General features: G+C 33.1%; 9 protein-coding genes and 1 pseudogene across 15 annotated transcripts; 7 read left to right on the plus strand and 3 right to left on the minus strand.

The window, feature by feature from the left end:
- Nucleotides 1-3,030: 3,030 nt before the first annotated feature.
- LOC102611648 (agamous-like MADS-box protein AGL62) lies at nt 3,031-3,576 on the plus strand. The gene has a single exon (XM_006492899.2). It carries the CDS (start codon nt 3,031-3,033, stop codon nt 3,574-3,576), a length of 546 nt encoding a protein of 181 aa, XP_006492962.2.
- A 4,910-nt stretch (nt 3,577-8,486) lies between these two features.
- LOC102623613 (non-functional pseudokinase ZED1-like) lies at nt 8,487-11,627 on the minus strand. 3 transcript variants are annotated; one of them, XM_015525434.3, is made up of 3 exons: nt 11,479-11,627; nt 9,983-10,107; nt 8,487-9,663 (listed from the first exon to the last, which is right to left on the minus strand). In XM_015525434.3, the coding sequence occupies exon 3, from the start codon at nt 9,654-9,656 to the stop codon at nt 8,640-8,642; it is 1,017 nt and encodes a 338-aa protein (XP_015380920.2). In that variant the 5' UTR covers nt 9,657-9,663; nt 9,983-10,107; nt 11,479-11,627; the 3' UTR covers nt 8,487-8,639. The 3 variants fall into 3 exon arrangements, with proteins under 3 accessions (XP_015380920.2, XP_052289074.1, XP_024949079.2); XM_052433114.1 differs by having other exon boundaries at nt 9,934-10,107; nt 11,479-11,626; XM_025093311.2 differs by having other exon boundaries at nt 9,934-10,026; nt 11,479-11,601.
- Nucleotides 11,628-11,694: 67 nt separating this feature from the next.
- On the plus strand, nt 11,695-17,743 carry LOC102623809 (pentatricopeptide repeat-containing protein At2g41720). 3 transcript variants are annotated; one of them, XM_006492861.4, is made up of 11 exons: nt 11,695-12,223; nt 12,319-12,491; nt 12,585-12,690; nt 13,496-14,605; nt 14,727-14,832; nt 14,945-15,149; nt 15,721-15,853; nt 16,149-16,253; nt 16,752-16,872; nt 17,232-17,319; nt 17,435-17,743. In XM_006492861.4, exons 1-11 carry the CDS (start codon nt 11,828-11,830, stop codon nt 17,469-17,471), a joined length of 2,580 nt encoding a protein of 859 aa, XP_006492924.2. In that variant the 5' UTR covers nt 11,695-11,827; the 3' UTR covers nt 17,472-17,743. The 3 variants fall into 3 exon arrangements, with proteins under 3 accessions (XP_006492924.2, XP_006492925.2, XP_006492926.2); XM_006492863.4 differs by having other exon boundaries at nt 12,029-12,177; XM_006492862.4 differs by lacking the exon at nt 17,232-17,319 and having other exon boundaries at nt 11,711-12,223.
- An 858-nt stretch (nt 17,744-18,601) lies between these two features.
- On the plus strand, nt 18,602-22,807 carry LOC102624476 (AP2-like ethylene-responsive transcription factor At2g41710). The gene is made up of 9 exons (XM_006492864.4): nt 18,602-18,964; nt 19,814-19,896; nt 20,031-20,039; nt 20,128-20,216; nt 20,644-20,717; nt 20,811-20,861; nt 20,991-21,052; nt 21,213-21,847; nt 22,356-22,807. The coding sequence occupies exons 1-9, from the start codon at nt 18,732-18,734 to the stop codon at nt 22,407-22,409; spliced, it is 1,290 nt and encodes a 429-aa protein (XP_006492927.2). The 5' UTR covers nt 18,602-18,731; the 3' UTR covers nt 22,410-22,807.
- A 7,831-nt stretch (nt 22,808-30,638) lies between these two features.
- On the plus strand, nt 30,639-38,904 carry LOC102612544 (uncharacterized; annotated as a pseudogene).
- Nucleotides 38,905-41,807: 2,903 nt separating this feature from the next.
- On the minus strand, nt 41,808-44,859 carry LOC102624749 (pentatricopeptide repeat-containing protein At1g79540). The gene has a single exon (XM_006492865.4). It carries the CDS (start codon nt 44,595-44,597, stop codon nt 42,192-42,194), a length of 2,406 nt encoding a protein of 801 aa, XP_006492928.2. The 5' UTR covers nt 44,598-44,859; the 3' UTR covers nt 41,808-42,191.
- Nucleotides 44,860-58,972: 14,113 nt separating this feature from the next.
- On the plus strand, nt 58,973-86,478 carry LOC102625041 (ABC transporter A family member 1). 3 transcript variants are annotated; one of them, XM_006492866.4, is made up of 40 exons: nt 58,973-59,249; nt 59,529-59,608; nt 60,408-60,576; nt 61,581-61,663; nt 62,312-62,528; nt 63,732-63,961; nt 64,098-64,158; nt 64,305-64,391; nt 65,065-65,297; nt 65,419-65,533; nt 65,636-65,725; nt 66,430-66,650; nt 66,729-66,841; nt 68,070-68,176; nt 68,553-68,615; nt 70,445-70,531; nt 71,668-71,766; nt 71,860-72,044; nt 72,154-72,208; nt 72,322-72,393; nt 74,430-75,134; nt 75,298-75,476; nt 75,967-76,177; nt 76,408-76,491; nt 77,914-77,955; nt 78,051-78,147; nt 78,755-78,882; nt 78,979-79,083; nt 80,146-80,292; nt 81,281-81,544; nt 81,624-81,759; nt 82,191-82,270; nt 82,383-82,490; nt 82,787-82,937; nt 83,623-83,759; nt 83,847-83,921; nt 84,057-84,360; nt 85,018-85,151; nt 86,079-86,137; nt 86,228-86,478. In XM_006492866.4, exons 1-40 carry the CDS (start codon nt 59,163-59,165, stop codon nt 86,307-86,309), a joined length of 5,682 nt encoding a protein of 1,893 aa, XP_006492929.2. In that variant the 5' UTR covers nt 58,973-59,162; the 3' UTR covers nt 86,310-86,478. The 3 variants fall into 3 exon arrangements, with proteins under 3 accessions (XP_006492929.2, XP_052290479.1, XP_006492931.2); XM_052434519.1 differs by lacking the exons at nt 58,973-59,249; nt 59,529-59,608; nt 62,312-62,528 and having other exon boundaries at nt 60,520-60,576; XM_006492868.4 differs by lacking the exons at nt 58,973-59,249; nt 59,529-59,608; nt 60,408-60,576; ... (1 more) ...; nt 62,312-62,528; nt 63,732-63,961 and adding an exon at nt 63,965-63,983.
- A 4,627-nt stretch (nt 86,479-91,105) lies between these two features.
- LOC102625986 (heat stress transcription factor B-3) lies at nt 91,106-93,080 on the minus strand. Its single transcript, XM_006492870.4, has 2 exons — nt 92,514-93,080; nt 91,106-91,942 (listed from the first exon to the last, which is right to left on the minus strand). Exons 1-2 carry the CDS (start codon nt 92,778-92,780, stop codon nt 91,412-91,414), a joined length of 798 nt encoding a protein of 265 aa, XP_006492933.2. The 5' UTR covers nt 92,781-93,080; the 3' UTR covers nt 91,106-91,411.
- A 4,321-nt stretch (nt 93,081-97,401) lies between these two features.
- LOC102607454 (uncharacterized) lies at nt 97,402-99,031 on the plus strand. The gene is made up of 3 exons (XM_052434265.1): nt 97,402-98,377; nt 98,461-98,664; nt 98,751-99,031. The coding sequence occupies exons 2-3, from the start codon at nt 98,482-98,484 to the stop codon at nt 98,928-98,930; spliced, it is 363 nt and encodes a 120-aa protein (XP_052290225.1). The 5' UTR covers nt 97,402-98,377; nt 98,461-98,481; the 3' UTR covers nt 98,931-99,031.
- LOC102613012 (ubiquitin-like-specific protease ESD4) lies at nt 98,983-100,363 on the plus strand. The gene is made up of 4 exons (XM_052433972.1): nt 98,983-99,438; nt 99,528-99,623; nt 99,714-99,842; nt 99,965-100,363. Exons 1-4 carry the CDS (start codon nt 98,983-98,985, stop codon nt 100,361-100,363), a joined length of 1,080 nt encoding a protein of 359 aa, XP_052289932.1.
- Nucleotides 100,364-120,849: the final 20,486 nt, after the last annotated feature.

Below are 120,849 nucleotides of genomic sequence, written 5' to 3' on the forward strand. Positions count from 1 at the left end.
TTTACTGTTTTGCCCAGCATAATTTCGGAAAGATTTATTAATTGATGACAACCCAAAGCCTTGAAATTTTAATAATTACTGGAGTGAGTGTGAGGCTAATTAGGTAACAAATTAAAAAAAATCAAATATTGGTAAAATAGTAATCCATATATAGAAATAATTAAGGAGTAAACCCACTATTCAAGTATTAAAATATATGCACTTCCTTATTGAGTGTCTAAAATGGTGGGGATATTTCCAATCTGCAATTTGGGTATATCCATCCCATTTTAGATAACTAATTCTAAAAAACTCAAATAATAAATATAAATAATTTAATCTTAATAATAATAATACTAATATTTTTAATATTTACAATAATTTTAAAATTTTAAAGTATTATATTTATTTTAATAATATATTTGTATTCATTATAGAGATTGTAAATAAATCTTTGGGTTACGTAAATTTTACAATTAACAAAATATATTTAATGTACTAATAATATTAAAATTATTTTATATAATAATTTTAAATGACTAAAATTTTTATACACTTATTTTAATGATACATTTCTATTTATTCTGAAATTTACTTTAGTATGGTAAAATATGTCTAACAAATTGCCAAATATTAAAATATTTTTTATAATATTCAAAATTTATTAAAATGCATATATTATTTCATTTATTTTAATATTATATTTCTAGTAAAATATCAGAAATAATTTTTTGGTTTGAGAGAAACAAATGGTATCATATTCAAAAGAGAGTCTTGATGTCACTTGTTGAAAACATAGGGGGCTACATTATGCTGTCCCAAATATTGTTGTTCTATTGTTGTTCGCTAACTAGGCAAATTTGAGTTAACTTATCTGTAACATGCTTCAATTAGTAACCGTGAGAGCTCCAGTTAGTAATTTTTAATAGAACATAGTTGTATTTACATTTATGCATATTATGCATTCAAACGCGTGCATAAGTACGTGTATTTTACGCGCTCTTCCCTATAAAGATTTAACATTTTCCTTAAACTCGGGTCAAGCTTCAACATTTTTAGTACTAGCAAAATATAAGAATTATTTATTTATTTAGTTTTATTGAAGAGAAGGTGATTGGGTTCATCTTTGTGTGAATTTCTAGGGATTTTGATTGATTAGGTTTTAACATGAAAATCATGATTAAGAATCAAAACAAACAGACACGCTTGCAAATCCAAAAAGCTAGCTAGTGTCAAGTATGTCAAGTTTTCCCTTAATTCTCATTCTTTGTTAACATTTGATATGGTTCTTTTCTATTAGTTATATTTTTATTTTTGTCATTGATTTTCCTATTTTCCTTTTCAGACTTATTCCCCACGATTTGAAGATGACACTACATTGAGCGATCGACCACTTTTGCAAGGTATGCGAGACTTAATTGTGTCTCTTTTGCCAATCACAGTCTCAATATCTCGTCATCCAATCGACCACATTGCTGACTTCATTATATTGCCCATTCACTTTTGGAGGCATGCACGCCTACATCGACATCGTTCCTATTTCTTCTGGTGTCGATGTGTAGAATTAAAAAATTTGAGTCTGGTGTTACGTATTTATTATTTCCTTTATCGCTGGATCACTACCTCCTCACCAGTCACATTATACTGGCCTACCACTTTAAGGACGCATGAACGCCCTCACTGTGCCTCTTTGGTTGGCATCGAATTGTAGTTCTCGACATTTTAAATTTGATGGTATCCATTACAACGCTGTTCAGCCACTAAGCTTCATTGACAATATTATGTTGACCTACAACTTCTGGGAGAAATGTGTGCCTGCATCATGATGCTATTTTGCCAATAACAATCTCACTGTTTTGCAGATCTCTAAATCTCATCGCCGGTCATTGCGCCATTCCCAACGATACCAACAGAGCCATTAGCTGTGGTGACGATGTCACGGTACTTTTTTTTTCAAAATTATATTACATCATTAATTATTGATTTTTAATAATAATATATTTTATCATTTACTGATGGCTTAATATCAGTTAAATTGATTTTTAAAAATTATGAGTATTTAAACAAAAAAAAAAAACATATTCAGTAGTTTCATTCGACGTGTAGATTGTCTCTAGTTGAATTCTTAACTCATGCATGTTTCCCATGAAAAAAAAATCAATAGCAGAGGGAAAACACAAGAGAGCACCTAATATTTTCTAATATGTAGAATTTACCACAAATTCTTTGTACAAGCTATTTTCTACAAATATTTGTGGTATAACAGTTAAAGGTGATTGGAAATATCCCATGATCCATGTACTTACTAATGTTATTCCACTTCACTTTGTAGAGAAAATAGTTTATGCAAAGAGTTTATGATTCTAGCATTACTTTTAGTAAAATACGGCATATGCGTACATATACATATGTACGACATAAGTTTTTGGTGAACGAAATCTTTATTTTCATTAGTTTGTTTTATATTTTAGCTGACAATGAGGTTATTAATTAGTACAAACTAGAGTGACATTTTGATTTGCAAAAATATTAGATACATTTTTAAAACTTTTCCCTTTTTTGTCACACATCTAGGGCGCATTACTACCATATATAATAAGCTCAATAAATTTTTGTTGGCTGCCATTTCCAAAATGAATGTGCTTGCCTAATTTATGTTTTATGAGCAGTACAGTGGTTTTCATGTGCTTTGATGATATGGTAACTTTCTGGTGAATTTATACGAGGAAAGACACAAAGAATTAGTTAGTAAGGTCATGAATTTATCTATTCCTAGTTGTTACCTCATCCTATTTTCTTTTTATAATTGTTAATGAATTAAATTCTTTGGGGTTTTAGGTATCTCATTTAGTAACTTTACACCTTGTATTAGATTTTGAAAAACATGGTAAGATAATAAGGTAACAACTTAGTAAGATAAATTCCTTACCTTATACTAATTAATTCTACGCGTCTTTCCTCTTATAAATTCATCCCAAAATGACCATATCGGAGCACGAGAAAATCATTGTTCATAAAAAAGAAACTAGCCGGATATCATTGATTTTGGAAATGGCAGACAAGAAAACCAAAGGGAGACAAAAGATTGAGAGTGAGGATGGTAGGTTGATCACGTTCTCAAAACGTAGATCTGGGATCTACAAGAAGGCCAGTGAGCTTGTGACTCTCACGGGCTCTGAGATTGCCATTCTGGTGTTCTCACAGTCTGGAAAGCCTTTCTCATTCGGCCACCCTTCCATTGAAGCTGTTGCAAACCGCTTCGTGGGGTTGAACCAGGCAGCAAATGACAACACTCATCCGCTGGCTGAGGCTCACCGCCAGGTGAGAATTAATGAACTCAATCACCAGCATAATGAGCTGCTTCGCCAATTGGATGAGGAAAAGGAACGGGAGAAGGTGTTGAAGCAGATGAGGAGGGGGAAAGAGACTCAGCCGCGTTGGTGGGAAACTTCAGTTGATGAGCTCAACCATCAGGAGCTGCTTCAAATGGATGCAACAATTGATAATCTGTATAAAACTTTTCTTGCCAAACTCGATGAAAAGACTGCTGCTGCCTCTTCCTCTATGGCACCTCCTATGTATTTTCATCATAAATAATATTTCATATTTTCCTTTTGATTTGGTATTTGTCTATAAAAATCTGATGAAGCTGCAGGTCCAAATGATAAACTTGAAAAATGAGAAGGCACTACTAGAAAAATGGTCTTTACTGATATTAGAATGGTGTCAATAATTACTTTTAGTGACACTTATTAATTGTGTCAGTAATCTGGCAGTCAGAAAAATCATGACACTTGTAAGTGGTGTTAGTGATTACTATTACTATAGTATCACTAAAATCGTAACACCATAGTATTAGTAATTATTGATACCACATTAGTGTCTATAATTACTGTTACTATAGTATCACTATTTAATTTATTTAAAAAAATAAAAATTTGAATTAGCTCATTGCGTATTGATTTATTGGTAAAATTAAAAGACACCACAAAGTAACCCAAAAAAACTTAATTTATATTATAAAATCTTTCATTTCATATTTAAATATTATTAGTACACATTACAAATTCCAACACTCCAACAAACAAGAGATGAGAAATCCCACTCTCATAACTGAATAATCTAAATTAAATACATAAAAATTTCTACCACATCCAATCAGATGCCTACTAGTTGTGGCTAAATTTAACATTTCTAGAAGCTAAAATGAAAAGGATGATTGCCTCCACTCTTTGAACATAAGTAGTGCAATTACGTTAACACAGTAGTAGCTTCTCCATTCTCCATTCAATAGTGGATGGGTGTTTCTCCATTCTCCATTCAATAGTGGATGGGTTAGAATATAAGTGAAGTTGAGGAAAAAGAAACTTCAAACACATTGATCAAATCTGCAAATGAATACATGGAAAAGGGAAAAAAAATTGCCTGTTAATTTCCAACCATGAGAGAGAAACAATGGTTAACAGAAATAAACTTTTGTCATATTTGTGATTTTGGCAAATTTCTATGTTTAAAACCATAATGTTCCCTATATCTTCAACTAGAAACAGTGGTTGTTCGATTTCAAGTTTTTCAAAATAGGGAAACTGAACCCAGTAAGCTTGTGAATATTTGCATCTTTACTAAATATACATAATCATTCAACGGTGAATAATTACTATGATAATAAAAATAGTTCATACAGTACACTGCATTGCATAATTCAAGTACATATATACTTTTAAGTCTATTCACAAAATCAATGCAAATTACAAATTCAAACAAAAAATGAAACCAGAACAAAGTGATATAGTGTGTATTAGGGAAAAAAAACTAAAAAATCACGGCATCTGCCATTTCATTTGCGAATATCAAATTCACAACACAAAACTCGAACATAAAAAAAACTTGATTTAACAAAAATAAAAAAATGACGTAATTACCATTAAATTGAACTTTATAACTTATAATTTGACTATAATTAATCCAATGGCAGTTATGGTTGAGATGATATTTATCCTAATTTATTTCCCACAATTGCAGTTACAGTTGCATACAAATTATTGTGAAATCTATTTACTTAAACTTTATAACCTATAATCTGACTATGGAATGGTTATTTTTATGAATATTGGCTTATAATCCTTCCTTTGCACATGGAAGAAAGTGTAGAAACATGCAGCAATCAGGATACATAGTCCATGCTTTAAAACAAAGGAAGAAAGAGTAGAAACATGCATCAATCAGAATACAGAGTCCATGCTTTGTAAGCTCATCAAAAGTTGAGAAATATATACAAAAGGTTTAGAGCATACGGATACCTGGTGGTGATGTGTCATGCTCAAAAATTTAAACTCGCATACCACCCTGCACAAATATTTGAACATTCAAACAAAGTCATTGAAACTGGTTCTTAAGACAGGAATATGAATTTCAATAATTAACTAAACCAAAATATTAAAAAGCCCAGCTGGTAACAATTTTTTCAAGAAAATATTAAAGGAAAAGAACAAAATAAATAAAATTCCAAGAACATTTGCAACCAAATTCTAAACAACCTCAATCTTAGAAACGCAACAACTATGAAGAGATATTCAATCTTGAACCATAAAGAAACACATTTATAAGGCAATATCATTTTGCAAATTAAGAGATTGGAAATGTTGGATGTAGAAGTACATAACAGCCTCCAAAATCAAAATTCAAGTAGCTATGCCTAAATCCTTAACAGCACCCACCAACATACTGATAAAGCTATCAGGAAGTGGGGGCATGTAACATTTTAACTGTACCACATGCATCTCTACAAATATTCCATTGACAGATCTTGCAACCAGAAAACAAACTTGCGCTTCCCATGGAAAGAGCCCATGAAAAAAAAAAAAAAAAAGATACCAACATAATTACAAGATAAATGCAAGGAAACACATTGAAGTCCCTAAGCGACTAAATAACATTAATACACTTTTTGATACCCTGGAAAAGTAACAATAACCAAAAAAGGGGATCAGCCGACTCTTAAACTAAAATAAAGAAAACCAATTATCATCGTCATCTTGAATCAATTCTTCTAATTTTCTAGTTCATCACTAAATTCTCTAATAAAATAAAACCTCTAAGATCACCAATACAATTCAAACAAACTCAATTCATAACCCAATTACAAAATGAAGACGAACCAACTGATGACAAAAATATTACAGCAAGGTCATCCCAGGTTTCAAAATCACCAATAGTTAATTTAAAAAAAAAAAAGTCTTGCCTGTCTAATTCGAAAATAGAACCTCTTCTCCCTTTGCTGCTTCTTCTTTGCTTTCATAAAGCCCAGCTCCAACCAAAAACTTCAACCCTAAAGGAAATCAAAATTAGGGTTTTCCATATAGAAAGAAAAAAGTAATTATAAATAAAGATAAAACAAAACCTCTTCTAAGTCACGGGTTCTTTGCATATCACCCTCCATCAATCCCGCAATTGATATTGGCTTCGTCACTCCATACTGCTTAGGCGGTAACTGCGACAAAATCATTCTTTCTGAACTCAACATTAAAAACAATGAAATCCCCCTACAAAAAAGCCCTAATTTTTGGATTCAAACTTTCAAAAAAAACCCTAGCTTTGCCTAATTCTTCACAACACTTTCTAGTTCAAGGGTATTTTAGGTCAAGGATGGCGATTTGAAGGTTGACAACGACAGCTGAGGTAGATCATTTTTATAGAGAGAGAGAGAAAGAGAAAGAGAGAGAGAAGGAAAAGAGCTTCAGTTCATAGCAGGAAACGACCGTGGGGAATGTTTTCCTGAGAAGTCGAAGATCGAATTAGTAAAAGAAAACAAAAGTTCAGCTAATAAGACATCCCGAGAAGTTGAAGCGAGAGGGGCGGTGCGCACTTGAGCAGGGTGAACAAAATGTGGAGATCTAAAGAGGATCTTCTGAGCTTGTGGCATAGTAGCATGGTGGATGTTTCGCAACCTGATGTAGCTCGTTAGGGTTTCGTATGGTATGGGTCTTAGAATTTGAGCAATGTTGTTAGGATTTCACATGGCATGGACCCTTGAATTTTAGGGCTCGAAGGGGAGATTTTTTAGAGGTACGAAGAAGAAGAAGGATCTTGCCAAAGAGATGAGGCAGCTGGCCTTAGAATTAGAAGTTAGGGAATTTTATGTTTATGTTGATTTTAGGGTTTTTTGCTTTTGCTTTATATTGTTGTTATTTTAATATGATAATTTGAACATTTTCAACATAAACTAAAATATGAATTTGGCCTGGTGGTTTGTTGTTTGAACATAAAGCACTTCAGTTTTGAGGTCTTAGGTTCGAGTAGCAACTAAAACAAAAATAGCCTCCTTTTTTTTGTTTCTGATACCTTAGTGTCGATAATCTCTGATGTTTAATCTACAAATACCATAGAATTAGTAATTTGTGACACTTGTCTATTAACTACTTATACTTTTTAGAAAAGTGTCTGAAGACGAGTGTCAGTAAAAGCCATTTTTCTAATAGTGAGGCAAATTACTGTTGTGTCCAAAATTGGATATAAAATGCTAAACAAAACTATCAACTGTGAGAAATAGAATTTTCACCATGACGGCAAATGCCTATGACATAATTTGAGAAAAAAAACTTAATTGATGTTCCCTGGATATAATTAATCTGGTCAGAATCATTAGCAATCATACTCAAGTTAATTTGTTGTTCAAAGTAATTATTAAATGAATTGTAGTTATACTCAAATTAATCTGTCATTCAAGTAATTATTAATTTATTCGCTTTTTCAACGACATCATCGAGATATTTATAAATCATGAGAGAAAGTAAATAAATATATTCCCGGAAAAAAGTGGGCCGCGTAGGAAGTCTATTTAATTTTAAATATATTTGAAATCCCTCCACTCGAAGGAGAAAGGATCAATGGCACAATCAAATCACACGAGTTTATGCTACAGATATAACATAAGGAACATATTGAAGAAATTTTTATTCCAAAGTTAAATAGGATTTTCTTTTTTAAGAGAGAGAGAGAGAGAGAACAAGAACAAATAAGAAAATGGAGAGGTGAGATGAAGGAAAAAGAACAGTTAAAAAAAAGTTGAGAAGAGAGAATATGGAAAAAAAATCATGGAAATTAATGCGCAAAACTTAATGTTCCATGTCATTTAATACTTATATAATCTTCAATCTTTGATCTAATGGTTTAAAATTCGTGTAAAAACCTGTGTAATTTAAGGGTTCATTAATCCATCCTTTGTTTGAAATTTGATTAAAAACAAAGCCAAGGAATTTAGTGCTATCTACACACACAAGTTAGGGATAGAAATTAATGAAAAATACCTACTAAACATTAATCCTTGTCTCAAAATTTTACTTGAACTCAGCTGATTGGATTGAAAGTGAATTCACATCCAATCGAACTCGGCCTATGGGAATTTTTGTTACACATAATTGTTTGTGAAACAAAGGAATAATTCTTTTGAAATTAAAATCTTAACACAAAATTCACAATCATTCAAGTAAAGTAGAATTATGAAGAAATTAAAAAAGCGAAGTTAAATTAAATTTATCTCGGAGTACCAATTATGGTATAGTTATTCAACATGCCATATGAAGTATGATAGAATGACATGATCGTAGCAACAAGAGAGATAAAGAACAGATGAAGAAACTAGGAATATATGCTTCATAAAATTACATTTCAGAACGATGCATTAGCCTAAGTTGTTTTGCCACATCTACCATTGTAGGTCTATCATCTGCTGATACAGAGAGACAATTGAAGGCCAGCCTTGTGAAAGCTTTCAATTTTTGCTCTTTTGCTGAGCATAATCTTTCTCCAACAATTTCGGGATCCACTATCTCAGTGAACCTACTCTTCTTAATATATTTTCTCACACGATCAGACAAAAACCACCCATCTTCAGTTTCTCGATCAACCGCCCTCTGTCCAGTCAAGAGCTCAAGTAGCAACATACCAAAACTATAAACATCACACTTCTCATTGCAATCACCTGTTGCAATGTATTCAGGAGGAAGATATCCAAATGTTCCCATCACCCTGCCTCTTATGCGTGTTTCACCCTCTGGAATAGATTCAGAGTACGAAAAATCAAACAGTTTGGCAACAGATTGTCCCTGGAATAAAATATTCGATGGTCTTAAGTTTCTGAAAACAATAGGCCTGGAGAAACCAACATGGAGATATGCAATTCCATAAGCTATCTCCATTGCAATCTTTAACCTCAGTGACCATGTGACAGGTTCAAAATTGGGTTGACGAGGATGATAAATACAATCAGCAAGAGTTCCATACTCAACATATTCAAATACCAAAACAGGATTTTCAGTTTCTAGGCAGCATCCAATCAGCCTTATCACATTCTTGTGATTCATTTGTGATGCAAATACAATGTTATTAAAACAAAATTCAGCTGCATAGTCGGAGTTTACAAATTTCATGATAGAAACAGGATAGTCATGCAGAAAACCCTTGAATAATTCATAGCCCAATCCAGTTGTTATAACTTTCTGTCTGTCATAATTTTTTGTTGCTATCTTGAGCTCGTTTTCATGGAAACAACGAATAGGGTTGCGTTTATTATCACAAGATTTGATCAATTTTTCAAGAAAAACTTTGCCATTCCTCAACATGAATGTCTCCTTATAAGCCTTGCCCAGATGCTTGATCTTCCTAAAAAACGAACTCATCTAATACCTATTCAGAAACCAATGAAATGCTTTCACTGAATTGAAATAAGATAAAACTAGTATAGTAGTACAACTTTTAAATGTTCTAGCAAGTTTTCAGGAAAAAGAAATATTTTCGTCAGTGACGTTTCATATTTAATATGAAGTAAAGAGAAAATATTGATTGTATATTTCATCTGATTCCAGAAATGTAACATTAGAAGCATATAAATGACAACATAGCGCCGTACACACAGATGTACTTGAAGAAAATGAAGCAGAGCATTGAAAGATGTACCTTTGAGTGGCCAATTCCAGTGTTCAGATAAAGGAGATATGGCACTTACAAGTCTGGGAAAGAAGCTCCAGATTTGGCATGTGTGTATAAAATCTGAAGCAAGACTTCAAATAACAAAGTGAAACTTGATATCTTTGCAAGTCTTCCCAGTCAACCATATGCAAATTTCCATATCTAATGTTGACATGCAATGTAAAGTAAGCCACAGACAAAACATGTGCTAAAGGCTCATTTATTTGTTTCAGATAATTGACCGTGTGCATGTATAAAATGTACTGTTTTATACCTAAATTTGACTTGAAATTTAAACATATTCTAAATCATTCATCTCATTCAATCAAAAAGTGCAGAGAGTTACTAAGTTCGTAGGTAACACTAAACTAAAGGAATTTAGTCAATCATGTATTTTTGTTAATAAAAGAATACGATATCGCAAAAGATATCTTTTGCAGTAGCTTTTAAGATATAGTTACACAACAGTTGTACGAATTTAGAAATAATATGCATATTAGCTCCCTGAGCTAAGCAACAGTGGTAATCTCCAACTGATTAAGTCTACTTGCATTTGAAACCTAAGCCAGTAATAAATCAAGCAGAGTGATCTTCGATGTGCTATAAGAAAAGAAAAAACCCACAAACAACCAAACATTTGAAATATCAACAAGATACAAAAGAGAAAGACCCATAAACAAAATAGGAATTTCCAGTTCTCCCCCTGTGTATTAATTTTAAACACAATAGTGAAAGCTAAATTATAGTTAATCCAGAGATATTTTAAGGTATTAATTGATACATTTTTCGAAGTCGTTTTGCCGCATGAACCATTGTTGGCCTATTCTCTGCTGATTCAGAGACACAGTTAATAGCAGGCCCTATAAAAGCTTCCACTATTCCATCTTTTTTTACCACATGGTCTGTCTCCAAGAATCACAGGGTCGGCTACTCTTATCAAATCCGTTATCTTCAATATATTTCTTGCAATTTTTAGCCTATGCTTCAATTTTAAAGACTTAAAATGTGGTTCTGTTATATTCATGAGGGTGATGAATTTCAAGTATTTTTACGACACATTTGTGATGCAAACATAATGCTATTAAAAGGATATTGGTCTTCGTAGACTGCTAACTTCATCACTAAAATTGGACGGTCCTCGAGAAAACCTTGGTACAATTTAAAGAGATATGGAAATTGTATTTGTGTAACGTCCCAGCAACTCTATTTGTTTGTGGCTTTCATGAGCTCAGTAGCAGTAAATCGGCAATTAGAATTACATTTACCATTGCAAGAGGCAATCTATTTTCCTAATCAAAGTTCCATCGTTCCTCCTCATATCATATTAATTTGCTTACTCATCCGCCTTTCAACAACACTAGAATGCTTTTTAATGCATATAAACCCATTTAAAATATCCAACAAACACATAAAATTTAACTATTGGACATGAAGCATATTTAGCAACTGTTATTTGAGTTCATAAGTTGACAAAATCAAAACAAAATAATAATAATAATAATAAGAAAGTGGGTAATGAGAAAAAGGATGTACCTGTGACGGGCAGTTCAGCTACTCAGCAAGAGAATGCAAATTTTGAGAAGCGAAAGAGCTCTGCCTCTGCAGTTAGTATGTAACACTTGAGTTCTCAAATTTGGCAATCAGATAGAAATTTACATCCAAACCCTTGTTGTACAATGAAAACTCAAATATATCAGATATTTTCTGAAAAAATCTACTACTGTCACTATCAAAGCTTTAAAGGAGAAACAATAATCATATCAGCACCCCATCCTTTAATTTGTTAATTAAGGTTATTTTGGTAACTCAAATGACTTTGAACGGCTACAACTAAAACCCCCACTTTCGATTTTGGGAGGGTTTTAGCATTATCAACTCCAACATGGCTACCGTTCAACATCACTCGCCCCTTATCAAACTCACCCACTCGCCCGATTCAACTCACTCCAACACACTCAAACCGCCCCTGAAAATCCACTGCAACGCCAAACGCAAGCCCAAGCCCGACCCCAGCTCACCCTTCAAGGGCAGAAGATCGGGGCTCGTTGACTACGACAAAGGCCAACACGAGGTCTCCACCCAAGTCAGCGGACTCAGAAAATCCGACATACCAAGACGGCACCGTTTAGCGGTGGAGGGCAACAGGTTCCAAAAGGACTGGTCCGTTTCTGAGGTTGTTGAAAGAGTTTTGGAGCTCAAACACTATGAAGATGTTGAGGGTGTCTTGAACAGGTGGGTGGGCCGGTTCGCTAGAAAAAACTTCCCTTTCTTAATAAAGGTAAATTTTTTTTTTAATTGTGTGTTGAATTATTTAACTGCCCATTTCTAATTTCAATTTTTTTCATGTTGTGGTTACATTTTTGCTTGTAATAGGAAATAACACAAAGAGGTGCCATTAACCATAGCAATCAAGTCTTCAATTGGATGAAAAATCAGAAGAATTATTGTGCGCGGAATGATATCTACAATATGATGATCAGGTTGCATGCTAGACATAATCAAATAGACAAGGCCCGTGGACTTTTTTTCGAGATGCAAAAGTGGAGGTAAAGCTTGTTAATTTTTCTCATCTTTTTAGAATTGGAACATGGGATAATTTAATTAGTCTGTTGATTCCATTTTTATGATTTTCCTGCTAGGTGCAAGCCGGATGCTGAAACTTACAATGCTCTTATCAGTGCACATGGTAGAGCTGGTCAGTGGCGTTGGGCTATGAATATCTTTGATGATATGCTGCGTGCAGCTGTGTGAGCTTCCTTCCTTTTCTTTTCATGTTGAACGTGGTATTTTGAAAATATTTGGAACATCACTTGATGCCTCTGTTGTATTAACTAATTATTATAAACATTATCGTGGCTGTTGTCATGAATATTTTTTCTGTACGCCATATTGTTCACATTGTTCTTTTTCCAATAGGTAGCTGGGAAATTATTCTCGTTTGAATCTTAATGAGGATTGTGCTGATTCTCAATTTTGTGTGGAATAAGAAGAAATATGTTCATGATTGCCACAAACATTTTGATGGAGATTGTAACGAGTTCCTAGGAAACTATTCTCCTTACAAATTATTTTATCTTATCTATATATTTACTTGGGACTCTACGTGGAACTTAAAATGCCCTTCTTTCTTGATATCTTGGCTTTTGTTGGATAGTACTTGGTCCTGGAGCACATTGAACTTCATATACCTTACAAGCAATCAGAATCTATGTGGATGACTGCTGTATGTTAATTGACTAAAAAACCAGATTTGAAATGCAATATGATATCACCTCACCTTGTATTTGGTTCCAAAATATGTATTGATTTCATCTCCAACTATATCCATTGACATTTCATGTTTTAATCCATTGGTGGTTGTTTTAGCTTTCATCTTTTACATTATCACCTAATGTCATGCTGTTTTTTAGATAATATTTATCCCTTAACTAAACTATTTGGAGATAATTTCTCATGATAATGTCATTGCCTTAGCTTTATGCGTACTTTTTTTTTTTGAAGTTAAATCTTAGGTTGATTTTTTTTCTTCTTTATTATAATTTATGTGCAGGTCGCTCCTAGTCGATCAACCTATAATAACTTGATTAATGCTTGTGGATCTACTGGAAATTGGAGAGAAGCTCTGAAAGTTTGCAAGAAAATGACAGAAAATGGAGTTGGCCCTGATCTGGTGACTCACAATATTGTGTTGTCTGCATATAAGAATGGGGCCCAGTATTCAAAAGCTTTATCTTACTTTGAACTAATGAAAGGGACAAATATTCGTCCTGACACAACCACCCATAATATTGTGATCTATTGCCTAGAAAAGCTCGGACAGTATGACAAAGCTATTGACTTGTTCCATTCCATGAGGGAGAAGAGATCGGAATGCCTGCCAGACATTGTTACATTCACTAGCATCATTCATTTGTATTCTGTGAATGGGCAGATTGAAAATTGTAAGGGTGCCTTCAATACAATGCTTGCAGAAGGATTAAAACCTAACATCGTTTCATATAACGCCCTAATGGCTGCATATGCGTCGCATGGAATGAGTAAAGAAGCATTATCTGTTTTTAATGAGATAAAGAAAAATGGTTTATGCCCGGATATTGTATCTTATACATCTTTACTGAATGCTTATGGAAGATCACAACAACCTGTAAAGGCCAGGGAAGTATTCAACATGATGAGAATAAACAACCTGAAGCCAAATCTCGTTAGTTACAGTGCACTGATTGATGCATATGGATCTAATGGGTTGCTAGCGGAAGCAGTGGAAGTCTTCCGTGAAATGGAGCAAGATGGTATTGAGCCTAACATTGTGTCAATATGCACCCTCTTGGCTGCCTGTGGCCGCTGTGGTCGAAAAGTAAATATTGATGCTGTACTTTTAGCAGCTGAGATGCGAGACATAAAATTAAACACAGTTGCATATAATTCGGCTATTGGAAGCTATATGAATGTGGGGGAATATGAGAAGGCTATAGCTTTGTACAAGTGTATGAAAAAAAGAAAGGTTATGCCTGATTCTGTTACCTATACTGTCTTGATAAGTAGTTGCTGTAGGTTGTCAAGATACAGTGAGGCCCTTGGGTTTCTTGATGAGATGATGGATCTGAAAATTCCTTTGACCAACCAGGTGTACTCATCTGTGATCTCTGCCTACAGCAAACAGGTATGTCTTTTGCCAATATATGGTTTTTACTTCTCCATGTGTAACTTAAGGAAATATGATAAATCTGATTTTCTTTTTCACGTCTCATTTTGTTTCCCATCCTCTTTATTTTCAACGCTAGGGTCTAATTGCTGAAGCAGAATCAATGTTCAACATGATGAAAATGTCTGGCTGTTCTCCTGACATTATTACATATACTGCAATGCTACATGCTTACAACACTGCAGGTACATGGGCATATTATTAAACATCTGATTTCATCAGTTGGTGACTCTAATAACTTGAAACTTCTGAACTGAACTGCTAGAATTCTTTCTTGTTTCAAATTTCTTATCTCAGAGGATTGGGAAAAGGCATGTGCACTATTTCTTGAAATGGAGACAAATAATATTGAACCAGATTCTATTGCATGTTCAGCACTGATGAGAGCTTTCAATAAAGGAGGCCAACCATCCAAGGTTCTTCTTGTTGCGGAGTTTATGAGAGAAAAAGATATCACCTTTTCTGATTCTATTTTCTTTGAAATGGTATTAGCTTGTAGCCTGTAAGTTCCATCTTTCTGATCTATATTTGTCTACGTGTTTTGTGTAGGCAAGTTAAGCATTCTGCTGTTTTATGCTGTTTCTTCTTATTTGAAATTTTCTATTTACTGAGTCTTAATATTCTTCTTTATACTGGATTGACCTATTCATTTTAGTAAAGAAATGGTGACCTGCTGTAAGCTAATACAGATATTCCTTATCAGAGTTCTTTCTTAGCATGTCCTTAATATTTTTGGACTTTTTTTTCTTTTGGAGGATACTTATATAAAGCTTTAAATACTCTACTATGCTACCTGAGCTTAAAAAACAAAAAGATTGTGACTAGTGAGAGCTGATAGAGTACCACCGTTAATGCTTGTATGTTGATGACGTTCTATCTTTACTTCTTTTTTTAATTTTTCTTTAGTTTATGTTACCTTCTTTTTGTAGATAAATATAATTTCTTTTGGAATAATTTATGTTTTTCTTCATGTGTATATCCCTTTCAATTTGCTGTGATGAGCATGCTTGTGATGATAGACCTTCTGTTGTTGATACTGTGTATTGGATACTAACATCTGAACTTTGTTGAAGGTTGCGAGATTGGAAGACAACAATTGACCTGATCAAACAGATGGAACCATCATTCCATGTAGTTTCAATAGGACTTCTGAATCAACTTCTACATCTGCTCGGCAAAAGTGGGAGAATTGAATCTATGATGAAGGTACTTGATAACTATTTCACACACACATAGATGTTAGGATTGTTTGACTTCAAGAGCTGGCATAAATGTTTCACACAAATTCTGAGCCATTGATTTCATTGAACTCAATGGTACAGAGGATTTATGAGTTGACAATATTAAACTCTAATTTTTTGACTTTGAATTTCACCTTTAGATTGCATGAGATTAATCCTAATACAAACACACACATGCACACATGCACTGAAACTCATATCATTGTCTTTTATTTTCTAACCTTTATGTACGTTGTACTATTCTCTTTTGAAACACACAGTTGTTCTTCAAGATAGTATCATCAGGTGCTGAAGCCAACTTCAATACTTATTCCATTTTGTTGAAAAATCTTTTGGCTGCTGGAAATTGGAGAAAGTATATAGAGGTATTATTTTGTTAGTTTTCTTAAGTTTATTTCAAATTTGTTGTTTAATGCAGCTTTGTTTCTTTTGAAGTTATGCCATCAATATTATACCACATGTCAATTTGTTACACAATTGGCAAGGTGGTGAAACACTGGAAAGCATTTAACTAAAGATCAATCTTTTAAAATTTTATGCACTTCTTAATGGATTGGAAGTCAATATTGTGTGCACAGTTATGTATTGATTGGTAATTCATTCTAGGGTTCAATTAAATGGTCCTTGAGGATGTTAAATCAATTTGATTCCGTAAAGCAAGAAGGAAATGACCGTGTTTTAGTTGTTGCTGCTTTAATATTCACAATTAAATTGTGAACAATGGAAGTACCATGGTCTAGTGTATTTAATATGACTGTTATGTTTGTGGAGACTAGTATGTAATATTTGTTATATTGTTTAATAAAATAATTAATGGTTACTCAATTAAGGGGCATTAGAAATTTAAGAAAATCCAAATGCAGGTCCTGCAGTGGATGGAGGATGCTGGAATTCAACCTTCTTATGGAATGTTTCGTGATATAGTTTCTTTTGCACAAACAAGGGGCGGAGCTGAATATGCAGCTATTATTCAAGAAAGAATAGGTAAGCTTATTTTATTTCTGACAAGAAAATCAAAAATTTGTTTCATTCTTTCTGTGTTTCTCCAACTCATGTGAGACCTTTTCCCCATCACCATGTCCAGTGCTAAAGCACCCTACTCTTGATGAATTTTGTTTTTCTTTGCTTCTGCAACTGTTGAGGGTATTGAATTTAGAGAGCCAGACTGTACAAAAAATTTAAAAAGGATTATATGGAGGGAAGGTTGTATGATTTGCATTACAGTAATTCCTTTCAGTTCACACGCCATCCTAAGTCAATGAATGGTAGGAAACATGTCCTGCTGTAGTTTCTACCCTCGATGGGAGCCTGTATAATGGTTTTTCCCCATTTCATGTATGCAGAGATGAATTTGTTCAAAATCGCAGAAACCAAAGCTGCAGCTGGTTTAAAAGCATCAGCGACTTGCATTAACTTTCTCATGCATTATGGGTTTTATTCTGCCTCAGTATTATGTACTCTGTACAAATATAGTTCGTGAATTCATTTAAAAGATCACCGAAACATTACAATTCTTGAAAACTCATCTGCTCTTGAAATTCTGCAGAATCCTTGAGAATGAAATCTGGGGATCCAAGTTTTGACCAACAATCCACGAGTTCCTCTTCTTCCATCGTCACAGTTGATAGCTAGACCAGAAGTGTAAGGACACTCCTTATTACAGCAATCTCCAGTCCTGAGAATTGGAGGGAATAAAAGTTGGAGCTCGACAATCCCTAAGCATTATATTAATTCAAAGTAATTTTTTTCCTGAATTTTTGAATTTGTATTTTGTACAGCAATAACAGAATTCATAAGGGACAATACAAAGTGTTACTTTTACATAAATATTACTATCAATGATGTCTTTCAATCATCACGTACGTGGCCAGTAAATTCCACTTCATACGGCACTTTTCTGTTTTCTGGCCGCCACAACACCCCCTCCAAAAAAAAAAAAAATAAAAGTCATTTTTGGTAAAAGCAGGGCCGTTAAATGTGCCTTTTGCAGTAAAAAGGAGTGAGGTGAATAATGAGCTGGACCAGCTAAATTGAATCCAACATAATTATCCTTGGATTCCGTAGATCCTTAAAGAGAAATAAAATGTCAATTTTGCTTATCCAAGGTCCTATATTTTAACCAATAATTATATTGATAAAGAATTAATTGGTTCAATTAATAAAATTTTTAATACAATCAATATTAAAAAAATTGAAAAGAAAAAATATTATATTTTTTAAATTTACACTATTCGGAGTGATTTTCCTTATCAAGATGCAGTAGTATGCTGAAGAAAATGAAAAAAAAAAGGAAATTAATATTAAGAATAATTTCCTCGTAAATGGTAAATTTCTGTGATTTAGTGTAATGTAATATTTCTAGGAAAGCAATTTATTTTTAAATTAAAATTTATTTTACATATTGTTAAAATGAATGCATTAAAAAGATGACACCTAGCACTGGCCAAAGAACAAAGAATAAGCAGGTGTCCTTACCTGGCCCGCCACTGATATGAACATGACTTGCAAAATTTTCAAACCCTGTCAAATGACAAAAAGACCCTCAACCCTATCCTAGCCGTTATAACCGTTTAGCGCTTTAACCTTCAGAAATTCACAATCCCTAATCTCGTCATTCAAAACAACACCCGAGGATATTTTCGTAAACGTACCTTCACACTCCGTCACTGTAGTTTTTGCTTGGCAGTCAGCACTTGGAAATCAAAATTAAATGAAAACAACACAAAACAAGAACTCAAGTTTAACACGTCCTCGCTCTCCTCACTCTCACTCGCTTGTTACAGTGTTCATGTGTGATTTTCTCTCTCCTAGGGTTAGGGTTTCTCTGGGTAGAATTGTATTGGATGATGGCGTCTTCTTCATCGGATCCTGGGTTGAAACACGAAGTGGGTAGTAGCAGTGGCTGTGGTGGCGGTGGTGAAAGTTCAGAGGCAGTGATAGCAAATGATCAGCTGTTACTTTACAGAGGATTAAAGAAAGCAAAGAAAGAGAGAGGCTGCACTGCTAAAGAACGCATCAGTAGGATGCCTCCTTGTACTGCTGGTAAACGCAGCTCCATTTATCGTGGAGTCACCAGGTCGGTTTTTAACATTCACTTGCTCTTTATATATGTCATTTTTTGGAATTATACATGTATGTTTAGAGGTAAGTGATTGCTTTGATGGGCTGGTGTATTTTTTGCTTTGTTTTTTGAAAGAGGTGTTTAATTGATGGGGGTTGTTGTGAAATTGGAACAGATATGCTTTGTTCGATTATATGGTTGGCAAGTTCATGAATTCGAAGACTTGGGTTCTTTGGTGGAGTTCATGAACGCTTTGTATGATAGAAGTGAACTGATTAGTTAGATGGGTTGTCTTATATGGAAAGGCTAATTTTGTTGACTATTCATGATTTCGTCTGATGTTATGTTTGATATAAACCTGATTGACTCAGAAGCCTGTTTGTGTAATGTTGCCTGGTTTTATAAGTGTTCATTACGGTGGTTGCAGAATTAAAGGAACCTTCACAAGGATGTCGAATGATTACTTATGAGATTAGCAAAAGCAGCGTGATTTTAAGCTTTTAAATAGGAAAAAAATGTAGAAACAAAGGATAAAAGGAGAAAGACTTGAGAGAACTACTCAGTGCCAACTGTATTAGGTCAGCTATGTTGTCTGCCAAATCTTGTTTGTGGATGATAAGGATGTTTGTGTCTGATTAATTTGGATCCCCTTTTCATCTCTGTTAGTCTTCAGCTGTTAGTTTTCTTTGATTAGAAACATCTGGCCATGTCATGGCAATTCAGCTGTGTGTTATTGTCGTACTTTCATTACACTAAGTACATATGTTAGAAATTGCTTATCTTCTTCAACTGCTGTTGATGTTAAAATTTGTAATCCTTTGAGACATTGAATAATGCTCTGGTTTCCATATTCATAAACATCAGACATAGATGGACTGGGCGTTATGAAGCTCACCTTTGGGATAAAAGTACATGGAATCAGAATCAGAATAAGAAGGGAAAGCAAGGTTCTTTCTCTCACTCCATGCACATTTGTTATAATATATGCCACTCGTTAATCTAACAGGTTTATCCTTTAAACTGATTCTGCTTTTTCCTCTTTAATTTGCATGGAATGCTTGGTGAATAATCACTACGACAGTGTACTTGGGTAAGTCATGGCTTGATATACTTATATTTTGAACTTTCTAATGCCTTTAGTATTCTATGCCAGGATATCAACTAATATATATTTACAGGAGCATATGACGATGAAGAGGCTGCAGCGAGAGCATATGATCTTGCTGCCTTAAAGTATTGGGGCCCTGGGACACTAATCAATTTTCCAGTGAGAGAACTATTCTTTGAACCTCTTCACTTTGCAGGAAAATAGGCAATCGTTATATCCGATATCTTCGCCCCTTGGCAAAACAAATGCATAATAGTTGTTTTTTCTTTTTTACTTTATTTTTGTATAGTTGATGGCATGAGAATTTCTTCTTTATTTCTTTTTAAATACCATCATTTATCAATAATGATTAACCGTTGGATTTTTACGAATATGGCGTTTTGGATTTCCTTCCTATCCAAAGAATATATAAGCCGGCTTAAATTCAATATATGGAAAAGGGATTTTTCTTATAACAATTAGCTGCCTTAAAAGGTTAAAAAAAAAAAAAAGGTGTGTTTGTTTTTTCATGGTATTTAAGGAAATAATTTATATTGCACTATGGAACTCCCATGTCCACCAATTCATGTTTGATTGTTTCTTGAAGGTTACTGATTATACAAGAGATCTTGAAGAGATGCAGAATGTCTCAAGAGAGGACTACCTTGCTTCTCTTCGAAGGTATGTACATGGTTTGAAATGTGTATGCATGGTCTGGACTATGTGCCCTGGTAGTAAAATTACACTGTTGCTTATACTAGATGTCCGTTGCAGAAAAAGCAGCGGTTTCTCGAGAGGAATCTCCAAATATCGTGGACTCTCCAGGTATCTTAGTAGCACAAATTAGACTTTTATTTGCCTAAGTTATACTAAGAATTACATAAAGTATTTGTCCATGTAGTAACTAAAGATGTTAATCTGAGCTTCTGTTTTGTTTTGGCTATTACAAAATAGTCGATGGGACTCCTCACTTGCTCGTATGGCTGGTTCAGAATACTTCAATAATGCACATTATGGTAAGCTCTGGTTATAGAACTTCGACTTCTAATCAAGATTGTTAAGTTATAAAATAAAATCCTCGTTGGTTAGATACTAGCTAGCCAAATTAATGGTTTAGCCTTTCCTTGTTCAAGTTTTTCCAGTTACTGACATTTGATGATTCTATCTCACTTACAGGTGCAGCTGATGATCCATCAACAGAAAGTGAATATTTAGGTGGCTTTTGCATTGACAGAAAAATTGATCTAACAAGCTACATCAAGTGGTGGGGGCCGAACAAAACTCGTCAAGCAGATTCTGCCAAGAAATCATTGGAAGAGGGAAAACATGCTTATGCCGAAGACATCAGTAGTGAACTCAAGAAATCAGAATGGGAGATCCGACCTACTGAACCATACCAGATGCCCCGTTTAGGCGTGTCTCCTGGTGGAAAGAAGCATAAAGGGTCTGCTGTATCAGCTTTGAGCATCCTGTCAAAATCAACTGCCTACAAGAACTTCCAAGAGAAAGCATTGAAAAAGCAAGACAGCAACACTGATAATGACGAAAATGAGAACAAAAATATTGTTAACAAAATGGACTATGGTAAGGCTGTTGAGAAATCAACGGGTCATGATGGTAGGAGTGAGAGACTTGGAGCTGCACTTGGAATGACTGGGGGATTGTCTCTTCAGCGAAATGCATTCCCATTAGCTCCTTTCTTGTCTGCACCACTTCTGACCAACTATAACACCATTGATCCCTTGGTAGACCCCATCCTGTGGTCATCTCTAGTTCCTGCTCTTCCTACTGGGCTACCTCGTAACTCAGAGGTTGGTATACTCACCATTAAATCATTACTTTCCTTCCAAGAAATATTTTAAGAGGTACTGCTGAACAATATAGCTTATTAATTACATAATTGCTTTGTAATATTTTCCTGCACAATCTATTTTTAAAAAATTTCTAAAAACTGGAATAATTTAAAACATTCCTGAATCAGTATGGAGAGGCCTTTTGGTGTAGAAATTAGAGAAGCGCTGTTAGATAACAATTTTCAATTAACTTCCCAGTGAAACTATAGCATTTTGTTCAACGCTTTTACCAGAGCAATATCATCGCAGGATCTCAAGCAAGCATCTTTTTAATAGATAAGAACCAAATGCTTTGTTTCTATACAGCAGGGACAGTAACTGAAAATGTTCCTCGGTTATCTGAAACAATTATCCTATTTCGCCATGAGTCTTGTGTGTTTATCAGTGGTGACGTACTGAAAAGTCTCATTCCTAATTCTAGTTTCTTCACAACACTTATGAAAAAAAATTAAATATTGCAATGCAGGTTACGAAGACTGAGAGCAGTTCAACATATACTTTCTTTCGGCCAGAGGAGTGAATTGATGGTGTACTTCCTTGTGTCCTATAATTTGGTGGAAAGGCATAACTCCTGTCTGGGAGGTTTTGGCACTCAACAGCGACAATATGTAGCAAAAGAAGGCAAAAAGTGCTTGAACAGCCCGTGCTTTATTTGGAATGAAACCTAATTTTGCTGGCTTGGCTATCATGGGGGCTTCGGAGACTAGTGCGGAGAACACATTAATCTGTAAATTTATAACCTATTATGTTGTATTTGAGGTTTTTAAACATAATTGTCAACAGCTGGTGTATGAGTTTCGATAATGTATCAAAAGGTTGGGTGAGTGCCTGAGTGGTTTTTCGTTTGAACTTAAAATACTTGCTGTTTCTTTTTCGTTAATATTCTGTGTAGAGAAATGACAAGATATTACCCTGAAACACTTTGTGCAGATGTTTTTCTTTATTTCATGTTTAAACATTGTATGCAAATAATAATAATAATAAGATTTTCCTATTGTGCTTTACAGGAATGATAATAGAATTGTTGTGGATTCTTAGATTTAAATATTTTAATCTCTACCATGATTTTAATTTGATGGTAAATAATTAATGAATCAATAATAAGCATTAGATAATATTTAGGCCACACATAAATTTAGGTTTATAGATAGATTTTTATTTTTAGTTAATTTATAAATATTTTCTAAATAACTAATGTTTATACATATAAGATCGAATCCTTAGTAATTAATAAAAGAGTTCATAGACCCACTGAATTTGAAGTAACATTCCTTATTATAATATCCTTTAATCTTGACTCTTTTTTGTTTTTGACTTTTTGTCGTTGTCTTGTGTTGCCTTTCTTTATGCGTATCCCATTTTCCATCCTCTCTTGAATAGATATGAATCAATTTAAATTTTAAATAGATTTAATATGTAAATTTGATAGGATTGAGAAAAAAGACCCAGGCCGACTCAGCCTAGGCCCGCGGCCTTGAAACTCAACCCATACATGGGCCCAAAACCACAAAACCCATACAGATTAAACCTGAATAAGAGCCTAGGGCCTTTAAATTTATAAATAAAAATAAATTAAATTTAAATAAAATATTAAATTAATTTTTTATTAGTATTTTTGATTTAGTATATTGTGTTACTAATATTTTGTGTATTAGACGATTGTTTATTTAGCATTTAAGTTGTTTGTTTCTTTCCACTTAAAAAGTCTAAAAAAACACTTTTATATTTGTGCCCTTACAAATTTTAAATATAAAATAAATAATAAATATTTCAAGGAACATAAATAAGATAGTATTTCATCATAACAGAAATCATGTTCAAATGGATATTACCCTTTAATATTCTAAATTAGAGAATGTTAAATAATTTTGATGTAGTTTATAATGTATTATATGAAAAATATTCAAAAAATTTGTAAAGATAATTAAAGATAAGTTGAAAATATAAAAAAGATAAAAAATAATAATAATAATCTGGTGCTATATTATCAATTATCATAAGTTATAGAGATGAATAATAATGCTAATTAGTAAGTTTAACTAAGTAATTATGAAAATATTTATTTAAATAGGGTTATTTTTTGTTAATATTTGTTTCTAGATTTTTGGACAATATTTTTTTCCATATGTCATTTAAATTTTTTAGATTGTTCAAGTGAGTACAACCCCTTAATATTCTAAATTGAAGAATGTAAATTACTTTTATTGTAGTTTATAATGTATTATGTGAAAAATATTCAAAAAATTAGTAAAGATAAATAATGTTAATTTGAACAATATAAAAAGATAAAAAAAATAATAATCTACTAATATGTTATCAATTATCATAAGTTATGGAGATGAATAATAATCTACTACTATAAATAACAGCTATAACAGCTTCTCGAACGTGCATTTCACACGCGTTCATAAGCAAAGCCAAAACGGCAATGAAATCGTGCCGTTTTGATCAAAATGTGATGTGATGGTCGGCTATCACATGTTAGGCACGTGACTTACTTAAAAGGCTTTGGATGACATTCTCGATAATATCGGTTTGGCTTTAAAGATCTTAGGACAACATGACATATAGAAAAAATGTCAGACATTGACTTGCTAGTCAGTTGGATTTGAGTTCTTATTCAGCACAAACCCTAAACCCCACTGAGTGTCACCTTCACCGCCAGTGGCGGTTAGTTGTTGGTGCTTAAATTTTACGCACCAAACTTCAACAATTACTTTTCACGGATAAACTTAATTATGACGCAACAAAATAATCAGTTTCCTAAACACTAAATTCAAATTAGAGACATCATCCAACGACTATTTATTTTCCCCGCATGCATCAAATGTATATAATTTATTCATTAAAATCATGATATCAATTATTTATTTAATAAATTATAAATATAAATCAATTATAGATTTTTTTAAAGTTAAGAATTAAATGAATTTAAAAAATTCAATTTCAAATTATTTGTGCCGGCCCAACCCACCAAAGCAACGCTTGTGCGTGCTCGTGCTCGTGTCCTGCTGTGCCTACTATGTGTTTTGCATCGTGTTGTATCGTGCCTAAATTGTTTTGCTTAGGGCCAGTTCGGCACACGTACCGTGCCCATTCGTACTGTGCCCACACGTGACATGTCATGGGCTATGCCATGCCTAAGAAAAAAAATCCAATAAGTTTTTTTTTTAATTTTTTAAGAGCGCATGCTAAGCTGTTGGTGTACTTTTTTTCAAATCTATGTACTTTTTCTTAGGTCTATGATGTTAGCCTATAGGGCTATAAATGTTGATTTTGATGATAACAAACCACATATTTTGGATAAATAAAGATTTACACATTGTGCTTTTATAACAAGAATATGATTTTTTTATGAAATTAGTTGTTTTTCAAGATGTGGACTAAAATGAAAGAGTTTTGCCATCTTTGATTTTAATAAATATTGTTTTGAATTTCATATTTGGACTTATTTGAAAATATTTAAATATTTTGGGCCACTCAATAATTTCACATATTTTGGGCTATATCATAATTTCATAAAGTTTTGTGATTAATAAAGCATTATTTAAAAATTCTGAAATTGGACTCATTTGTAAAATTTTCATAACGTTTTGGGTCATAATACAGTTATATAAAGTTTTGGGATAAAACTATAATTTTAGAAAATAGTTCACTGTAACAGTCACTGTAGCAAGTGGCTAACTGGATTTGACAAGCAGTAGACCGAATTTTGGGCAGTAGCTTACTGGAATGAAAGCGGCTATCCGGATTTCAAAAAGGTCATACCGGATATTCTAAAATTCAAATATTTACTGTAACGGTAACATAAAAGTGGCTAACGGATTCCGAAAACGGCAAGCCGGTTATCATCAGAAAACACATAATGGATAGTTTTTTTGCTCAAACTATATAAACTCAAATATAATTCATTTTCAAGTCCTCTTGCAAGCAAAAACAAAAAGCACAAAACATATATTGAGCTCTCATTTTCGCAAATCATTACACATTAAATCATTTTTGTTCTTCAACTTGTATGTCTACTCTTTAAGAGAGTTTTTGTTGAAATTTCATTTCCTCATCAAATTTGTAAGTGTTTAAGTGTGTGAGACACTTGAGTGAAGAGATTGGAAGATAATCTCTTTGTTGTAAAGATTCATTGACACCTTAGAAGTCAATTGTAAGCATTTGAAGCCTTGGAAGGCTTAGATAGTGAAATCCTCAAGCTTGGGTTGCTTGGAGGCGTGGACGTAGGCGGGGATTGCCGAACCACGTAAAAATCTTTGTGTTTGTTTTCTCTTCCCTTACTCATTTATTATTGTGCTTTCATTGAATTTATTGTTTTCGAATTTATTAAGGCATTAGATTGGATTGTTGTGTGGTTTGGTTAGAATAAGTTTTAAAATACCAATACACCCCCCTCTTAGGTTGCATAACTTGTATTTCATATGCCTTTATGCAAATTTAATAGAATAAAAAATTCAAAACTCAAGTCCATATTTAATAATAATAAACTAATAATAATAATAAAATATAATATTAATTACTAAATTTGACCTTATAATATTAGAATTTTTTTAATACTTAACAACAATAATAATAATATTTTTTTCTCATAGGTTAATTTAATTGCTAACTTGAACTTACATAGAGTTATAAATCATAATTTACAATAATAGTAATGCATATTTATAAAATCATGATATTGATAATTTTATTCATTAAAATCATTATATCAATTATTTATTTAATAAATTATAAATATAACTCAATTATAGATTTTTTAAACTAAGAATTAAATGAATTTAAAAATTCAATTTCAAATTATTTGTAAAATCATAAAATTTTAAGTTTACTTTCATTAAAAAAATAAAACGTGCTTATTGCGGGTTTTTTTTATCGTGTCATGCTTAGCCCATCTTTAATCATGCTGTGCTTTTAAGGCCCGCGTGCCTAAAATTCTAAGCCCGGCACGGCCCATGTGCGTGCCATGCCGTGCCGCGTGCCCCACCAAAACATGCTCGTGTCGTGCCGTGCCATGTGCCCCACCCAAACGTGCTCGTGTCGTGTCGTGCCATGTGCCGTCCGGCCCACTGGCCATCTCTAACTATATATATAATTGCCCCAACATAACATACACCGCCTTCACACACACAACACAATTGCAACACTACTTGATTGGCAAGCAACCGAGAGAGTTTTCAAGTCCTACGTTTTTCAGTTCCCAAATTCTTCTCTCATTCATCAACCAAAACCTACCCACCAAAAATCTTCTTAACCCATCTGATTCAATCTCGATTTTTGATTTCGTCGATCACTTTTTGTTTCCCAGAACACTAACACAATGCCTCCTCACGTTGGATTAAGATTTTATTCAATGGAACAGGAACTGTTGGAGTTCTATATCCTTTACCATTAGAGAAATGGCGACAGATCGTGATCTGGGAGCCTAGAGTAATTTCGATTGTTCATCTTCTTATATTGTTAAGGTATGATTTTCTAGATTACAAATTCTTATGTATTATATGAGATCGATCCTGAAAGTTTTTTGAGAAAAACTGATTTTTAACCAACAATTGGTATCAGAGCCATCTTATATTAATATATAAGAATTTCATATGAAATCAATCTTGATATTTATTAATTAGAGTAGCACAATTTATTTAGATATATATTATTTGTTTAATATATAAATAAACCATATTTCTAGTTCGTCTTAATTCATGGTTAGATTTTCTGTTGTATTTTTTCTTTGGATCTGTAACAAGAGGGGTGGTCTTTTGATCACTATGTTTCCCTCTTGATTTAGTTTACTGTTATAGAAATTTTATACGCCAAAATTGGCTTAGGAAATTTGTAAATCATTGGAGAATAATCACGGATCGATAGATCGAAGGAATCAAAGGCCGAAAATTTCAGCAGCAACCACCAACCCACCTCAACAAGCGCATGCGCAACAAGCAACTAGCAGTTGCAGCAGCAAATAACGTGGCTAGCAAACGCGAGCGAGGGATGGTTGCGTGCGAAAGCTACTGGTGGAAGGCATTATGAGTCATTTGGGAGCTTTCCGATGAGGTGGTGGTGGTTTAATCGGCGTCGGAGATGGGTGAACAGCGGCTAGGCTTTGTAGTGATAGTGGCTGGGGAAGAAAGGAAAGAAAAATATGGATTTTAGGGTTTTATAGTTTTTATCATTGAGGTCCATATAGTTCCGTAGTTTTTCTTTTAGGTTCATGTTTATGCATTTAAGTCTAAAAACAGTTTTGATCTTAATGAATCCTAGTTTTAGGTCTAATTGAAATTGGGTTTAATGGATTAAAATGCATAGATAAAATTTAACACATTAAATTTATTTTTGGTCCAAAAGTTTTATTTTAAAAAAATAGATTTTATTTATTTTCTTTCAAAATTAAAATTGGACCAATCATAAATTTAAAAGTCCAATTTCCCCTAGTCCTTTAACAAAGACAAGGCTATGGAAGATGGACATTGACAAGAAGCCCAATGAATATTAGCCTTAGGGTTAATGTATTTTTTCGTTTTAGGAAAGTCATGAATTAAGATTATTTAATTATTTATCAATATGTTATGTTTTAGATGATAACATGTCATGATAACATGTCATATATGTTAGCCTATATGGCTATAAATATTGATTTTGATGATAACAAACCACATGTATTTATTAAGTAAAGATTTATGAATTGTGCTTTTATAATAAGAAAATGATGTTATGGAATTAAAGCATTTTGAACTAAAATGAAAGTAATTTCAAAATCTTTGACAGTGTTTTAAATTTCGGATTTGGACCTATTTGAAACTATTTAAATATTTTTGGGTCATTCTATAATTTCACAAAGTTTGGGCGAAATCATAATTTCAGAAATTTTTGGGATTAACGAAGCATTACTTAGAAATTCTGAAATTGGACCTATTTGCAAAGTTTCATAACAATTTGGGCCATACTACAGTTTTATAAGGTTTTGGGGTCAAACTAAAAATTTAGGAAAAATTTCACTGTAGCAGGTTACTGTAGCGTCCGGCTTACTGGATATAAAAAGCAGAAAATCGGATATTGGGCAGAATGTATCCAGAACGAAAACGGCTTACCGGATTCCGAATCCGGCTTACCGGATTCCGAATCCGGCTTACCGGATTCCATAAACGGCAAATCGGATACGGCTGGAATGTGAGTAACGGCTAGTTTTTGAGCTCAAACTATAAGAACTCAAATCCAACTCATTTTGAAGCTCTCCAACAAGCAAAAACAAAAAGCACACGAGATATCTTGAGCCTTCAAACTTGCAAACTACAAACATTGAATCATTCATTGTTCTTCATTTTTGAATATCTACTCATTGAGTGAGTTTCATTGTAACTTTCATTTCTTCATTTCAATTGTAAGAATTTGAGTGTGTGAGACACTTGAGTGAAGAGATTGGGAGATAATTTCTTCGTTGTAAAGGTTTATTGACACCTCGAAGTCAATTGTAATCGGTTGAAGCCTCGGAAAGGCTTGGATAGTGAAATCCTCAAGCTTGGATTGCTTGGAGGCATGGACGTAGGCGGGGATTGCCGAACCACGTAAAAATCCGCGTATTTGTTTCTCTTCTCCCTTACTCTTTAATTATTGTGCCTTTATTAAACTTATTGCTTTCAATTTTTATTAAGTCATTAGATTGTTTGTTGTGTGGATTTGCTAGGATAATTTTTAAATTTTCAATTCACCCCCCCCCTCTTGGGTTGCACACTTATATTTCAATATAGAATAGGTAGTGTCACTCTATGTATAATGATACATGTCATTCATTAATTATAAATCTCATTATATTGTTTGAAATTTGCATATGCTTAATAATATTGGATATCATTTAGATAATATTATAAGAAGCATGCAATTAATAATATATAATTAATGTATGTTTTAAAAAAGAAAAACCAATTTTAAAAATATTGAGTGGGAGAGGGAAAATTCAAGATAATTTTTCCCATTGGCTCCATTGTTAGTTCAATAATAAAATTTTATATATACCTCGACTTTATGATACGGTGATGCTCCTTTCAGAGGGTATATATATTAAATATTTTATGTGATGAATTTCTTCAAAGATAAAATTGAAATATTTTACAATCAATTGTTCACCCCAACGGTGACTATTGATATGAAAAGTACATAAATTGAAATAATGGTTATATACTCAACTAAAATTTATTATTAACCTTTCTAACGAAACTTTGTTAACAAATTTATGCCCAAAGGATAACAATAATTATTTATCATGTCACTATATGAAAGTAAATAATTCAATGGATAATTGGGTCTAGTAAGTGTAGACATGACTTTCCCAATAGATAGCTTGTCAAAGCGGTACTAGATTATCGTTATAATAAATTAAAATGCATTTATGGTTTTTTACATTTTTATCATTTTTCGTAAATATTATATCAAATTATTTATGCATAGATGTTTTATTTTTCAAAAAATGTCTTCCCTGAGCCTACTTACTATTATTCTAAATTAAAACAAATTCACTAGCGAGAACTATATAGTTTGGAAAAGAAATTCATTCATTGTTCTGACTGTTGAAAATTATAAATATGTCTTAACTCAGCCATGCCCTCCAGTTCCAGCAGAAGATGCTCATAGAAATCAGAGAAATCTTTATGAGAAATGGCAAAAGGCCAATGAAATGGCAAAATGCTACATTTTAGCATCGATTTCTAATATTCTGCAGACCAAACATCAGAACTTGGAGATTGCCATTAGAATAATGGATAGTCTCCAAGAGATATTCGACCAGAGTACTTGCTCCATGAGACAAGCAGTGCTGAAAGGTATTATGAACAGTAAAATGGGGAAGGGCTCAAGAGTTCGTGATCATGTCCTTAAAATGATGGACTATTTGAATGAGGCTGAGATTCAGGAAGCACAAATCGATGATAACTCAAAGATTGACATGGTGCTAGAATCTCTGCCAGAAATATTCAAGGAGTTTAAGGTCAATTATAACATGAACAAAAAAAACATGATCTTAACTAAATTGATGAACGAACTACATTATGTTGAAGAGATCTATCGTGCTAAGAAATCTCTGGGAAGCATAAATATTGCTGAAAAATGTTCTTCTTCTGGACCTAAGCCGAAAGGCAAAGGTAAGAAGAAAGCTGAGAAAAAAAGACTGTCTACCAAGCAAGATGGCAAGTCGAAAGGCAAATGCTTCAAGTATAGACAGAAAAGTCACTAGAAAAATGATTGTCCTAAGATTGTGAAATCAGGTATGGGAAATCTTTTTGTAATTGAGGCTTGTTTAGTTTAGAATCTTGTTGACACTTGGGTGTTAGAGTCAAGAGCAACTAATTATATTTATAATTCACTTTATTAGTTTCAGGAAACCAGGAAACTAAGTGAAGGAAGCGTCAAGCTGCAATTAGGGACAGGACAATTTGTGTCAGTAGTGAAGACTGGATATGTTTTATTATCTTTTAATAATGAGAATTTAGTTTTAAATAATTGTCTTTATGTTCCAGAAATTAAGAGGAATTTAATTACAGTAGCTTGTTTTTCAAAACAATGGTACATTGTAAATTTTGGATCCTCTGTTTATATTTTTTATAATAGGAGACTTATTTGTTCTAGTACATTGGAAGATAATTTATACCATTTAAGTCCAATAATCCATTCTATGCATAACATAGTGATCAATAATGATAAGCATACACATTTATCTAAGAAAATAAATATTTCTTCCAACTAATGTTACAACTGGCATTTACGCTTAGGTCATATAAATCAAAATAGGATACAGAGAAAGATCAAATATGGACTCTTGAGTCCATTAGAAAATGAATCATTGTCGCTCTATGAATCTTATTTAGAAGAAACAATGACCAAAAGGCCATTCTCAGCCAAAGGAGTGCGTGCAACAGTACCACTTGAATTGGTACATACAGATGTATATGGACCAATCAATGTATAAGCTCGAGGAGGTTATGAGTATTTTATCACTTTCACTAATTATTACATGAGATACAATTATGTTTATCTGATGTGTCATAAGTCTGAAGCTCTTGAGAACTTCAAAGAGTATAGGGTTGAGACAGAAAAACAATTAGATAAAAACATAAACAAATTTCGATCTTATCGATGTGGTGAATTTCTCTCAGGAGATTTCAAAGAGTCTCTAGTTGAAAATGGGATTATATCTCAGTTAACTGTCCCAGGGATATCACAACAAAATGGGACAGTTGAAAGGAGAAATATAACTCTTTTGGATATGGTGAGATCTATGCTTAGTTATTCTTCATTACCAATCTCTTTTTGGGGACTAGCACTAGAAACTGCAGTTTACCTCTCGAATTTCGTTTCATCTAAATCAGTGCCTAAAACCTGAATAGAATTTTGGTCAGGTCGCAAATTAAGTTTACGACATATCCGTATTTGGGGATCACCAGCACATGTGCTAAAACCAAAGATAGAAAAAATGGATTCACTATATGGGGGCCACCTCTTGAGGGCCCAAGCGCCACCAAATGCCACATATAGTGCAAAGTGTCATATATAAGTTATTACATATGAAAAGTTAATTTGAATGTTTTGGTTCACTATCCATAGTTATTTTTATTCTGATTCTGATCGTATTATATGATATATCTGTTCTGGACCAGTACTGGGTTTCTATTCTGAGTGTGCACACGATATTCTGGTTCTGTTTCTGGCCAGGTCACCAGGACTACAGGTGACACTATGTAACATGAGCTAACTATCTGATTTCTGTGTACGCGTTATACGATTTGCTTTCATAATTGATTATTATTTTGATATTCTGAATTACCATGAATTTATATCATCTTATTGAAATATGTTGTTTTATGAAACTTATGAATTATAATACATGTTTTAAATAAAAGAATGCTTGCAATATTTTTGGTATCGGTAGGGCTAGTGTGTTAGGAATGGTTTTACTTACCGAGTTGACGACTCACCCGTTGTCATTACTTTTTGCAGATTAAGTTGCTTTTGAGAGGTGTGCTTAGCATTAGAGTTAGAGATTTCGTTTCTTTTTTTGCTAGTTGAATAAGAGGGGGAATAAACTCATATTTCTGTTATGAACTTGTAATTTGAGAGTTTTAAGACTTTTGTTATATTTATGTCTTGGAGAGAGATTGATTAGTATTAGACATATAAATTTGTGGATTTTATTGAATAAAATTTGAGGTATTTCGGTTTGAGATTTTTGGCATAAGGATTTGAATTTGTAAGTAACCTTCTTCTTCACGTGTTTCGCACGTGTTAGATTTGGAGTGTTACATTTCACTTCCCTCGAGGAAGACTATATGAATAACTTCAAACTTAAGAGTAAGGTAATACTTGAAGAACTATCAAGTGATCATGTTGATACTCAGCTTTCAACACTTATTATAGAACAAGAAGAACAACAACAACCAGCTGAACAACAACCAGCTGATCAACACAGGATTATCCTTAAACAACCATCACTTTTAGAACCTCGTCGTAGTGGGAGGGTAACTAGGTTACCTGCAAAATACATGTTAGTGAGAGAAACCTATACGGCTATCTCATATGAACATGTACAAGATCCCACTAGATACAACGAAACTCTAGTAGAAAGAGATGTTGAATTTTAAAAAAAAAGTCATGAATCAAGAAATGGAATCTATGTATTCCAATAAAGTCTGAAAACTTGTAGAGGCGCCAAATGGAGTAAAATCTTTAGGGTGCAAGTGGATCTACAAGAGAAAAAGAGGAGTAGACGGAATAATGGAAACATTTAAAGGAAGATTAATAGCCAAATGGTTTACTCAGAAAGAGGGAATCAATTATGAGGAAACATTTTCTCCGGTTGCTATACTTAAATCCATCAAGATTGTGCTCTTCATTTCTGCAGTGCTAGATTATGAAATTTGGCAAATAGATGTCAAGATTGTCTTTCTTAACGGGCATCTTGAATAAGACATCTACATGGAACAACCAGATGGATTCATACAAAAAGGCCAAAAATACATGGTATGTAAGTTGCAGAGATCCATTTATAGATTGAAACAAGCATCCCTGTCATGCAACATCAGATTTGATCAAGCGATTAAATCGTTTGGATTCATTCAGAATATTAATGAACTATGCGTGTACAAGAAAATTCAAGAAAAATATGTAGCCTTCCTAGTTCTTTATATAAATGATATTCTCCTAATTAGAAATTATATAGGAGTATTGACTACAATAAAGAGTTGGTTAGCAAACCAATTTAATATGAAAGACCTAAGAGAGGTAAGTTATATTCTTGGTATCAAATTACTACGAGATCGGAAGAATAAAACTTTAGTCTTGTCTCAAGCAATCTATATCGACAAGATATTAGGTAGATTTAGCATGGAAAATTTCAAGACTGGTTTGTTACCATTCAAACATGGAATTACATTCTCTAAGGATCAATTCCCTAAAACATCTGAAGAGATAGATAGAATGAGACGAGTTTCCTATGCAAAAGTTGTGGGAAGTCTCACGTATGTCATGCTTTGCACTAGGCCAGACATTTGTTTTGCGGTAGGGATGGTTAGTAGATATCAATCTAATCATGGAGTTAAACACTGGACTGTAGTCAAGCATATAATGAAGTATCTGAAAAGAACTAAAAATTATATGTTTATGTATTCTGGTGATGAACTCATTCCAATTGGTTATATTGATTCTAAATTTATGTCAGATAAGAATTCTAGAAAATCAACTCTCGGCTATGTGTTTATATTAGGAAGTGGAGCTATTAGTTGAAGGAGTGTGAAACAATCTTGTATCGCAGACTCCACAACTGAAGTTGAATATATGGCTGCATCTGAAGCTACTAAAGAAGCTATATGGTTCCGCAAGTTCCTACAAGATCCTGAGGTGGTACCTGCTATAACTGCACCCCTTAAAACTATTTTGTGATAATAGTGGTGCAGTAGCTCAATTTAAGGAACCAAGAAACCATAAGAAACAAAAACATATTGAGAGGAAGTATCATCTTATAGGGGATATACTACCGATATAGTGCAGAGAGGTGATGTGGAGGTTACTCATATTACGTCACGGCAAAACTTGGCAGATCCTTTTACTAAAGCCATACTTGGGAAACCTTTTAACTTGCACTGAGAATCCATGGGCATGCGTGAGATGTCAAATATGCTTTGAGAGCTTGTGGAAAATTGTTAGGAAAATATTATCTTTAAAAGCATATGTGTTTATTTAATTGTAATAAATAATTTTTCTGATTAATAAAATAAATGAGGTATTTTATTCAAATATCTTAATTGCATTAATATTTTGAGTAAAGTCTATTTAATCATATTATATGTATTTATGTGATCACCATGTGGATTCATAGAAGATATAAATACAAGTTATCTTATTATTAAATAAATTAAGTTCGCAGTTGATAAATAAAGTTAGGCACTTTATTTAGGTATATACTGTAATAAATTCATTGAATGATTTGTTTTAATCATGTATGAAGTTATTGATGTAGTACGACTATATTGAACATGATCACATATGAGATTTAATTAACTTTACAATAACTGTCAGATTTATTAAATCTCATAGGCATTGATTTTACTGTAATCTTAATCTTGAGTTAGTTATGATTTCATGATTGTAATTGTTATTCCATTTGAGTTACCAATAGACACGACACACACTTATAGTCAAGATTATCCGGTATCTTGGTGGGAGCAATTATGAGTATTGGAGTTATAGATTAACAATATAGAATTTGTACAACACATCTTTTGATGGGTTTTCAGCACTTGATCATAGAATTCTCTGGCTAGAGTGTGTCAACATATTTAGTATGTTGAAAATGATCATTAAAGAAAATCAGTAAGTATCAATGAACAAGATGTAATTAAATTGATTGAACAGTTGAGATATCGATTTAATTAACGATGTGGTACAAAGGATTATGCAGTAAAAAAATTAATGTGGCATTGGTCGAATTATTATTCGAAAACACTATCTCATATAGCATACAATTATAGAGGTCAATTCCAATATTTTAGTGGAGTAGATTTATAATTAAATAATTGGGCTAGTTTAATTACATGCCTAATTATTGTAGCCACTATTGTATGTACCCATATGATCCCTGGGTTAGCTCATTTAATTGGCTGCACTGCTACTAGATTAATAAGAAAGATAACTAGGTATTTGGGTTAAAAGCCTAAATATATTATTTAGGGGAGGCTCCATTTAATATGTTTGTGTATAATAGGGCTTGTGTTATTTTTCAAGATGGGCCCCTATAACACAAGAACAAGTAACGCGACTTTTGGTTTTATTATTTTTTAATTTAAATCAAATGTGATTTAATAGAATTAAAAATTAATAAATATGGAGCCTATGGTTTTCACCAAATAGAGATATAAAATGGCTTATTTTCTCTAAAAGAAAATAGAGAGCCACATTATACAGATAAAAAAAATTCTCTCTAATTTTGAGAGGAATATTTTCTCTTGCTAGTTACTTTTTGTGGTGATAAAGGCGCTCACACATCAAGTGCAGATCAAATTTGAGTCATCCTGAAAGATTATTTGGGGACGAATCGTGATCTAACGAGTGTGGTGGTGATGGATCGTGATCTAACCAACGTGGTGGTGACAGATAATAAACTAACAGGTGTGGTAGTGACGAATTGTGGTTTGGGAACCTAGAGTAATTTCGATAGTTCATCTTATCGGATTGTTAAGATATGATTTTCTATATTATGAATTTTTATGTATTATATGAGATCAATCCTAAAAGGTTTTTTTTTTTTTTTTAGAAAAACTGATTTTTTAACCAACAGGTTAATAGAGAGACTGAGCTCGATGAGGTTACAAAGAAGGCTAAATGATCACATACCACATACCAGAGAGGTAATGTTATAAATTGCATGTTGAAATAAAAACAAGAGCAAATTCTAGGGGATATGGCAAGTTTAATTTGAAGAGATGAATAAGTATCAACAGCATCAGCATAGCTCTGAGTAAGCTGGTGATGGTGTTGGGATTTGTTGTTAATAACACAAACCAATTAGCTGTTCCTGCTAAATGCTTCTGCGCGTCCAACCCACTAAATCCAGGCTGCAGTAGTCGAAGCGACGGTCGGCTCCATACGGGAAGGAAAAGAAGGTATGGGAGGGAATCGATAACTCAAACCATAAATCCTGACCATTCATTGTAGCATACCCACCTGTCAGAGATATAGAGTTCAGATCATGATAGGTTTTGAGCCTTCTTAAGCATGCTTCCAAGAACAAGTCACTGAATTTAGAGAGTAAATGATAAATAACCAATCTTAGCTCACCCAAAACATTATGGTAATAATACTTGGCCAATCAAAGAATTGTGCATTAGTTTATGATTCTGTTTCCTTGCCTTGTTTGGTCACATTATAGCTCACAATTTCCTTTTTCTTTTGAGATTCGACTTAGCACTACTAGTAGTATAAATTGTTATGCCCCTTGAAGCCTAGCTTATTTGACAATCTCAAAGAAAGATTCAAACAAAATCTACTGAGAGAATAATTCCCTGCAGAGGTACCTTGAGAATCCACTCATATCGGCAACAACGGATTTGAATGGAACTGAAGTTGAACAAGTCTCTGTTGAGTATGTTCCAGAAAGAGTAGATGTTCCAGAAAGAGTAGATTTTGATGATGGTCTTGATGGCGAATTCAGAGAGGAGTTTAAAAAGATTTTCGAGAAATTTAGTTTTCAATACCCTCTTGGTTCTCTCGAGTCTGCCAGCAAGATGAAGAAGGAGGCCGACTTATCTGATTCAGAAGATGAAGAGCAGCAGGACAATCGACAAAAAGTGAAAGGCCTTTCAAAGAAGAGGAAAAAGCATGGACGAAGGATGAAGATTGCTGAAGTGAAACGGTACTGCTCGAGGCCTGATGTTGTTGAAGTGTGGGATGCAACTGCAGCAGACCCCAAGTTGCTGGTTTTTCTGAAGGCATACCGAAATACTGTTCCTGTGCCAAGGCATTGGTGTCAGAAGAGAAAATTCTTGCAGGGTAAGCGGGGAATTGGAAAGCAGCCATTTCACCTACCAGATTTCATTGCTGCGACAGGAATTGAGAAAGTTAGACAAGCTTGCAATGAGAAAGAGGATAGTAAGAAGCTGAAACAAAAGCAAAGTGAACGCATGCAGCCAAGGATGAAGAAAATGGATATAGACTATCCGGCTCTCTATGATGCATTTTTCAAATACCAGACAAAGCCAAAGTTGACAACTCATGGTGATCTGTACTATGAAGGGAAGGAATTTGAGGTAAAGCAGCTAATGGAGATGAAGCCATGCACCTTATCATATGAGTTAAGAGAAGCTCTTGGTATCCCGGATGTGGCTTCTCCGCCGTACCTAAGAAATATGCAGAGATATGGTGCCCCACCTTCGTACCCCAATCTCAAGATCCCTGGTTTCAATGCTCCCATTCCACAGGAAGCAGACAAGCCTCATGTTGTTGACACGGAGCCAGTTGATAAGACAAGGCATTGGGGTGATTTGGAGGAAGCAGAAGATGAAATTGAAGAAGAATTGGAAGATGGCATTGAATCAGTTGAATCGGTGGATACACTACCAAAGTATTCTTACTGGCATTGAAACACCTGCTGTTGTTGACCTTCGTAAGCAGCAGAGGAAGGAACCTGAGAGGACTTTATACCAAGTTCTTGAAGAAAAAGAGGAGAGAATTGCTCCTCGGACTTTACTTGTAACAACACACACGTATGTGATCAACACTGGCACACAAAAAAGACAAGAGTCAAAAGGGTTGATCTGCTTAAAGGCCAGCAAACAGATAGAGTGGATGCCATTTTACAGCCGGAAGAGCTTGAAGTTATGGACAACGTGCTGCCCGCAAAATACGAGGAAGCAAAACAGGAGGAGAAGTTGCACAGTCAACGCCAGGACTTCAGTGGCATGGTTGCTGAGAATGAGAAGAAGAGAAAGCGTCAGATGCAGGAGAAGGAAGGAAAATCGAAGAAGAATTTAAAATTTTAAGATTCCAGACAACACTAACTTTATAACATGTAGAAAAGACTTCATTTAATCTCTTCTGGGGAAATAATCTGTCAATTAACTGCAAGTTTATAAATCCTGAAAACTGTAATCAACAAATCTAGCAACCATATCAAGCCAACCACCAAGCAAAATTACTTCCTACTATATAGGTAATAGACATGAAATTAAAGCATGAAAGCCTCAAGGCATGCTGTTCGTAAGTTGTAAACTGGATTGGTTTAGAGTTTGTAAGATTCAAGTGCTTAATCGAGTAATGTAATTACAAGCATTCCACTAGAGGAATGGGCATTCTCATCTCACTCTAGCTCTCTGCTTTGTCATCTGGATTTTATGAAAGCAATACTTTGACTGCAAGTCTGTGTTATGTAAACAATTTGTTTCATTTCCAATTGTAATATATTCCCATTGTCTAACATTTTTCAAATGAAGTTATGGCTTCTGAAAGAGCTATTTCTTATATGTTCTTTTGCAAGAATTGTTTAATAAGGTCATGTTCCAAAAACCATTTTATGCTTTGCATATATATATCTAAATTGATTAAATTGAAAAGCAGGGAAGATGAAAGTAAGTGCCACTGTGATTGTAAAATGATTTTGAAGATTATCCCCGAAAGTAGAAAATTTTGGTTGGATGAGTTAAAAATTATTCAATTCAACCGTTGGCCATAATTTTTTTTCGAATTATAGCAATGTAAAATATTGCAAATGATTCATCAATCTGAGTTAAAAAGGGGCAGGCCGCAGTCTGCACAAATAGCTTCACAAATATTAGTGATCGCTTGACTGGAGATACAACCTGAGGGTGAGATCTGGGAAAAATTGCAAGAATAATTTGAAAGCCTATGCAAGTACCGACAGTAGGATTAATCACATAGTACTCTGCTACTATTTAGTCCATCAGTTGAAACTATTCTGTGCGTCAAACAATTCTACTGTCCAATTCACGTAAGATCTTCTGAAGTGACCATTCAAAGCCAGTTAATATAGTTAGAAGCGGTTATGACATGGCACTGATGAGGTGGCAAGGGGTGTCCAGTTAGTTATAAGTTCGTTAGCTTCTTAGTCAAGTTGCAGGCTGCTATAAATGAAGTTGAGGGGGGGCCGATTATTTGTTAAATTTGTGCCTTCGTTTGTGAGAGATTAGAGAGAGTATATTCAGTTCATCACATATAAATATGGAAAACACAAAAACTAGAGACAGTCATAAGAGGAAGCTTAGATGACTTAACGGCAAAAGAACTATTATTAATCAAATTGCAGGAAATTGTTGAATAATTAAACATTTCTAAACCTTCATTAATTATTGAATTGTTTACATTTTTTAATTTTTTCGTTGCATAGTCGATTTTATTTTTATATATCATAGTTGATTTTTATGAGCTACATTAGGGTTTAAAATCATTTTAATATTTAAATTAAACTTTTTGAAACTTTTGCAACTCTTGAGGATTCCACCTAGTAACTAATAATAGTCCACGCTGTAAAATATTGGATATTGCTCATCAACTCGCAAAACAAAATATTAAGTAAACTAAAATGATTATCTAAAAATTTGCTAAGAAAAGAATTGAGCAATTACATATTAGAAAAATTAAACTACAGCAGAATTAAATAAACTATACCAGCTGTAATCACAACACAACCAACTTGATCTCTTTGACATCTAAAATTAACCATTTGTAAACATGTATAAATAGCCCCCTAATTAATGACATTACCAACTACCAAGTAATAATAAATTGATCAAGATTAATAAGACAGAGTTTAGACAGAGAATATGTAATGGCTTTACATGAAAAGTTCTTCATTTTTTGTGCATTTTTGTAGTACTCTTGGTTACCATGAGCAACTAGATTGCAATCCAAGTTCTTAGATTGAAATCTATATAAATCAAAAAATAAAAAAAGTTTTTATCGCAGTATTAAATTAAAGTATATATGAAAGCTAATTCCAAACATAATGAAAAAAAAACTTACTGGAAAAAAAAAAAGAGAGAAAGAAAGATAAATACCCATGAAAAGGTTTATTATTGTTGAAGCTGAAACTTTAGCTTGAAGGATGATCCTGGTGCAAAGAAAAAGCTTTTTCTACTTCTGCCCATGTTTCTCAGAAGTGTCGTTTAATAAATTGATGTGCATGTCAGTCTTTATGCATTGCATATCCAAATTGATTTGAGTTGAATATCAAGGGTAAGATGAAAGTGGAACTGTGATTGTAACATGATTTTGTTTCAACATGAAGATTGAAGATCATCCATGGCAGGAGGAGATTCTGGTTTGAAGACTCATGCTATTCACATACCTTTTGGTTGCATTTCCAGAATTTAAAAGATTTTTTAACTTCTATCTTTGAAGGCAACCACAATTTATATTCCGATTTTTTTTTCTTTTTTAGTGATATTCAACTGGACAGCTAGTAATGGGTAACACAACATCCTAGGTATGAATCGTTCTAATAAAATTTGAATAACCTAGAACAAAGATTTAGTGTGCACTGTGCAATTGCTTGGTTCAAACTTAAACTAGACTCAAGTAATTTGTGGTTCAGCCACAGAGACGACCAATGTTGAACGTATTGATTGAATCATGCATGAGGCATAAAAGTTTCGATTCGTTGGCAAGACACAAGGCTGCTGCGCAGGAATGAGGGCATAATAGAATCACCTCAAAACTAAGATAAACACATCACAAAAAATTTACACCAACTGCAGAAGTTTATGTACATTAGCTAACTTCAGAAGTGTTGAGAAACAACTGACATGATCATCAAATTATGCCTGATCGAAAAATACAACCATGAAAACACAAACTATAGATGATGATGATAATAATAATAACCATTCGTAAAAGCCCAAATCATGAATTTCAATTCCAACAAATAATCAATCAAGAAAGCAACATTTTATTTCACAGTAGATGAATTTCCCATCTTTGTAGCAATAAATGAACTTACAAAAACAATTGTGTGTGTAAGTTACAAAATTTTAGGATGCACAGAAAACAGTCTATGCCATCCACCTCCTAATTTCTCACTTCCTCTTATTTCTCAAGGTCCAAGAATAATTGTACTCAGGGTAATCAAATCAGTGAAGGGTAACGCAGAGAAAGGGGTAGGGAAAAAAAATGCCACAGGCCTTGTTTACAACAATTACTCCTAAACAGAAAATTGTACAAATTACAGCTGACGAGCACCAGTGAGGTGACTAATTTCTCCAGCAGTGCCAAAAATATTGAACATCCTTCCTCAAATTATCCACATATTGAAAATTTATCCAGGAGACATATTCTCCATTTCTCGTGTATTCCAAGGACCAGGTAAAAGGGATTTGGTTTTTGGGTAAAGGCAAGCATCCAAATCATATCCAACAGACTTCATTCTGCAAAGAAGATGATAGGCATGAACTTTTTTATTATCTTTAGAAAAAAGAAGAGACCTAAGCAGATAGTTGCAAACCCGTGGCCTCAGGATGAAACCATTCTTCAGTGTGTAAAGGAAAACATCCATCGCCAGGTCTAGATACCCTCGTTTGCAGAGACCATGTATCAACTTAACACAGCTTGGGGGGGTGACGATGGCCTTGCACTCTACTAGAACAGAAAAAATATTTAAAGCTTCTTTTACTTGCCCATCCTGACACAGTCCAATGAGCCAAATGGTATAAGGCGCTAATTGAAAATCATTCAGCTTAAAATCCATTTCCAATAAGCCTTGGATTGCATTTTCCACTTCTCCCTTCTGAAGGAATTCCTCAATTGATTTCATTGATTCATCATCCCGACCAGAAATGTCCCTCAGATACTGCAACCAAAGACTAAAAGCTAATGAGAACTTCCTCCTCCGACATGACCACGTCATAAGTGACTTGTAAACTGCTGGGCTAGGTGTACAACCATTCTGCGGCATTTGTCCAAAGATTCTAAAGGCGTCCTCTTCTCTGTCAACTCTCTGAAGACCATTAATCAGTGTTCCATAAGTTACAGAATCAGGGCGGAGCCCCTTGAGTTGTAGCTCCTTGAAAAGCTTGAGAGCACCATTAATGTTGCCAACCTTACAGAAACCATTAATCAAACTATTGTAAGTGATGATGTCTGGCAAATTTCCACTTTCAGCAAGTTGCATGAGAATCTTGTAGGCCTTATGAATCAACCCCGCGGTACAATATTGCTCCACCATAGTTTGTAAACTAGCCTTATCATGAACCCGATTACCACCCTGAGAAAGCCGAAGAAATAGCGTAGGATTTTTCCCTATCTCCATCTTATAAAACAAAAGGTTAGCTTTCTCAAGCTCACCAGCCTTACAAAGTCCATCAATAAGAGCATTGAACATACCAACAGAAGGAAAACACCCAGCCTTTTCCATTTTATTGAAAAGTTTTTGTGCATCATCAACCATTCCATTCCGGCACATACCACAAATAAGAATGGTGAAAGTGTGAGTATTTGGAAGGCTATCACGCTTCCAAATCTCGACTTGAAGGGAGCGTGCCTGATCCAAAAGACCCAGATCACAAAACCCTTTAATCAAAGCATTGTAACAATATGTATCTGGGACTATTCCTCTCTCCCTCATGTCACTCAACAACTTCATAGCATCCTTAACCTTACCAGCCTCTGATAACCCACGTATCATTACACCATATAAAACAACATCAGGCTCGATCTTCTCCTCAAACATTTTCCTATACCACGCATAAGCTTCATCATATCTCTTAGCTCTAAACAGCCCATCAATCAAACAACTATAACTCCCTAATCGAGGAACAAAACCATCCTTCTCAAAAGACCTCAAAAGCGCCAAAGCTTCATCAACTCTTCGTAACTTACAAAACCCATTAAGCAATGCATTATAAGCCACAAAATCAGGACTACAACCACTATCTTTCATCTTTAAAAACAATCTATATGCCTCATCAGCTCTGTTGATTTGGCATAAACCTGAAATAACAATTGTATAAGTAAACTTATTAGGCAAAATGCCTCTCTGCGTCATCTCATCGAGCATCTTAATGGCAACCTCAGTCTTGCCACTCTTCGATAACCCATTAATCAAAAGAGAAAATGTCACTATATTAGGTAAGCAATTCAACTTTACCATCTCATAATAAACAGCCAAAGCTAACAAAAACAATTGTTTACGAAACGCAATATTCAAAACCGCATTGTAAATATAGACATCAGGCTGACAATCAAATTCCTTCATCTTACCAAAACTCTCCAAAGCTTTCTCACAGTCACCCACTTTGTAATATCCCGAAATGAGAACAAAAAATACATCTGACACAACAGAAACATTACCAGACCTCAACTCATCGAGGGTTTGCCAATACAAATCAAACCCATTTGGTTTCAGAAGCATGCTGATGACTGCACTGTTAGAGGCAAAGCTACGCAGACGCTTGCGCTTCGCTGCCCAGATGAAAAAACGGAAACCCACCTGAGGGTTTTTTGTTTTCATGATAACAGAGGTGACGGTGGTCTTGGAGAGGAAGGGAAGCAGCGGTTCCAAGGCCGGTTCGATGGGGGTTACAGTGTCCAGGATGGTGAGCACTTCATTGAGAGTACTTGATTCTGCTGAAGAGGGCGAGTGGAGATAGTGGAATGGTGGTGATAGTTTTGGGAAGAATTGATGAGCGGAGGAGATTGGGCGCAGAAGAAGTGAAGGGAGTTTCATGGCAGATTTGCAAAGAAGGGTGATAATATTCTCATTGTTTACTTTTTGTTTTACTTTTTTCCAGGGATTAGGTTTTCAGATTTTTTTTTTTTTTTTGGGATAAGGGTTTTAAATGGGTTTTAGATCTTGCATGCAGAACGAGAAGAAGAAGACGAAACGACTCTCAGGTTTTGCTGTTTGGTTGACGAGAAAATTTGAGTTGAGCCATTAACATTAAGAGAAAATTTGTTGACTGATTTTGCTTTTTTTTTTTAATTGTTTTATAAATTTGCTTTTACTAATTTTATTATGAGGAAATATATGTTTAGTTATGATATTTTAATTTAAATATTTATTTTATTCTTATATTTTTTTATAAAAAATTAACATTTTTATATTCTTGTCTTTATTTTTTTGAAAATAATTTTTTATTTTTAATTTTAATTAATTTATCTCTAAAAATATTATTTAACAAATTAACTCATAATTATTTATTAATAAATAATTTTTGGAAATTTTGATATTTTCTGTATCTATACAATAATCTTATTAATAATTACTTATAAATAATTAATATCAGTTAATTTAAAAAGTTAAAAATCTTTATAATAATTTTTTATATTTGTTTTATAAAAAATTAATTTAACAAATTCATGTAAAAAATAAAATATTATATAAAATTTAAATAAATTTTTATGTTATTTTTAAGATTAATTTAATAAATTATTATTTTTCTGCTTTTGTTTAATATTCAGACCACTTCTAAAGCCCGAAATTAAAGAAAACAGTTTGTTATTCTTTTTCCATTTTTAAAAGGAAAAAAGAATAAACAGAAATTGTCTTTTATTTTTTTAAAGTAAATGCCATAATTTTTATTTTTTAAAAGTAAATTCTCTAGGTTTATCCTTTTATCTCAAGTTCGTGACTCGCCCCCGGCCATGTCCAGTTTTATGAGGAGGAATGTAAGGGCAATATTGTCATTTCGTTCCTTTTGCAAAGCAGAGATTCTTCCAGCACTCTGATTTTCAAAAGCTTTTAATGAGTTTGGGATAAAATTCAAAATATTTAAGTTGTATTTAGCTTGGCTCTAATTTATGATAATTGAAAATCAAATTGCAATGCATATGGTTACAAACTAAAATTCCATGTTCAATTCGGTTTAGTTTTAATAAAACCATTCTGGTTCAATTAATGAAACTGATGGCTTTGTTTTTTATTTAGTTCGATTTGATTTGTAATTTCTATAATATTAAAAATTTTAAAAATCACTTTTTTTAATATATGAATCATAGATAGATCTGAGTATGATAGGACGGACTTTGAAAATTTTATATTTAAATTTAGATTCAGGTTTAACAACAGTAACAAATCAAAAAAAATAAAATAAACGATTAACTATTAACAAAAAAATTCAAATGAGATCAAAGTAAAACGACTTTGTGAATAAAATCAACCAAACTAAAAGTCGATTTAGTTCAACTTGGTTTACAAAATTCAATTTTAATTTGATTTTAAGTCTACCAAACCGAACCCAAAATTGTCCACCCCATGCGCCTCAAGGAGCCTACTTTTTTATATGTATAATCTGTATGCCTTATCTATTGTAGTTCTTGAAACTAAATTTTGCAAAAGCTCAATCCAAAAATAAACCTTAGTTTCATTACTTATAAGTTAAAAGTAGTCTAAAATAAACCACAAAAAATAGACATTTGTTATAATATTCAAAATTCTAAATAGTATAAAATCGGGAAAATATTATTAGACAAATTCGTTTTCTTCCAAATAGTATAAAATTGGACTAAAAGTCGCGGCATTATAGCAAAAGCTTATTAATAATAAAGGGGGAAAAAAACAAAGTGAGAGAATTTTTCATTGAAACACAACTATATATATAGTATCTGTCTAATGTGGTTGCTGGCATTTTTTAAAATGCTAATTTAGGATTTCACACAAAAATGTGAAATGTCAAATGCTTTTGCACTATTGTAAAATGATTTTTCAATAGGTTGCAATGGTGTAAAAGCATTTGACATCGTTATAAAATCTCAAATTCATATTTTAAAAAATATGAGTGTTCTCATCTGAGAATTAACACACACATACATATATAAAGAGTCATTCTCTCATGCAAACGTCTTCATTTTTTTTTTTCATGTGAACATACTATTAAGCAATATAATTTAATAGAGTCATTATCTCATTTTACTATTAAATCAATGTGGTTTAATAGAGTAAATATTTAGTTAACAAAAAAGCTCAAGCCCAGCCAAATCAAACTGAATTTGTAAACTAAATCAAAATTCTATTTGATTCACTTTAGGTTATAAAATTTTGTTCAAGTTTAGTTTCAATTCTCCTAAACCAATTCTAAAATGTCCGTCCCATGGGATCTTACTCTTTTTTTTATTTGGACCAAGATCTGAAGTTTAGTTGAACTTGTGCTGAACACCAAATCAACTGTTAGCAATAAATTAGATCCCACATGAAACAATTGATGCCCGTCGATCTGATTCTTAGCAAAAATTCAGGCGATGAGCAGATCCATTTCCTTTTCATTTCTAATTTCTATGTCGTATCTGTTGTAGTTCTTGAAATAAACTTTCTAAAAGCTCAATCCGAAAATAAACCTGTTTCATTATTGAGCAGATATAAGCGGACTACTAAATTCTAAATAGAGCAAAATTATGAAAATGTTGTCAGACAGAAATTCTTTTTCTTCTTAAGAGAGGCAGTCTTATAACATGGGCTCACCAACAGCACGCCGCAATGAATTGGCGTACTGTGATAAGATAATTTCAGTGCCAAATAAAAGAAGTATTGGATGTATTTACAACAGCCTCCATGGGCTTACCCACACCACATTGAATTTTATTACTAAGTTGACCAACAATCTTAGCCCACAAATCCGTGCCCTTCCAAAGCCAACCCATTGAAAAATTAGTATTTACTTTTCTAAATTCTCTAATTCAATGTTTTCTTATTTATTGACATGGGAAAACCTAGCAAGCCTCAGGGTTAGTTTAAATGTACACATAAACCTTTTAAGTTTAAAAATGGTAACGCATATTTTTTTTTTCTAAAAACAATTATACTCATATGGAATGAAGTGGGGTGTACATATATATGTGTATGTGTATCTATCTATATATTTATCTCTGTGTGTGACTATTTTTTAAAATAAAATGTGGAAACATGTACATTTTCAAGCAAATTTCGGGAGTTTTGGTGGTGGTTTTTTTTTCCTATTAACATGTGTTTTTAAGGACATAAGTTACTTGTAAAGCATTAATTAAATACTTCTAGAAGCTTAGTAAGATTATTTTCAAGCAAATTTATGGCCAATTTGATAATGGTGTATCTTTTAAAATAATTAATAGTGGCTGGTTTCTAGAAATACTCGATTATGAAGAGAATTGTTTAAAGGTCTAGTTAAATTTATTTCTGAAAGTACTGTAAGTTTTAAAAATAGTTATATGTGTTTGATAAATCTTACAGTTAAATTATTATAAACATATAAATGACTGAATTTAACATAATATTGAATAAATTTTATTTATACATCTATAAACTTGTATTAAATTTTTTTTATTGTACGCACATGGCACACACACATATACATACACATATACATATATGTATATGTATATATGAATATATATATATAATAGGTGGTAACTAAATAAATATTTTATATTATTACTTTTATTTTTTGTTTGTTAATCTCAATATAATTAGTAATAAGAATAACATCTTTAAAGTTAATGATTTTATTTCCTGATTAATAAGGTTATTTTTAGATTTTAATAACTCATATAAAGATATGTATGAAATTATATTAAGTATAAACTTTATTTTTAAAATTAGATTTTCAATAGCTATTCCTTCCCAACTTTTCATAATCTGCGGTAGGATGAGATAATTTTGTCAACAAATAATTTCTAAAAATTTTATCAAACACTAAAATTAAGTTTTAACTTTTTAAAAATTACTTTTAAATGTTTCAAAAATATTTCCAATTAAATCTTTATTTAACTAATCACTTAAATGAAAGGCTACAAAATAAATTTAGACTTTACCTCTTCTTATATTGTTTTTCCAATATATATATATATAAAGTTGAGACTTGAGGAGGTGATGTGGCATCACAATTTTTCATCTTTGTATATTTTCTATTATCTAATAAATAGAGAAAATTTCTTTTAAATTTGACTTTTCATTTTCTCGTAATTAATTTGATTGTTATTACACAATAACAATTATGTAAATGTTTTAATGAGGCATATTTTTTGTAATGAACATCAAGGGGGAGTATTATGAATTTATTAAAATAAATGTAGATGTTCATAACATATATCTCTTACTCTCCCCACTATCTCCCATTAGCAACCTTTAACTTTCCTATAACTCCCACTATCTCACAAAGAATTATGATCCATAATTTTTCATTAATTTCATGGAGTGATTATGTAACTATAAAATGAGAACTCATCTTTTTATTTTGTACACACACAATTGGAATAAATAAAATCACTCTCTAATATATTCTCTCATTTTATTCTTTATCTTGCGTTGCTTCTTTATTTGTATTGCTGGCTAATATTTTTTTTTTTTATAAGACTGCCTCATCTTAAAAAAAAATCAATTCATATTTTTTATCAGTTTCATCAAGTGTAAAGTAAGAAAAAAAGATAATATTAAATTTTTTTTTAAAGCCGCGTGAAACGCGGTTCTATTTTTTAATATTACATAAGACTCGGTCGGTCACAAAATGTTAAGAGCCCGACCATATGCCATATACATTATTAAATATCACGAGCAAATTGCCAAAGCATCGACAAATTAATATTCTGATGCCTTGGTGATAATCTTTGTCAGCAAACAATTAATGCGGATCATATTCCACTTTCTATTGACCATTCGTTACAATTCCTAATTTTGATTCTTCCTGCAGTCAAAAAAGATGGCACATTGAAAATGATATTTTGGTTGTAATCTTAGACCTCTCTCTCTCTCACTCTCTTTAACGCAAGGGAAAAAGTCTCAACCTCTCTCTCGGTGACTTATGGTATAATTATAGCATTATAAGAGCTTGTTAGGGATTGCATTTGAGAGATTCAAAAGTGATTTTGAAAAGTTAAAATTAATTTTGGTGTTTGGTATAATTTTTTAAAAAATTACTTTTACCAAAATCATTCATCTTGTAATAGATTTTGAAAAATAGGAAAAGGAGTGGCTTTTCAAAATCTGATTTTGAAAATTATTTTTATACTTAATACAATTTCATATATATTCTCATATATATTATAAAAATCTAAAATTATCCTTATCAATTAGGAAATAAAATCATTAACTTTAAAGATATTATTATTATTATTATTATTAATACCAATTATATTGAGATAATAAAAAAATAAGATTATTTAATATTTATTTTAGTAATCAATTATTATATATTATACAATAAAAATATTTTATATAATGTTTATAAATGTGTAAATAAATTTTAGTTAACATTATGTTTACAACAACTTAATAGTAAAATTTATTAAACACATACGGCTACTTTTAAAACTCATAATTGAAATATAAGTGTGCAACCCAAGAGGTGGGGTGAATTGGTATTTTAAAATTTATCCTAGCAAATCCACACAATAAGCAATCTAACGTCTTAATAAAATTGAAAGCAATAAGTTCAATAAAAGCACAATAACAAATGAGTAAGGGAGAAGAGAAATAAATACACGAATTTTTACGTGATTCGGCAATCCCCGCCTACGTCCACGCCTCCAAGTGATCCAAGTTTGAGGATTTCACTATCCGAGTCTTTCCAAGACTTCAACCGTTTACAATTGACTTTAAGGTATCAATGAACCTTTACAACAAAGAGATTATTTCCCAATCTCTTCACTCAAGTGTCTCACACACTCAAATACTTACAATTAAGATGAAGAAATGAAAGTTACAACAAAACTCACTCAAATAGTAGATATTCAAAAATGAAGAACAAGAGATGATTCAATGTCTTTTGTGATTTACAAATTGAAAGCTCAAGATATCACGTGTGCTTTTTGTTTATGCTTGCTTGAGGGCTTGAAAATGAATTGGATTTGAATTTTTATAGTTTGGGCTAAAAAACTAGCCATTATGCACATTTTGGTCATAACCGGCTTGCCGTTTAGGAATTTAGTAAGCCGCTTTTATGTTAGCGTTAAGGCAAAAATTTAAATTTCATAATATCCGGCATGTCGCTTTTCATATCCAGTCAGCCGCTTTTGAAATCTGGATTGCCGCTTGCAAAATCCAGATAGCCACTTGCAAAATCCGGATTGCCGTTTATGCTCCAGAAGCTTACTGCCCCGAATCCGGATTGCCGTTTACCATATCCGGTTAGCCGCTTGCTACAGTAACTACTACAGTAAAATATTTTCTAATTTTACAGTTTGACCTCAAAACTTTATAAAACTGTATTATAGCCCAAAACGTTATGAAAGCTTTCAAATAGGTCCAATTTCAGAATTTCTAAATAATGCTTTGTCAATCCAAAAATTTTTTGAAATTATGATTTCACCCAAACTAAGTGAAATTATAGAATGACCCAAAAATATTTAAATAGTTTCAAATAGGTCCAAATATGAAATTTTAAAATAATATCAAATGTTTTAAAATACTTTCATTTTAGTCCAAAACACTTTAATTCCATAACATCATTTTCTTAAAAAGCACAATTCATAAATCTTTGTTTAATCAATACATTTGGTTTGTTATCATCAAAATCAATATCTATAGCCATATAGGCTAACAATAATACTTTTAAAAATAATTTTTACCAAACGTTTAACTGATTCTTTTTACAACTGATTATTTCTACAGCACAACAAAGAACAATTATTATAAAAGTTGCAGTATTACCAAATAAGCCCTTACAAGCAGCAACTTTTAAACCTAAACAATAAATACTTGTGGGGTGTTGCAAAAAATTTGTTCATTGGATGTCACAAGTTCTGATTAAAATGAAACATGATTTTAAGGTGAAATAAACAATAAATATCTTCTTCTTATATGTTTAAATGATGATTCGACATGATTAAATAATACAAATCTTTCTAAAATATAAGAGTATTTAACTTAATTTTGAAGTGTCTTTAAGGACATTTTCATAATTTATTTCTTTGAGGAAAAAAATTATGTAAATAATGTGATTTAAATTAATATGGAATTAAATAAATACATCAAAAATTTTATATGAAATTTATAATTTCATTCTCTTTAGGAGTCTACTCGAGTAGACTTCAAACAACTTCGTTTAAGGTATGTTTGAAATTCAAGTTGGATAGCTGTAACTTAAAAGTTACAGTACTAAAGTGTTTAATAAACACTAACTGCTGTAACTTAGAAGATATGTTGAAATAATTTTTCACTTGTACGATGAAAAATTTATTATATCTTTAATAATTTTATCAAAATTATTATTTAAAATTCATATTTATTAAAAATTATTAACTTTTATTTTATTGTTATAATTTTTTTTTACAACAACTGTAATTTAAAAATTATAATATCTTAATTCCAAATAGATCCTTAATTGATCATGGGAATTGGAATACGAGAGATAGGTGTTAAACATTCATGGGATTCAACAGCGATAACATTGTAAACAATTTTTACGGCAAGTTAAAAAGTCTTTGGAATCTGTATTTTTTGCGCTGCAGGGGAGCGCAGGCAGACGATACTTGCGATTCTTGTGGGCCAGGGAAGTGGACCCACAAAGAACTTTCGTGGATTAAACGGAAACTGAAACCGTCGCGTTACAACTTGTGCTTGCGTCTTCGATTATTTCCGACAAACGGCATCCCATCTTTGATATTTTAACTTTAACTAACTATTATTACAATAATAATTAAAAAAAAGAAAAAAAACTTAAACCAACTCTTAAGCAAGGCGGCTGAAACTGAACTCTCCTTTAATCTTTACTCTTCATTGAGAAAAAAGACCCTTTTCTTAATGATTAAAAATATTCGTTCGTAAAGAGGAGGTTAGGGACACAAACACAACTCATCTCTTGTTCTTTCTATTATGCGTCATGCACACGACACGATATTGAAAAAATATCTCTCAATTTATCGTCTCTCCTTGTCCAATTATTTTTTAATCATTATATTTCTTTGTCTTAGTTTTTTTTTCTTTTTCTAACGAACGAAATGGTTTTCAATTTGAAAGATATAATTTTTTTTTTGAAAAAATTTGTTCTGCCGTTTGCTTGTTATTGACTAATTGATCTACTTTCCGATTCGTCCAAGTGTGATGTGAACTAAGCCTCGTATAATTGACTAGTTGATTTTTCTTTTAATTTTAGAGTCCAATTATCAAGGCCGTCATTGTCTTCCTTAGAGTAATTAATTATCAAAGCCGTCACCGACGTGAAATTGATTTCTCCCAAGTCTAATATTTATGTCACGTGTAAATTCAGCGCATTTTGAAACGAACGAGGGAGGCATACGTTTGATGCTTTGTCTCAAGTTTACTTGTGAATGATTTTATCCAATCAAATAATAAAGTATAAAACATAATTGTCGACCATAGACAGTTGGAAAAACATAATCTATTGCCTGATTCTTCCATTATCTGACCCCACCAAAATAGATTAGTTGGTCCCACATTTGCAGGCCCAACCGGTGTCTGCTCTCCATGTATGAAAACGACTAACGTGCACCTAAACCCATAATAGAATTTACGTTACGTCAAGAATAATAATTATACATTGCTTTCTCCGAAGTGGGACAATGACTCTGATGAGTAGGCAACATTCCGATTAATATTTCCATATATCAACAGATCACAATTAGGAGGTGTTTGGTGCCCCTTATTACATATCCCATGTTCCGGGCACCAAGTTGAAGCACCTTAATGCTATAGTTGCCGCATTAACTTCTCTTTTTTTTCTTTAATACTAATACATAAATATAATTTCTGAATATAATATAATATTTTATTTTTACATTATAATTACTAATATAAATTAATAAATTAAAAATTTATTCTTCAATAATATTATATTATATTTTAATTTTTATTATATTATAATAATTAATATAAAAAGTCGATTAATCTTTCATAAGTTAATATAACTAATAATAAATATTTAAGTATGAAAAACAATTGAATAATAATTGAAAATTAATAGTTTAAATAATTACTGGATAATTTAGCACAATTAATTTTGTTAGTGAATATGTTACAATAATTAATCGCTTTGTTATTTTGTAATTATCTTTTGGTATATATAAACTTTTACTCTATCATCCTAAGATGATTTTTGAACAAATCTTGTAGATTTTAACTATTTATTTATGTTGTTATGTCATTTAGAGATTATTTGATTAAATTGTTTGTTTCAATATTTATTTCACAGGTTATATATTTAGAAAATACTGAAAAATAAATTTTATATTTTCAAAAATTTAAGGATATAAGCTTTGATCTTTATGAAAGATTATGATTCTTTTAACATTTTTATTAAAAAGTTCAATTTCTAAAATTTAAGACTTTTATATTTAATTTTTTAAAGTACTAATCAATATTATTGTCTAAATATATAATTTAAATTAATCACAAAAAAATTAATACAGTACAATATAGCACAAACACATTGCACAACATTATTATAATACAATGCTAATATAATACAACACAATACGATACACATGTATTAAAATAATGCAATACAACATAATACAATACAATATGTCAAATGCACACTTAGAAATTTAATGGAGACGGGTTCCAATGGACAATGATTTTTCATTTTTAAGCGCTAATTTTTTAGATATTTGTATCCATCAATTATTAGACAAATTCTTAATAATACTAAATCTATTAAATACCCATTAGGGTATGGGTATTTAACGGATTTTTCATATAATTCTCGCCACTTACTTCCTCAAAATTTATTATATAAATTTATACATCATTATAATGTCCAATTAAATACATACAGAAAAAATATATTACTAACTCTACCAAATAAATTTGAATATTCTTAAAGAATTAATATTTTTACTTCTTATGGTTTTGTTTCTTAAAATTAAGTTTTTTTAAAAAAATTTAACTTAAATAATTATTTTATAATAATGTGTACTTTTATATTAATTGCATTACAATATTGTGAAAGCATGTTAGCTAAATTGGTATAATTGATTAAATCGAAAATAATTTTTAGGTGTAAATATAAACATAATAAATCTATTTTTATACTAAAAAAAGTCGGGTTTGGAAACTAAGTAGATAATGAAACATTTTACCAACCCATAATTGTTAATTAAACAGAAGATTAATTCATACACTTTTACATATTTGCACCAGCTAAAACAATAAAAATTAAATCCGTTTGTCGCGGATACCCATTCAGATTGGATATCCATAGATAAAATTGACATCCTTAATTGCAATCCATAATTAATTTAATTTTCGTGCTTTGTTTGTTGCTTTCCAACAAATTTATCATTTGCTTTGAGTTTCCTGAAGATATTGATATCACAATATAGCATCCTATTGGATGACAATAAAAATATGATATTTAAAAAAATTATTTACAGAATTGTTTTGAGATTTATACTTAAGAAAACACACATGCGCACCGACACACATGTACAGCTTCTCTCATGCAAATGCCTAGATGAAAAAAAGTCTGCGGACATTCAATTTGAGAGGTGAGATTCAATTGCCTCAAGTTAAAATGCTTTTTGCCTTTGTATAGAAAACTTTTGTCCTTAGCCATCATAAATAATGACAGTAGAGCTTATATAGAGTTTGTTCTAATAGAGCTTAATCTAAGTGGATTTTTTACAAAAAAGTATTTTAGTTGTTTAATCATCGATGAGAATTTTTATTAAATATTGTAAAATTATTTTAATAAACAAGTTTTTTAAAATTATATTATGAAAAGAATAAAATAAAACTATGAAATAAATTGAGGGTACTTTAAATAATTTAATACTTTAGTAAAACTTCTATAATATCTACTTTCAAAAATCTAAAATTTGAACTCTTATTAGGGACAGTTTGGGATTGCGGAGGCTGATGAAATAAATTACTTGTATTGTGCAGATAAAATAAGATGCTGATTGAAAAAGTAGCTTGGTGTTTGATAAACTATACTATTGCAGTTGCTGTGAGTTTGAAAACTAGTGTATATGCATTTAGTAAATTATATTACGAAAGTGTTGTTTTATTATATAATGGCCAAAATAGACATGAGTTTTAATTAATTTTTATTTTTAGAGTATATTTAATAAATTGTTTAGACATATCTTTTTTTGTTAAATATGTTATAAATACATGAAAAAAACTCAATTAAAAAAAATCTAAAGAACTTCATAATCTGACAAAATAAATATCATGGATTTTTCTTTTGAAAATAGATTGCCAGCGGATTTGAAACAATTAATTAATAAAAATATAAATATACATAGATTAAGCTTTAAAAGGTATAGTTATGAAATTAGAACATGAACTTAATAGATCAAAACTGGAGAGAACGTACGTGATTATGGCAGTAACTAAATTATGGCGGTAATATAATATCTAATGATTTATATATTAGGGTTTATGGATAAGTAAGATACAATTGTCTTTTTATTAAAATATAGGGTTATAATAGGAATTTTAAAAAAAAGTGGTAGCTTATTGAATAAGTTGTTTTTAAAAACTACTGACAAAATGGAGAAAACTATGAAATAAGCTGTTTTTATAAAATTTACCAAACACTATTTTCATTAAAAAATTATGAAATAAGCAGCTTATCAAATTTCAACTAGAACCCCAAACTGGCCCTTAGTAGAGATAGAATAACTTAATCCCAAAGCTTTACTTGAAATACAACCAAACAATATAAGAAATTTTAAAAAGAGCTTATAAAAGCAGTTAAGTATTTTTAACCGTTAAATAAAATTATTTGGAATTACAACATTGCAAAATATTCGGGAATTATTCCTCATTAAGTAATATAATCCTTTGTTTGGAATGAGATTTCATTGCATTAAATTTTGAATTAATGTAGGATTTCAACATTAAAACCCCATGCTCTCACTAAGGTTTGTGTCGCATAGTAGTAGATTTATTTTTTATTATACTAATTTTCCTCTAATCACTTTCTTTCTTTATTTTTATTGGTTATTAAATGAAGGATATCTGGTTAATTGAAGCCACATACGACCGCAGTTAGGACCGTCACTGGCCATTCATTTTTATATTCGATGAAATTCATTGTGGTGTCTGGAATCTTTGTCGCCAAATCTACGTATAAGTATTACTATCAATGCAGCTTTATTCCACCATAGATCTATTGTTAAGTTTTGAATCCCGAAACTTTGATTGTTGATTTACGATGGATGGATGCTCCATTACTAGAAATACATGCACCATTGGTAGCTCTAGCGATGGGGACTACAATAGTACCTAAAATAATACTAACGGATATTGGAATTTGATTGCCAGCAGCTATTCATGGTGGTTGGCGATGGACGTGCTAGTAATTTTATTTTTATTGAAAACTTAAATAAAAAATTAATAAAAATAAAAATATAGAACATTAAATTATTAATAAATTTAAAAAATAATTTTAATATAAATAGAAAACTAAAATATTTTTATAACCAATACTGCATACTACACCAATTACGATATTATATTATAACTTATTGCATTACATGGTTAAGCTATCTTGCAATAGTTGCAAGGTGCCACAATTTTGTCTTATGTGACCTTAAATTTCATTTAACTCTTACTTTCTTTCTTATTTATATTTTATTTATAAGTTTATGTGCTTTAACTAGTTGATCTTTTAAAATGTAATTTTATTTTATTTAATATTTTTTTACATTTATTTATAAATTTATGTGCTTTGGCTGGTGACTTTCTAAAAGATGATTTTATTTTATTTAAAATTATTTATCTTTTTAAAAAGAATAAATATAATAATAAGCTTATGACTAAATAATATTAAATTAAATCAAATAAATAATATTAAAAATTTATTTTAAATAAAATTAAAAATGATATTATTTTTAAGACACTATTTTTTTAAATATTATTTAGTTTTTTTAAAGAATAAATATAATTATAAGCATATGACTAAATAACAAAATAATATTATTTTTTAACACTTATTACTGATTATTTTATTTTATTTAACATTATTTGGTTTTATGAAAGAATAAATATAATAATAAGCCTATGACTAAATAATATTAAAAATGATATATATTTTTAAGGCTCACTACTGATTATTTTATTTTATTTTTAAAAGAATAAACACAATAATAAGCTTATGATTAAATAATATTAAATAAAAAAATAAAAAAATATTTATTTTTAAGGCTCCCTACTGATTATTTTATTTTATTTAATGCTATTTAGTTTTTTGAAAGAATAAATATAATAATAAGCATATGACTAAATAATATTAAATAAAATGGAATAAATAATATTTATTTTTAATAAAATAAATAATATTAAAAATTTATTCTTTTAAATAAAATATACAATATTAAAAATAAAATTTATTTTTTAATACTCACTACTAATTAAACAATATAAATTGGAAACAATCTGGACTTATATGCAAAAACTTTCAACTCTTTAACTTGTTTATAGTTTTAATAAACACCAGAAAGTGTAATGTTAATATAGTGGTACCTTACAACTGTTGCAAGATAACTGAATCCTGCAATACATATTATGCAAGATAAATGCTAAGTTACAATTATTGTAACTTACACTTTTTATGTGAATCACATAAATTACTGGTCCCATAATTTTACATGATTCACATAAAAAATATAATTTACAATCATTATAACTTAGAAGCTCCCATTATATAATACAAATATATTCTATATGTAATATAATTAATACAATACACCCTACTATAGGATCCCTCTAAGTTACATGCATGTACCTTACAACTCTCTCACATGAATAGTGAGTGAACCCACATCATTCACTATTCATGTGAGAGGGGTGTAAGGTACATGCATGTAACTTAGCATTAGCCCCTACTATAATTCAGTGTGCCTTAAGTTAGTACGAGCTACAACCTACAAGCAGTCAAACGCAAGCATATGCTTGGCTGCTGTCAAGGAGCAGGCGGCTATTCAATATTCCATTCAAATTCAACAAGAAGATTCAAAAAATCGTTAATTTCTTCTCGCGAGCATTAGCGTGAGACTCCTATACGCAATAACTTTCGCGATAAACGGATTGTGACGTGTGGGCCCGCACTGAAACTTATGCGCGCAATAGATATTTACTTTTTTCTTTTTCCATTTTTTCTTAAATTTATAACCTTTTGAATTAAAGAAAAATATATATTAAAAAAATTGTACAGTGGTCACCTTTTCCATTTTCCAAATGTCGTGACTTAACCGAAGCTCCGTCGTTTTGCTTTTGCCATCTCCTCTTACTTTCTGTCCTCCTCCACCTTTCTTCTTCTTCCTTAACACATATTCTCCCTTTCTCTACAACCAACACTACTAAAAACTTTGCTCTTTCTTATTCTAAACCTAGGGTTTCTGTTGTAAGAAGCCGAAGATGGGAACTGCTAAGAGGCATTTAAAAGCTATGCTTCGAAAGAATTGGCTGCTCAAAGTTCGTCACCCTTTTGTTACTGCTGCTGAGGTCTCACTCTCTCTCTATGCCTTAGCAATTTGACTTCTTGATGATTTTCTGTTTTTGCCTTTGTTTGAATTTTTGACTTCGATCGTTGACTTTCATGAACTGTTGTATTATTGCTTGTTGTGTTGAATTTTTAGTTAAATTTGTGGTTTTGTGTTTGTTATTGGTACTAATTTCAGATTTTCTTTTTCTATGTTTTCTTGGCTAACGTATGACTGATCAAAAGAGATAAATGCCGAAGTGGATTAAATGTGAGAAGTAATATTTTTGTTATTTTGGCAGATTTTGCTTCCTACGGTTGTAATGTTGTTGTTGATAGCGGTAAGGACACGGGTTGATACGCGAATTCACCCCGCTCAACCGTAAGTCTTCAGCGACCTCAGTTCTGTTTCCATAATAGTCTTCTGTTTTGCTTTTTGCAGTCTTCAGCGACCTGTTTTATTTGCAATCCGGATATAAGTCTTTGTTTCTGTAAAATTTAATACCTAAAAGATTAGGGATATTCCTTTAGTGGAGATTTTTCAATTAATATATATTATCCATGATTTTGTAAATATTAATTTTTGTTGAGTCATATTGGGGCTTGTAAAAAGGATGATCCTTCTGTTAATAAATAGAATGGGTCACTCCACTGAATCGGATAGTGCTTTGGGTTGGATACCTGCATCCTTGATCCCAATAGGAGCTATCAAAATCAGCCATGGTAGGTAGACTGTGATGGCCTCGGTGTTTCAGGGAAAGGGCTGGGGTGATGGACTGAGTCCTTAACGGATAGAAGGTTCAGTGTGGCCACACGCCAGCAGAGGTTTTGCCTAGGGGAGAGATTGTTGAGTCGTATCACATTCCCCAATAAAGGCATGATCAATGCATTTACAAATAGGATGAGTCATTCCACCCAATAGTTTAGTCTTTTAGATTAGCTATCCTCATCCTAGTCCCAACAATTTTCTCAGGTTAATGTTGGCAGAGAAATATAATTTGATTAGTTGAAATTGGAGGTTGTCTTCAAAAATATTGAAGATGATATTGAAATTCTATTGAATTCCTGTTCGAAACACGAATGATGTGCTACCCAGCAACTGTTAATCACATAACTGATGGGCATTTAGCTTCATGGTTTGAGAGAAATGATGCCATGATGGTTTTGTTGAATTGATCTAGGTACATAAGGAAAGACATGTTTGTCGAAATAGGCAAAGGCGTATCCCCCAATTTTGTACAAGCTTTGGAATTAATGCTGGCAAAGGGAGAGTATTTGGCTTTTGCTCCAGATACGGAAGAAACGAGGACTATGATTAACTTAATGTCGATTAAATTTCCCAAATTGAAGGTACCATTGTTATTATTATCTCTCATTTTCAGAGTTCTGTAATTTTTGATATTTCATTTCATGGGTACGCTAGATTATTGTGTATTCGCATGTATTTTATGTATGCCTGTATATGCATGCCTTTTTCATTTATCACTCTGTATTAATTTTTGGTTCTAATGCTGAGTGTATTTTTAAGGGATTGATTTTTCTAGTACCTGTCAATATCTGCAGTTCGTTGGACTTAAATTTGGATGAAGCAAAGCTGTTAAAAGTCATAATGATGATTAAAGTTAATAAATTATTTATTCTCTTGTTGCACTACTTTCTTCTTCTTCTTCTTTTTGATTTTGGCGGTTTCTTCTTCCTTTTGATTTTTGTTCTTTCATTGTCTTTTGAATACATTTTTTGAAACCATATAGGTAGATGCACGTTGTTAGGAAATTCAAGATTGCAAATTTTAGTATCTTGATATAGTCATGGTGAAAGAGGACCATGCCAATGTTATTAGTTGGGTTGTGCGCAAGATTTTTGTCTTTGTTTTCCTTTTTTCTTTTTGCTTATTGCAATACTCATGGAGAGAGCTAGGGGATCTTTTATCCACCTTGATTGATCTAATAATCACTTATATGTTGTTTTCACATACCCTTGGAAATTTGTGGGTGTGGATCAATAATCTTAAATGTGACTTATCTACCAAAGAGGTATTACATCTGTATATTGTTAACAGAATGACCAGGACTCTGCTCGAGTGTTGATTGGTTGGGTGGGATAGGTTCGATCTTATCTTTGAATGTCACCAACTAGAACAGTGGGAAAAAAGGAAAAGAAGAATGGCAACCTAGCTTTATTTTTGCCTTTCCTCCTGCAAGCCGTTGACTCTGTGGTCTCAATTTATATATATATAAGTAAATTATGGGTGTTAAACAATTTTTTTTTTTCATAATTTAACTGATATATACAAGCAATGTGCCATTATGAATTCCTTTATTCCAGCTAATTGAATTTCGATGTCGTATGTACAGCTAGTCAGCAGAATTTACAAAGATGAGCTTGAGTTGGAAACCTACATAAGATCAGACCTCTATGGTACCTGCAGTCAAGTCAAGTAAGTTATATCTGTTTTATTGTGGTGCCATGATGGTTTGTAAATGAACCATTCTTATGATATTAATTATGAGATCAAGCAATTTTCAAATAGATAATTATACTTATTTATTACTATTCTTTTTTATTTTTGGTTGCTTTTTATGTGACCACCCTTTAATATTCCAAAATTAAGCCAGGAGCTCAAAGTTTTTAACTACTACCAGACCTTTAAAATTAAATGATACTTTTTTCAATTTCAGCTTCTTTTCCCGCTGTGATATGTCATGCTTGCCAAATTCAAAGATGTTTGTTTTTGGTTGTATTTCATATGATTAATGTTGCAGTTAGAGATCTAATTTTATACTTAGTTGGATATATTAGTTCTCCATGTTTATTTTCATTCCTTTTTTTCCTTTTATTTGATTTTTCTGGATTTGCGTTTGTTTGCCTACATTGGATGCATTCGATTCTATGCATAACTATTTCTCTCTTATACAACGAAAATGATTTTCTTATAAATTAGCTTTAAATTATTGATCTTATTAGTTATACATGTAACTGTCTATGTTTACTGTAAGTCATCTTTTTTATGCTTGGCCATGGCACTGGAGAACTCATGGACATGTTTTTTTTTTTTTTTTTTTTCCTTCCTGTTGTCTTTGTTTAGGGATTGTTTGAATCCAAAAATTAAAGGAGCAGTGGTTTTTCATGATCAAGGTCCTGAGCTATTTGATTATAGCATACGCCTCAACCACACGTGGGCATTCTCTGGGTTTCCTGATGTTAAAACTATTATGGATACAAACGGCCCTTATCTCAATGACCTAGAATTGGGTGTTAATATAATACCAACAATGCAATACAGCTTCAGTGGATTTTTGACTGTATGACAGCTTAAACCTCTCTCCACTATAGTTATCATTTTATTTTGTCTTCGATCCAGTCTTTTAGATTGTATAGTTAGAAGTATTTGTTCTGCTATTGGCATATCGCTGCTATGACTGATGCAGTATTTAAGTGGTTTTGTGACAGCTATTGCAATTTTTGCCCAATTGCTGATTTTTAATGTTTAAGCATATGGAAACATCTAGTTGTATGAGCTTGATTATCACTTGAGAGTTGTTTTGAAGTGCTGATATGTGGTTCCTTTTACACACTGCATAAATGGATAGACCAGCTTACAGAGTGTTTTTGTGAAAGCTATTTTTTTCAGTATTAAGTCCACACATTGTCTACCTCATATTTTTGATTCTTAACAAATTATTTCTATTCCCTATTAGAAAAGGTGTGATTATTTACCCAGTCTAAGCTTTTATATTATAAAGCAGTTATTTACTTCTTGTGTATAAAGTATTTGGACGAAATTAAATTGTCTATAGCTACTGTTTACTTGATCAACTGTCTTGTTGAAGCTATAGGAGAGAAGGTATTATCTCATAGAGGTTTGCAGTACAACTCATTAGCATTTAGGCAATAGTGACTAATTCCAAAATCAACAAGATATAAAAGCAAACAAAATAAATAAATAGTAGTTCAGAATGAATTCTGTAATTAAGGAATAGGTAATGCTTTTTGGCAACCTTCATTGTTTGGATCTCATGATTGTAGCCTAGTTTAAAGACTTGTAATCAAATAGCTGTGCATCTCTTAACCTCTTTTGAAGTTTTCAAGTGTAAACTGGTCATCTTGGGAGTGTAACTTCGTGGGTTAAAGAGAGCAAATGGTTTTTCCTCAACTCATATATCGCCATTTCAGTTTCAAATGGGATAGGGTTGGTCATATGGTCGTGTTAATGACATAATATGTCTCTCTATCTTGCTCTTTTTCTGGGTTTATGTTTTGTGAACTTTTTTCTCATCTTTGTTACTTGGTTGGCATACTGAATTTTTTTTTTTTTTGGGTTTTTTTATAAGAATGTTGGCATACTGAATTCAAAATCTTTTTATTAATTTTTGCATATTCTATTTTCTGCTTCACATTCTGATTTTATATTTCTCATCTCCCAGAAAGACTGAAATCATAGCCACTGCCATTGACAATTTGTGAAAAATATGTTATTGTGGTTACCGATGCTCTCTCTTTTGCAGCTTCAGCAGGTGTTAGATTCGTTCATAATTTTTGCAGCCCAGCAAACTGGAGCTAATGTTGCAACTGAAAACGTAGAAATTCCACCATCAAACTTGTCTGGCACACATTTGTCCCTCAAGCAGCCATGGACCCTGTATAGCCCTTCTAATATACGAATGGTTCCCTTTCCAACTCGTGAATACACTGATGATGAGTTCCAGTCTATTATCAAGAGGGTCATGGGAGTACTGTATGTCTTGCTAAAATAATATGTCATTCTGCTATCCTCTCATATTCTATATATTATGGTTTTTTCAAGTTGAATTTAAATAAGGCAAGTTGTGCATTCATATTTTATTATTAATTTAGGCATCTGGGATGAGCAGGTATTTGCTAGGTTTTCTCTATCCAATTTCTCGCTTGATCAGCTATTCTGTGTTTGAGAAGGTATGGTGACATATTGACATAGAAGTTATGATGGATCTAGGTGTTCTGTTGTTTCTGCTAGCGCTTCTCTTTTATTGACTGTTTCTTGATTGAGAGAATACTTTCCTGACTCCAGACTTGTTTGTTGCTTTCTTCTTCTACTGCAGGAACAAAAGATAAGAGAAGGTCTGTACATGATGGGCTTGAAAGATGGCATATTTCATCTCTCTTGGTTTATTACATATGCTGCACAGGCGAGTTTCTATTTTTCCTTTTGGTTAAATCCTCATTATTGAATTCCTTCTTTGCATCTGTTGGGATTTTCTGACAATAAATGCTTTACTCCCCTTTTGAACCTCTCGACCAATTCAATCTTTTAATCTCTTTTAGATTAAAATCTGTAATTATTGTTGTCATGGTCTACTGCTCACATAGTTGGAGATGATTACCTTCAAGTCATAGACAGCATCTAATTAATTATTATTTAATTATAATTAAATCATAGATTATCTTCTTTTTTTCTGTCTCGTTACTTGCTGTTTTTTGTCTCTTCTATTCTTTTTCTCTAATATCATTTCTCTTTTCTCACCCTATTTTATTTCTCTTTTCTGTCCTCCTGCTTTTTTGTTCATGATGTCCCAAATCAGTGTGCCTATCTTTATTTTTTTAGTTATTTGGTTCTATGCATAGTTTCCAAAGTTGAAGAGTTATTATTTCTACTTTGGTGACTAGTGTATTTGAGCTGCCTTTCTGGATCAAATCAGTTGTATGCAGTTGGTTAAAAACTCCATGCATAGATTGGTCCGTTGACGATTTATTTCCTATGTGATTTTCAAGTTCAGTACCATCACAAGTTACAAAATATTCACTCATCATATATTTTCTTAAATCTGAGTTCTAATTTTCTTGTGATTAATTCTTTTGCAGTTTGCAGTTTCGTCTGGGATCATTACAGCTTGTACCATGGACAGCCTTTTCAAGTATAGTGATAAGACAGTGGTGTTTACTTATTTCTTTTCTTTTGGACTCAGTGCAATTACGCTCTCTTTTTTTATCTCTACATTTTTCGCACGAGCAAAAACAGCTGTGGCAGTTGGAACCCTCTCTTTTCTTGGGGCGTTCTTTCCGTATTATACTGTGAATGATGAGGCTGTACCTATGTGAGAACTCATGCTATGAACTATTTTGTTGGGACTGTCTTTACTGAAGAAAATTTTTTAAGCTGGACGTCTTTTGTTGCAAACTCTTACATCCTATTCCATTTGCATTTTCTGCTTATAGGGTATTGAAGGTCATTGCTTCTCTTCTTTCTCCTACGGCGTTTGCTCTAGGATCTGTCAACTTTGCAGATTACGAGCGTGCTCATGTTGGACTTCGTTGGAGCAACATGTGGCGGGTATATTCCATCTTTGGAGATTTACCTGTCTTTAATTGTTATAAGCCTCCCTTTTTCTTTGTCCTTCTTGTTTCCCAATTTTATAGACTGTGATCACTGTAGGCATCATCTGGAGTGAATTTTTTGGTCTGCCTCTTAATGATGTTGCTTGACACTCTGCTATATGGTGTGATTGGTCTTTACCTGGATAAGGTATATTTTTAGACTCCTTTCTCTTCTCTTTTAAAGTTGGTGAAAATTGTGTTGGTATTTATGCAATTTTTTGGTAAAATTACATTCATGTGTAATGTCGGTTGTTCCATACATTGATCTCCCTGCAGAGAGATAACTGTTCAATTGTTACAAGAAATTTCAAGGATTTCTACTTGATAATTCACAACAGTTAAAAGTTTTTATTTTGTGGACTCCTTAATACACAGATTAAATGTAATGATTTACGGTGCTTTATGTTGATCAGAATAATATTTATTTCTCTCGTGTCGGTTATTTCAATTAAAATAATCCCTCAAAATAATGATTATAAGAGTAGAATCAAAACAAAAAAATTTATCCTTAGTATTTTAAAAGCCTACAAATTCTAGAGAAGATAAAGAATAGTGGTGTTTCGCATCCTTGCCATCTTCGTGGTATTACTTTTATGATCTAGAGACATAGAGTTCAAGGATAAAAATGTCTAGGACATCTATTCTATAATACTTAAGTCATAATTGCTTTGTTGATGATCCTCGAATTTCACTAGTTGAAGAAATCAAGTTTTGCTAGGTGTTGTTGAGTCATTTACTTTATTGTAGTTCCATTTTGACAACTTTCCTAGGTTTTGTAAATGCTAAATGTCTTTTGACTGCTTTTATATGGTATCTTATATGAAACTTTTCCGTGTATGTTCATCCATTTAGGTTCTTCCTAAAGAAAATGGAGTCCGCTATCGATGGAATTTCATATTCCAGAATTGTTTCCGGAGAAAGAAAAGTGTTATTAAACATCATGTATCCAGTGCAGAAGTTAAAATTAATAAGAAGCTATCCAAAGAAAAGGAGTGTGCTTTTGCATTAGATGCTTGTGAACCTGTTGTGGAGGCAATAAGCTTGGACATGAAGCAGCAAGAAGTTGATGGAAGGCATGCTATTTAACTAGAGGCACTGCTACTGATTCATTTATGTTGGTTATTCCTTCTAATTTTATAATTGCCTCGCAGATGTATTCAAATTAGGAAACTGCATAAGGTATATGCCACTAAAAGGGGGAATTGCTGTGCAGTTAACTCACTACAGCTAACCTTGTATGAAAATCAGATTCTTGCACTTCTTGGTGAGTTGCATCCATCCCCCTTTTCTTTTCTCTTCACGGTTGTTTGTAATGTGTAGTTGGTCTTTATTATATTTTTGCTCCAAAGCTTGATCCTGGATTGCTAGATGTTGCACGTATATCTGTGGTTGATTTGGTTTTAGTCACTTTGTCTGTGGTTGTATACTGATACAGAGGCTGTAATAGTTTTTAACTTAATTCAGGTAGCTTGCTCTTTGTTTAGTGTCTGATTTTTTAAGTGTGTAACAATGTAAACGTTTGTTTTCCAAGTTATAATTTGATCAGGATCACATGCAGTATGGAAGTTTGTTTCGCTAGTCATCTTGTTATAGGAATGAAAGTTTTCGATTCTTTCATCCTTAATCTGGCATATCACCTCCTGCATTTTAGTGTTGTAGACTTCAACAAATTTGTATTTCTTTATGGGTTTTTATTTTTATATTTTTTTATCAACAGTCCATTGTTTTGCTGCTAGTTATTTTTCTTTAATTCTTCTCGCATGATGTTTTCACCATGTAAATTGCAGCAAATTTCTTCACTCTTAGAGCTCTCTTTGACCTGTACATAGAGGCTGGAGCAGTAATTTCTAAATAAACCAGCTTAGAACTTGACGTCTTTTTTAAAATAGTTAACAATGTTGTAGCTGACATAACCTTCCTTTTGCTTTTGTCATTGAATCAAAGTATCTAATGTTTATGAGCAAGCATATCCCCAATAATAATCTACTCATGAATATAGCTTTTCAAAATCTTACCTAATGATACAATCAGACTGATGAAATGTTGAAACTTGTTTCAAAGGATTGGAAATAAATTCAAAAGTTGGACATCATTTTTGTTACCCTAGGAGCTTCTGGACTTGAATAAGGTAGTTTGTACATTACACTTCCACACGTTATTTTTTTAAGGGAAGCTTTAAACAGTTTATTGCACTTTTAAATTTTGCTGTTTTTTATAATGTGTTGCAGAACCATTTTGTGCTTTCCTCTAACCTCTTACAGTTTTGCTTATTGTTGAGTTGGGCCTTCATATTGGTCCTTCAATATCGAAGCTTAATGTGATTGAAATAAAGTAGTCTGAAAATAATATATTAAAGAGGATAGAATTAATTATTTTTGACTGTGCATGTCTGGCCCCACGCCTTGCCCCTAAAATATCAAAGAAGGAACAAGCTATGGCATTTTGCAAGATAATTTGTTCTGGTGTATTGATTTCATGTCATTATCTTGAAGGACACAATGGAGCCGGTAAAAGTACAACAATATCCATGCTTGTTGGCCTTATTCCTCCAACAACAGGGGATGCTTTGGTCTTTGGAAAGAATATCACTGCAGACATGGTAATTGATTTATTTTTCCTCCTTTTAGACGGTCAATTTTGTATAAGGTGGAAAATACACGTCCATGGAACACATATTTTCCAGTGAAACAATTAGATTTTCTTTTCTTTGTCTCTAGTTGGTCCTATCCTAATGAAAACACTGATATTTGTGCAAAGATGCTTTAGTTAATTACTTATTTTCACTTCAGATTGTTAAAGGTTAGTGTTTCTTTTGGATTTGCTTGGCTTATGTACTATTAGCAAATCTGCTTTTATTTGTGTTACTGGTCAATGCTTTGTTTTGGTAGGTTTTTTTAAATAATTTTATTTGTAATTTCCCCTCCACTTTGTTTTGGGGGAATTCTAATGGGTGATCTATATGTTATGTTCTGTAGGATGAGATACGGAAAGGACTAGGGGTGTGCCCTCAATATGATATTCTTTTTCCTGAGCTAACAGTAAGTAAGAATCATGTTTTATTTTTCAAAGGCATGGAAAATTAATTAGAATCATGTTTTATTTTTCAAAGGCATGGAAAATTAATTAGAATCATGTTTTATTTTTCAAAGGCATGGAAAATTAATTAGAATCATGTTTTATTTTTCAAAGGCATGGAAAATTAATTGTGTATAGTTCATACTTTCTATAATTTTGTGGCAAACGTGTCTGAAATTTACTTCTTTTTTGTAATTGGACAAACTGTAAAGTCAAACTATAAATTTTATCATTTGCATGGATGGTTAAACAATAATATTCTGTTTTTGAAGGGTAACTTGACCTATGCTTATTTTTTGCGACTCATCTTCTACCATGTTTTTGCTTTTCGTATTGCTTAGTGCTTATGTCTCATGTACTAGAAAATGTGCTTCACAGTCTGGTATTTATTTCGTGGATTCATGCTTTTCACATTTCAAACCCTCGTCTCTTAGATTCATGTTCTTGTTCTGCATAACTGATTAGATAATATTATATTATTTTGCATTTGTTTTTGGCTCATTACTGTACTTTTTCTTTTTTGTCTTAATAAGAAACGAATTTATAATATGAAAAGTAATTTTGAAAGAGTGGCCCTGAAGTCAACATAATAAAGATTACAAGGGAAGGACAAAACCAAAACCAGAAACATAATATGACTGCAGGTTATCAATTTTGATGAATTAAAATCCAATAGAAGCCAACGCCAGAGAGATCCAAGAAAATGCTCTTTGTCCCAGAGGAAATCAATCTTCCTCACTTGGCATCTTCAAAAAATTTCTATTCCTCTCCAACCAATCACCTTAAAACTTGCTGTTCTATAAAACTCTTGCTTTATTACCCCTCCAAAGGAACAAAAAGAATCTCCAAACATTGAAGAAGAACTCCAGAATCACCTGGAAATTTCCAGCTGCCGAAAAACACAGTTTTAATGCTGTACTGCAGTAAGGGAACAAGTGATCAATATTCTCAGCATTCAGCTTATGGCACTCCCATGCATGGATGAAGAGGCTTTTGGCTTTAAAACCATATCACAAGTATTAGCCCTATGAATTGATGCCAACCAAGCAAGAATTAGAACCCTTGCTAGGCATCATACATGCCCTAATAATTCTTTCTTGCTACTTTGCAGTTATTGCAGAGCTAATGAATACTTTATTAGTCAAATTTTGACAACAGACTTCATGGCCACTGCCATAATTGTTCTTGTTGTATTCAATTCAGTCGTGTCATAACTATTAAATTAAATACAAATCAGTCCTCTATTATGTACTAACTTGAAAAATTACAACTAGAATTGTCTCAATCTGATTGATTCTAAGAAACAGAGAAGAGAGCAGACATGCAATAAAGGATTTTCAATGGTGAGGTGTCAACAGACTGATATTTACTTTTGCTTAATGGTGTATATAATTGTTCTGATCTTTATAATTTATATATGATAGCTTTGTATTTCAATCATATGCCTTACTTGGTTTCTTTCTTGGATCTAATTATTTTCTGTTCTTCTGAGGATTATAATTGCTGACCTAAAATATTTAATCGATATTGTTATCCATAAAATTATTAAATGTAATCCTTCTGCAGTAAGTTTAGATTTCATCTTGATTCCCATTTTCATTTTCTTTGTTCTTTAGAAATATAATCTCCAAGTATACATCTTCATCTTTTTTTTTTTTATTTTCCAACTTTCCATTCTGATTGAATGAAATTGTTCTTTTGTTGATGTCTAGATATATTTTTGATGCTAAATATAGATATTGTGATGGTTTGAAAAACCACAGTTGACCTTTGTTGGGTTCTCTCTATCCAGGTGAGAGAACATCTGGAGATGTTTGCAGTTTTGAAAGGTGTTAAAGAAGAACTTTTGGAGCGTGTTGTTGCTGAGATGGTTGATGAAGTAAGTTTTCATATGAGAAATGAAGTCTTATAATATACATATGTCTTCCTTCAGTCTATCACATTTGTTAGTTGTTAAGCCTGCGAACATTTTCTACGTTAGCCATCTCCAATGCTAAACGATGAACTGTGAACACTGCTGGAGCTACGTAGGTCCCAAAGGGACCCTGCCCTTCTAGAATTTCAATGCATGAAACACCAGTAGTATTCTACTGATTGCATTTCCACCAAACAGAGGACATTTTGAGCATCAATTTTCTAAGAATCGTCTGTGAAATTTAATTTTGTATCAATAGATGACTAGCAACACGATAGAATATTTAGAGAAAAACATATTAGTAGCCTTGAAATGATTATATTTATAACTTTTAATTGGTGATTTAGGGTTCATGGAATTTCTCAAATTTATTGATTCAACATAATTACACTGAACATATAATACACTCTGTAGGAAACCAGAAACGGAAAGAATAGTAACACTAGCCCAGAAAACCGCCTACAAATATGCCTTGGAAATCCCTATTTACAGTATGAGAATTCCACTTAATTTAGGCTTGAACAAGTTATGCTAGCTTGCTTACTGTGTTTGAACGAACGTATTGCAAGCCCCTTAGTCAATATGTCAGCCAGTTGGTTTCTTATAGAAATGTAAGGAGTGAACTACTGTCCTTTTCCTCTTTGATGAAGTGACAATCCACCTCTTCATGTTTGGATTGTATTGAACTGGATTGTGAGCTGTGCTGATGGCTGATTGTTATCACGGGAAAGTCTCATTGGCCCTTGCCACCAGATCCTAAGGTTAGCGAGTATGATTTTTACGGAAGGAGTTCACACATTCGAAGTACTATGGAACAAATTACTAATGTTTTCAGAGGACTTATACAATCTTGAGGTGTCAAGTCAACCTTGATCTTGTCTGCCTCACGTCATCTGATATTCTGAGTTGATTTTAAAATTATATTTGTTAATTTTCTTGAGACAATGTGTGCAACATCGACTCTGGTATTACTTCTTAATTTCTCTATACCTGCTTTCGAATTTTTCTACATACTCGTGTTTGATTTTCTAACATTTAACTTGGCATATTAATTAGCGGGTTTTCATTCTTTAACTGCTATCTGCTCCTAAAATGCTCAGGTGGGTTTGGCTGATAAAGTCAACATTGTTGTGAGGGCTCTTTCCGGTGGCATGAAGAGGAAATTGTCTCTTGGAATTGCACTGATAGGAGACAGTAAGGTGGTGCAATTTTTTAAGGAAGATTTTTTTCCCCTTTTTTTCAGTCTGAATGTATTATTTTTAGTTTTACTTTTTACTTTTTATTTTTTGCAGGTTGTTATTCTTGATGAACCTACTAGTGGAATGGACCCATACTCGATGCGACTGACCTGGCAGTTAATTAAAAAAATTAAAAAAGGAAGGATTATATTACTAACTACACACTCAATGGATGAAGCTGAAGAACTCGGAGATCGGATAGCTATCATGGCTAATGGTTCATTGAAATGCTGTGGAAGGTCAATTTCTTTAATCTAATATCGGATTCCCTCCTTTTAAATTTCTCTGTCTCAATGAGATGTTGACCTTGGAAGAGCTGAAAAATCTGTAATGATCATTTTTCAACAGTTCCCTTTTCCTGAAGCATCAGTATGGGGTCGGTTATACTCTTACTTTGGTGAAGGTTTGCTCTTATTGCTGTTTATTCATCCGTACATATTCTTGAGTAGTCATGGTTTGTCAAACGTTCGAGCATTACATGCTATTGCATGGCCTTATTGTATTCTTCCTTTTCAGTCTGCACCTGATGCTTCTGCAGCTGCTGATATTGTTTATCGTCATATTCCATCAGCACTGTGTGTGAGTGAGGTATGGATTCATCTTATATTGGGGTTTTACCTGCATAAGTATCCCGTCAATGTAGTAGTGTTCTCTGCAGTCATCAATGTTTCAGCATCTCTGGTATAACTGCAACATTTCCAATGAGCATCTTTGCTAGAATTGGCTGATATTTTTATTAATTAGGATAGTTAATTTAGGAATTTTTGTAATCTGAAAATTTTGGGTAGTTTGATGCATTCTTGTATTAAGTTTATTGGGTATTTCATTTTTTAAATGTTCACATGCTACGTCACACCTCCTAGAACTTTATCTATGAAAGTATGTTGATTCAAGTGAGAAATTCAGTGGAAGAGTTGGGTTATTAACTAATTTAATTTTAGTCTGTTTTGCCTTAATACTTCATGTTAGCCAAGATTGCAGGAAAAAGAAAATAGGTTTTTCATTTTCACAAAGAGACTGAATACAGTAGCTATATATATAGGGAAAAACAATATTGAAAGACCACTTATATCCTTCCTAAAATAAGTCTAACACTTCTCCTCAAGTTGAAGCATAGATATTCTTAATGCCGAACTTGGAATGAAGATGTAGGAAAGTTCCCTTGTACTCAGCTTTGGTGAAGATATCGTTAGCTTGATCTTCAGAATCAATTATCCAACGAGTAGAATTGGAGATAGATAAAAAAACATTTAGAGTGCCTGATTGTGCTATGGTGGCTGTTGCTGGCTTTTTACCTGGAGTAGAAGAGCTAGGCTCTAAAGATGATGGCACTTGGGTATTTTGAGTACTACTAGGAGAATTCTCCCTTGATTATGATGGCTTCGATTTGCCCATCCTGGCTTACCAAACTTATCCCAACTTTTTTCATAGGGATGATTGGTTCGTTAGAATGAGTATAGTAAAATCATCCTCCTCCCTGCCTCTACGATGACCTCGACCACATCCAGTTGTTTGTCCTTGCCCATGCCCATCAAAATTGTGAGTAGAGGCAATCGCTTGAGACTCCTTCATGTTGGGTAACTCTTTCTCAGTCAAAATACCATTTTTCAAACTCCCATATACAGGTTTCAGACTAGATAGAGAACAAAAAACTAATTGTTCTTCACGTTATCTTTCAAGAATTGCAACATGTATAGTGAGAGGATGATAAGAAGTAAGCTCTACCCATAAACGTTATGGACCACCATAAAGTTTGCTTAACGACTTATCTCCTCGTCAACACGAGAAAAAAGCTTCATACAACTCATCAATTCTAGAACTATTCTTCGACTGGCCAAACCGTTCCCTAGGACAATCCCATAACTCTCTGTCGTCTGAACCCACATAGAGGTAGCAGCAACTAAAGGTTCCATACTATTCCGTAACCAAGTAGTCACCGTAGTATCCTCCTGTGACCATTTATGGTGATCTTTAGAATCCCTTGCTGGAGGCTTATCAGTCAAGTAATTCTCTTTTCCTTGAGCAGTCAAATACTTTACTACTCCTCTTGAGCAAAACAAAAATTTTGAATTGACCGCTGTAATGGAAACTCCAATATGAGGAGGAGCCACAGATGGGGCAGCCATGACAATAAAGTATCTACTGTTTGATATGTTGATTTGGGTGGTGGTAGAGGTTCAAGGGTTTGGTAGAGTTCTTTGGATAATGGTGGCTAAACTATTTTCCTTTTTTTAAAAAAATATCTTTTTCCCTCACGGCTTTGATGTCATGTTAGACAGGATCACAGGAAAAATAAAATAGGTTTTTCATTTACACAAAGAGGCTGAATACAATAGCTATATGCATAGGGAAACACAATATTAAAAGACTACCTATATCCTTCTAATATATCTCTCAACACTTCACAATATGTTAAACTCTAAAAGTCACCCTTGATAAAAGTTAAAGAAGTGATGAAATAGAAGGAATATTCTGTTTGTCAAAGAGATTGGTTTGGCATAAACATCTGTTGTGGTTTCACTACCTTAATTCTGTATGAATGTTTGCCATTGAAGAGGTAGTACTGTTATTAGATGTGAAGAATGCTAAAACTTGAATGATATTTTTGTTAACCGCCTTTCCAGGTTGGAACTGAGATTACCTTCAAGTTGCCTCTGGCATCATCATCGTCCTTTGAGAGTATGTTTAGAGAAATAGAAAGTTGCATAAGAAAATCAGTTTCAAAGGTGGAAGCAGATGCTACTGAAGATACAGATTATCTTGGCATTGAAAGTTTTGGTATATCTGTCACAACTCTGGAGGAGGTATTCCTAAGAGTTGCAGGATGCAACCTGGATGAATCTGAATGTATTAGCCTGCGAAATAATCTTGTCACACTTGACTATGTTTCTGCTGAATCTGATGATCAAGCTCCCAAAAGAATTTCCAACTCTAAATTATTCGGAAATTATAAATGGGTTTTTGGATTTATTGTTACTGTTGTACAGAGAGCCTGTACTTTGATTGTTGCTGCTGTTCTCGGTTTCCTGAACTTCTTAATTAAGAAGTGCTGTACCTGTTGTATCATTTCAAGATCAATGTTTTGGCAACATTGTAAAGCGTTATTTATAAAGAGGGCAGTATCCGCTCGAAGGGACCGCAAAACAATAGTGTTCCAGCTTTTAATTCCTGCCATCTTCTTGCTTGTTGGTCTTCTGTTTCTAAAGCTTAAGCCACATCCTGATATGCTGTCTGTGACCTTTACAACTTCAAATTTTAATCCTCTTTTAAGTGGTGGCGGTGGCGGTGGTCCAATTCCTTTTGATCTTTCCTGGCCAATTGCAAATGAGGTTTGTTAGTCTCTGTTCTAATACTTTTTTATGTTCAAATTAATTTGATTTGATGTATGATGTTATATTTTCAGAAATTCTAGAACTTTCTGCTCTCAAATTTCATTTTGATGACATGTGACTGCTTTGTTTCTCCCCTTATAAGAAACTGTTGGTTCTATAGGTCTCAAAGTACATCAAAGGGGGGTGGATTCAAAGATTTAAACAGAGTTCATATAGATTCCCTAATGCAGAAAAGGCTTTAGCGGATGCAGTTGATGCAGCAGGGCCAACTTTGGGACCAGTTCTACTCTCCATGAGCGAATATTTGATGTCGAGCTTCAATGAGTCCTATCAGTCAAGGTGCATTGACCCAAGTTCCGAAATACTTAATTGTTTTTTTGAACTCCCAATACTTGTTTTGTTTTGTGAAATATCAGGATTGTTCATGGATTTGCAACCCAATGTGGATTGGTCTTAGCATTTGGAATGAGCCTTTTCATGTGGCTCCTCTCTATAATTTGAAGAAACTGAATCATGAACGTTTCCCTTAGAAAACAAAAGGAAATTATAGTGTGATTTCATAGATAATATTCGATGCTTATTAGCTGCATGTAGTATGTGAATGGTGCAAATATTGAGAAAAACATATTTTCTTTAAAAGAATAATATATATCTACAGTTGCTTTCTAATATAAAGTACAATCACTTGTTGAGGTGGTTTTCTGGAGTTTTGTTCTGAAGTATCAACTTGATTTTTCTTTTTATTATGCTTCTGAGTGACTTCTAATAAAAGCCTCTAAAATATCATGATGAGACTGTGGCACTTACTCCTTTTAATGTACATTTCCAGGTATGGTGCAATTGTGATGGATGATCAGAATGATGATGGGAGTTTGGGGTTTACTGTACTACATAACAGCTCCTGTCAGCATGCTGGTCCAACTTTTATCAATGTCATGAACACAGCAATTCTTAGGCTTGCTACTGGGAATAGAAATATGACAATTAGGACACGCAACCACCCTCTGCCCACGACACAAAGCCAGCAGTTACAACGTCATGTATGCTTTCTGATCTTTGGTGTATCTTACTGTTTTACATTGAAGCTGATCCTGGTAGAAGCTAAAGAAAAAGCAAATGGCTTAAACTTTTATGCTGAGATTTAATTTTATAGTTTTTTGGATTCTTCTCAATAGGGAAGATTTTAATTTGTCAACACCTTTTTTAATCGTTTCATCTTTATTTCCTCAGTATATAAATATTTATTTTGTGAATATTCATAATCTTTTAGGATCTGGATGCCTTCTCTGTTTCAATTATTATCAGTATTGCGTTCGCGTTTATTCCTGCCTCATTTGCTGTTGCCATTGTAAAGGTAAATCCTTGGACACTTTGCAGTAATACTCTTATATGATTTTTGGCACACAAGTTGTTATTTCTTCTCTTAAAGGGTAACATAAGTGATGATTGAGAGGAGATGAAGTTTCTAATTTTTTATTTATTATTATAATTTGTCAACACTTTATTGAAGAGTTGTGATTCATACTCAAAAAAAAAAAAAATCTGTTTTACGTAATTTATTTATTTTATTCAACTTTTTGTGTGTGTAAATAAGCTATAAAATTCCAATTGAAAACTTCCCTTATTTGTCATTGTTTATCCATCAGTACCTATTGTTAGAGAAAGAAAATCTTTGTTCTCTATGTCTCGTTAGTTTTTGTCAATAACAACATTATCAAACAAGAACCTATGATGTTGTACTTGGCAGTTTATTCCCACTGGTTTGGATCTTCTTTGTCTACGGAATCATGAACATCATCTTCTTGACCCGACCAGTCAAAAAAGCATGCAAATAATTTTGTATGATGATAAAAAGAGAACACTTATCAAGGGACCATTGGGATGATTGCACAATCTTCACAATCTTTTTAATCCTTTCCCAAAACTAGTTACATAAGTTGGCACCATACGGCATGAATTATCTGATCACATGATTGTGCCTCATTTTATTCTGCTTTTCTTTCCTGCAAGAAGCTCCATCTCCAGTTGATCACCTTTTCCCCCATCTTCCCATAAGTTGTGTGCAGTATGTGGACGTGTCTTTACTCTTAAGATGACTTATTCAATTTTGAGCCACCAACTTATTCTCTGGTTTTCATATTGACTTATTAGGTTTTCCTTACACAGAGCTTAAATAATTATTGTTGCTCCTCAACATGGTATCTCGGTGAATTGGACCAAGATATCTTGTGAATATCATTCATCTATTTTATTAAATAATTTATCATTTGTTATGCTTATTTATATTATTATGTGTATGGTTGTTGGGTGATCACGTTTCTTACTCCATTACATGTTAGGAGACATATTATTGTTAAAATTCTACTGTATTGTAAAGTCCTTGCATATAGATATAATCTTTTTTTTAAAGCATAACAACATAACTGGTAATTAAATCTCCTTCTCACCTGTCTGAGTGAGTTCGAACCCCTACCTCTTGTATCAACCCAAAAGAGTTTACCAACTAAACTAGCTTGGCAACCAAGTTCCTGCATGTAAACGTAAGCTTTTAGGTTTAGTGATAACTTGACACCTAATAAGTGCCATTAGTCCTCTTGCTAACATCATTAAACTATTTTTTGGTGAAGAGTACAATTCATTTTTCCATTTTTTAAAATTTTTTTCCTTTATTGTGGTCAATAAAATCCTTGGAAAGAGGATTCAGCATTTTATATTGTGTGTGTTTCCAAATTTTCTTCTGTTTTTCAAATGCATTGTGTCGTCTTATCTGTTGCAGGAGCGTGAAGTGAAAGCTAAGCAGCAGCAATTGATTAGTGGGGTAATGTTTTTCATCATGTCATAAATTTGCTCCTTAAAATTTTCTATAACTAATATTTGTATAATTATAAATTCATCATTATGTCTTTTGTTCAGGTTTCTGTACTTTCATATTGGACTTCTACGTACATATGGGACTTCATCAGCTTCTTATTTCCTTCAAGTTGTGCAATAATTCTCTTCTACATCTTTGGTATGTTGTAGACTTTACTACCTCTATAATTGTCCGGGTATTGGGTGTCATTTTCGCTTTCAGGTTAAATGTCTGTCTTACATTTGTAAATATAATTGATAGTTCTATCCCAAATGCTCAATTATATGCCCTGTTCAGATGTTAGTTGACCATGTGGTGTTGGTTTTCTGAAGTGCCCAGAATACTGTAAATTTTTATTGTTACACCAAGAATCTTCCTTGCTTACTTTTGTCACCGATGAATGATTTGACATACGAATGTCAATAATGTTAAATTGTCCCCTTTTGTATCTTTTGCAGTACATGTGCTTACTTTAGAAGTAGTAATGTCTCATCCTGTTATTTTAAAATTGACGCTTGCTATATATATGTTGATCTTATTACTAACATTTGCTAGGTCTCTGAGTCATTAGAGATGAAAACTGTAGGTGTGATTGTGGCAGGGAAAAGCCATTTTTTGCATTTGTAGTCGTCCCTAGTAATACTAATGTAAAACAACGTGTCTGTTTTATAGTACAATTTACTTCTTTTTAAATCTTTTTCTTTTTATTTTTATTTTTTAATGTTCTATTAGTTTTTATTGTAATCAAAGTAATTTGGCTCTGTAGGTCTTGATCAGTTCGTTGGAAGGGATTGTTTGTTGCCAACAGTCCTCATTTTTTTGGGGTATGGATTGGCAATCGCATCATCAACATATTGCCTTACTTTCTTCTTTTCTGACCACACAATGGCTCAGGTTGGAAGGCATCCCTTCTTTTTTTAGATTTAGGTTTCCAAGACATCATTGGTCCAATCTCATTAATTTTATTTTAACTTTCTTATGTACTTGCAGAATGTGGTTCTTTTGGTCCATTTCTTCACTGGACTCATTCTGATGGTTATCTCATTTATTATGGGGCTTTTAGAGACAACAAGAAGTGCAAATTCTCTTCTCAAGGTTGGATTCCATAACCTTTTCAAATGTTTGTGGGTTGTTGGGCTTGGGTATTTTTGTCTTTTGTCTTTATGGACTTCTTGTCTCTCCTCTGTGTAAATTTCCTACATCCAATATACTTATTTTATTTCTGAGTTGAAAAAAAGAAAAAAAAGAAAACACAATGTAGTGACATTGTCAATGATGGCCATAATTTTAAGCATATATGGGATTGAGAAGATATATTCATCAACTTAGTATTTTCATGCTCTCATGCCTCAATACACGAATAAGCAATCTTAGTATTTTCATGCTCTCATGCGTCAGTTTCTTCTCAATAATTGTGCTTTTGACTTTCGCACACTGAGTTTGCTTCAAAACATTGCATTTGTAACTGCTGTGACTTTGTTGAGGCTGAAAATAGTGAGATAAGAGGGAGTAGTGAAAGGAGTGGCTTAGGTTGCAAATTTTGAAGGTTTCTATTTTATTTTTTTTATGCTGGTTTTTATGTGTGCTTAGCCTGTGTATCAAGTGACTCTTTTTAAATTTAGAACTTCAAAGTAAATGACTTGAATACCCTAATAAAAGGATGCATTCTGGCTTCTATATTAGCAACAGTTTTTATGTGGGCTTGTTTAATTTGCCTTAGTTTTTGAATTTTGTCCTGCTAATTTTCTCAGACAAATGAAACCACTTTTAACGCGTTTCTTTCTTAACATGTGAAGGTGTTTGCTTCCCGAAATGTTCTGGTATCAAAGAATTTCATAAAGACATTTAATATAATCTTCTCTTTGTTTATTTATTTTTTTAAGTTATCTTGCACTCCATCCCTTACCAGCCCAAATTTAACATATCCTCTTGGACCTGAGCCGTTAACTTCTTGCTTCCATTTCAAGAGGCCAAAAACTGGCCTGTTTGTTGGGAATACATATTTAATTTCCTCTGCCTACTATTTACTTTGCATATTATCATGGCAGCTGTTAATCACTTGAGAACTACTCATATCTTCTAGGTAACTGTCATTAAATAGTTGTGTATATTGCAACTGTCCATGCTGATGATGAAGAATTTGTCTTCATTCTCCAGAATTTCTTCAGATTATCACCAGGGTTTTGCTTTGCTGACGGGCTTGCTTCACTGGCTCTTCTACGGCAAGGGATGAAAGATAAAACTAGTGATGGGGTTTTTGATTGGAATGTTACTTCTGCCTCCATTTGTTACCTTGGATGTGAGGTGAATTCTACAATTCAAGCCCTCTATATGTAAATCATGTCCTACTTTGCTTGTCTAATTATTATATCTTCACTGTAGTCCCTATGTTGTTGATGGTACTGAGTGTTTTTTATCCAAATTTTAGTCCCTACTTGTGTGATGCCAATGACGATTTGGCTAACTAGTAATTGGTGCAAGTGATGTCCTAAAATGAATTATCTCCTGTATCTTTAATTGTTAGCGGAGGGATTTTTCAGCTTACCTCAATATTTTTGTTTTCTTTAAATATGGAGACTAAAACTATAAATTCATTGCTGATACATTCTTTCCTAATAAATTAAGAGGGAAAAAACAAATTGTAGGTTAGAAAAAGTTATGAAATCATTGTCCATTCAATGGGGTGCATCTTATGCATTCCCTGTTTGAAGTAATTCCTTCTTTGCACATATAAAAGTGATTATATGTGCCCCTACACCTGATTTCTGAACTGAGATCAAATGGGGAGCCCACTGGATTTTGAGTTATGGCCCATTGTTAAACCACTATTTTTCTCATAAATCTGAATGTCTGACATGTTTTGTACCTTTCTATGGCTTCACCTTTTTATTTACTGCAATAAAAATCATTGCTAAAAAATGGTCGTGATGGAGGTTTGTCATGGTGACATGTGATTATTTGACAAATATTACTTTTTTGGCAAATTGTGTACCCAAATAAAATTGGTTGCTGTCAGCCATTTGCTTTTTTTTTTTCTCTCTCAACACCCCACACCCCTTCCCCCCGGGGCCAAAGTACAGCACATACGGTTACTAATCTCCTCCCCATCCATGTAAGCGGAGTTTAAACCCCAAACCTGTTGTATCAACCCAATTGTTTTACCAACTAAGCCAGTTGGCGCCAACAATTGATTGGGTGTTCTGTTTATCAGGGTAAATTCTTGGGTGTTCTGTTTATCAGGGTATATTCACTTAAATTTTAGGGCCTGATTCAATTTTCTTACCTGTGACAGAGTATTTGCTACTTTCTCTTAACACTTGGACTTGAGCTCTTGCCTTCTCACAAATGGACTCTAATGACAATTAAGGAGTGGTGGAAAGGAACTAGACATCGCCTGTGTAATACTCCTTCGAGTTACTTGGAACCCCTTCTGCAATCTTCCTCAGAAAGTGATACTCTGGATCTCAATGAAGATATAGATGTACAGGTTGAAAGAAATAGGGTACTTTCTGGCTCCGTGGATAATGCCATCATCTACTTGCGTAATCTAAGAAAGGTATTTCCAATATATGCTTCCTCTAGTTAACTGCCGCAATCTGTCATTATTTAGCAGCATTATCTGTCACCTTTTTCAGGTTTATCCTGGGGGAAAGCGTTCTGATGCAAAAGTTGCTGTACATTCATTGACTTTCTCAGTTCAAGCAGGAGAGTGCTTTGGGTTCTTGGGAACAAATGGAGCTGGGAAGACTACTACTTTGTCTATGATATCTGGTATATTTCCAATATTCACAGAGATAAAATATTGTATATGTGAAACATTTTATATGCATTCTTTTGAAGAACAAAAACATATAATAATGGTTTATGCTCAGGAAAGATAGTTCATCACTTGATTTTTGCATTTCTGAATTTACCGGAGGTTTTCACTTCATGAGGATTGGTCACTTTTCTGTAAGGATTTATTATTCTAATTTCTAGTGGTTGTGCATTTGCTAATCATTACCCTTCACCAGGGGTCATCATGAGAAATTGATAATGTTTGAGATGTTAGAAAATTTTTGCATTTTGAATCATTATACTTGGAATAAATATCATTTATGTGCTTTTATGTTAAGACTGATCAGTTCCTAAATTCTGATTTATTGACTGAGATTTTGGAAGATTTTATTCCTCTTTCTGAATTGTGTATTTTTCCAATACAGGAGAAGAATATCCAACTGATGGGACTGCTTTTATTTTTGGCAAAGATATACGTTCAGATCCCAAGGCTGCCCGTCGGCTTGTATGTTTTGCTTCAACTATTTTCCGTTCTTTTTATAGTTGAGTGTACTATATTTATTAAAAAGGTGTGCTCCTAATCTTTCTGACTTGTTTCTTATACTAATCATTGACAGATTGGGTATTGCCCCCAATTTGATGCTTTATTGGAATATTTGACTGTACAAGAGCATCTTGAGCTTTATGCTAGGATAAAAGGAGTCGCAGAATACAGGATGGATGATGTATGTATATATTTTAAAGTCTATAATCACTATTCTTCATCATTCTCCTGCATAGTGGTAGTTCAAAACCGACACAAAGTTAGGTTAAATTTGCAAGGGTTTATTTGGGTGCTGTTGAAGTTTTGTTCTCTGTAGTTCAGATTTGAATGTGTAGGTGACCTATTCATTGCTACTCAAAAACAGGCATTGGGATCTTCTAACAAACACACTGCATTTAGTCAGCTGCAATCTACTGCCATGCATGAAATATTTCTTAATCATGCTGAGAACCATATTATGGAACCCCATGTTGGCAGGTTGTTATGGAAAAGTTAGTTGAGTTTGACTTGTTGAAGCATGCCAAAAAACCATCATTTACCCTGAGCGGGGGTAACAAGCGTAAATTATCGGTTGCAATTGCAATGATTGGAGATCCTCCAATTGTTATTCTTGATGAGCCATCCACAGGTATGTATATTTTTCATTACTTGTTGACATATTGAATCTTTTTAGAAGGGTTATACGAATTGCTACACTGCAATCTCTTGAGGTTATTTGGTATCAGAGAGGACTGGATCCCCTTTTCTGGCATAGAATTTCCAAAAAATTGCATAAAGATAAGCTATGAAAGATATACCTTGTATGGTTTGCATTTGACTCTGGTGTATGCTTTCGTTTTTGGATGGCCATCCACTTTTCTGGTGATATATTTTTGAGAATTTCACATCTTATATTACTAGTAATACAGATCCACCAATGTTGCTACCACCTTTACCACTTTAAGGCTCAAGTAAGACAAAAAGAAGATAATAAATGGAGCACATACCCACTACTTATGGAAGCCTCTTTGTATATGTTGAGTAACCATTTATCAATTAATCTTAGGAAAGGGCCCAAGATTGGTATTTGAAGTGTGTAACATTTTACTTTACATACAAGATCATATTTTGGTTAGGAGTCTCGTCACAGTCACTAGGTTCTTGGCTGTGAAGCTCAAAATGTTGATTCTAACAGAATATTTTCATCGAGAATTATGTAACTACCAGTGTTAAAGGAAATGATGATGAACACGTTTATTCTTTTTCTTATTGAACATTATTGGTTTTCCATGATTTCAATAGGTGGACCAGCTACTTATTATTTATTATTTCAGGCATGGATCCAATTGCTAAACGATTCATGTGGGAAGTGATATCTCGTTTATCAACTAGACAAGGGAAGACAGCAGTTATCCTTACAACCCACAGCATGAATGAAGCTCAAGCATTATGCACCAGAATTGGAATAATGGTATGAATTGACTTTTCACCCTACAAGCCTGTCGGTCAATACTTTCCTCAGCGACCATTGTCTAAGATGCATTATCTATCCTGTTAGGTTGGCGGCCAGCTTAGATGTATTGGAAGTCCCCAGCATTTAAAAACACGGTTTGGGAATTTTCTTGAGCTAGAGGTATTTTCTGCATCAAAATATTTTTTTGGATAAGTATACATGAATTATCAATGATGAAACTCTACTTTTATACAGATACATGATGTACAAGTTTTTGAGCCTAATCATATTCAATTGTATTATCCATGTCCTTAGGTTAAACCTACTGAGGTTAGCTCGGTAGATTTGGAAGACCTTTGCCAGATTATTCAAGAAAGAGTATTTGACATTCCTTCTCAGCGAAGGAGCTTGTTAGATGACCTTGAAGTTTGCATTGGTGGTATTGACTCCATTTCATCAGAAAATGCAACGGCGGCAGAAATTAGCTTGTCACAGGAAATGTTACTTATAGTTGGGTGCTGGCTTGGCAATGAAGAAAGAATAAAAACACTTATAAGTTCCTCCTCTTCTCCTGATAGAATATTTGGGGAACAATTGTCTGAGCAGTTGGTTCGAGATGGTACGGACGGTTCTTGTACATTACGATTTGTTTCCTCATTTATTTTTATATTTTCAGGTTTGATTTTGTCAGTCATTCAAAAATCAAACTGGTGATTTATAGAAGTTCATTGGGACAAAAAATAATTCCTATTCTTATCTGCCCTCAACATCAAGTTATGGAAGTGATTTTAATGACAATGGTTTTATTAATATGATATTTCATTATTTTAGTGAATATAAGTATATGTTAGTGTTACTTGTTTTCCAAGTATTTTTTTATTAAATATAAGTTGAGTGTAAAAAGATGATAAGATTTTTGGATTTTATCTATGTTCCTAGTTTCCACTATCATTTGCAGTATACCATAGTAGTTTCTTACGTCAGCCAACTACTTTCCTGGACTACTTGTTCGCCATATTTCACATAATTGTTTTGTCAAGTTTTCTTTGTTTGTATGTTAAAGATACATACGTATACATATATATATATATATATATATATATGTAGGGTCTGGCACTTTTCCTTTTTCTCCTTTGGTACAGTGATTTATTCTGGCCTTTTTGTGTGCGCCTTTGTCTCTACATTGATGGTGGTATTGAAGAATATTTTGCTACTGTTACTAAATTTTTATTTTTACTATTCCTGACAATGCATTTGGATAATTGCTTTTGTGTAGGAGGTATACAATTGCCGATATTCTCCGAGTGGTGGTTGGCCAAAGAAAAGTTTGCGGTGATTGATTCTTTCATTTTATCTTCATTTCCTGGCTCAACATTTCAGGGGTGCAACGGGTTGAGTGTCAAATATCAGGTGAAGTCAGTAATCTCTCTCTGGGTTATTTAGGAAGCTTCTCCTGATGAAATATGACATTATGCTTCAATGACGAATCAGATTCAATATGGCCCATTTTGGTGTTCTAGCAGAGAGAAAAGTTGAAAAACTGAAAATCTAGCATCTTAAAATCCATGTTCTTATTGTTTATTATATTCCTGTCCATATTAGTTATTAAGGGAAACTTATTTCAATTGATTTAGAGGACAACAGTGGTACTTGGTGGTGTTGGATGAAATCAAGGCCATACTGTTAAGGATGCAGCCTGTAAGCAACTAGATTGCTAGCGTGTTTATGGTGAATATTGGTAGGTGTGTTTATATGCTGTAAACAGTCAGAAGTCTGTATTACTGTAGACCCTTTTCTACTTCATTTCAATCCTGGAAGTAGATTGTCTGTTAAGGTCTGATGCTGGTGGGTGTAGATTCGGGTTTCAATGTCAGAGAATACACAGCCTCAGCCCTGAAAGTAATAATTTATCCAATTAGGCCTTCCCATCCTTAAAAGACAAAATATAGAGATCTGTGAAACTTTAACTGCTAGAGGAGCAGGGCTTTACTCTTAGCATTCTGGAGCCATGATATTGGTTAGAATTTAGGAAACTTTAAATTAGGCCCCATCTATTGTTGCAATTTTTAAGGATTCGCTTTGACTTAAAAGATGCACTGACATGAAAACTGAAAGATTGTGCTTGATAAAATTAGTTTTACTGGCTATATCACTCTGGTTTTATTTTTCTATCTGATTCGAAGTTTTGTTGACGTAAGTTAAATCTTACAACACAAATTTTTGCTGCCAAATTTGTGTTTGGAATTTTTGTGTAATTGGTTAGTTGTCTCGTGCAAGAAAGTTGCTTTTTATAGTCCAAATTGTAATTGGTTAATGCTAAAGACCTTTTTACTGCAGCTACCATTCTCGGAAGGTCTCTCAGTTGCCGACGTCTTTGGGCTCTTAGAACAGAACAGGTGAGAAGATAACTAGGATGGCTTTGATTATACAATTTTTTTTTTTAATTTGATTTATCAGGCTGATGGATATCTTTAAAAATCTGTCAGAAATCGACTGGGAATTGCAGAATACAGCATCAGCCAATCAACGTTGGAAACCATATTTAATCATTTTGCAGCTAACTCATGAAAATTTGTCCACTTTTTTTTTTCCATACCTCAAATTTTCCTGATCCTCGTTTATTTGTGAGGGATCAGGTGATGATGATATATGTGTCCACAGAAAACAAAATAGTCTTCAAAACGATTTGTAAATATCAAAAAATAAGCATGCAATGTATAAATATTCAATTTTTTAAGTACTTGCATCATTCAGACCAGATGTTGTATCTTGTATTTTGATTGATAAAGCGATGAGCCATTGATATAGCTCGTTAGCAGAAATGCTTCATTCATTAAAGCTGAGGCAAAACAAAAGTGTACAGATTGTAACAAGTTTCTTGTCCCAGTACAAAAAGTTGAAACTAGGTTGTTGACAGACAGCAACCCCTTTTGCTTATTAAGGCTGTTCGAGGGGAAGATGTTGAAAGACCTCCAGTTTGGCTTATGAGATAATCCGAGAGCTGATGAATGCAGGTTTAAACCAACTATAGCAAGCATAGTATATACTGTATGCAGCAGAAGCACACTTCTAAAACATAATCATACAATGTGATTCACATTCTAAATTAAGACTTTCGGTGGGCAACAATTCAAGAAGCGAAATAAACCCAGCCCATTTCCCAGATTTTGGAAACAAAACTTCCCACTAAGTTAGCCGCTATTTTCTCCGAAACCAAGCAGATAATTTGAAAAAGAAAAAAGTTGTAAACTATCAAAATCTTGATAAAAGGAGTTACAATTTTGCAATTCATTTTATTTATTTATTCATTAAACTTTGAACTTCGAAAAAAATAAAATAAAATGAAATAAGATGAGCGGAGCATGAGTAAGGTTCACGTGGATTCAACGGATATTTTTTTTTTTTTTTGAACCACGAGGTGGTTCTGAGTAGGCCCCAATTATGGGAAACACATTTAAGTTTATACAACAATTCAGACTAATCTCCGCTCGTAGCAGGTCGGCCCGTAAGGGGTAAAGTGCTGGCCAAAGTGGTGACTCCATACGAGAGCTGGGCTTAAACCCCTAACCTCTCTTAAGGAGTGAGAGTGCTGAACCACTCACACCAACCAACTTTGGTTGGATTCAACGGATTATGTGAACGTGAAATCGCTCTTGGTAACATGTCTTTGATGTTGCCACGTGGTATAAAAACTGAGCCAACAACAATCATTGGCGTGCTTAAACGACACTAATTCTTAAATCTTAATATTGGCCAATTTAGGATGGCGATTTTTAAATTGACCTGTCAATCCAACATCAAACTTCCAAACATGATATAATTTATTTGGTTTCGATCTTTGCATAGTTTAGGTGCGTTTGACACACCATATTACATGGGATTGTATTATCTAATGCAATGCAATCTCCTGTTTGGGAAATCTTCTTGTTTACTTTATATTTTATTAATACACTATAATATGAATAATGCCGCATTAAACAAGTAATGCTTCGCTTTTTACACTAGTTCTTTTTTTTTTTAAACTTCTTTTAAGTAAAATAATAAAAATATATAATATTAAATAAAATTGAAAACTTAAATATGTTGTTGCCAGTGTTGATGAACTATCGTTGACAGTTTAGTGTTGGCCGGCTACTAGTGGCTATTGCATAACATTGTATTTTACACTAGAATTTGATACCATTAGAATTCTTATTGTGGGGCTATGCAATAGTACAATTATTATCCACCAAAAAAAAAAAATCTATTTGCTGTATGGTTATGGTAAAAATTTTGAAAACCAAAGCTTTGACCATTAATCTATGGCGATGAAAATTTCTTTATAGGTAATAGTTGCTCCATTATAAGGATTCTATTGGTACCAATATATTGTTCAAATGACATTAAAATATGGCGTTCGGCGGTAGCTTGTGGTGCTAACGGTAAAAAATATTTATTTTAATTATATGTATTTAATTATTGAATATAAATAAAAATAAATGTCAATGAGTCTTAAATGATTAATTTACCAAAAATATTAAAATAATATAGTCCATATTACACCAAGTTGAGTATTACATTACAATTTAACACAATATAATGCAATGCAACAAAATACAATGTGTCAAACATACTGTTAAAAGATAAAAATATATAGGTAGTTAAAATTTTAATCATACATTGTTGTAAATACTCGCAAGGTAGAAGTTTATGAGAATATGAGTATTTCAATGATGAAATTTGACAAAAATGCAAAGAACGTAATCAACTATCTCACTTATCATAGTCAAACTTTATGTGTAGTTTATGAGATTTTATGTTGACTTTTACTTTCAAAATTTAAAAGTTTATCACTCCTTTTTCTTTCTTTGAGGAGAAACTTATATTTATCTAATTGTCGCACGATTTGTCTCAAGTTTGGAAAGTCATGTTTGATATTGAGATGCCGTAGTTTTTAAGTCATAGTTTATGTGGAAAAAAAAAACTGTAATTATAAAATAAAAATTAATGATACATAACGAATATGACTTTTAAGTAATAATTTTTACAAAAACAATAAATATATTTTAAATTTTTTACTATATAATTATGAGATTAAATCAATTTAATTTTTAAGTCAAGAAAATGAAAATGGGAATGCATTGTTGGATATTCAATTACAGGTACTCACTATTGAAAAAATTGAGCAAGAAACCAACTGCTCCAACCTCGACTTGCCAACAACTTTGACTGTAGTTATCCTCATGTCAAAAACAAGATTTTGATTTATAGTTGTGCCTACAATTTCAAACATCCATTATATCCACATCATACAGGGAGTTCTCACCCTTCCACGTTTTTAAATGTATTTGAAGGGACATGTTAAATCAATGTTCTACAATCTAAAATACCATTCTGATTCTACGGATTCTCATAGTCCATGTATATCTACGACTTTTGACGTTAATTCAAGAATATTGCAATTATTATTATTCTTATTTTTCCTCTTCAGCCGACATTAGGGTTACATTTGTCCAACATATTTACCCACGTTGATTGAAAAAAAAATATATATTATGAACTTTTAATTTTTCTTTTCAACTGTTGTGATAAAATATCTTCTTCTTCTTCTTCTTCTTTTTTTTTTTTGGCGGCTATATCCAACCTATTCAATGCTCAGTTTAATTTTTGAGGGGATAATATCGTATGAAAATCTTTTTCAATCAATTTTATTATGACATCCATGCACTTAATAACAGAAATCAAACTCTATTTAGGTTTTTATATAATAGGCTAAAATCCACTCTAAGGACCCTCCAAAACTTTTTTCCTCTTCATCAACAGAATGATAGGAATGATATGAAAATCCTTCTCAATTTAACCTGTTATGACTTGCAGCTTTGATGGAGATTGATCTTATGCGACGGACATATGGCAATGATCATAAGCCTATTATGACCTGCACTTATAACAGAAATTAAAATCCATTTGAGTTTTTAATAGGCTAAAACCCCACTTTAAGGACCCTCCAAAGTCCAAACCCTTTTTTTCCTTCAAAATGATAGGAATCGTATGAAAATTCTTCTCAATCCTATTCTAACATGCAGCTTTCATAGGAATTGACTTTATGCGATGCAAGTTTGGCAATGATCAAGAGCATTCATTATGCATATATAGCAAAGAAAGATATTAGTCATCAGTTATGGACATATAGCAAAGATCTTTTATAATAAATTAAGCCGTCAAACGATTCGAAATGAGTACAAGATCTTTAGTTAAATGTACCATTCTTTTTTTTTTGTCAGCATTCATAGTAGTTACACAGATCAATACTAGCTAGTCTGAACATATTTTTATTCACATTATCGTTAGATTAGGTGTAATACTTCAAATTAAAAAATGAAAATCAACAAGCCAGCTCGCTACTTGTGATTTTACAGAGACAGAGACAAAACAAACTCATTAGATTATGCATTAATGAAATCGCATTGCTAATGCGTATGGCTCTCCCTGAATAGGGATATTCGCAGATCGGATTTTGCGGATTAGATATCAATCTATATGCGATCCACAATTTTATGGATTATAAATTTTTAATCTAATCCAATCCACGGATTGGTGAAATCCAATCCAAATCCAATTCATATGTTTGCGGATCGGAAGCGGATTTGACCCAATCTATATTTAATCTACCATTTTGCTGATTGGTTTGCAAGCTAAAATTTTTTACCCTATCCAGGAACTAACTAAATAAAAAAAATATAAAAATGATTTTACTACCGATCAAATTCAAAATTAAATAAGATTTAAAAAAATTAATTGTTTAAATAAAGTTAGAAAATACATTCACAGTTTCAAAATATAACATACCAAAAAAAAAATTCATTTGTTTAGATCAGTACATAAAAATTAACTGCTAAGGAAGCTATATATATTTATTTATTTTATATTATTATCGGATAAGACATAATATGGTGTTAATATAACTATATTTTAACTTATTTATTTAGTAATAAGTATAATGTCATATTTACAAGTTTTATTTTTATTAAAAAATATTTTTTTTATTTTTTTACGGATTCGTGGATTTTTTACGGATTTAGAGAAGTAAATCCATATCCAATCCATTGACTGCAGATTTTTAAATTTTCAATCCAATCCAAACCACTATTCCTCGGATCGAATTTTTACAGATTAGATTTTTGCGGTTCAGACGGATTGAGCAGATCGGATTGGATTCTGATTCTGAACACTCCTATTCCTGAATGCCAATGTGATGGGAGAGCACATGCATATACTAATAATATGCACCCTTTGTCTTTGTTTTACGTATAAACTTGGGTTTATAAATTAACTAGATACCTGGACGGCAACATAAAAGCAAAAACAAATAAACTTAAAGCATGTAATTAAAAGGGCTTCTGCCCAACTTTAATTATCAACCTTAATAATAGATTTTAAAGAGTACATCAATAACTACAATATTTCTATCTCTACTAAGCTGCTTCCTTATTCACTCAACTCAAGTTAAACAGACTTTTTTTTTTTTTTTTGAATGCTTAACTTCTTGTAATTCATTGTAAAAGGTCAAACTAACTGAGCTATCTTTAAAAAAAAAGATATACATACATTATGTATTGATAAGCTACTTAATTACTTCAATCAAGTACTATCAAGCCTATCAATAGTGTTACCCTAGTTGTAGAGTATCATTATTTGCATGATTGAGATAGTAAAATGTTAGCACTTTGACTGATAATCTCAGCTCTCTTTCTCTTTCTCTTCCTTTCCCTCTCTCCCTCATCAACTTCAAATCTAACTCCAAACAACTTCACTATTAATGGGCCCCTTTGGTTATTATTAATCTCATGATCATCATCATCTTCATCATCATCATCATCATCATCATCATCATTATCCATATTTGCGTACTTAGTCACTAAATCAAGCAACTCCTTGCACTTCCTTTTCATGCTTACAAGCTCCGAACTTAAGTTCCCATTCTCCTTCTTCAAACGCTTATTCTCATCCCTTAGGGTGTTGTACTCCGACAACGATGACGTCGACGACGACGACCTTTGATCTTCATCATGAGATTCTTGTTGTGTTGCTGCTGCCGTTGCTGCCTGCTGCCTGTTTGCCCATGCTTTTCTTCGACGTATCTTGCATAAAAGATCTTTCTCCCCCTTTCTAAACATTTGGTTGCAAAATTCCCACCTGCTTGTTGCTACTTTTCGAAATCCCTGCATTCATATTACATCCATCTATTTAATAACAAATAAATCTCAATATGAATGTTGTAAATCGAATATTATTCATTTAACAATTTACAATCTAGCTAGGCATTAGCCAATCAAATTTCTCTTCAGCCTGCGCCTCATCGACTGGTTTTTAAATAGTTATCATTTTGCTGCTCATCCGAATTCGTAGAGGAGGTACAGACTAAAAAAACTGATCTAAATTTTGTTTACGGTAATAAAAAAAAAATTGAATAAATAAAGGATCCTACATGTATGCTAAGTAATCTGACAAAAGCCCGTGTATGTATAGCTGCTTGCTTTTAACCTTTGAGTGGTATTTTTCGAAGGACAAACAAGAATCTTTTGATCAATTAAGTTAACATGTATTTATGACCAACACTTATTATATAATCAACTATTACAAACCCACCAAAAAAAAAAAAAAATGCTAGTGAAGGAACTAAAGTTGGGTTAAGATAGGACCCATACATCTTTTATATCTACTGGCAAAAATTTAAAATAAATAAATAAAAGAAGAAAATGGAATTGAGAAAATGATATTTTGTAAACGTACGTAAGTATTGAGCTGGCGAACAAAGCTAGAGAAGTTGCTGTGCTTGAAGAGTGTCGGCAGTAGATCCCGGGCAAACTCGGCCGGCTGCCAGACAACGAAGCCGGTGCCGTCGCCGTTCCACGAGATGACGTTATCGGTGGCCGGATCCTCTATTAGCATGTAAGTCTTCAACAGAAATGGTGGGGGTGTTGATTTTCTGGCATATTCCAGTAGGCCCTTATTGTCATCACAGCAGCTGCTTATTGTAATATTATTTGTAGCCTCCATATTTCAAAAATAGCAAACAATTAAAAAGACCAAAAAAAAAAAGAGGGGAAATATTGAAGAGGGAAATTAGCTAAAATAGAAGAAGATTAATCTAAAGATGAAGAAGGATATTGGAGAAGATGAGAATTGCAGTTAAGAACTCCCAGCCCCAACAATAGAAACCCAATACGACTCCACGAGGGCAATTCATGAGAATTCAATTGCAATGCTATTTAATTGCTAAAGACTTCGTTTACTTCGTTTATCTTTTTTTCTCTTTTTGAAACGTATCTTTTAAGCTTACATCTTCTTTAATATATATACGTCTGTCTGTCTATATATATATATATATATATATAGCAGCACAAGCATGCATATTCATTATAATTACCACGATAAATACGTTTTTAATCCTTATAGTTTCAATCAATTATTTAGTTAGTCCTTATAGTTTTTAAAAATTTTCTTTAAAAAATTATTGTAGTTATTTTTTTATACACTGGCTCTTACTTTTCAATGCTAAAATAATATTTTTAGTCTAATAAAACTTAAAATTCAACAAATGCTATGCAATATGTAACATGTGAAAAGAAACAGATGTATAAAGTGGACCTTTTAAAGTAATTTTTCAAAATTGTGTAATTAGTTCAAACTTTATAAACTGAAAGAATATTTAATCTTATAATTGTTACCGTACTGAATAATAAGGGATCCATTATTTTAAATAAAACAAAGCATAAGCTAAAAATAGAAAAAAAAAATATACCTCAATGCAGTGTATTTTTTTATAATATATTGAAATTTATATTCTTCTACCTTTAAATTTATTCTTTATAATATTAAATGAGAATCTCTTATTAGATAATAACTCGTGTGTGTGTCTGTATATATATATATATATAAACTTTGTGAAGTTTGCAGATATTATATGTTGAATTTTTTGTACCAAGCGCGTTGGCCCACGTATAGATAGGGAACAAAAATTGTCCATCTTGTGATAAAATGATATTAATAGTTTTTCCTTCACTTCTTTGAATGGCTTGCTCTGTAGATAGTTGGTTTTGACCCGTTAATGATTGCAATAGCCAATAGATGTAATTTTCTGTCAATTTAGTACGTATGGCTTCTTATGAGTTTCAAATGATCTTATCACACACGATGATTTTCCCACTGGTTAATTAATGTTATGGAAATATTTGCTTTTATCTCTTATAAAAAAAAGTGCAGCCAATCACTAACCAATTCAAATTAAGGAATAAAGATGACACAATTAGTGAAAAACATAAATTCTCTTATGATCTAACCCATGCGGATATAAATTTGACAACAATTGCTTGAAATAAAAACAAAAAACAAAAACAGCCTATATTTTTTATGATTTATAATCATATGTAATTTTTTTCCTTTTTTTGATATTGATATTATGCATACACACTCTTATTAAATATATTTTTAATTAAAAATTAAGACCCAGATGGATATCGTGATCCCAAACATTATTCTTTGAGTGAATAAAAAAAATTTACCCCGACATGTTTCTCACAATGAGAATTAAATTATTTTTTATTTGAAAAAAGAAATAATTTACCACTAAACTATCAGGTCATGATTCTTCTGTTAATTATATTCAAACTTAAATCAAGAAAAATGTAGAACAAAACAACGACCCTTCTCCAAAACAACTTTGATTGTCCAGACGAAGCTAGTTTAGATTGATTACCGAGCATTGATGATGTGATTAATTAATTAATTAATGGGGATTATCTTGTTGTAACCTATCTAATTAAACTAATATGAGTTTAATTCCTTTAGGTAGGCGAGTACTTTTCACATTATTCATGCTTCTTTTTGTTGTTTCGATCTAACGTGCAAATTCTTCTATCCAATTCTTTCTTCTTCTGTAATGATCAAATTGCTTTGGAGTTTTCCAAAGGCGAGACAAATGGCTTTTTGACATTTTTGTGTCCATGCGTTGTTTTCGTGCCTAAATTATTATTTTCCAATTTCAATGCCTGCTTACTAACTAAGCAATTGTGAGACACGCTCCAATAAATAAATAAACTATAAATTAAATTCCTTTCTTGGACCCGTTAAAAGTGGGCAAAAATTTAATGGGTCAACACAAATTAAGAGTAATTACACTAGCTGCATTCAACACTGTGAAAAGGAAAACGGTTGATTGTATTTAATTTTATATAATGACATCTTTGACTGATTCACAACATAAAAAAAAAATATTTCTAAATGTATCTCGTGGGTGATTTTTTGTTTTTAATAAATCTCGATTAGATAAAAATATTACCGAATGAAAAAAAAAATAATAATAACAACGTCTGATAAGAAGACATAATGAGCCTACTTCTCACCAACAATTCTTTAAATTTGAAAAATAATGACTTACATATTAGAAGATAGAGAGGAGTATCATTGAATTTAAGGTTAAAAAAATAATGTCATAACTGTTAACTCATCAAGACCACTGTTAAACAATTTAAAGTTGAAATTTTTCTTTTTTTTTTTCTGTGGAATCAAATATTGGCATCTTTGCAAATATTTATAAATTCTTAATGATAACCAATAAAACCAAAAAAAAAAAAAAATGTGGATAGATTTTGGTGATTCTATGATTGAGTGTATCTTATGATCACTTGTGCTAGAAGCTTTTCGCAATCTTTTCAAGATTAGGTTATTATAATTATTATTAGTTTTGTGGGGTTAGTGAAAGCAAATATATTACTATATTTTATTTCAATAAATAATGTAAACTAATACCTAAAAATAGACCTCTCCTATGATATAGTCGAGAAATTTTATTTTGGCGACAGTCTGAATTTGAATTAAAAAGATAATGAGTTAAAAAATTGGTAAAATTAAAAAAAAAATTGAAAGTGTAAAAACTAAGATGATGTCAATGGTTGCCACTCGGCTTTTATCTAGGTAGTTAAGGTTGTTGTCTTTCAAATATGAGGATAGCAGTTTAAATTCCCACAAATATATTGTGGGAGTAATTTCTTCTTTAATTATAATATATAATTGAGTAAAGACAACCTTACGTAATTAAAAAGAAAAAAAAATGATGTTAATGGTTCAGAGTCACCATCAACAGGTCAAATAAAATATCGGTCATGGAATTAATTAATTAATTAATGAGACTTGGGAGTTAAATACTAAATATGCCCTTGTTTGTAAATAGAGCGTAAAACTCACGCGCTTCGCAAATGGGTGAAAAGACAGGATTGATTACACGGGGGACATAAAGAAATTCATGGCACTTGGACATGAAAAAATTTAGAAGGTTCTCAATCTGGTTGGGCGGCAGAGCTTTCTTGACTTGATTTTTCTTTCTTTCTTTTTTCCTTTTTTAAAAAAGAAAATAAATTCTCTTTTTCGTCCGTAAGTTTCAATTTAATGAATTAATTTAATATTTGTGGGCTGATTTTTGTCGGGAAATTTATAGTAATAACCAAAAAAAATTCCCTTTTTTTCATTTTAACCCCCAAAAAATATTTCTATCAACATTAGCCATTAAACAACATTTGAGACCAAAATACCCCTCCCTCATCTCTCCCCCAACACTCCATTTCACTCATCTCTCCCAAACCGATCCAACTCCCATCATCGGCGGCGACATCAACCCTCGTCGGCGGCGGCTCCATCTCTCACCGGCATCCGATCTACGATCTACAACCTTCAACAAAATCTAGGTTAGTCATTTTTCTTATTTTCATTAATTTAAAATGAGATTTTAGAATAATAATAGTTATAGCTTGAGATTAATAGTGGTGGTGATGATGTTTGTGGTGGTTGGTGGTGTTTGGGAGTTTTGTTTTCGATTTGGGGGTGTTTGTGCTTAATTTGGGGGGGGGGGGGGGGGGGGAGCAGGGCGCGCGCGCGCCCATCGCTGGGCAGCAGCGCGCGGCACGCTGTTGCACCAAATCTGGTGCGACAGCAAGCCTCTCGCACCAGATTGGTGCGAGAGGCTTGCTGTCGCACCAGATTTGGTGCGACAGCAGGCGCTGTCGCACAAGCTCGGGTGCGACAGGCGCGCGCCCGTCGCACAAGCTCGGGTGCGACAGGCGCGCGCCCGTCGCACAAGCTCGGGTGCGACAGGCGCGCGCCCGTCGCACAAGCTCGGGTGCGACAGGCGCGCGCCCGTCGCACAAGCTGTGGTGCGACAGGCGCGCGCCTGTCGCACCAAAGCTGGTGCGACGGGCGCGCCTGTCGCACCAATTTTTTGGTGCGACTGGCCCTGTCGCACCAATTTTTTGGTGCGACTGGCCCTGTCGCACCAATTGTTGGTGCGACAGGCTTGGCCGTCGCACCACTTGTTGGTGCGGCAGGCTTGCCCGGTGCACCGAAAGTTAAATTTTCTTAATTTTTTTTTTCTGTAAATGTAATGTAATAATTTTATAAATATTACAGATACATGGCGAAATCAGAATCACCGGATATTGAAGTAGGCAAGATGTATTTTCGTTATGCTGATCATTTTCCTGGTCGAATTTCGAGCATGTGTATGTTATCTTCGGTCGTTAAAGTCATCGAGGAAAAATTAACAAACCGGCAGTTGCGTATGTTCAAAAAGAATATATTTGGACATTTCTTGGAGTGTCGAAGTTTTCCATTTAGTGGGGTAATTTTGCACAATCTTCTACTGCGGCAAGTGGCCCATGAAGAAGATAGCCGTGAGGATCAGTTATGGTTTCAAATTGGTAAGCATGTGATTCGCTTGTCAATTGTCGAATGGTGCTTGGTTACTGGACTTTCATTTGGTGTGGATACCAATCAAAAAAATGATGAAATGGAGCAGAGGCTACGGAATACGTATTTTGGTGGTGTGCATCGTAAGATTAATGTGAAGCAATTCGATGCAGTATTTAAGGAGTTGAAATTCGAGGAAATGAACGATATGGACGCATTAAAGATTGCACTGTTTTATTTTGCGGACAGAGTACTAAATGCAAGAAAAAATCACTGTCAAATTAATTTCGATTGGCTTGACCAAGTTGATGATATACAGTACTTCCGAAAGCGTCCATGGGGTCTATTGTCGTGGGAAATTATTTACGAGAGTCTTGACAATGCACTGTTCGAGAAAGACGAGAAATTTAAGAAGACTCGGTTGAAAAATTCAGATCATAATATTGAAAAATACAATCTTTACGGCTTTACGTGTGGGGTTCAGGTGCTATTTTTTTTGTTTATTAATAAGTTTTATTGTATTAAATATTTGATAGTTGTTTTATTTGATTTTTCACTTTGGTTGTTGTAGGCTTGGATTTACGAAGCAATCGGAGGGTTGCCATCAACATGGGTCGTCAAAACGAAGAATAAGATTCCCCGCATTCTGCAATGGAAGCCCATGGCGTCGTCGAGAATCAACTTTGCGGAGGTTTATTCGTTCTTCAACGACGAATCTCGTCTTGTAAGTAATATGTATTACTTATTTTTTAAACTTTACTAAATTTAAGTTATGTATACTTACTTAAAATTTTCAATTGAATTTATGGAAGGGGGACGTTTTACAAACCCTTGAGCCAAATTCAAAGGAGAGTAGCAAAAATTATTGGCTCTCTGTGAAGGATTACTTGCCAAGCATTCCAGACTGGGTTCATAAGGTCGGTATACTCTAAGCACTAAAAATTTGTTAATCGAAATTTTTGACTTTTCATTTACTAATTTTAAATGATACTTTATACAGCACCAACCCTCAATCAACGCGATGCCGTCGGTTACAAGGCATTCAGACGAGCATGACGATCATGACGACATACCAAACCCAATACCAGAGCAGTGTCATGACACTTTTGCGGATGAGGTGGGGCATGACACTTTTGAGGATGAGGTGGGTGTTGATGACCACCAGCAGCAAACAGACAACTCTGATGACGCACGGGATTCTGAGGTTAGAAATAATATACGATATTTTTTTTTATAAATTATTAATTTTTTATTGTTATTCTAAAGTATTATTTTTTTCTTTTGTAATAGTCGAGGACAAAGCAGTTTAATGATTACGTACGACGACGGCTGGATAAGATTGATCGTAACGTGTATGAAATAAAGTCAGAATTAAAAGATTTTAAAGAAACCGTTGTTGGTTTCATCGACACATTTTCTAAACGTCCAAATAAGGATTCTCCCACTGCACGCTCGTATGCGGTAAGCTAATTTAAATTTGATAATAATGTTCGTTTAACTTTTAATTTGATAGTTATTTAATATGTTCTTTTTGGCGAATGTACAGGCCCCGGATGACGTTGGAGTGTATACTGACGTGGGCAATGAAAATTTGTCTACGCCCACATCATTGTATAGTTTCTACGGGGATGTAAGTGGGGAGAGCGTGCAGGTGTTCACAGAGGTGCCTCCGGGCGTTAGTAAGTTCGGCCGCGCGTACATACCGTCGTATGTTTATAACAGTCCGTACATGATTCCTCCGGTCAGGCGAGGACAGCACGTCCGGCCTTTACCTCGACCCCAAATCATGGAGCATGCGATTGACATGAGTACGAGTGTGGATGTAAATCCACTGAGAGGATTGGAGGACTCTAGTCTGTTTGCTGAGTTTGATCAATGGTTTACTGGTGATAGCAGAGTCCGCCGGAGAGTCCAGCACCCGCGGTCATTCTTTCAAATAATTTTGGGGACAGCTTCGATGGGATGGTTAGGCGATGAGGTATTTATAATTTCCTCGTGGTGTATACTGTTGTGGATTTGTGTATAAATTTGTTTTTAAAAACTCGTAATATTTCTGTTTCTCTACAGCATATTCACGAGTATCTCCGCTTGATTAGCGAGAAGCAACGGCAGTATCCAAATGCCTTACTCCAACGTGTCACACATACTGACACATTTTTTTGGGTAACGTGCCGACAAAACTTATAAATCTTATGTGGATGTAAAAATTTAAGTTTTATTAATTTATGCATTTCTTGGTTATCTATGTATTAGGTGTTCTTGAATCAGTTATGGAATAACGGGAATTGTGCAGTCGATTCAATGGTATTCGACGACCGCGTGAATAGTTATCTTTGTGGCCGCCAGCACACAATGTCTAAATCAATGACGGATGTCGATATGGTATGTATTTTATTACATTTCACATGCTATCTAATGAAAATATTCAAGTTATTGCTTTTTCTTTGTTGTATTGTATTTTAATTTCATACATAACGAACATGTTTTTCAAATGTTATATGCAGCTACTCATCCCTGTTAACTTCGACGGCGCGCATTGGGTACTAGCACGAGTTGACTTTCGGAAAAACAAAGTCTGGATTTATGACTCATTACTCACAAATCGCGACGACAAAAGGTACAAGTTGAAATTCAAGCCACTTGAAGTTATATTCCCTCGATGGTTGGAATACGTTGGCTTCTACAATATCCGACCGGAGTTGCAGAGTGAAGACCCGTGGAAAGTTATCGCAGTTAAGAGCGCGCCACAACAAGAGCCCGGAACTGGCGATTGCGGTGTTTTTGTATTGATGGTTACGATGTATTTAATGTTCGGGATTAGATTGGAGTTTAACGCTAGTCATGTCGAGTACTTTAGAAAGAAGATTGCGGTTGATATATTTAATAACGATATTCAATTGTAAACCTATGTAGTAATTCAAATGTTGAAATTTGAATTTTTTTTTACTTCGCACACTTAAGTTTATATAATTTTAATGCCTCACATTTTAAACTTTAAATAAAGTTTTATGAAATATAAGTGTACAATACAAAACAAGCAGTAACAGTTTTAACCAACGAACACAAAAACAATAATAGTTTTAACAAACTCATAACACACAAAATACAACTAACTTCGAGTCGACGCAATGGGATTCTTACATCTCTTACGATTATGGCCTAGTTCATGACACCGACCGCATCTAACAGTCCGCCGGTCAACGTCCTCGCCAGCCGAGGGTATTCTGAGCTCTTTACGACGGCCAGGTGGTGGTGCCTCAACTGGTGGGTATACATGCATTTCCTGAATTTCATCTGGAATTTCCCAATCAGCCACATCACCAACTGGCTCTACTGGTTGTGCATAAGCCATCGCCAACGATTCTGTAGTGTAAAAGTCCGAGCAAAGGTTAATAAAATCCACCCGGTGTGTTAGACACGCCGCGATTGCATGAGCACACACAAGCTGATCAAGCTGGAACACTCTGCAGGAGCAAGTTCTCTTTTGCAAGTCAACTAACCCTTCCTTAAGCCCACCGCCTATAACTTGAAAGCGATGCGGAGACACCGGCCGAACTATCATTCTTTCAGCTATAGTTCTCCTCTCAGTGACTATTTCATCCGCCCATGTTGTTAGCCGAGTAGTCATTGATTCAGCCACAATTTTCCTATCATAAAACCATTGCTGCAATGTTTTCCTAAAGTGATCAACAAGATGAGTCACAGGAAATTTTCGAGGTTCCCTCATGAACGCATTAACACTCTCCGCGATGTTCGTGGTAAGAATGCTGTACCTCCTACCTTCAAACTGCGACCTTGCCCAATTACACGTACCGACATTATTTTCTAGGTAATCAGCCGCACCCGAGTGGATCATCCACAACCCTTCAAGTTGTCTCTTAAATTCCTCGTGGCCATATGCTTTTGCTGCATTAATAAAGGCAGGCTCAAATTGATCCCAAAGAGCTTTGGACATTCTAAACTGAGACTTAATGTTACCTTTGACGTGGTAAAAACAAACGCCATGAGTTGCATTGTGAAAAACTTTAAGAACGGCTCTCCTTATGGCAGTGCATCGATCAGAGATAATTACCAACTCAGGTCTATCGCCAATCACTCCGTGTAACTTCATCATAAACCATTCCCAAGCATCGTTGTTTTCTGAATCCATGATCCCAATGGCTAACGGATACAATTGATTGTTACCATCAAGACATGTTGCCACGAACATGCTTCCACGATATAATCCCTTCAGATGAGTACCATCTACAGCAATGACAGGCCGAATGTACTGCATAAAACCCTTGATGGAAGATCCGAGTGCTACAAAATAGTACAAGAAATTACCATCTCCATCCTGCTCGAGGTGAGTGACTGTACCCTCATTCGCTGTAGTTAGTACGTGAGAGTATTTAGGGAGCAAGTTGTATGACTCTGCAGGGTTGCCTCGAACTATTTCAAGACCAACTTCTCTCGCCCGATATGCCTGCTGGTATGTTAACTGAACACCGTATTCCTGTTGCATATCTGCTCTTATGTCATTCGGAGTATAAATCCTCTTGTCTTGAATATATTTTTCTGCGATAATATGACCGACAACCTGGCTCCTGACTTGATGACGTCCATCAACCAATACCTCATTATGACAAGTGTGTACATTGTCAATTCTCTTCACCACCCACGGAATATTTTGCTCGTTCGAACATCTAGTTGCTCGAATACGCCATTTACATGATTCTGAACAACAGTGAGCCTCGAAACGTGTCGTAGTAGACCGTGCAATCTTGAAATCAAACTTGTCTCTAAAGGCAACCTTGCGTAGTTGTAATATAAACTCATTTTTCTCAGCAAATAGCTTACCCACACTGATATCATCTGAATCACAACTGCTAACAAAGCTTGGAGCAACCATATTCGAAGGCAAAGTTGGAGCAACACTTGTAAGGGGGTCAATTCGCCTTCTCGATCGAACCATAGAAGGAATAGGTCTATTGCCTCTGTTATTCACAGGAGTATTGTCTTCACACTCATCCTCATGCTGAAACGATGGAACATTTGAAGGACCGGCTCCTCCATCATCACCATCATTATTGAAACGCGTGCCCCCCCTTGTAGTATTAGAAGGTTCTGCACAAACATTATCCCCCTCTGTCTCATTATGAAAATCATCATTGTCCCGAAAAACATTGTTGTGATACGGAGAATATCGTTGCTCCAACGACGTTGTTATTGGAAATACTGTTGCTCCAACATCCTGTAACGTAACGCCATTATCATCAATGTTGTCATAATTTTCGTGGATTGGAGAGTAATATTGCTGCAACGATATTGTCCTTGGCAACACCTCTTCATCATTATCGGGGCCAGACATATTTGCTCTAAACGAAGTTTCTGTATCGACATGTGGCTCAATACCTTCGCTCGGAACTCGAGGTGATGTGGTCACGAATATAGGAATGCATCCAAAATTAGCTACGTCCGATGCCATATGCAACACAACCCTCACCATTTCATCATCGCATATATCCATGGGCATTGCACATATACGATATAATGTGTTACTAGACCTCAAAGTTGTCTTCATGGTGATACTATAGTCATTAGGGTTAATTTGTAACACCTCGTATACTCTTGCCAATAACTGATCAAACAGATAATTTTTTCCAACCAAAAATGCTCGATTTTTACCATTCACGTACTCCATACGGCTATTTTCTAATGTCTCCCACCAACCATCGTAACACAATTCAAGTACAACTGAATCCATTAAGCCTGAAATTATAAAAAAATATTATTTCAGCCATATTAAAATAATACAGTTTTAATGATGTATTTCATGGTGGGTGCGACAGGCAACCTGTCGCCCGAATCTTGGTGCGACAGGGTGCCTGTCGCACCAAGGTTTGGTGCGACGGGTGCCCGTCGCACCTTGCTTGGTGCGACAGGCACCTGTCGCCCCCAGAGCTGGTTCGACCGGCACCTGGCGCCCCTTGCTTGGTGCGACAGGTTGCCTGTCGCACCAAGTTTTGCTGCGACAGGCAGCCTGTCGCCAGATCCAGATTTAGCCCAGTTGTTCAGAAAATAACTCATACCAGTAACTGATGTCGATTTGTGTTGGATTCGGGATTCGGATGTCGATTTGTGTTGGATCCGGATAAATTATGATCGGATATCACTTTTATCGTTGTCCTTTGCGGTCACCGTTGACTGATGAATCAAGAGCGAAAAGCTGCTTTTGGTTTGGCGATATGGGAGAAACGACGTTGGTTTTGTTACGCAAAGAAGGGTAATTTGGGAAAAAAGGCTTGTGTTTGGCTAATGTTGATAGAAAAAAGTTCAGAGGGTTAATTGCAAAAATAATAAAATAATAATGGTTATTTTCGTAAATTTCCCATTTTTGTCACCATGCTGAGGCAATCTCACCGACAGTAACCCTGTGTTCCCATTTGCTTGTGACTTGAATCAGTGGTCCGTTTGAAGTGGATCATAACTTCGACTCACCATATTTCGAGCCTATGTAGAGTATTTGAACAAGCCTTTTTTTTTATAGGAAAATTATCATTATATCATCTTTTTTTATTTTATATTTATTCAATTATCATAAAATTTTAACATATTCTCTGTATTATTTTTTTAAAATTTATATCAATTAGTCACTTTTACACTAATACCGTTAAATAATTTAAATAAAATGATAATTTTACCTCTAAATAAATTAAAAGATCATTTTATCTTGTAAAAGTTTTAAAAATAAAAGAATTATAACTATAAAAATACCTCTACATATAATAAAGAAATAAATCCAAAAATTAGAATTTTATTTTTAATAAAAATTATTTTAACAAAAAATTATATTATAAAAATAATTACAAAATTTTGGGATTTAATAAAAATCCCCTAAATTATTAAAATTTTGGGATTTATTTTTGAATACATAAATTCAGTTACTTTAATATAATTTTGCAAAATTATAATTTTTTATAAATAAATTCAGTTATTTTTTATTATAATTTTAAAAATTATAATTTTTTAATGAAAATAATTATTAAAATTTTGTAAAATTTGAATTTAATAAAAATCAACTGAACAACTCTATTTTGGATTTTTTTAAATTTAGGGATATTTTTATAATTATTTTTTTTTATTTTTCAAGCTTTTATAAGATAAAATGGTCTTTTAATTTATTTAAGGGTAAAATTATCATTTCGTTTAAATTATTTAACGGTGTTAGTATAAAAGTGGCTAATTGATACAAATTTAAAAAGAAATGTGGTGTAGAGAACATGTTAGAATTTTATGGTGGTTAGATAAATATAAGGTAAAAGAAAGGTGGTGCAATGATAATTTTCTTTTTTTTATAAGTGCATGTGAGAATAAATATTCACATTTTCTTAATGATTTTGATTTTTAAATTATACTCGAGATATTTTTGTGTTATACATCAATAGTCTACTAATTGAGATTTCAAATATACTTGAAATTATTACATGGTGACAAGTTGCTCCTAATTAACTATTGATACATGATTCTTTGGATGTGTTTAGTATATTGTATTGTATTGTATTGTATTATATTAGTTGTATTGCATTGTGGTGCATTTTTTAATAAATAATAAAATAATTAACATACTTTTTACTTATTTAAAGTAAATAAAGTATATTATTGATTTATTAAATATTTAAGTTTATTAATATTTTATAATATTATTAAAATTAATTTTCATTTACATATAAATTAATATTTAATAAATTTAAACTTATAAGTTATTAAATAATAGAAGCAAAGTGATTAAAAAAATGTGAATTGTATTTTTATGCAATACAATTTAAACTCTACCCTTACATAAGATTATTTTATGCTTCTTTTATTGTATTAACCACTTTTTTAATGCGGTGCAACGCAACTAGAAATTGTATTTTATACTTCTTTTTCGTTCATAAGTACAAGAATATTATAAGAATAATATTTTAATGTAATACAATATAATAAAATAAAAGCTTTCAATTAGGGGTGGACAAATTCGAGTTCAGATCAACCAATCAGATTTCGAGTTAATCGGGTTGAAAAAGAAATAATTTAAACTCAATTCAATCTTGAAATCCGATCTAACCATAGTTCAGACTGAATTAAAAATTTATGTTTGTGTTTGCTTTTGATTTATTTGGATTTTTCAGGTTGGATCAGGTCAAACCCAATCCAATCACCATCTAATATTGAGTTGACAAAAATCTAACTTAATTGAATTTGAGTCTTCATGCACGTTTAATCCAAACCCAAATTTTTCGGTTTAGATTGGGTTGGGTTATTTGCCCACCCCTCGTGTCAAATATGCCTAAATTGTCCAATAAATTTGTTTGCAAAATGGGTAAAAGATTGAAAAAGGACAATTTAGGTTTCGGGGCCCATTGCCTTATGATTGAAAAAGGAAAAAAGAGAATAAAATATTATCCATTACAGTGGTGCTGTGAACACCCTTCTAAAATCTTCTTGAAGCACTTTTTTTTAATATACTTCTCTAATGCCAAATATGTATTTTCCATAATCATTTAATGCCAAAATAACCCTAATTTCTCATTGATCATTATTCATTAATGGAAGAAATAGTGCTTTTTACCATAAGAATTTGATGCAATAACTGCAACATCCCATACTAATATTGAGCAGCTCGTCGTATAATTTTATATTACCTAATATTATTGTCTTCCTGAAAATTTAATTAAGCCTAGTGTCATAACGACAAAATCAAATCGCAGCGGAAGTAAAACTAACCTTAAGGAATTTGTTAGACATATAACAAATAAAATAACATAAGAATTTATTTCCTCTGATACATAAATTTTAACTAATAAACCAACACAAGAGTTCATCTCCATTGATACACATTAGTTATACAAATAATTAGTTACAAAAGTTTTCAAACAATACACAAGAAACAAAAGTAGAGTTTTCACATGGGACTTCAATTTAGGGTTTAGCTTTTACTTGCTTTCCTTGGGAAAATAAAATTGACAAAAGGGTGATCTGTCATACTCAGTAAGTAAAAACATGCATAACAAACAAAACGGTATCTTTATTCAATATTTTCAAATATTCAATTTAACCTTAAGTTCAGAATAAACACATGAATCTTTGTATAGAAGCTTATTGGGCATTGTTTTGCTTAAAATAAATTCAAATTGAACAACTTGAGCTAAATTCAAATTCAGAAAACATTTATCATATCAAAACACATCCAAAAACATATATCATATCATGACTTATCATATAGGAGGCTCATGTCAAATAGTATCACCTGCACCCACGGTGACCCGGTATAAATCAAATCATATAATTTGTGGAATAGAACAAATTTCACTAGTGAAAGTCACCAATTTCTCTTGGTGACCCCACTAAAATAGAACATATCGTATCAGAAAATAACTATCGACATTGAACCAAAATATTTAAATTATATTCATAAAACACAAACTTGAATCTCATATAGTGACTCGTACGTGGTACTTCGTAATATATTGGCTTTTAAAAGGTGACCCCAGTACAACTCACAATCATAAATTGCAAGATTTTAATTCAAAGTTGTTTAAACTTGAGCAAAGACTATTTAAACATGTATTTAGTTACACAAACATAATAAAAAAACTTAATTAAAGAAAACATAATTTGAAAAACATTTAGAAAACAAAAGAGTTCATTACGGATGGATCTACTTACTTGAATCTAGAGCAAATCTTAACCTTTCACTAACTAATCTCAAACATCATCAACACATCCTAAAATTGAAAAATATGATGATTTATTATTAAATCCATATAGAATAAATCATAACCTTAACTAAAAATCCTTATCACAAACGAACTATCGAATTCTGCACAATAGTCAGCAACCAAAATATAATTCAATATTTTCTAGAACATTATCTCACATGTAAACTAATTAGTCCTCAAGTTGCAGAATTTATTACTTAATAAATTAAAAGATCTAATTCTTGGAATGTAGTGAACTCAATCTCCAATTCTCAGTCTGCCAATATTTGAGCCAAACTTCACATAATATTTGAAAACCAAAACGAACTTCAAAGTTTACAAACTTTATACCATATCAAAGCTACATATATCTAGTGCGATACCCAAAATTTTAAAATTTTATTCCTCATATTTTTAGAGTTATGAATTTTTTAATACCTCTGTTAAGACGTTTCTTCAGCAAATAATGTGGTTTCTCTCAATAATTCAGTAACCCAAAATGCCACCAAATATTATGAAATTTCACAGAGAGAATTTTCCATATGTGTATTTAACTATACCCAAAATTCACAATTTTATCTGTCATACAACAATTTGGCATTCTAATTATCAAACAATGCAAGGTTCAACATGTTTCCAACAACACTCAAATTATTAAACTCTAACTCTAACAATTTCAGTAGCCATAACTTCACCCAATAGCCGTCAAAAGCAGCCATCTAGATGGTCAGCATCCATGTTGTTCAAAGAAGAGGAATTTTGCAGCAAGTTGGAAAGGAAGAGGAGCACACAGGTTTGACATTTGAAAGAAGAAAAAAGAAGGTAAAAATAATATAGAATTGTTGCATAGTGCCAAAGCTTTCTCTATAAATAGAAACGAAGAGAATGAGCAAATTCATTCCATTCAGAGAGCAATTTAGGGAGTTGAGAGAGAGTTCAAGAGCTTGCATTTATAAGCTCTTGTTACAGTGATTGAGAGAGTTTGGGTGTATTGGGGTTTTGGGAAGTGAGCTAAAATACTACAATACTTGTAACTCCTTTTCACTAGTAAAATATTTTCTTCTGTCTTTGCCCGTGGATGTAGGTTAAAAGCCGAACCACGTAATTTTCTGGTGTCCTCTATTATGCTTGTTCTTTATTTTATTCTTACAATTTCATTTTAGCTGCGGTCCTGCTTCACCCACTAATTTTCTAACAGTGGTATCAGAGCTATTGGTTGTATTTTTGGAGTCGGAAACTGTTCACGTAAGGGGTACTATTCATGTATACAGCACTGTACACGTATACGACACTATTCACATATACGGTACTGTTCACGTATACGGTTTTGTTCACATAGATGGTACTATTCACGTACGTATATGATACTATTCACGTGAAACGGTGGAAGCGATCCAAGAATTTTGTGGTGCAAAGCAGGGAATAGTGGTGTGAGTAAAGCAACTGTGTGATTTTGTACATGTCTAGGAAAGTTCTGTCACAAAGGCGATAAGAGCTTAAGGAGTCTGGGTTTTAAGTGGGACCATTGTGACCCCTCCAGTCTTTCTTGGGAACTTTCCTGGTGTGCATTCTCACAAATACTCACAACTATTCAAGGTGGTACACTAACTTGTGTGTAGTATTGATCAACAAAATGGCGGCAAAGTATAAAATTGAGAAGTTTAACGGAAATAATTTTTCATTGTGGAAAATGAAGATGAAAGCTGTATTGAGAAAAAATAATTGTTTGGCAGCAATTGGAGAAAGGTCATTGGAGATAACTGATGACAAGTGGAACGAGGTAGACGGCAACGCCATTTTTGATCTACACTTGGCACTTGCGGATGGAGTATTATCCAGTGTGATAGAGAAAAATACAGCAAAGGAAATATGAGATACTCTCACAAAATTGTATGAGGCCAAGTCACTACACAACAAAATTTTCTTGAAGAGAAAACTCTATACTCTTCGAATGGCGGAATCTACAATGGTGACCGACCACATCAACACATTGAAGACTCTATTTTCACAACTCACAATGTTGGGTCATAATATAGAGGAAAATGAACGTGCAGAGCTTCTACTTCAAAGTCTACCAGATTCGTATGATCAACTCATCATCAACCTGACGAACAACAATCCAGTGGAGGGTCTAGTTTTCGACGATGTTGCAGCCTCCGTATTAAATGAGGAGAGCAGGCGAAAAAATAAGAAAAACAGACAAGCAAGTTCGCAGCAAGCAGAAGCGCTATCGGTGACGAGATGGAGATCAACGGAACGTAGCCCCAGTAGGAGTCAAAATCAGGGTAGATCAAAATCCAGAAGTAAGAAGAATGTTAAATGCTACAAATGTGGCAAGAAAGGGCACGTCAAGAAAGAATGTTGGAGTAACCAGAAGAGAAAAGAGGGCAAAGAACCTTAGTCATCAAATGCTTAGGGTTGTGTAGCAAGTACCTCGGATGATGGCGACATTCTTTACAGTGAGGCAACAACTGTTTCAGAAGGCAGAAAATGACTTTCTGATGTCTGGCTTATAGACTTAAGAGCTACCTGGCACATGACCTCTAGGAGAGAATGGTTCTACACATATGAACCTATCTCAAGAGGATCTTTATATATGGGAGATGATCATGCCTTGGAGATCGCTGGTATTGGTACTATCAAAATAAAAATATTTGATGGTATAATTCGCACAATTGGGGAGGTACGACATGTTAACGGCCTGAAGAAAAATCTATTGTCTTTAGGACAAATAGATAGTCATGGGTACAAAACTCATGTGGAGAATGGAATTATGAAGATTGTTAAAGGCGCGCTTGTATTGATGAAGGCAGAAAAGATCGGTGCTAATCTATTCATGCTTAAAGGAGAAACACTACATGAGGCTGATGCGTGTGTCGCGTCAAATGGAGAAGAATCAACGATGATGTGGCATCTCAAACTTGGCCACATGTCAGAACAAGGCTTGAAGATTCTCTCTCAGCGAAAATTGCTTCCGGGGCTCAAATCGGTAAGTTTACCATTTTGCGAGCATTGTGTTACAAGTAAGCAGCATAGATTAAAATTCAGTAGATCTATTGCTAGAAGTAAATGCATTCTAGACTTGATTCATTCTGATGTTTGGGAATCACCGGATATATCCATGGGAGGTGCAAAGTACATGGTGACTTTTATTGATGATTATTCCAGAAGATGTTGGGTGTATCCAATTAAGAAAAAGTCAGATATATTTTCTGTGTTTAAAGAATACAAAGCGTGGGTGGAACTTGAATCTGGCAAAAAGATCAAGTGCTTGAGGACAGATAATGGTGGAGAGTATACAGACGGCGAGTTTTTTGCTTTCTGTAAGCAAGAAGGTATTCAGAGGCAGTTCACAGTGGCATACACTCCTCAGCAAAATGAAGTGGCGAAGCGGATGAACAGAACTCTTACAGAAAGAATAAGAGCTATGTTGAGGACTGCTGGTCTATCCAATTCATTCTGGGCAGAAGCAGTCAAAACTGCCTGTTATATAGTAAATCGATCGCCATCTACAGCTATTGGGCTGAAGACAGCGATGGAGATGTGGACTGGAAAGCCAGTTGATTATTCCTACCTACATGCATTTGGATGTCCTGTGTACGTGATGTACAATGCCTAAGAAAGAACAAAGCTGGATCCAAAATCTAGAAGATGTATCTTCTTAGGGTATGTTGATGGAGTAAAAGGGTATCGTCTGTGGGACCCCACTGCCCACAAGATCGTCATCAGCAGAGATGTTATCTTTGTAGAAGATCAACTGCAAAGGAGAGATGAAGATTATGGCACTACAAAAGAAAAATCAGAGATTGTGTCGGTATATGTCGAAAATATTCCAGAAGATTCAGATTCTTCTGAAGCAGCACCAGAGCACGAGGAACAAGAACCAGTCGAGTCCGAGGCTCCAGAAGTTCGTCAGTTAACTCGTAAGAGACGACCGCCAACGTGGCACTCGGAGTATGTCACAGAGATCAACGTTGCATATTGTCTTTTAACAGAGGATGGAGAGCCTTCAACTTTCCATGAAGCTTTAGAAAGCTCAGATATTGCTTTGTGGATGATAGCAATGCAGGAAGAAATAGAAGCTCTACACAAGAACAAGACATGGGAACTTGTACTACTACCACGTGGAAGAAAAGCCATTGGAAACAAATGGGTCTACAAGATTAAACGTGATGGTAATGACCAAGTGGAGTGGTATCGTGCGAGATTGGTGGTGAAAGGATATGCTCAGAAAGAAGGTATCGACTTCAACGAGATATTTTCACCTGTAGTTCGACTCACAACAGTCAGAATAATCTTGGCAATGTGTGCTACATTTGACCTACATCTTGAGCAGTTAGATGTGAAAACTGCATTTCTTTATGGAGAACTTGAAGAAGAAATATATATGCTCCAACCAGAAGGTTTTGCAGAAACAGGAAAAGAGAACTTGGTTTGCAGGTTGAACAAATCTCTATACGGTCTCAAACAGGCGCCGAAGTGTTGGTATAAGAGATTTGATTCCTTCATCATGAGTCTTGGATACAACAGACTCAGTTCAGACCATTGTGCATATTACAAGAGGTTTGAAGATAATGATTTCATTATTTTGCTGTTGTATGTGGATGACATGTTGATAGCAGGTCCCAACAAAGATCGAATCCAAGAATTGAAGGCACAGTTAGCTAGGGAGTTTGAAATGAAGGACTTGGGACCAGCAAACAAGATTCTAGGGATGCAAATTCACCGAGACAGAAATAACAGGAAGATTTGGCTTTCACAGAAGAACTACTTGAATAAAATCTTGCGACACTTCAACATGCAAGATTGTAAGTCAATTTCTACTCCACTTCCTGTTAATTTCAAATTATCCTCAAGTATGTGTCCTAGTAATGAAGCAGAGAGGAAGGAGATGTCTTGAGTACCGTATGCATCAACAGTGGGAAGTTTAATGTTCGCTATGATATGTACAAGACCGGACATTGCACAAGCAGTGGGAGCAGTCAGTCGATACATGGCAAATCCTATTGGAGAGCATTGGATAACTGTGAAGAGGGTTCTGAGATACATCAGAGGAACCTCAGATGTTGCATTATATTATGGAAGATCAGAGTTTACTGTCAGGGGCTATGTGGATTCAGATTTTGCAGGAGATCTTGATAAAAGGAAATCCACTACTGGTTATGTGTTTACACTTGCGGGAGCAGCTGTAAGCTGGGTTTCGAAACTGCAAATCGTTGTGGCTTTATCTACAACAGAAGCAGAGTACATGGCAGCTACACAAGCTTGCAGGGAAGCTATTTGGATACAAAGGTTATTGGAGGAACTCGGGCACGGACAAGAGAAAATTTTTGTATTTTGTGACAGTCAGAGTGCCTTACACATTGCAAGGAATCCAGCCTTTCATTCCAGGACAAAGCACATAGGAGTTCAGTATCACTTCGTTCGAGAAGTAGTGGAAGATGGAAGTGTGGATTTATAGAAAATCCATACCAAAGAGAACCTAGCAGATGTTTTGACCAAGCCGATAAATACTGATAAGTTTGTCTGGAGTAGATCCTCTTGTGGCCTAGCAGAAACGTAGGCAACATGATTATGGCGAAGCAGAAAGAATGGTGTGGAGATTGATTGATTCTCAATCTAATCTCCAAGTGGGAGAAATGTCAAAAGCAGCCATCTAGATGGTCTAAAGCAGCCATCTAGATGGTCAGCATCCATGTTGTTCAAATAAGAGGAATTTTGCAGTAAGTTGGAAAGGAAGAGGAGCATACGGGTTTGACATTTGAAAGAAGAAAAAAGAAGGTAAAAATAATATAGAATTGCTGCATAGTGCCAAAGCTTTCTCTATAAATAGAAACGAAGAGAACGAGCAAATTCATTCCATTCAGAGAGCAATTTAGGGAGTTGAGAGAGAGTTCAAGAGCTTGCATTTATAAGCTCTTGTTACAGTGATTGAGAGAGTTTGGGTGTATTGGGGTTTTGGGAAGTGAGCTAAAATACTACAATACTTGTAACTCTTTTTCACTAGTAAAATATTTCCTTCTGTCTTCGCCCGTGGATGTAGGCTAAAAGCCGAACCACGTAATTTTCTGGTGTCCTCTATTGTGCTTGTTCTTTATTTTATTCTTACAATTTCATTTTAGCTGCGGTCCTGCTTCACCCACCAATTTCCTAACAATGGCCATGTAGAATTTATAATAAAGTAAAAGAATTATTCTAAAGCAATCGAAATTCAAATTTGAATTTTTATAAAAAAAAAATTTTATTTTCAAAACACTTCCAAGATCAAACGTATGTACGTATCCCATGCTCATATCATCAACAATTAAAAAGAAGAATTTACTTATCGAAATTGAATAGTACAGGAAACAATTCTTAAATTTTTTTGGGAAAAACTTATGCATTAAAGGACTAATGAAAATAAAAATTTGCAACTAGTGGCTTAAGTTCCTTAAATAGAGAAGTTTTTTTTTTTGATTACATGAGACAATTGCTCAAAGTACAACTCATATTACATGAGACTAAAACTGATATTTATAAATCAGACTATTACTGAGACCAACTTACATCAATGCTAATGGAGCGCTGCCCAGATTTTAACCCTCACAAATATTTAAGGGATGTCTACTCCTCGCACTTGGGTAAGGAAGAAGACTACCTTCACTTAAATTTAATTGAGGAAGAAAATACCCCCACAATACATTTGTGGGAGTTGGAACTGCTGCCCTCCAAGTTGGAGGGCAGCAACCCTGACCACTCGGCCTAAGGCCGAGTGGCTTCTTAAATAGAGAAGTTAAAGACAATTACAAAAGAGAAGTTAAGAACAATTTCAAACACATAAATAATATGCACATATTCCTTAAATTAAAACTACATATAACCTACCCTCTATTAAAAGACATGTCTGGATATTACAATAACCCATTTTATTCTTATATTTTAAATAATAACCCATTTTGTCTATACTTTTGTATTTAGTTAAAACATATTTTAGTGCATTTGAAATCTGTGTTTTTGTTTTGGCATTTTGACCCCCTCTCTCTCTCTCTCTCTCTCTCTCTCTCTCTATATATATATATATATATATGTATGTATGTATATATAGATATATGTGTGTGTGTGTGTGTGTGTATTACATATTATTTAATATTATTAATGTTTATTCAGCTATCCTCAAATTCTAAATTTGTATGCAAAGTCAAATGTTACTTAATTATTTTTAAGAATTCTACTCTAAAATGGTTTGTATCTCCTTAATTGAAAATCTTTCTTTACCCTCAATGAATTATATTGTAAATTAACGGAAGGGTGTTTTTAATTATTATTTAATGCGAAATTATTATTCGTATACCCTTAATTTGCTATATAATGACCTAAAAATAGTTACATTTTTTTGCTATATAATGACCTAAGAACAGCAGCACACACCTCATTGCAATAAACCAAAAATTAGTTACTCCTCAACAATAACAAATCAACAATACATCTCAGCACATGAAATCAAAAATTTGCTACTCCTTAACAACAAATCAACAGTACACTTCCTTACAACAAACAAAAATTTGCTAGTCCTTTACAAAAAAAAAGTACAAGCCTAACAATCACTTTAAATATAACAAATCATATTCCTATTATGCTATTACAACAAACATTCATTTGAAAAATGACCTTCAATGAAGCATCAAGTTTTGGTATTAGTAGATTAAAAAAATATAAAAAAAAAGTGAAATGGCAACTAAAATATTGCAAGTGTGGCAGGCAGGCAATGGTTATGGTGTCAACTACATTGCGAAATCCTAATGCACTATTTTGGTCATGCAGTGAAAGCATTGTGTCGTGATTTTTTAGAATGATTCAGTACTAAATCTCTTATAATGCTAATGATGAGATGCCATATGAGCAAAATCTGAAGATAAATGACGATGTGGCGAAAATAAATAAGAGGCTAAAACTCATTGAAGGAAAGCTTAAATGTACCTTAATTATGCTAGTGTGTGTATTTGTAACTGTCTTTATGAGAAAGTAATATAACATGTAATGAAGATTAGAATGCTCCCAACAAAATATATACTCAACAATAACAATCATCAATTGAAAACGGTGATAGTGTAATCAATTAACATCCAAACTATGCAAATAACATACACAAATAACATATCTCCTTCAAATTACAAGTTCGTAAAAGTCCAAAACATGGTTTAGCTCATGCAAGACCATAATTAAGTTTAGGAAACTGAAATTGATGACATGTTCCCAACAAACTAAGCATCAAACTATTTCAAAGCACTTGTTACAGTCGATGCTTGTGATGGATTCTGGGATTGGTTCACTTAGGATAGGTTGACATCTAAAGTCATTCTTAAATTATAAAAGACAAAATAAATTAAACTCTTATTTATGCATTATGAACTGTGAACTATTAAAAAAGTAATTCAACGAAACTCAACCTCTTTTTCTAGTTGTTCCAGCAACTGCAATCATACTTTTATTTTTTTCTTTTCTTTGATCCAGCGTTGGAGCCCTCACTTGGAGCACTTGCTTGCACTCTCTACTTTATGTTTTTAGTTCTGATACTCCCCTTTGATGGATGGCCTGAAGGATTTGCTAGTTGGCCTAAAGCATTTGCAGTTGAGAATTGCAGAAAATATAACTAGTAAAGTTAAGCATTTGCATACTTATTGAAATTGGAATCCTTATTTGCATAAATACTATCAATTATTAGCATGCTTAGTTAGCTTAACATCTAGAAAAATCACTTATGAAGTACTGACTATTATGTTAAATGACAATGAAAACAATATACACAACATAAACATCAAATATAAATGGAATAAAATTGATGGTGTAAACGCATACTTGAGAACTAGTACTTCTTGCTCGAATTGCCCGTGCAACAGAAGGGCTCAATGGACAAGATCTTACATTGTGGTTCGAGCCACTACAAACTGAGCACTTGACAAAGAATCTTCTGCTGCGTTTTTTAAGTTCAGTAGCTGCTCTCTTCCTATATTTCTTTAGCCTCCTAATCTTTTATTGCCTCTTATAGGGATCAATTAATGACCTTTCACTACGCTCCCATATACGCTCATTAGGAATTGGAGTAAACATGACATAGTAGATATTAATGTAAGTCTGCTTGGCGAACCAAAATGGAATATACTCCTCAATTTCATGTCTTGCATAACCTATGCTAACTATGGCATGATAGCAAGGTAAACCTACAATTTCTCAATACCCACAGTCATATGTCTCCTTTAATTTCACAATAAACTCCTTGCCAGATAATAAGATTTATTCATGACTAGGGTGGGCATAGTTCGATTCGGTTTGGTTCAGATTGAAATTAAGCAGAACTAATTTAAATCAGTTATTTTATAAAAAGAACCGAATAATAACCGAACTCAAACGGATCTTTTTAAATCGGTTTGGTTTTTTCGATTCAGGGCCTATTGGGCCTATTTTGAATTTCCAAATTTTTAGCTCATTGGGTCTCATGAATGTCATAATTTTTTTCAACAATTAATTCATCCTAATTTCATTACAAATATTAATAATAAATACAAAGTATTCAAAACTCATTTTATCACTAATATCTTACTAACTACTAATAAGGTATTCACTATTCACAAAATATGAAATATTAAGATTTCAAAATACATAACCAAATTCCAATACTTCATCTACATAAACATAATGTTGTAAAGTTAAATAAAAATAACAACAGTGATTCGGTTCTTCGGTTCGGTTTTTGGGTTCAGTTGAGTGAACTGAATACCGAACCACTATTTCAATTTTTTTTTATAAATAATATATTTTGGTTTTTAAAAAAAATTAAAACCAAACCGAATTAGAACCGAACCGTCGGTTCGGTTCAGTTTTTTTTTTAAAATATGGTTTTTTTTGCCCAGTCCTATCCATGACTTGAAAATTCAAGTCTTTTGAAAGGTGCATAGTCATTTTCCCTTTTTTTTGTAAGTTTTATCCAACTCTTTATAAATCTTGGGAACAACAGTTTTTGGCCAAGTGTTTGCTTCATTTCTTCTCTTTGTAAATATCTTCATAAATCTGTGATTAGTATTAAAAATTGTCTAATTATCAAGCGATAATAATATTATTTTGTGCTTATATTATAATTTATATTTGTGTTTATGCAATATATTAGGAATTATTAATTATGTTTTAAATATATCTAATTTTGTGTAATTTTATGTGTTTATTAGGTAAAATATTAATTTCACGTAATTCGAGGCCCCAAACAAATAAACAGAGGTCAAATTTAGATTCCGGAGGTCCGAAAATCTTAAGATCAGTCAAGATCGGCTTAAAATTGGGCTTGTGTAAAAAGAGTTGACTTTTCTTGTTGACTAAACACTGATTGGATGATGAAATAAGCTTACAATAGATATGAGTGCATGGGATAGCTGGCAATTTTGACTAAATCTCAACCGTTCATGATTCAATGGCCATAACTGTGCCACGTGGCAATGGTTGGTGAAGTAAGTTGTAGGATCCGAATCTTTGTATTTGGGTCGACCCGATCCACCCATTAACCCGCCAAATCCCAACCGTTTTTTGGGCAAATCGGACGAGTTAAACGATGCCACGTGTGATGTTGACTTTTGAAGTTTGACCAGTCATTGGATCTTGATCTAAAGGTTGTGAGGAGCACATGCATGAAGCCTATAATGGACCGCAACACACTGGATTATGAATTTATTTTTCTATAAATAAAGCCTCATTTTATGTTTTTAATCATCTCTCTACAACTCCCTTCTTCTCAAATTCTCTCCATCTTCTTGTAATCTTAATTTTCAGGTATGTTTTTAATATTTTGTATAATTATTTTTATAAATAAAATTAGTTTTATTTTCAATTTTAGTTGTTTTTATTACTTTTAATTACAAGTAATTCAATTTTAATATTTCTTTTTATTTCAATTATGCTCAACTAAATAATATTAGTTCGGGGAATGTGAAACTCTTAGGAAATAAATATGATTTAATCAAATTTTATTTTAATTTTATAAATTAAATTATTTTCTATTTCATTTTATACATATTTTATATTTTGAAATTTTGATTTATTGTAGAGAAACAAATGAATTTGGCACAATAAAATCTTAATATCTTAATATAAGGTATGGTAAAATGGTATTTTGACTTATTGTAGACAAATTAAATTTTGGCACAATAAATACTTAATCCATCATAAAATTAAAGGGAAAATAATAATAATTTATATAATTAATCTTTTGGGCAATAAATCTATAAAAAAAAAGGCAAAAAGAATTTATTAAGTTTTATTTACTACTAAGACTGGATCCACAACCCTAACTAGTTCAATTTCATAGTTTCATTTAAATTAAGTTGTATATATTCAAGTTTAAATTTCAATTTTTAGTTAAAATAAAATAAACAAATTAAATCTTTTATTTGTGGATCGACCTCGGACTCACCGAGTTATAATACAACAAGATACTCTTATACTTGGGAGTTAAAAATTACTTTTAAGTTGTGTTAAGTTTTTGGCGCCGTTGCTATGAAAATGTTTTTATTTTGCTTTATTTTTCCGTTTTTGATTTTTCTCTTTGTGTAAATTTTTGTTTGCCCCCTTTTCTTTTTCTTAAATGCTCTTTTGTCCCTACATCTTTCATAATTCTCGTTTTACCCCAACAATTCTCGTTTCTAGCTCAATCTTCTCGTAATTATGTTCTGACCCCAACATCTTTCAGCCGTTTCACTTTCATCCCAACTGGCTCAATTCTAAACATCTAAAAATTACGGTGTGACCATAAAATTATAAATAATTTGCAATAAGATCCCTGGACGAAATTTCTCACAGTAATCAAGACTTGAACTTATCTTGGACTTATTTTGAACTTATTTGGACACAATTTGGACCTAATTTGGAACAAACTAACTCTAACTACTAACTCTTAACTTATTAACTACTAACTGCTAACTACTAACTCTTAACTTATTAACTACTAACTGCTAACTTTTATTTATTTTTTATTTCAGTTATTTAATTTTCTGTATTTATTTTATTTCGCATTTATTTATTTATTTTTTTAATTGGTGGGTTCAACCACCGGTTTTTTTCTTTTAATTTTAGTTATTTTATTATTTTTCATTTATTTTTATTTTTTGTTTTATTGGTGGGTTCAACCACCATTTTTTTTCTTTTTTTGTCTTTCGCATTTATTTTATACTTATTTTATTGTTAATTGGTGGGTTCAACCACAAAAATCATTATTTAATTTTCTTTTGTACACTTATATTATTTGCATATTTTTTTTCAATTTTTAATTAGTCTTTTTAATTTTGTTATTAATTTGTGTGAATACTGTCTTTGTGACATAACCATTGCATGAGACGTTGGTCTCGAACTTCAAGTGGCAGGTTAATTCGTAGATCTCAATCTCCTCCACCAATCATGGATGAGAATCAAGACGAAAATATTTAGGGCGGACTTAATCCTCAAATTGATTGGGGAGACAACCATTCTCAACATGGGCATGATCAGAATCAACCAAGAACTCTGAGAGACTACATGAATCCAACCAGAACCGGAGCACCGTCGTGTATAGTATTTCCTCTAGAAGCATCTCGATTCAACTTTAAACCAGATATTATCCAATTTTTACCAACATTTCATGGTTTAGAATCCGAGAATCTGTACTTGCATCTAAGAGATTTTGAGGAAGTTTATCTTTTAACAACCATTCTCAAAATTAAAAAGACTAATTAAAAATTGAAAAAAAAATATGCAAATAATATAAGTGTACAAAAGAAAATTAAATAACAATTTTGGTGGTTGAACCCACCAATTAACAATAAAATTAAGTATAAAATAAATGCGAAAGAAAGAAAAAGAAAAAAAAAATGGTGGTTGAACCCACTAATAAAACAAAAAATAAAATAAATGCAAAATAACTAAAATAACTAAAATTAAAAGAAAAAAACTGGTGGTTGAACCCACCAATTAAAAAAATAAAGTAAAAATAAATAAATAAATGCGAAATAAAATAAATACAGAAAATTAAATAACTCAAATAAAAAAATAAATAAAAGTTAGGAGTTAGTAGTTAGTAGTTAGTAGTTAATAAGTTAAGAGTTAGTAGTTAGAGTTAGTTTGTTCCAAATTAAGTCCAAATTGTGTCCAAATAAGTCCAAGATAAGTCAAAATCTTGATTATTGTGAGAAATTTTGTCTAGGGATCTTATTGTAAATTATTTATAATTTTATGGTCACACCGTAATTTTTAAAAGTTTAGAATTGAGCCATTTGAGATGAAAGTGAAACGGCTGAAAGATGTTGGGGTCAGAACATAATTACGAGAAGATTGGGCTAGAAACGAGAATTGTTGGGGTGAAACGAGAATTATGAAAGATACAAGGACAAAAGAGCATTTAAGAAAAAGAAAAGGGGGCAAACGAAAATTTACACAAAGAGAAAAATTAAAAACGGAAAAATAAAGCAAAATAAAATTTTTTCTCCGGCAACGGCGTCAAAAACTTGACACAACTTAAAAATAATTTTTAACTCTCAAGTATAAGAGTGTCTTATTGTATTATAACTCGGTGAGTCCAAGGTCGATCAACAGAGAAAAGATTTAATTTGTTTATTTTATTTTAACTAAAAATTGAAATATAAACTTGAATATAAACAACTTAATTTAAATGAAAC

The sequence above is a fragment of the Citrus sinensis genome, chromosome 9, assembly GCF_022201045.2.
Source record: "Citrus sinensis cultivar Valencia sweet orange chromosome 9, DVS_A1.0, whole genome shotgun sequence".
Lineage (NCBI taxonomy): Eukaryota > Viridiplantae > Streptophyta > Magnoliopsida > Sapindales > Rutaceae > Citrus > Citrus sinensis.

Bases quoted from the DNA above. Each gene is read 5' to 3' on its own strand.
- LOC102611648 (XM_006492899.2), top strand. From the start codon at position 3,031: ATGGCAGACAAGAAAACCAAAGGGAGACAAAAGATTGAGAGTGAGGAT.
- LOC102623613 (XM_015525434.3), bottom strand. From the start codon at position 9,656: ATGAGTTCGTTTTTTAGGAAGATCAAGCATCTGGGCAAGGCTTATAAG.
- LOC102623809 (XM_006492861.4), top strand. From the start codon at position 11,828: ATGGCTACCGTTCAACATCACTCGCCCCTTATCAAACTCACCCACTCG. The intron at 12,492-12,584 runs GTAAAGCTTGTT...TTTTCCTGCTAG, and splicing joins TTCGAGATGCAAAAGTGGAG to GTGCAAGCCGGATGCTGAAA. The intron at 16,873-17,231 runs GTAAGCTTATTT...TCATGTATGCAG, and splicing joins TATTATTCAAGAAAGAATAG to AGATGAATTTGTTCAAAATC.
- LOC102624476 (XM_006492864.4), top strand. From the start codon at position 18,732: ATGATGGCGTCTTCTTCATCGGATCCTGGGTTGAAACACGAAGTGGGT. The intron at 18,965-19,813 runs GTCGGTTTTTAA...CATAAACATCAG, and splicing joins ATTTATCGTGGAGTCACCAG to ACATAGATGGACTGGGCGTT. The intron at 20,217-20,643 runs GTGAGAGAACTA...TGTTTCTTGAAG, and splicing joins GGACACTAATCAATTTTCCA to GTTACTGATTATACAAGAGA.
- LOC102624749 (XM_006492865.4), bottom strand. From the start codon at position 44,597: ATGAAACTCCCTTCACTTCTTCTGCGCCCAATCTCCTCCGCTCATCAA.
- LOC102625041 (XM_006492866.4), top strand. From the start codon at position 59,163: ATGGGAACTGCTAAGAGGCATTTAAAAGCTATGCTTCGAAAGAATTGG. The intron at 63,962-64,097 runs GTATGTCTTGCT...TGGGATGAGCAG, and splicing joins AAGAGGGTCATGGGAGTACT to GTATTTGCTAGGTTTTCTCT. The intron at 75,477-75,966 runs GTGCATTGACCC...GTACATTTCCAG, and splicing joins AATGAGTCCTATCAGTCAAG to GTATGGTGCAATTGTGATGG.
- LOC102625986 (XM_006492870.4), bottom strand. From the start codon at position 92,780: ATGGAGGCTACAAATAATATTACAATAAGCAGCTGCTGTGATGACAAT. The intron at 91,943-92,513 runs GTACGTTTACAA...ATATGAATGCAG, and splicing joins TTCGCCAGCTCAATACTTAC to GGATTTCGAAAAGTAGCAAC.
- LOC102607454 (XM_052434265.1), top strand. From the start codon at position 98,482: ATGCCGTCGGTTACAAGGCATTCAGACGAGCATGACGATCATGACGAC. The intron at 98,665-98,750 runs GTTAGAAATAAT...CTTTTGTAATAG, and splicing joins ATGACGCACGGGATTCTGAG to TCGAGGACAAAGCAGTTTAA.
- LOC102613012 (XM_052433972.1), top strand. From the start codon at position 98,983: ATGTTCTTTTTGGCGAATGTACAGGCCCCGGATGACGTTGGAGTGTAT. The intron at 99,624-99,713 runs GTAACGTGCCGA...TCTATGTATTAG, and splicing joins ATACTGACACATTTTTTTGG to GTGTTCTTGAATCAGTTATG. The intron at 99,843-99,964 runs GTATGTATTTTA...TGTTATATGCAG, and splicing joins CAATGACGGATGTCGATATG to CTACTCATCCCTGTTAACTT.